This window comes from Podarcis erhardii, assembly GCF_964252035.2.
Source record: "Podarcis erhardii genome assembly, chromosome: 7".
In the NCBI taxonomy this organism is placed as follows: Eukaryota; Metazoa; Chordata; class Lepidosauria; order Squamata; family Lacertidae; genus Podarcis; species Podarcis erhardii.
Genome location: NC_138511.1, coordinates 82,142,654 through 82,266,168, shown reverse-complemented (window position 1 = coordinate 82,266,168; position 123,515 = coordinate 82,142,654). Strand labels below are relative to the sequence as shown.

The following is a 123,515-nucleotide window of genomic DNA, read 5'->3' as shown; positions in this document are numbered from 1 at the left end:
AATAAAATGAAGATCCATAGCTAAACATATGCCAGGCTGGCCACCCACCCTGCAACTCTAATATGTTTTCAAAAATAAGAAGAAAGGATGTCTGCAGGAACCAACATCACCCTCCATGGGTCCTGGCATGCTAATCACTAGCCCAGCTTCTGTTGCTGGGCCTGTCTGCTCCTACCCCATACGCTGCTGCTCTCTGGGTTGTCAGTTGGGGGCCCCTGGACTTTGGCTCGCAAAATCCACTCTGAGTTTTACCACTGGCTGTGGACATTATCTAGCCAAAGTTAAGCTCCTTGGAATCCCATGAGTTTCAATGGGAGAAATGTAAGCATGTCAGTAAAATCCTCAGGGTTTAAAATATTATTATTATTATTATTATTATTATTAATTGTTGACAGGATCTTTTGGGTGCAGTGACCTCTGTTTCCATTTGCTCACTTGCAGATTCCAGAAGAAATCCATCATGTCTGCAGACTCTTGGCAACACTCATATGCCTTTGTCACGCCAACACAATATCTTTCCAGTTCAATTTCATTGACATTTGCCGCTTGCTTTCTCATGCCTTTCCCCTACTCCGGGCTCCTCTGCTCTGACCACACGTCCCAAACCATTTCGCCCTTGCCCATTCTTATTATTTATTATTTATTGTATACATTTCCAAACTGTCCTTCAATAGAAATTTTCTGGGCAGTTTCCCATCGTTCCTTTTCTCCTCCCTCCCTCCCCCCCCCCGCCCGCCCCGCCGCCGCCCCGTTCCCTTTCAATTCTCAAAGGAAAAGTTTGCCAAGAACTCTTCCCATCACAGCCGCCTCTTCTGGAACCTGATTGGCTGTGAGCTGTAAATGGCTGGCATTCCATCTGTGGCCAAGCCCTGCAACGCTGTTGATGGTGCTGAAATGGACAGCTCCATTCCTGCTTGAAGCAAGCAGGCTGTTCCTGCTTTCGCTTCTCTCGGAGCACACGCACGCACACAACAACTTCCCAGAATCCTGGGAACTGTAGTTCCTTAGAGGTGCCGGAAGCTGTTGGGAGACCCTTAACACACACACAGGCAAACCAGAGTTTCTTGGATTTGTGGGGAGGGGAGCCATGTCTGTTTAAAGTGGCACAAGAGCGCTTTAAATGCACGTGTGGATGTGCGGATGTGGCAGGCAAACCCCACATCTTCCACATATTCATGAGCATCGTGAGAACAGGCACCATAGACCAAGCCACGCCCACTTCTTCTGGTGACGTTGGATGCTCAATTCATGTAGGACGAGCTGGCTGGGGGAGCTTTTTCAGTTCAGGGGCCACATTGCCTCTCATGGGCAGTGCCAGATTTATGTATAAGCTAAACAAGCTATAGCTTAGGGCCCCACTCTCTTGGGGGCCCCCCAAAAAATTAAAGGGAAAAAAACTGGATGTACATTTCCAAAATATAAGATAAAAAGCAAATAAAATAAAACCTACATACAGCAACAGTGTTTTGTGTTCCGTAGGCTCCTATGATGTAAGTAATGGGCCCTGCCTGCTAGCCTGCTCCCTAAAATATCGCTGGTTTTCTCATTTCTGTATATATGGTGCCAGTTCTGCATGGACTGGTTGCATGGCAACATGTGCAAATGGCTTTAGATACCTATTAGGTCGATAAATTACCATATAGCATATACAGTGGTACCTCGGGTTACATACACTTCAGGTTACAGACTCCGCTAACCCAGAAATATTACCTCAGGTTAAGAACTTTGATTCAGGATGAGAACAGAAATCGTGCTCCGGTGGCGCGGCAGCAGCAGGAGGCCCCATAAGCTAAAGTGGTGCTTCAATTTAAGAACAGTTTCAGGTTAAGAACGGACCTCTGGAACGAATTAAGTACTTAACCAGAGGTACCACTGTATTCAACACAAAAAACAGGGTAAAATTTGTTGTTGACAAAGGACAGCTGGACATATAAAGGGTCCGATTACCTTCAGTAGCTGAGGGCCTCATCAAATCTGGCCCTGCTCATGGGAAACCTTTCGGTGAGTCACATGCCCATGGTGGGCGGGGCCAGAAGAGAAGGTGGGTGGAGCAAAAGGCATTGCTCTTTCTCTTAAACAGCGGGCTACATTCCAGCCAGGTAAAATGCAGAGGTTACTAGCCTTACACTTAGCTCTCCATCCTCCAAGCCAGAGGATGCACTTGGGAAGGGGCGGGGCTTAGGATGGGGCGGGGCCTGAGGATAATCTTGAAAGCCAGATAAAGGAGCTTGGTGTTGGCTGATCAGACCTGAGATTCCCAACCCTCTGCTGTAGGGAAATTGGAGTCCTTGTAGTACCAGAAATAGTCTTAAGAACGGCTTCACACAAGATGAAATTTCCTGCAAGAAAGATGTGTGAACAGTATGGTGCAGTGGTTAGAGAGATGGATTAAGACTTGGGAAACCAGGGTTCCAAACCTCACTGGGCCATGGAGTTCACTGGGTGAGGGCTGCTGGCACAGCTCTGCTGGTAAGAGACTCTTAATCTCAAGGTTGTGGGTTTGGGCCCCACGTTGCACTGCAGGGGGTTGGACTAGATGACCCTCATGGTCCCTTCCAATTCTATGATCTATGATTCTATGCTCTTGGGTACACCCCCAATTCTCAGCCTAGCCTGCCTCACAGGGTTGTTGCGAAGATAATATGGAGAGGGGAGCCAAGTACATCACCTTGGACTCGTTAGAGCAGCGGTTCTCAACCTGTGGGTCCCCAGATGTTGTTGGACTACAACTCCCATCATTCCCAGCCAGCATGACCAGTGGTGAGGGATGATGGGAGTTGTAGTCCAACAACATCTGGGGACCCACAGGTTGAGAAACACTGCATTAGAGGAAAGGTTATTATTATTGCAGGAATGCAATAATATCTAAACAGTTCACTTTGTGGGAAGAAGGCACCCTTGTCTGTTTTGTTGGGTTGACATGGGCAGGGTGGGCCATAGCTGGTGGCGCCTTTCCACTCCATTTCCCAAACAGGTAAAAACACATAAAAACACATCCAAAAGACATGTTCACCAAGAAGTCAATCTGTATGTGTGGAACAGCTGGTAACACATCAAACCTTTCAAAATCTTTGTTGTTGGTATCTCTCTGTCTTGGGAGACAACGGAGGAGTATGCCCCATAACCTTTACTTCCCGATAAATTGCAATTCAAGTGTTCAAAAATGGACACCTGGGTGATATAAAGCCCTGTGTACTCGTCAGCCCAGGTATGAGGAATTACATGTGCAATTTGCACAACTTCTCCATGGGGGAATGCCTTCTGAGTGGGAAATCTGTCTCCTGTGACTCAGACTCTGAAGGTCAGGAAAAGCAGTTGCTCTCACAACATTTGGAAATGCCTGTGGAAGCGGGGGAAGGGAGAGCTGGTGTCCCATTATAAGAAAGCACGTGTCTCCGATTTCTGGAAGGCAAGAAGGCAAAAGAGGAGCGCTGCTACCTCTGTCCAACTAGCTGAGCACCCTGCCTCCAACAGTGGACAGCACATTCAAGAAGTCTCCCAGCAGGCCATGAAAACCATAGCTCCGTCCCACTATTTCCCCCAGCAAGTGACATTCAGGCTGCCCTTTTGACCTGGGGGTCCTGCTGAGACATTGAGGTGAATGCTGTCAATAGAAGAATGCCCACAGCATCTCTATCTCTTCTCCCTGCTGTAGGACACAGCCCATGATTTGCAAGCCGAAGGTCACAGGTTCGATCCTCATCATCTCCTGGTAAGGCGTGAGAAAAGACCCCGTCTGTGACGCTCTGGAAAGCTGGTATGAGTCAGTGGCAAACACTTTGCAGGTTCTGAGAGCCTTCGGCAGTGCTGCAGGATTTTGCAATTATGAAAGCAGGTTTTTTCAGAGGGCGCAGGGTTGGAGGTGGGCCTTTGCCTATCAATCCCAAGGAGAAGGAAGTGGGGTTTTAATTCCTCATCAAGGGATGGAGAAGGTTCACTGATGATGAAGAGGAATAATAGGGATTTTGAAAGAACAGGCCCAGACAGAAAACCTCTGTGTATGTCCAAAAGTGTGATTACTATCCATGGGGGGTTCTGTGCCTTCCCCACCTCCACCTCCCCCCCCCATCCATGCTGCTCTTGCCATGTGCACCCGGGTCTGTGGGTCTGGCTAGGCATTCTGCATCCTGTCTCTCAGTCTGGGTCTTCCTCTTCCTTCACCTTGATTCGTCCTTCCTCCCTCCCCGCTGCGGTTGCAAAGCAGAAACCAGGTGGCCAGGCGGAATCCCAGCCCCTCCTGCCTGGAGAGAGTCAGAAGGGGAAGGGAAGCCAAAAAAATCTCTCAAAGGCACCGATTCCCTCCCCCTGAACTTCCCCAGCACCAATCCAACAGCCATCCGGAATTGCACATTTGCAAATTGCCAGCCAAACCACATTTCCCCCCCCCCCCCCGGGTTTTGTTTTTCAGCTCTGGAAGCAGAATGGCTGGAGATGCTGGTGGGAGGCAGCGGGGGGGGGGGGGGAATCTTACTGTGCAGAGCCTGTGATCCTGGCTTCTGGCTGCATCTCTGGGAAGGCAGCAAAACTGATGGCAGGCCATGTTCCTCAGCAGCGTTAAACACTGGTAATTGAGCTGGAAATGGGGCAGGGATGGGGGCAGGGCTGAGAGCCTGGACTCCTGGTTTGATCGCCCTTTTCTGCATTGAAATTAGGGGGGTCTGTCAAATTAGAGGAGATGTGGACCAGAACCTCTAGGTTCTAAGCAAATGTAGATCCCCCCTTCTCTCTCTCTCTCTCTCTCTCTCTCTCTCTGTGTGTGTGTGTGTGAAACTACTTTGCAGGGGTGTTGTGAACTGGGCTACCATTGGGGTCCTGGGGCACAGAACTGGGGTCCTGTTCAACAAAACGAGCAGGTGGGCCTGCCAAATGCAGAAGGGGTGGCTTATTACATGCAGGACCATCAAACTGTAGAGCTGGAAGGGACCCTAAGGATCATCTAGTCCAACCCCATGCAGTGCAGCTGTCCCATGTGGGGATTGAACCTGCAACCTTAGCATTATCAGCACCATGCTCTAACCAACTGAGCTATAAATGAAGTACCATAATTGACATTACCATTGGAAGGAGGAGGTCATGAAGCCATTAAGTCCAGCATCTAAAATCAATTGCTTTAAGGGTTGGTTGGTTGGTTGGTTGGTTGGTTGGTTGGTTTTTTCCAATCAAGCTGCATATACGGTAAATTTTACCAAATAAATAATGAATAAAATTACCCAACTCCACCACTGGCTCTGAAGATAACAAGGACGGTGGGGGTGAACCTTGGGTTGTATTCAGCTATGTTCTACTCAGAGTGGGTGCATTACAATTAATAGACCCAATTTAGTCATGCTCATTTGTTTTGATGGGTCTACTCTGAGTACGACTAGCAGCCCTGTGTGCCTTGGAGTATGGACGGTGCTCCATTTTCAAGCCTATATATAAGTCAACCTCCCACCCCAACTTTCTCCAGTTATTCACCTTTCACTACTGTACCCATTATTTTATTTCTCTGTCCTCCAGGAAACTCACAAGGGACACATTTGACTCTTTCCTCCCTACCTATTTTATCCCCTACAAAGGAGGGGCTGAGAGACAGTGGACATTTCAAAGTCACTCAGCTGGCTTCACGGCTGAGAGGGGAATCTGGAACTGACTTTCCTGGGTTCTCATCTGACACCCTAACCCTGGGATGGGGGAACATGTGGCCTGCAGATGTTTGGCCCATCGAGTCCACCATCCTGTTCTCACTGTGGCCTCTGTTGCTGACTCATGACAGTGGAGGCAGAGCCTAGACATTGCAGCTAGAAGTCACTGAGAGCCTTATCCCTCAACAGGTTAACTTCTCTGATGGCCAGCAGTGTCTCTTGGGTCTCCAGCAGAGATCTCTCGCATTCTACCTGCACTGCTTGCTACCTGAGCCTTTAAAAAGCCCAAACCCAATGGAAACAGCAGGGATTGAAACTGGGATCTGCTGGAACCCATGTGCTCTGCCACTGAGCACTGGAGGGGGGGGGGAGAATTTCTATCTGGTGGGGAGAGACTTTCTGCAACAATTTCCCCTTGCCAAGAAGATGACACAGGGCTCAGCCAAGGAAGCCTTCCTTTGTATTTGCTAATACCCCAGGGGAATCAGTGAGGAGCATTATAAATAGGTTCCAGAAACGCAGCCATAATTTTGTCTGTTGCAGCAAAAAACAACAACACAGAGTCTTGGGGCGCCTTAACTGGACTAATGCATTTTATTATGGCACAAACTTGTTTGTGCACCTGATGATGAAGTGGATTCTAGTCCACGGAAGCTTATGCCATAATAAATTTGCTAAGTCTTTAAGGCGCCGCAGAACTCTTTGTTGTTATAAATAGTTTTGTGATCCTATTTCTTAGCAGCTGGGAGAGGTAGCGTGGGACTGGGCTAATGCAGCTGCGTTACGGCAGCAACTCACTCCTGACGTGAGAGGTTTGGAGGCTCGATCCCGGTGGGCCAGGGAGGCCTGCCTGCTACCTTAGATGTATTGGATCTGTTTAGGGTTGCAAGGAAAGCACTTTGCACATGCTCAAAGGCATTGCTATTGCTACTTTCAATTTGAGGTGGTTCTCAGGCTGAGCCCTGGGTGGCTAATGCCTCTGCCTGGGGTTCATTCCTGGCTAGAAGGTTTTGGGGAGAGGAGGGTTGAAACAAGCCCCCTACCCACAGATCAGAAGTGCCTGTAAGGGATTGTTGCAAGTACAAAGAAACTAGAGGCTGAACTCTAAAATCTACAGTGAAGAAATACTTTTATTAGGGGCAACCAAAATGTCACAAAACAGTGAGCCAGTTTTGCATTTTCTAGAACTATTCATCCTAAGAACATAAGACTAGGCTGGTTGGATGAAGCCAATGGCCCAAATAGCCTGGTATCCTATTCTAACCGGGGCCAAACAGATGACTGTGCATAACCCACAGGCAGGACTTGAGTGCTCTTCTCACTTGTGAATGATCCCAGCGACTGGTTTTCAGACGCATGCTGCTTCCCAAGTGGAGGGGAAACGTTCGTCTGCACCTTAAGCAAAGCAAGGAGCAGGGAGGGTGGGGGAATGAAAAATTGGCTTGGTGCTGTGCGGCCAAAAGATATGCATCCAGACTCATGCTCAAGATGGAGACTGCAGACTTGATTGAACGAGTGTCTGCTTAGTGCTGCTGCAGATCTCAGGTTACTCCGAGATCTATTGCATTTTGGGAGAGAGAAAAGAAAAATGCACTGACACGCTCTCATTTTTCAAAATGTATAATCCAGCAGATGCCCACACCTGTCTCTACACAAGGTGTAGATCTGGTCCTTTGACGCTAGGAAGATGCTAGGTGATCCACCTCACAGGCTCTTGTGGCCTCTCAGCCACTCTCCCCGGGGAGCATAGGATTGCTCCCTAAATAAATAGAATAACTATGGTGGCCAACCTTGCAGGCCTGTTGTGTTTGAGAGAAGCATGTGAACGCCTTAAGGGTGTCGCCTGCTCTTTTTAAGACTGGATTTAAGGAGAGAATAAGAGATCGGTCATTTTGTGGAGATGACCAATTTGAAGAGCATGGTAGGCAATTTTGAACCCCCAAATTTGAACCCCCAAAACTTAACAATGTGTCATAATCATCATAATCGTCACCAATATATCTCAAGCATGGTTGAATATATGAAGAGGGTTCTTATGTAGGTTGTGAGTCCTGATTAGGAAGGAAAGAGAAGCAGGGCAGTCTTCATATTAGAAAAAATTGGAGATTAATTTTAGGCAGGGGTGGGGAAGCTGTGGCCCTCCAGATGTGGTGGGTCTCCAAGGGCTCAACCATAATGTCATTTAATGTGGACAGCAAGCTTCCTGGACCTGTATTAATTCTCCACTGCCCCTACGATATTCTCCCCCAAATCACTGCCTTTTCACCTACCTCGATCCAGATTTTCTTATATCACACCTTTAAAGCACATGACTCCCCCAAGAGAATCTTGGGAGCTGTGGTTTGTTAAGGGTGCTGAGAAATGGAGCTCAGTGAGGGAGAAACCACAGCTCCCATGATTCTTTGGGGGAAGTAATGTGCTTTAAATGCATGGGGTGGATCTGAAAAGGAGAGGGTATGAGAAAATCCCGACTGAGGGAGGGGAAAGTGCGGAAAGGCAGTGATTTATAGGGAAATGCCATATGGACCACAGAATGATGCTAAATTCACCTACCATCCACAGCAAAGGACAGAATGGATGAGCTTCAACTCCCAATGCAAGAGCTGATGGGAGATGGAATCAATTAGTATCAGTAATAATAATAATAATAATAATAATAATAATTTATTTGTACCCCACCCATCTGGCTGGGTTTCCCCAGTGACTCTGGGCAGCTTCCAACAAAGATTAAAAATACATTAAAATGTCACACATTAAAAACTTCCCCTTCAGATGTCTTCTAAATGTCAGGTAGTTGTTTATCTCTATGACATCTGATGGGGGGGCGTTCCACAGGGCCACCACTGAGAAGGCGCTCTGCCTGGTTCCCTGTAGCTTTGCTTTTCGCAGTGAGGGAACCGCCAGAAGGCCCTCAGAGCTGGACCTCAGCATCCGGGCAGAACAATGGAGATGGAGACACTCCTCCTTTAAAGGTCAACACCAACACTTTGAATTGTGCTCAGAAACGTCTCAGGAGGGACATATCCTTGATTTTAGGTAATACCCCAGGTAACAACCGACCCAGACTCTTCAATCATCACCTGAGGCCCTTCCTCGTGTATCCCCTCCATGAGAGGTCAGCAGGAGGACAACATGAGAGCGGGCCTTTTCTGCAGTGGCGTAACCCACCCAGGGGGTCCGTGGCACCATTCAGATAAAGAAAACTACCATAGCGATATCAAAATTTTCAAAAGTAGGGGCTTGGCTTTGAAAGACAGGGGGTCCACAGTACTTAGCTAATTGGGAACCACTGATTTGTGGCTGTGTGCGTGCGTGCTAGTGTGTGTTAGTGTGTGTTATTGTTTTTGTTCGTTACTATGTTGTGCATTTTTGTGTTTTTAAATTGTAAAGTGCTGTGTGATCCTCAGATGAAGGGCGCTATAGAAATTTAATGTATGAATGAACAAATGAATGAATGAAGTCAGTATAGACATATTGTGTAGTATTACCAACAGATGCCTGCTGTCTTTGTCCATGGAGTTTTCCTGACAGGGATCCTGGAGTGGCTTGCCAGTTCCTGCTCCAGGTGGATCATGTTTAGTCAGAACTCTCCACTATGAGCTGTCCATCTTGGGTGGCCCTGCACAGCATAGTTCATAACTTCTCTGAGTTATTCAAGCCCCTTGGCCATGACAAGGCAGTGATCCATGAAGGATCCAATACTTTGGCCACCTCATGAGAAGAGAAGACTCCCTGGAAAAGACCCTGATGCTGGGAAAGATTGAGGGCACACGGAGAAGGGGATGACAGAGGACGAGACGGTTGGACAGTGTTCTCGAAGCTAGAAGCATGAGTTTGACTAAACTGTGGGAGGCAGTGGAAGACAGGAGTGCCTGGCTTGCTCTGGTCCATGGGGTCACGATGAGTCGGACACGACTGAATGACTAAACAACAACCAACAGATGGGGAGGTATGTAATCGGCAGAAAGCAAAGTCCCCTTCATTGGAGGTTTTTAAGCAGAGGTTGGGTGGCCATCTACATGGATGCTTTAGTTGAAGTCCCAGCATTGCCTGGGGTTGGATTAAATGACCTTCAGGAGTCCCTTCCAAATCTACAATTCTATTATTCTGCATTTGAGTAGAGTCCAAAGTAATCTTTCTCTTTTCCTCAATGGTGACATGCGGTCTATAAAAAAAAAAAGCTAGTCATGTAGATCAGTAAGAAAAATTCTAAAACCCACAGCTGGGCAATGCCTTCTTATGACAGGGCTGGACAAAGGCCAGCTCCCTTGGCCTATAGAGCGAGATGAGCGTGCAACCCCAGAGTCGTCCACGTCTGGACCTAACGGTCAGGGGTACCTTTACCTTTACCTTTTACCTTTACATCCCTGAACCTTGGCCTTGATAGGCTGGGGCTGATGGGAATTGGAGTTCACAAACATTCTGAAGGTGGCAGCTTCCCCCCTCTGCTTTATCAGGACCATACACGAAAGTGCAGTGGGAACAGCATTCCCCCAAATCTCCACCATCTGGGGGAAATTCACTAGATCCTTGTGCTGATGAGTTAACACACACTTTAATCATCCCTTTGTTTACATCATCAGGAGTAGTTAAGAAGCATAAGGAAGGTGGGCTTTTAAAAAAAGGGGGTGGGGAGAAATTAGAGTCTTTATAAGCAATGTGTTGAAGGTTTTTTTATTTTCAAAACTTGCATTCAGCTGTGACACACACGCTTAGTTATATCTAAGGGGGGGGGGGAACGAAGCAGATTAATGTACAGTTGATAAGGACACAGAGAATTAATTGTGAGGTGGAGAACCTACTGTTTTTGCACCCTCTGTGTACCGTGGTGTGGGTCCCACCCCCCAAATACTAAGGAGCAACCAGTCTGTGCTGGGACAGTGAGAATAAATACTAAAGTCTGGATACGGATGGGAAAATGTAAAGGGGAATTCTAATCTGTATAACGGGTTACAAGGACAAAGGGATACGGGTGTTATTCTAAAGCAGCAATGCTGCAGCAAGCAAAGGCTCTAGCAGCTCAGTCAGCTGCTTGTGGCTGCAAAGCCAAACTGGATGTTTGTGACTGTTGCCATGGAAACAAAGGGGCAGTCCGTTCTCCTTATTGAGCACAGGATGTGAGCTCAGTGTGTGTCATATGACCTGTACAGGATGTACATGGGTGGAGTTTGGAGTTTCTCTCTGTTTGTTGAAGAGAGCAGACATCTTTTACTGTATGACTGCTAAAGACAGGAATAAAGACATGTAGATACATTTCTGTCTGAGTCTGATTCCCCTCCCTGGGGATATGCAGGGAGGAGGAGAAGGAGGAGAAGCAGTTGGTGTGTTTTTCTCACAGCCTGAGGAAAATCGCCGGAACAGACCTCATGTGTTGTTCCTGCCGGGAGTCGCCGGAGGGAGGTCAAAGGAATTCAGCCGGTGCCTTAACAGATAGGCACACACCTCTGACTGAGGCAGAATTCCAACAGTGGTAGCAGAGGATGGTTGCTGGTTTTCTTCGATCCATGGGAGTCTGCATTAAGAAGTGGCAGAGCTACTGTATTCATCGCTCCATGGAAGCCTGAAGTGAGAGGCTAATCCCTCTGCAGCCAGAAGCTGACCAGAAGAAGCTGAAAGCCAAGCTACGGAGCCCAGGTATGAGATTTTCGGGCTTAGAAGTGTGAATGCAGATTGATTCATTCTCTGCTTCAAGGGAGCAACGTTTGGGAAAAACAGCTCCAAGAGAGAAGAGCTCTGCATTCCAGACATTCTTGTGGTTTTTCCTGTCCAAGGAAAGGAATGCTGTTGCTTAGCAACGAAGGCCAGTTTCACGAGAGGGCTGGAAGTCAGGCTGTGCCTCAGAGAGGCAAAAACAGCCTATGTTTTGACTAGGCCCTTATGAACACTTGAAGGGGACTTTCCAAGCAGCCAGTGTTATAGCTGCCAGGTGCACAAGAGTGTAAACAAGCCAGCTATTGGATTTTAGAGGCTTGTGTTTGAGAGTCAATGCAAGGACTCAAAATGGATGCCAAGAAGGGGGGGGCTGTCTTCTCCACCCCTCCTGACCAGTGACAATTATGCATCTTGGTCTATTAAGATGAAGGCCTTGCTGCAGAATCAGAGACTGTTTGGGGTGATTGAGAACCCCATCCCTGCAGCACCAACGCGTGCTTGGGAGTCACAGGATGTGAAGGCCAGAACTGCTATAATTCTGTGCGTGTCAGACTCTCAGCTTATCCATATACAAGATTTACAGCACGCGAAAGATGTTTGGGACACGCTGAGAAGGACACATCAGAGAGATGCAGGTTCTTCAGCGTTGCTGTATTTTGAGAAACTGACCAACCTGAGGCTTGCGCCTGATGGAGATGTTCAAGCGCACCTGACGGAAATGAAATTTCTGCGTCAACAGATGGTGGAACGCAATTTCCGTCTGGATGAGGAAGTGTTTTGCTTCATGGTGATCAACAGTCTGAATCGGACTTACAAAACAGTTGCCAGTCAGCTGGGGTCTCTCCCAGCAAATGATCTAACGACGGACAGGGTCTTTGCCGTGGTTCTGAACGAACAGGACAGACTTGCTGCCCTGGAAGTCAAGGACAGGGGGAGACAAGAACGGAGTTCTGACACCCCCACTGCTGTTGCTACTGGAGGAGACGCCGTAGCTTTGAACGTTGTCCGATGCTACAATTGTGGACAGACTGGGCATCTTCAGCGGTACTGCAAGAAGCCACGTCAGAACAAAGGAGCCAAGGGAAGCTCCACGAAGTCTGAGGCACCAGGCAAAGGTCATGCCAAGTCACAGGTGAAGCCTGCAAAGGCTTTGATGTCGAAAGGAACCAAGCCAGAAGTGGAGAATGCTTTTGTCATAGACACGGGCGCCACATTTCATATGTCCCCGAACAGACAGCTATTTTCGTCGTTTAAGAAGCAAAGCTTCGTTGTACAACAAGCCAATGGTCAAGAGCTAGAAGCCACCGGAATTGGGACTGTGTATCTTAAAAGTCTGAACTTGACTATAAACAATGTTTATTTGGTTCCAGAGTTGAAGTACAATCTGCTCAGCGTTTCGCAGATTGCCAAGAAGGGACTAAAACTGTCCTATGATGATCAGTACTGCGAGATCTACAAAGATGGAGAGCTGTATCTTTCTGCTGAAGAGAAAGATGGACTGTATTTGTTGACTTTTGATCAAAGTGATTACATGAAATGTAATTCTAACATGATCTCTTTTGCAGGTGTAGCCAAGAAGAACGCCAAGCAGGTCACCTCGAGGGTCGACAAGGCATTTCAGCGGGTGTATGCTGATGTGATTGGTCCTCTAGCACCTTCTAGAGGCAATGCAAAGTATTACCTAATATGTGTTGATTCTTTCACAGGTTTTGTCTGGATTTATCTTTTGGAGAGACCAAAAGAAGCCTTAGAAAGGTTTAAAGAGTTTTGTGACAAGGTTAAGAATATGCATGATGCTGACATAGATTGTCTTTGCACAGATGAGAAGCCAATTTTTCTCTTACAGGATTTCCAGAGGTTCCTGAAGAAGAAAGGGATAAGACACAAAATTGCAGCTTCCGAAGAAGCTTGGGACAGATGTGTCTGTGTTAGGGTGAACAAAGAATTGCAAAAGGGAATGGAAGCGCAATTGCTTAGTTCACATCTGCCACATGAGTACTGGGCTGAGTCGCTAACGTCATTTTGTTATACGTGGTTGAGAAAGTTTTCAAAAGAGTTGGGAAGTTCTCCTTTTGAGAAACTGTTCCACAGAAAACCTTCTGTTGCCCATTTCAAGGTTTTTGGGTCTCATGTGAGGACAGAAGCTCCGGGTGGAGTAAAGAATGCCAGAGGCATTTTTGTGGGTTATGAAAAGGGTCTCTACAGAGTAATTTTGTCTGAAAAGGTGATTCTAAGGTGATTCTCACAAAAGTTCTAGAGAATGCTCCTGAACAGGAGAGAGTGATTGTTCAAACATTTCCCACAGGAGATGATGATGATTCTGATGATGATGATGATGTTGATTTTATTGAATTCATTTTATTGAATTCAGTAGTACTGATGATGACAGCGATAGCTCAGACAGCTCAGTTGTCACAGTCATTGAGAGGAAATCTCACATAATGACTAGACCGTCAGAAGAGGAAGACGAACCACTGTTTACAATTGGTACTGGTTCTCCAGAGAGTCCAAAGGCTGAACCAGAAAGCAAGGGAGAGCAGCACCTCTTACGTAGGTCTGAGAGAGCAACGAAGGGTGTACCACCCAAGAGGTATTCAAAAGAGTTTGCCAACCAAGCTATTGCATGTGTTGCTGTTGTAAACGACCAAGGTCAAATTGAAGCTGTGTCTGAGTCAGAGACAAAGGCACAAAAGAGAGTTATTAACCAAGGTAATGCAGATGCACTCATTCCTTGGAAGTCACACAACCAGAGAGGTACATTGGTAAAACCAGTGGCGGGTAGTTCCAAGGGTGGAACTGAAACAACAGGGGAGTGTTATACATATAACAACTGTTTGTTATAGGTCCCAGGCCTCAGAGAGGTTAGGCTGGCCTCAACTAGAGCCAGGGCCTTCTCGGCTGCGGCTCCAATCTGGTGGAACGCTCTGTCACAAGAGACTAGGGCCCTGCGGGACCTGACATCCTTCCGCAGGGCCTGCAAGACAGAGTTGTTCCACCAGGCCTTTGGTCAGGGCGCAGCCTGACTCCCTCCTCTGGCAACCTGCTTAGAATCTTGCTTAATTAGTTGCCATTAATTTGATTTTAATTGATTTTTATAATGTAATATTTTTAGAACGTGTGAATATCTGATGGTTTGATTGTTGATTGTTGTTAGCCGCCCTGAGCCTGGCTTCGGCTGGGGAGGGCGGGATATAAATAAAATTTATTATTATTATTATTATTGTTTTCTTCTCTGGATGACGCTTTGCTCGCAGCACGCATTGATACTTTAGGGGGAGTATGTTATTCTAAAGCAGCAATGCTGCAGCAAGCAAAGGCTCTAGCAGCTCAGTCAGCTGCTTGTGGCTGCAAAGCCAAACTGGATGTTTGTGACTGTTGCCATGGAAACAAAGGGGCAGTCCGTTCTCCTTATTGAGCACAGGATGTGAGCTCAGTGTGTGTCATATGACCTGTACAGGATGTACATGGGTGGAGTTTGGAGTTTCTCTCTGTTTGTTGAAGAGAGCAGACATCTTTTACTGTATGACTGCTAAAGACAGGAATAAAGACATGTAGATACATTTCTGTCTGAGTCTGATTCCCCTCCCTGGGGATATGCAGGGAGGAGGAGAAGGAGGAGAAGCAGTTGGAGTGTTTTTCTCACAGCCTGAGGAAAATCGCCGGAACAGACCTCATGTGTTGTTCCTGCCGGGAGTCGCCGGAGGGAGGTCAAAGGAATTCAGCCGGTGCCTTAACAGATAGGCACACACCTCTGACCGAGGCAGAATTCCAACAACGGGTTGACTTTTGTTTCAAATTACAGAGTGAGATCTCACAAATGCCTCTCTGATCCCCAAATCACAGATGGCAAGCTGTGATCCCACACAGGCTCCCCAGCCCCCAACCCTCCAAATTAATCACCATTCTGGAATAGCCATCATTCCCTAGTTCTGTACTTGCCATTATTTATATGGCTCAGAATTTCTCTTCCAACCATGAACATGGGAGAGAAAGAGACTGATACTTTTTTTCTTTTCTTTTTTTACTACTCTCCGGTCTCTCTGGGGTGGTTAAAGGGATTCCAGCGGTCACCAATCCCATTAAATGGTTATGTGTTTTGCAAGCGTAATTGCATAAGATCAGGCCCAGGGCTCATCTACTCCAGCAATCCTGCTCTCACAGTGGCCAAACCAGCAAACAGGGCCTGAGCAGAGCAGTCCTCTCCCCTCCTGTGAAGGTAAAGGGACCCCTGACCATTAGGTCCAGTCGCGGATGACTCTGGGGTTGCAGTGCTCATCTCGCTTTATTGGCCGAGGGAGCCGGTGCACAAACCAGAGGATCCACTTATCTTTCAGAAAAAACAAAACATGTGTTCAGATGGTATCACTGCACATTAGCAGTGGTTTCATACCAATTCAAATATCATGGTTTATCCCCAAGGAGTCCTGGGAATTGTCGGTTGGTCAAGGTGCCAATCATTCTCCAATGGTTATGTCTGGAAAACTCTCTTTGTTAACAATCTCTATATTACTGTGTATGTTTTTGGAGGTTAGTAAAGGTAAAGGGACCCCTGACCCTTAGGTCCAGTCGTTACCGACTCTAGGGTTGCGGCGCTCATCTGGCTTTATTGGCCGAGGGAGCCGGTGTACAGCTTCCGGGTCATGTGGCCAGCATGACTAAACTGCTTCTGGTGAACCAGAGCAGCGCACAGAATAGCTGTTTACCTTTCCACTGGAGCAGTACCTATTTATCTACTTGGACTTCATGCTTTCGAACTGCTAAGTTGGCAGGAGCAGGGACGGAGCAATGGGAGCTCACCCCGTCGCGGGGATTCGAACTGCTGACCTTCTGATCAGCAAGCCCTAGGCTCTGTGGTTTAACCTACAGCGCCACCTGCGTCCCCTCCTGTAGTTTCTAGCAACTGGCATTCAGAAGCATCACTGTCTATGACTGTGGAGGCAGAGAAGAGCCATCACATCTAGTAGCCACGAACAGGCTTATCCTCGAAGAATTTGTCTAATCCTCTTTTAAAGCCATCCAATCTGGTGGCCGCCTCCTGCAGGAGGGAGTTCCACTGACCAAGTTCCCATGTCCAGTTCCTCCAGCATCTCCAGATAGGGGTGGAAACTATGCCTGTCTGAAGCCCCGGAGAGCCATTCCTGGGTGTAGACCAGCTGTGGTAGATGATGGGCCAATGATTTGATTTGGCACGGCTCCTGGTTCCCAGTCCCTGATCTGAAAGTTCAAAACACAGCTGAATGGCACTGGCAATCAGGGAACAGAAGCTGATATGTGGGCTGCCTAGTGCTGGTGCCAGTCTATTTTGTGTGCCAGGCAAGGCTAACTACTTAGAATCATAGAATCGCAGAGTTCGAAGGGACCCTGAGGGTCATCTGGGCCAACCCCCCTGCCATGCAGGAATATGCACCTGCAACCTCGGCGTTATCAGCACCACGCTCTAACCGACTGAGCTACCCTCCTGACAAAATTTCTAACTTCAGTTTTCTTGTAGGAAAAAAAATGAAAAGCACAGAACTTTGAAACGGCTAGTTGTTTTAAATTGCAAGGATAAGTAATGCAGCCATCTTTGATTATCTTTCTCAAGCGCAAAAGAAAACATTTTAGCACGCAAATCATTTGGAGTAAACTTGTGAATTGTCGTGTTAAAATTTAAGTCTCTTAAATGTTTCAATTTCAGGCACATCAACATATCACTTTGCATGCTTTTTCCTGTGCAAATTTTGTCACCGGTTCTTTTAGTAGCTAATCTGTCAAAACTTGTTGAAAACCCTCATCATACCTGCAGTTGGCTTGTAGCTGAATTTAAATGACTTTCCATATTTTGTAGTAGCTTGCTTGCAAAATGGACTAGCATGTATAAGGGATGCCACAAACTTCAGTTTACAAATTGCATGTGCAAGGGCCTTGGTTTCAGTTTGGGAAGTGTTTCCAGATAAACCTTTTAGGCTTGTGTCATCAAAGACATATATTAAACTATCACATATGCTACCAAGATGATATGCTGTATCTCAGTGGTTTCAAAGCATTGATCGAATTCTCCCATCTTGTTTCACTTCAATGGCTTAACAGTTATGGCTAAGTTTGATAAATGGCTGGTTAGAATTTGCCAATGCTGAGTCAATGCAGATAAATAATTTTAGATACGTTGAACTAAACTGAACAAACTCGTTGCTTCCAGACCTAAACAGACCCATTACGTAACCTCCAACCTACCCTACATGTATGAATTACTTCAAAAACAATGACGTTCTTCAAAGTATAAGATACAAGCAAAATATTATCAGGAATTTATAAGATACAACAAAAACGAATCTGTATAAAACTGTGTCTCTCAAAGGTCAGTGCTGAGCCCCTCTGAGGTGTGGACTCTAAACAGCTGCCCAGTTGGCTTAATGATAGCACTAAACACTCATTTTTTTAGAAAAAAATAATAATATGTATTTATTGATACTTATTCAAAGTTATATGAAAATGCATACCCATTACAAAGTTATTGTTTTATACGGTAATATACTGCTTAGTCTAAAAGAGAACAAAGTCCAGAGGAAGAAAAGACAAGGAAAGGAGAAAGCTAAAGAAAGAGAAAGCGATAGAAAAGGAATAAAACCAAAAACTCCATGATCAAGGGACTGTCCACTTTAAGACTGCCAGTCTCTCTCCAGGCAAAACAGCAGTTTTGAGCAATGCATTTTACAATACATGGTGACCACAGAAGACACTTAGAAATAAGGTGGTGTTGGGCACACCCCAAATGCAGCTTTGGGACACCACAAATCACACACTCACACTTACAGGAGAGTGTCCTCTGTGAGATGCTCTGGCTCAGGGGTAGGCAACCTAAGGCCCATGGGCCGGATGCGGCCCAATCGCCTTCTCAATCTGGCCCGCAGCTGATCTGGGAATCAGCATGTTTTTACATGAGTGGAATGTGTCCTTTTATTTAAAATGCATTGCTGGGTTATTTGTGGGGCATAGGAATTCGTTCATATTTTTTTCCTCCAAAATATAGTCTGGCCCACCAAATGGTCTGAGGGATGGTGGACCGGCCCACGGCTGAAAAAGGTTGCTGACCCCAGCTGTCTGGCTGGTACCACTTCATTCAGGTCCAGGACTGCCAAGCACCCTCGGCCCACACCAATCAAATCCTGGTATATGTAGAGATGAATAGGGAGCTGGGATTGTTCACCCCAAATGATCAAGCCCAAATGACACACTGAAATAACCACGAGATGGCTGCCTTTGAGATCTCCTAAACTGGCACCCTGCCCAATGCTTTGTTTGGGTGTAAGACACTGTCAAGAGTACCGATGCTACTACACCTTTTTTCTGGATTCCTTAATCTGGAATAACTGTGATACCATCATCACAAACAAGAATGCTGCTTTTTAAGGTTAGGGACAATAGGGTTCCCCCCCCCTCCAGAGAGTTCAATAAAGCCCCCTCAACTCAGAGATATGAAAGAGGGGTCATAGGCCACCGTGCCAATATTTATCCCACTGCTGCCTCCAGTTAAACAGGTTGGGCAGGCTCAAGTATTGCCTTGAAACCTGCCAGACCTGTTTCGCCAGAAGAGACAAGGAGACAAAAGATGGACATTTGCACAGCAGGGACAGAGCCATAGGCCAGGTGGCCACAGGTTCAATTTCTGGCACCTCCAGTTAAAAGGGTGGGGGAGCAGGTGATGTGGGAGACCTCTGCTTAGATCAAAGCAGGTGATGCAGAGATAAAGGCAGGGCAATGGTCTGGTGTGGTACCCAGAGACATGGGAAGCTGTGCCTCCCTGCCTCAATGCTCTTAAAAGTGATTATCTGTCTCCGGTCTTTCCAAAGACACAGGTGTCAAAAGGAGGGTCAGAAGACAGACAGAACCCAAGATTTATAATGAATTGAAAAAATGTTAAAATATACATTTATTAAGAAACCAGAAGCCTTTCTACTTGGAATAATAGGTTTGGAATTGCCCAAAGAAGATGTCAGATTGTTTTTGTATGCCACAACTGCAGCTAGAATTTTGTTGGCCAAAAATTGGAAACTACAAGAAGTACCAACAGTGGAGGAATGGCAGATGTAGATGATGGATTTTGGGGAGGTAGCCAACCTGACCAGAAGAGTCTGTGGCTAGAGGAAGGAGGAGGAGCACCAAGAGGATTGGAAGAAATTCAAAGATTATTTAACTAAATAAGTCAAGATAACATAAATAGAATTACTTGTGAGTACTATACCAAATAGGCCTAGGATTTAAAAATGTGATGTTGTATAATACTATGTTGAAATTAAAATGAAAAGAAAGAAAGATGTAATTTGACCAAGTAAATCTTATGTGAAAGTAGTTTTGGAAAACTGCTACAATGGACTATATGGAAACTCAGCTAGGGGGATTTGAGTTATTTAACAATGTTAAAAAAAAAGAAGGAATTATTATAGTTAGAATAAATGTTTGGTTGGTTGGTTGGTTGGTTTTTGATGTTTTTTTGTTTGATATAAAATTGGAAAATCAATTTGAAAATTTGAAAAGAAAGAAAGAAGCAGACAGAACCCACTCTTTAAGTGCTCCAGTCCAGTGAAGCTCGCCTGCATCAAATGGCCCCATACTTTGAGGTTGAAACGATGCCTTCAACTGGGGTTCCCCCAACTAATCCCATCACTGTGTAGCCATCGACAGCTGAAGGTCATTTGCACTATATCTGGTTTCTATAGCGACCATTGATTGGCAGGCAGATTTTCAGGGCATCCAGGGTTATTATATGCAGCAGACTGCGCCGGTGACAGATCAGGCTTTGGGGGAAATTTCGCTCAGTGGGCAGGTCACGGAAAGGGAAATGCCAGAATAGGCTGAGCATCAAGACAGACTCTTAGCTTCATTTTCTTTCTTTTCTTTTTTTGTTTCCCCAGCCTGAGGACGCCTGGGCTTGTCTGTTTTTTGGAGCATGTGATGTGGGACGGAGAGGGGAGTGAATGGGGACATACGCAATTCCACCCGCCACCCCCGCCATCTCCCACCCCATTTTCTTCTGCCCTAGATAGAAGGGAGGCTGACGGAGGAGGGAGGGAGGGGAAGATCCCAGAGACTGGCTGCATCAGTAGCCTGAGGGTGTTAATTCATCTCTCCCTAGCAACGGAGCATGGGGGGGGAGGGGAGGGAAGCCCCTCTTCCGGTAGGAGAGGAGGGGGAGGAGGGGGAGGAGCTGCGTGGGTGGAGAAGGGGACAGGTGGACTGGGCATTTGGCTATTTCTGGAGGGAGAAAGAGGCGCCATAGCAACCACACACACACACACACACACACACACACACACACACACTCAAATTTAATGCACAAAATCCATACATGCAACCTCATATCCATCTTTCTCATAGAACTTGGGTTATCACCCCCACCTCTTAGAATCATAGAGTTGGAAGGGGACCCCCAACGGTCATCTAGTCCAACCCCTTGCAATGTAGAAATCTCAACTAAAGCATCCATGACAGATGGCCATCCCACCTCTGCTGAAAAACCCCCAAGGAAGGAGAACCACACACCTTCCGAGGGAGTCCTTGCCCCTGACAAACAGCTCTGAATTCTTGTACCTTGAAGCCATGGGTTCGGGTCCTACCCTCCAGAACAGGAGAAAGCAAGCTTGCTCCATCCTCTGTGTGGCAGGCCTCGAAACATTTGATGATATCTTTTCTCAGTCTTCTCTTATCCAGGATTGTTGTTGTTGTTGTTGTTGTTGTTGTTGTTGTTGTTGTTGTTGTTGTTATATACCCTGCCCTCCCCAGCCAAGACTGGGCTCAGGGCAGCTAACACCAGGTATAAAAACAATTGATTAAAATACAACAACAACAAAAAGATTAAAATACATTAAAATACAGCCTCATTTCAGCAGAAACTCAAATCAAAAACTTTTTGGGGATGAAAACGTCCAATCTTCACCAAGGCCAACTATCCAGACTGGTCCTACATGGGCCAGAAAAAAGCCAGGTTAGTCCCCAAATAGGAGTTCCATCACAGAAGGAGAAAGGAGAAAGGAAAGAGCCACTTCCCTCAACTATTCCTTCCAAGGCTTTGATCATCTTGGTCTCCCTCCTCTGCACACGTTTCAGCTTGTCAATACACTTCTTAAACTGTGATGCCCAGAAATGGACATGGTATTCCAGGTGTGGTCTGATCAAGGCGGAATAGAGTGGTACTATTACTTCCTTTGAAGTAGACTTCTTTTGATGCGGCCTAGAATAGCATTAGCTCTTTTTGCTGCTGCGTCACACTGTGGACTCATGTCAAGCTTGTGGTCTACTAAGATCCTTCTCACACGTACCTTGGACTCTAAGTACGTTTCTGCCCTTAATCCAAAGAGTTACTGCAAAAACCCCTTTCACCATGACCCCCCCCCCATTGTGCTCACCTTCATTCTACCAACCATTTCTTGCTGTTTGTTTTTTTAAGTAAAAAGTGGATACTGTACTAATACTTCTTGCTCCATAAACAGTTAAGCAAACATATTTGCCATATTGGGCATATCAGGAAGAAAATATTGATCCTGGGGTCTAAGACTGCCAAGTGCTATTAGTTTATTGATATTCTAACATTCTGAAAGTTTTAAATTATTGTTTTAATTTTTCTTATTTATTGCTTTATTGCTTTTTTTCTTTTTTAAATAATCTGCGTTGAGGTGTGTATGTGTGTTTTGGATTTAAAATTCTTATTTTGAGTTAGGGTTCCAGGTGGAGAAATCGAAGTTGGAAACAGAACTGTTAGAACCTAGGACTAAGGTACTTTCAAGAATGTATAACTTGCTGTTAAAATGGAACACACAAGATGAAACGGTCAAATCGGCTATGATAAAATGGGCACAGGATATTGGGCATAATATTATGTTCGAGGACTGGGAAAGGTTGTGGACCACTGGGTTGAATTTCACTGCATGTAATGCTTTGAAAGAAAATGTTATGAAAATGATGTATAGATGGTACATGACCCCAGTCAAACTTGCAAAAATATACCATGTGTCTGATAATAAATGTTGGAAATGCAAAGAGAATGAAGGAACATTCTTTCACCTCTGGTGGACATGCCCTAAGGTGAAGGCCTTTTGGGAAATGATATATAATGAGCTGAAAAAGGTATTTAAGTATACCTTCCTTAAGAAACCAGAGGCCTTCCTTTTGGGCATTGTTGGTCAGAGGGTGACAAAGAAGGACCGAACTTTTTTTCTGTATGCAACAACGGCAGCAAGGATACTCATCGCTAAATATTGGTTGACCCAAAGAGGAAAAACCAGACATGCCCTTGTGTCCTTGATGATATAGAAATCATCTGGGGAAGCCCAATCCCCCCCCCCCAGCACAGCAGAGGTCAAGCATCTCCTGATGATATCAAACATGGGGAGGCAAACTAAGGCCCGCGGGCCGGATCTGGCCCAATCGCCTTCGAAATCCAGCCTGCGGACGGCCCGGGAATCAGCGTGTTTTTACGTGAGTAGAACGTGTGCTTTTATTTAAAATGCATCTCTGGGTTATTTGTGGGGCATAGAAATTCGTTCTCCCCCCCCCCAAAAAAAATATAGTCCGGCCCCCCACAAGGTCTGAGGGACAGTGGACCAGCCCCCTGCTGAAAAAGCTTTCTGAGCCCTGATATAGAATCATAGAGCGGAAAGGGAACTCCCGAGCACAGCTGCCAACTTTTCCCTTTTCTTGCGAGGAATCCTATTCGGAATAAGGGAATTTCCCTTTAAAAAGGGGGAACGCTGACAACTATGCTCCCGAGGGTCATCTAGTCCAACCCCCTGCAATGCAGAAATCTCAACTAAAGCTTTCCTGACAGATGACTGTTGAAGGCACAGCTGCAGAGGCTGCCTGAAGGAGTTGCCAAACCCATCTAAGCGATGGGGAGACGATGCAAATGGAAGTCTAATTCTTAGTGCCGACTCTCCCTCCTCCTGTAAGGACACCATTAGATGGAGATAAACCCCCTTTCCCTTTCCAGTGGGGAAGCTCATAACTCCCAGGGCTCAACGTGCAGAAGGGGAGTGATTCCTAGTGGTTAGAGCACACAGAATTTTTTCTCTCTCTCTCTCGCGAAGGAGCCTGGGCTCTTAGACCGAGACGCCCTTTCACCTTCCTCCCCGCCGTCTTTTCTCTGTCCTTCCCTACGCCTCTCTCTCCCCCCTCCCGGACAGCTGTCTCATCCGTTCCCGCACGTGTCCCGTCTTGTCCAGAGAGGAGGCTCCGGTTACATAAGCCTCATATCGGACGCCTCGCTTTTTCCATCTCATGCCAAGACCTGGGGGGGGGGGGGGCGAGAGGGAGGAAGACGCAGACAGACAGGCAGCTGGTATATGGGGAAGAGGCGTGGGGGGGGGGACACAGCTCCGACCTCCCGCCCGCCCCCACCTCCTGCTGCTGCATTGTAAGATATACCATTACATCCTCTGCAATTTTAAACCATGTATTAATTGGCATGGGGGTGGGGGACGGAGATCACACGCTGGGGTGTGCTTTGCCGGGGAGGGAGGGGAAACGCATTGTCCCCCCCCCACTTCCCAGCATCTCCACCACTTAACCTCTGGGGCTCTTGGGTGGTGTGACTTGTGAATACTGTTAGAGATTTTTTGGGGGGGGAACACCCCCCTAAACCCTAGGTATTAATGAGGAATCCACCTGCAGCCTGGTGCAAAAATATTACATGAGGGGGAGGTTGCGGCTTTCCTTACCCTTCTGGGGACTTTATCCAGGTCTACAGCCCAAGTTTCTAGCCCTCTTTGTCCTTCCCTCTTTCCCCTCCCGAGTCAGGAGCTCTGCATAGGGACGTTCAAATCCTCTGATTCAGCTAAAAGTAGCATAAATGCTGACTCCGACTGATAGTTAAATAGATCTGCCCCCTTCGCAGCAGCTCCCAAGCGATCTCGGCCCTGGACCGCCCCCCCGCCCCCCAGGATCCACCAGTACGTCTGGCGCCCGCACCCATGATCTCCACGTGTCGGGGTGCTCAGCATCGCCCCCAAAACCAGAAGACTCCGAATTAGGACCGTTAGCACTCCCCCTTTCTCTCCCCCGCCCACCCCATCCTTCCGCAACTCCTCCCTTTGTGTGGGGCGAGAGAAGGGGATTCTGCTGCCTCGGTTCCCGCAGCAGAACCACTTTCGTTCTGCCCCGTTTGGTTGCACGAGATGGAAACCCCGCGATGGAAGCGCAGGCAAAAGAGGGCGCGCACTTCGACTCGAGGTTGCCCCCGCGTGTTCGCCGTGAGGATTGCGTCGGCTCCTTCAAAGAGAGTTGCGGTTTCCTTCTGGGGTCGTCTCCCCTCCCACGCCTCTGAGGAATTATTAAATACAATGTCCGGGGAAGCGCGTCTCCTTCTCCGCACTAGTGCCACAGGTGTAGCTAGGCTCCCTTGAACCTTTGGCAAGGAGCTGTATCGGCGCCCTCCCCCGCCCAATCCCTTGCACCCTTGGCAAGCAGTGGCAAGGAGTTCCGTCGGCGCGCCCAGAGGAGCCTGCACGCCTCCGCCCAGCAGAGAAATGGCCCAGGAATGTGTGGAAGGGCAGACTGGGCTCCTAGCCACTCTGAGTCAGGGGTGGAGAGATGTGATTCAGATCAGTTCTGGGAGAAAGGCGGGATATTAATTAGTATTCATAATAATATTTTCTAGAGAGGGGTAGTTGTGTTCCTCTCTTGCAGCAAAACCACCAAAGCACCCGCACACACCCACGTACACACATCACAAGAATGGCATTTAAAAGTGTCTGAACATCTGCAAATATCGAGGATTTGCCCCAAAGTTAACATGACCAACAATTTCTAACCAGAAAGAAAGCGCCACAAGACAAGCCCCGTCATCCATGTCCCCTCAAAAGGCATAATCAGCATCATATCAACATTTTAACATATGCCTTTTATAAGTCTCATTCGGATATCTGTTTGGATCAGGGCCGGCCCAGCTACGAGACAAGGTAAGGTGGTCACCTCAGGCGGCAGGATCCACAGGGGCAGAAGATCCCAACAGTGGCATAGCGTGAGTTGCCAGGGCCCGGGGCAAGACAACTATTGCGCTCCCTAACCTGTGACGGCACCTGCATGGCGACCGCACCCCACCCATCTCCTTGATTGGCCCCTGCCAACCATTTCCCCCTTTCCACCTTCAGTTCAATGCAGATCACAGCCACTGGCGGAATATAAAATAAAAACAAATGATATAAACAGCCCAACAAAATATTTGCCTTTCACCCAATGGAATAAGTGAAGGCTTTGGGAGGGGAATGAGAGCATGGGAGCACAATTGTGGGACCCGAGTGGTTGGGATTTGCCTCTTGAGAGAGGCCCTGACTGAGGAGGAGCAGTGGCGTAGCGTGGGGGGTGCAGGGGGGGCGGGCAGCACCGGGCGCAACATCTGGGGATTAGGGTTAGGGGGCGCAAATCCACGGGTTAGGGGTGCAAATTACTTGCCTTGCCCCGCGTGCTGACAACCCACGCTACGCCACTGAGGAGAGTGTGCTATTTATTTTCTTTGGAAATTTTGTGCCCCTAATAATTTTGTGCTGCTCCTGTGCCCCCACCACGTTGCACCGCTGGATCCCAATGCAAAATTTTATTCCCCATTTCCTCCTGACGAAGATTTCCCCTCACCTCTTCTTCCCTGGTGAGGGGGGGGGGGGGCAGAGATGCCATTTTGTGGTTCACTGCAGGTGCCAAAATGTCTTGGGCTGGCCCTGATTTGGATAAATGAACTGCTTCTATTAATATATATATAAGTCAGGACTGATGGGTTTTTAAAATTGCTAATGTGAGCTGATGCTGCTCCTTTCTTTTGGTTGTATTTGCATTATGAAAATAGCACTGAAAAGAAAGCGGCCTTTTGAGATCGATCCTGAAATTCCTATAGCCATCAGAACATTTGAATGACAAAGTCACAAGAGGGTGAAAAACCCATGGCCAGTGTTTATCAGTAATAACAACAATTAGGGAACCAACCTCAGATTTTTCGTGGGGGATAAAAAAAGTTAATGGGCATTGCCATTCAAATGGTCTGTGTGACCGTGTCATGTGATTGATTATGCTGAACGGGGCTTATCTGCCCCCTTCCCCCGCAATATTTTATTCAAGTTGGCATCCCATGAAATTTCCCTCATTCTCTTAGAATGGCCATTGTGCCCACCTGATGGGTGCCAGAACTGAGTTCTGGGGAGTTCCAGCTGGGGGAAAAAGCCCTGGTTCAGCAGAAAGTGGAGATGATGGATGTCAGCATGTTTTAAATAATCCTCTTTTTTAAATGTAACCGGCAGATGGAAAATTTGGAGTTTTCTTTTTGTATCTTTCTCTAATGTTTATTTTTCTCTTGTCTTTTTTATCTGCCTCTTTTCTCTGTTCTTACTGTCCCTTTCCTTCCACCTTCTTTCTTTGGCATCCTATGTTCAGGGCCTTTCTTAAAGTCCAGAGATTATATACAGTGGTACCTCAGGTTACATACGCTTCAGGTTACAGACTCCGCTAACCCAGAAATAGTACCTCGGGTTAAGAACTTTGCTTCAGGATGAGAACAGAAATCGTGCTCCGGCAGCGCGGCAGCAGCAGGAGGCCTCATTAGCTAAAGTGGTGCTTCAGGTTAAGAACAGTTTCAGGTTAAGTACGGACCTCCGGAATGAATTAAGTACCATACTTAACCTGAGGTACCACTGTACTTTTGAAGGTGGTTGATGGGCGAGAGCCAGAGGAACGTCTGTCTCACAGGGTGAGAGGCTGAGAAATGAATTGAAAGATCTCAGGCAAGAGCTGCTTTCCTCTGTGGATGTGTTTGGTTTTTTTAAATAATATTTATTAACATTTTAAAGACTACAAAAGAAAGAAAAAGAATTAAACAAAACAATACAATACAATACAAAAACACCACACAACACCAACCCCAAAACATTAAATTAACAAAACCAAACAAACACAATTTAAAACACATCTAATAAGTTCAGTATCTTAACTTTCATTTACTTGTTTCACCAACCTCCTCACACATCCCTTTTTGTATTCCACTTTAATTAACTGTTTCAGCAATTCCTTTCCATCTTTTTTTTTAAATAATATTTATTCAACTTTTAAAGATTACAAAGAGAAAAAACAAAAAACAAAAAAAAGAGAAAAATAAAAAAGACAGAAAAAATACAAGCAATTAAAAAAAGAAAAAACACAGATCAAACCTTTACATAACTTTCTTTCCTTTGCTTATTTCCCTGACCTCCTCACACCTCCCTTTTTTGTATTCTAGTTCAATTAGATATTTCAGCAAATCCTTTCCAGCTTTGTTTTTATCCTATTAATTTATCTTAATATACTGTAATTTTACATTCTCGTCTTTCACCAATTAAGAAATCCATTTTTACCTAATCCTTTATATCATTTCTGCTAAAACCACATTACTTCATTCCAACATCCTTCTAACATTCCTTAATTTTGCAATGTTTCTGTAAATAAACTTTAATTTTTTTCCAATCTTCTTCCACCGACTCTTCACCTTGGTCTCAGATTCTGCCAGTCATTTCCACCAGTTCCATATAGTCCATCACTTTCATCTGCCATTCTTCCCGGGTGGGTAAATCTTGTGTCTTCCAATACTTCGCGATGAGTATTCTTGCTGCTGTTGTTGCATACATAAAGAAAGTTCTGTCCTTCTTTGGCACCAATTGGCCGACCCAGCAATTCCTTTCCATCTTCCTCTGTTTTCTGTCCTGTAATTTATCTTAACATATTCTAACCTTATTTTTCCCTTTAATATATAATTGTCTTAACATATTTTAACCTTATTTTCCCTTTAATACTCTAATAATCTATTTGTACTTAATTCCTTATAACATTTCTACTAAAGCCATATAACTCCTTTCCAGCATTTTTCTAACACACATTAATTTTACAATATTTTTATAAATAGTCTTTAAACTTTTTCCAATCTTCTTCCACCGACTCTTCTCCCTGGTCCCGGATTCTGCCATCCACTCTTTGGATGTGTTAAGGCAGAAGTCAGAAAACTTTTTCAGCAGGGGGCCTGTCCACTGTCCCTCAGACCTTGTGGGGGGCCGGACTATATTTTGAAGGAGGAAAACGAACAAATTCACAGAGATGCATTTTAAATAAAAGCACACGTTCTACTCATGTAAAAATACCAGGCAGGCCCCACAAATAACCCAGAGATGCATTTTAAATAAAAGGACACATTCTACTCATGTAAAAACATGCTGATTCCTGGACCGTCTGTGGCCCGGATTTAGAAGGTGATTGGGCCGCATCCGGCCCCCGGGCCTTAGGTTGCCTACCCATGTGCTAAGGGCTAAGAATTACTTTTATGAGATGACTCCATATTCTACTAGTTCGATTTGTATTTTTCTGCAGCCGCTATTTTGCTGTATTATGGGGGAAAACTGATAAAAATCTCATTTTAAAAAGAAGAAGGTTTGAACGATGATGTTTGCATCAGTCTGCACACATATTAACATGATGGAAAATGTATGCCAGGAAAGGCTGGCCATATCATGAGGCAGAATGAGTCAGCACCCGCTGAGTAGGCACAGAGAGGATAAGGCCGTGTTTGCCTCCATGTGGTCTAGCCTACTGGCTCCTGGGTACAATTTTTCGTCAAAATTAAAATTCAATTGACAATCTGGCGCGATTTAGTACACAGACCAGGGTCAGGGAAAGGCAGTACCTATATAAGCACCATACAGTAAAAGTGCATTTAAAAGCAGCACCGGCCCAGTCATTAGGCCGGGTAAGGACGCTGCCTCAGGTGGCAGAAGCTAACCGGTAACACCCTCACTGCCTGCCCCATCACCTCCTCCGCTGGTGGAGAGGCGCCACCATCACCAGCGTCGATTTCAGGCAAAATCGCATGAGATCTCGCCGCGAAATCTCAGCCAAAATTGGTGTGAGCTTGCCTGAAATTGGTGCTGCTTGACACCCAGCGGTGGTAGGAGCAGGAAAGGAAAGTGGCGGCAGGTGTGGTAGCAGCAGCGGTAGTGGCAGGGCCACACACCCCATTTCACCTCAAGCAGCGGAAAAGGACACACCAATAATAATAATAATAATAATAATAATAATATATTTATACCCCGCCAATCTTGCTGAGTTTCCCCAGCCACTCTGGGCGGCTCCCAATCGAGTGTTAAAAACAATACAATATTAAATATTTAAAAACTTCCTTAAACAGGGCTGCCTTCAGATGTCTTTTAAAGATAAGATAGCTGTTTATTTCCTTCACATCTGAAGGGAGGGCGTTTCACAGGGCAGGCGCCACTACCGAGAAGGCGCTCTGCCTGGTTCCCTGTAACCTCACTTCTCGCAATGAGGGAACCGCCAGAAGGCCCTTGGAGCTGGATCTCAGTGTCCAGGCTGAACAATGGGAGTGGAGACGCTCCTTCAGGTATACAGGACTGAGGCCCCATGTTTGAAGCACATTGTCTTTGTCCCCCCCCTGAAACTGGAAACTGTAAATTAGTCTCTCTAACCCTTTCCAGCATGCACAACAGCTTTCGAGATCAAAGTCCTGTGCTTCAAACAGGGGCGTAGAAGGGGGTTGCAGGGGTGCAGTCTGCCCCGGCTGTCATCCTTGAGGGGGGAGACAAAATGGCTGCCCAAAACGGCAGCGTGGGGCTTGCGTCCACCAGGCGGATTCCGTGGGTGGCTCACCCCACCCCAGCCGCTCCGGGTGCCAGAGCAGCTATCTACATCCCTGGCTCCAAATCTGCTTTAAATGCATGGTGTGTGGACACAGCTGCCATCGTGCCCACCTACAGGCAGCAAAGGTTGTGTGCAGAACATACATTTAAAGCCCTCCCCACTCCACAGAATCCTGGGAATTGTAGCTCTGTGAAGAGTGAACTACAATTCCCAGGATTCGCTGCGGGTGGAGATGTGCTTTAAACATGCGATGTGTACGCAGCCAAAATCTCTTGAGCCAGCCCTGATCGCAAATAGCATGGCCATCTGTGAACCTATGAACCAGATCTTCTCTGCAAAAGCAATTTTACCTGAGCTGCAGGCATTCCTGCCAATTATAAACCCACACAGGGCAATAGGTTTGCCCAGAGTTTCTCTCCTAAGGAGGCAAGAAGGATTTTATTTGTTAATGTATTACATACATTGATGTTCCTTCTGTGTTTTCTATTTTGTATGTAATGTGTTGCTGCGCGGAGCCTGCTTCTGGCGCGACACCTGAGCACTTGCTTTTCATATGGTTTACCTGTGAGACCGCATCACCTCATACATATGCCCAAGCAACTGCTCCAGTCTGTGGAATTGGTTACAGGGGCCATAGATTCCTCAAACCGCTTCTGGTGCAAAGGGGCATCATGACAAGTGCCAGAGTGCACCACCCTTCTGAGTAATACCCCTCCCCACCTTCTCACTATATAGAAGGGTCTGGTGACTTCTGTTTCAGTGTATCTGAAGAAGTGTGCATGCACACGAAAGCTCATACCTAGAACTAACTTAGTTGGTCTTTAAGGTGCTACTGGAAGGAATTTTTTTTATTTTGTTTTTACTATGGCAGACCAACACGGCTACCTATCTGTAACTAGATTAAAGAAGAGGATGCCACCTGGTGTTTAAAAGTGGGCACTGCTAGGCATTCATCTAATGAAGGGTAAATACATGTCTGCTTGAGAAATTCCAGTGTGCAAAACATTACAGAAATACAAGCAATGCTTTAACTTTTTTTTAATACAGTTTCCCTTTTTCTCTCCCCCCTTCTGTTTCCTTTTAAGTTAGATTTTTAAAATATTTCTTTTATTCTGGTGTATTAGAAAAAAATACTTTGTATTGGGTATACATGTTTATATAGTTTTTGAGAAGTATTGACAAAAATTCAAAATGTTAAAATAAAAATGCATTTTCCTTAAAAACAAATAAAAGTAAGCTGCTGATACACCACCACACTCAAGCATGCCTGAGAAGACAGAATGGACTATATGCAATTTGGAACAATCTAGATTTTTAAAAGCTGAGGTCAACCATATAGCAGGGATTAGTTTTAGACCCCAGCCCAATTGTTAGGTTCCAAATACCATAAGACCTAGAACATGGGTAGGCAAACTAAGGCCCAACGGCCGGATCCGGCCGAATCGCCTTCTAAATCCAGCCTGCAGATGGTCCGGGAATCAGTGTGTTTTTACATGAGTAGAATGTGTGCTTTTATTTAAAATGCATCTCTGGGTTATTTGTGGGGCATAGGAATTCATTCATTATTTTTTTCCCCAAAATACAGTCCAGCCCCCCTCAAGGTCTGAGGGACAGTGGACCGGCCCCCTGCTGTAAAAGTTTGCTGACCCCTGACCTAGAGCAAGAGAAACCTAGCTTTAAAATTGTTATTAATAATAATTCCCCACCCAACAGCCCCAAAGCCCAGGAAGAGACCTTGGGCCAGCCGTTATTTCTCAGCATAGTCCAACTGATCTCACAGGGTTGTTGTGATGCTAAAAGCTCACAGACCAGATCCAGGTGCTCTTGGAGGAAACAGATTTTCTGGATCCATCTCCACTGGTGTTTCGGTGCGGTTTTGGCGCAGAAACTGCTTTGGTTTCCATGCATGATGACCTCTGTTAGGAGAGAGCTGGGGAAATGTGCCCCTGTTAATTCTCCTCAACCTCTCAACAGCTTTTGATACCGTCAACCATGGTATCCTTCTGGAGCAGCCGCTCCAAGTTAGGGGTGTTTGTGGCACCACTTTGCGGTGGTTCCGGTCCTACCTGGGTGGACATTTCCAGAGGTTAATGCTGGGGGGAGGGGGTTGTTGGCCCTGTGGAGCCTTCAATGTGGGGTTCCTCAAAGTTCAATTTTATCCCCTATGCTGTGTAACATCTGCATGAAGCCACTGAACAGGGTAATTTTGGAGTACGTTGTCAGCAATATGCTGATGACACACATCTCTACTTCTCCTTTACCTCTGCAGGCGAGGCAGCAGATGTGGTGGACCATTGCTTTGCCTCGATAATGGACTGGATTGCAGCCAATAAACTGAAGCTCAATCCAGATAAGACTCAGGCAATGTTAGTGGGTGGTTGCCTAGACCGGATGGCTGGGAGATCACCTGCTCTTGATGGGGTTACACTTCCTCTGAAGGAGCAGGTTCGTAGCTTGGGGTACTCCTGAATCCTTTGCTGTTGCTTGAGGCTCAGGTGGCCTCAGTGGCCCAGAGTGCCTTCCATCAGCTTCAGCTGGTGGCCCAGCCACGCCCCTATCTGGACAGGGACAGCCTAACTACTGTTGTCTATGCTCTGGTAACCTCGAGGTTAGATTACTGCAGTTCGTTATACGTAGGGCTGCCTCTGAAGTTGGTTCGGAAATGCCGACAGGTGCAGAATTCAGCGTCCAGGTTGCTCACTGGGGCAAGATGGTTTGAGCATATGACACTGATCCTGGCTCTGGAAACTAAGCCTCCTGGTGTTGTCTGAGAGCCAGGCTCTGCCAGCTCCACAGCTCAAACCTTTCATACTAGCCTATGTGAATCCACAAGCCACTTCATGTTTACCTTTAAATTGTGAGTTAAACCCTACATTTTGTGTACAAGGGAAGAAAACGAAGACACCACCAAATATTGCATCCTGCATATCATATATTTATTTACGTTCTCTCCAATGTAAGACAGGAGATTGTCTTGTGTAGAAGCCTTTTAAAACTGCAGAACAACATGGTTAATGGCTGTGCCAATCAATAATAAGTGTCAATCCATAAAAATGTCCCTCTCCGTTGTAAAAAGAAGAAAGAAATGGGAGCTGGCATGCTGACTAAAATCGATGGTTTGAAATGGAGGCTTTCGTCTTGTTGATTAAAATTACCTCGGACAGGATGTTTTGTTCGAAAGCCCTCCGAAATGCTGAGGTTTCCCTGTAATCAGATTTTGGACATTCTCCCATGACACAATCCTCAGCCACACAGATCATTTCATGGCAGACTGCGTATGTGTTGCATCGAGCCCTGGCTAGCAACGAGGTTTTAACAGGCCGCTTCTATATCATTCTGGACTTGCAGCAGTGAAGTCTCCAGACACTGACTAACTGAGCCCAAGTGCTGGCACTGAATATCCACAAACACTCCAGCTGCTCAAAGAACAAAGCTCTAGGAGCCCCGTTTCTGTGGGAGAAGGAAAAATATGTTTGGCAAGGTCCCTACTGATAAGACCAACTTCCTGAGGCTAGCCAAAGGCTAAGGAAAGAACCTTGGGAAGAAATATGTGACAGAGTGGCCAGAGAAAAGATGCTGAGTAAGTCTGGAAATTAGGATTTTGAGGGATGGATGCCTGGAGGAGGAAGAAGTGAATTGGAAGGAGGGGCAGGGAGGACAAGGAGCTGAGGCAAAGAGGAAATAACGGGAGGGGAATCTGTAGAAATATTCCTGTGCCAAAGGTCAGAGAGACATATCACAGGGTCAAGGGGAAACAGGAGTGTGAAGGAACTGGGCACATGGGTTCAAGAACAAGGGCTGGTGAACAGAGTGCTGAAGAGAAGACTGTAACTCCCATCAGCACCAGCTGGTTGGGCCTGTGGTCAGGGATGATGGGAGCTAAAGTCCAAAATGTCTGGGAGTCACCATGCAGGGAAATGCTGGTATATTTTATGTTGGGCATACCGTCCGGCCGCCACACACACAACAGAAGTTTTAAAACCATAACTATATTTGATTCTGTTTTGCCTTTATCAGAAAAACCAAAACATCATCAATTTATCTCAATACACTTTGTATGAGAACTTTCATATATATATATGAATTTATAGGTTTCCTGCACAGGGATGTAATTAGTCTCTTTTTGATTAGCATTGCAACCCTGTACATGTCAACTGAAAAGTAATTCTCCACTGAGGATCAATCAGATAATCACCAGAAGTACTACTCAAAGCTGAACCTTCTAATTTCTGGAATCTAATGTATGAATGGGGGTAAAAAAAATACCCAGCAATGCATTACAATTGAACATTTGCTGTCCTTTAGCGGTACCTTGAAATCAGCTGCCCGAGGTGGCATCCTTTCTCCGGCCTGCCTAAGAGCAGGGCTGGCTCCATCTGAAATTCCTGTAATGTGTTCGTACTGATTTCCTCTCCCTTTCTTCTTCTTCTTATTTTTAAACACATTTTGTTACAATTGTTCTATGGATCAGAGAAAAGGGGTATACTCTGCAGTTAATTTCTGTGAGTAGGATGAAACGATTCGGATTTTCAGTGATTGTGCATTATTTAATCTCCCCCTAGGAAGATGTTCGAAACACGTTAAAAAAAATCTGAAAGACCATTTTGTCAATAAAATTTTGTGCATCCTTCACCTTTGCTTTCTTGGCTTCATTTCACTAGCTGCTGTTTCAAGCAAGCAGGGCTTAAAGGTAACAGACCCCTGACAGTTAAGTCCAGTCTCAGATGACTCTGGGTTTGCGGCGCTCATCTCACTTTACAGGCCAAGAGAGCCGGCGTTTGTCCGCAGTTTTTCCGGGTCAGCATGACTAAGCATGTGGTCAGCATGACTAAGCCACTTCTGGAGCAACAAACACCGAAACCAGAGCAGTGCCTGGAAATGCCGTTTACCTTCCCACTGGAGCGGTACCTATTTATCTACTTGCACTTTTGGGCGTGCTTTTGAACTGCTAGGTTGGCAGGAGCTGGGACTGAGCAACGGGAGCTCACTGCATCACAGGGATTCGAACTGCATACCTTCTGATCGGCAAGCCCAAGAGGCTCAGTGGTTTAGACCACAGCGCCACCCGTGTCACAAGCAGAGCTTAGGGAAGGAAAAATGATGGATTATGTGTGCTGATGTTTGCAGGTGTCCACACATGGGGTTCCCCCGCCCCGCCCCGGACGTGTACCAAGCTGCCCCCACAATTAGCACAAAGTAATAATTCTCTCCCATCACTCACATAAAAGAATCAAGTATTTTCACGTTTATTTGTCTTTTGGGGTTGCCACTAAAGTCTCCAGTTTTTGGCTTCTATAGAAATTTCTCCAAAAAGAAAAAGAAAAAATCTTTTTTGAAAGAATGAAACAAAAATTAAAAAAAGACAGACAAGACGTCATGGGGAGGGTCCCCCACAGACCAAATCCTCGCTCCCCACTCTCTTCTGCTTCCAGGGTCCTGTGTGGTTCACTTCCCCCCATCCCAAAAGCTGGGTTGGTTCGTTACCTCTGTCGGGGTCATTATCTTCCCACTTGCCCCCTGTTTTTTGAGTTCTTGGTCCTGTATTACTTCAGGTTGGTTTGTTAAAAGCGTGGAACCCGGTAGGCCCCACGACTCGTCAGAAGGCGGCTTAGTTGACCCTGAGTTCAGTCTCCATCGCCAGTGTACAGTTCGCTTGCACGCAACCCACCTCCTTGCCCACCTTGTGGCAGGTTTAGTTTTCCACGCCGCTAACTGGACCTTCCGGCCAGGGGTCCCGGCCTTCCCCCCACCCCCACCCCGGAAAAAGAAGGCGAACTGTCCCTTTGCCCCGCAAATAGCTGGAGGTATTCATTTCCCAGCAGGCACGTGGCGGGGGCAGTGTGGGATCCCAAACCCCTTTTGGCACCTCTGCTTAAGCAAACTCCCTCCACGGGGCGAAGGCATGGGGGGGACAGCACAAAAAGGGGGGGCTGTGGTTGCAGCTGCACTGTGGAAGGGGTAGGAGGAGCTGGAGGGGGGCAAGGCCGACAGGGGTGGGGTGGGGTCTGTGTCTGCGGATATTGGTTTTCGTATCCCTTTCCCTCATAGTAAGAGGCTCAGGAAACTGTCTTTCTGCAGCGTCAGAAACAAGCTGCCACAGATCTAATCACCACAACGGCGAGGTTAAACTGGGGCGGGGGGGGGGCATGTATGTCTCTTTCCCACGAGAAGTGGGGATTAGAAAAGGACTCTCTCTCCCCCTTGGATTTTGAGAAGAGCTGTGGCCTTCTTTTTTGGCGGGGAGGCAGGAGGGCCGCAAAGATATCCACACACTACCCCTAGGGCAAGGGATTATGCGCCAGGGTGTGCACGGGGAAGTCCCCTCAGGCCTGGGTCCCCCAAATCAGGGCATACGCATAGCGTACATGTCTTAAGAGCAGTCGCCTCCGCACGAGAGCGAAGGCAGGGCCGAGGTGGGGAAGGGGGCCAGTAAGCACGTGGGGCGGGTGTCACTCCTGCCCGCTGAGTTCGCGGGGGGCTCCCCGGCGCGGAGTGCCCTCCTCAGAAGGCGGGGGCCCCCGAGGCGGCGGGGGGGCTCCCCGAAGAGTCTGGATGCGCCGGCACTCGTGGCAGATGCGGACGTGGGTGCAAGGCCGGGGGGTCTCCTCCAGGAGGCGCTGCGGCCCCGGCTCAGATACCAGAGTCCCCGAGTAGAGCTTGCCGTTGCTGAGGCGCATCTCTCGGACGGAGCGCAGCGACAGGGCGCCTCGGGTGGTGTAGTGGCGCCGGCGCCGGCGGGAGCGGGTCGGCTTGCGGCAAGAAACGGCGTGGCGCAGCTCTCGCAGCATCTCCTGGCACACCGAGATCTGTCACGAAGGAAGGAGCAAGCAGTGAGGATGTGGGCGCCACCCTAAGCATACCTCCAACATTCCTCGGGTGAAAATAGGGGGGAAACCCCATTTTTCTGCATGCCCCTGTTTCCCCGGCCATATATACTTGTGTGGTGGCAGTGTCCGAGACTGAGAAGCCAATAGCCATGTTAAACTTTGCACAATACCGCAGAGAGCACCCAGTGTAATGTTGCTACATTAGGCGGCTTGGGGCATTGTGGGTAATTTAACACAGCGGGCAGTATTTCAGGACCAGCCCCTGCCCACTTGTGGGGCACCAATGGAGGAAGGCAATGGCCCTTCTGGCGTCTCATTTCACGGCTACCCTGCCCCTCTACTTGCACCCTGACCAGGGTTTCCAAGTAGCAAGTATTTTATTGATCCAGCCCATCAGTAAATGGGGCCTAAAAAGTTGGTAAACTTTGTATTTTGCCCTATGAGATTCTACCTCAACCCTATTCCTCAGTTTTCAGATGCTTGCAGGTTCCGCTGCGACTTGATCGTGCTACGCTTGCCCAGAAAAAACAGTATTTTTGAAATGAAAGTGTTGCTGGCAAATCCAGCCTCCAAATCATTGAGGTACAATCCTCTTGGATTCTCACGACACAAACAAGAATATGAGCACAGACTACCTTAAAATCACAAGAGGTTTTTTTAATTTAAAAAAGTCAATGCTGAGAGAGAGAACAAAGATCCACCTTTGCACTTAGAATGCACCAGAGAAACTTACAGGGCAAGGTATTGACCTCTGACCCCTGTGGGATTACCCACCATCTAGTAACCATAGATAGGCTGCCTCTGAACAGGGGGGTTTGTCTTTGAACTATGATGAATAGAGATGTGGGGAAATTTCAGCGGGAACAGAAATGGCCACAGTTCATTTATTTGTCTTGTGTTTAGAACGGAACTCAATCCACCAAATAGATCAGTATTCACTTGTTGCTGCTGCTTTCAGTCTCAAAATGATACCTAATTCATTGTCCACCGCAACTTCCTTTGCAGTGACATGAATGGGATGGAAAAATGAAGCGACAACATAATTTACGTAATTAATTACCAAAGTTATGTAATTCCATCACAGCAGACAGAGAGACAAATAACATAGTTTTCAAAGTGAACTGCAGTGGAATGGAAGCAGTGTTTATGCGAGGAACAGAGGGCAATACAAAAAATTATGCCTTCTTATTAATAACATTTGATAGACCTAGTCTGGGTTCATTTAATCCTTTAAAAATATAATTTCTTCAGAAACTGGGTAGTGTTTTCCCTAAGTACTACTGCTTGAATAAATCCAACCTGTCCTGCTGGAATTAAATTCTTCTGAGCCTACTGCCAGTTGGTTTCAATGAAACATAATCACTTGGTGCCATTCCAGACATAGCAGCCATCTTGTGATGTTACAACACGGCAGCCATTTTGCAGATGGTCCTTACTTGGGCAAAATGTGGGGGAAATTCTCAAAAGGTGGAGCAACAGAGGAGTCTTTAAAACAAAACAACATACTAAATACTTCTGAAGGGTCCTCCCCTTCCCCTGTTGCTGACCCAGAGGGAAAAGAGGGATACAGAGGGAAGGAGTTTCTGTAAGAAAAGGCCTTGGTAGCTGAGGTTGGGGGGAGTTGGGTATGTTTAGCCTGGATAAGAGGAGACTGAGAGGAGATATGATAACCATCTTCAAGTATCTGTCACACAGAAGATAGAGTAAGCTTGTTTTCTCCTGCTCTAGAGGGTAGGACTCGAACCAATGGCTTCAAGTTTCAAGAAAGGAGATTCCGACTAAACACCAGGAAGAACTTTCTGACATTCAGAGCTGTTTGATAGTGGAAGAGACACTCCCAGAAGTTGGCAGACTCTCTCCTTCATGGAGAGATTTTAGGTAGAGGTTGGGTGGCCATCTGCCATGGCTGCTTTAGCTAAGATTCCTGCATTACAGGGGGTTGGACTAGATGACCCTTGGGGTCCCTTCCGACTCTACAATTCTAAGAGTCAAGGACACCAGAGGGCCTTGTTCTAGTCAGTCACACACACTCTCTGGGCCAAAACTACCCCACTGCCCTGAGCATCTTAGAGGATGAGATATAAACAGCAATTAATAGAATTGATAATGATAATTGAATGATTATTGGTGTATTTAAAGCAGGGTGGATTTGTGACCTTCCAGAAGTTCCTGGGCTGAAACTCCCATCATTCCTGGTCATTCTGGCTGGAGCTGATGGGAAGTGCACACAGACAATATCAAGAGGGCCACAGGTTTCCCCTCCCTAATTTAAGAAGTATTAATACGGGGGAACAAGAATCAAGGACATGTAAGGTGAGAATAACCCTTCAGCTCTTGTTAGAACCAAGAGGGTTCCCCCCCCCCCCGTGTATGGGGGGGAAAAACACAACTTCCAACAGCTGATGAACAAAATAATAAAACAATTCATTTTGAACAGCAGGGCAGCATCCTCTGTGATCTTCATTGTTTATGTGACTACAAAGCTTCCTGCGGCTGTTAGGGCGGTTGTTTTGTTCTGTTTTACGGCAGAATATATTTAAATTTATGTTCTAAATATGTTGCAAGTTGCTTGGAGACCTTTGGGTAGCAAGCAACAAACAAGTCAAAACAAACAAGCAAGCAAATAAATAATATGTGCTCGCAACCGATAAATTACCGCAAAACGAAGCCAATGTCAGCTCATGAACAATAGGGAAATTATGCTTTTCTGTTACAGGGCAACCTCAAACAGCAAGCCCCCAGAAGAGGATGTAGCTCAGCAGTAAAACACCTGCTTTGCATGCAGAAGCTCCCAGGTTCAATGCCCGGCGTCCTCAGGTAAAGAGAGACCCCCCCCCCTTCCTGAAATCCAGGAGAACTGTTGCCGGTCATTGCAGGTAATACCAAGTTCCAAGGTAGTTTGGTGGCTGGCACACTTGGTAAGCAATGCAGGCAGAGGCTGGGCAGCATTAATACTGAAGAAGGAGTAGGTAAGGCCCAGCCACCAGCCACAGGCAAGCAGGACAAGATCATTGCTCCTGCTCTGAAAACGACGACAGATTTCTGCCCGCTCTCTGCACACACCCTATTGTAAAGCAGTGTCACACCACTTGGAATAGTCGTGGTTTCACCCAAAGCATTCTGGAAGCTGTAGTTCGATACGGATGCTGAGAGATGTCAGGAGACCCCTCACATAGCTACAATTCCCAGAGGTCCCTGTGAAGAGGGATTGGTTGTTAAATCACTCTGAGAATTGCGTCTCTGGGAGGGAAATAGGGGCAATCCTAACACTCTTAACAGACTATAGTTCCCAGAATTCTTTGGGGAAGACTGTCTAAAGTGGCATGTTACTTTAAAATGTATGGTGTGAACGTGAACTTCTCCTCTCCTCGACCCTCCCAGTGTCCCTATTTTCCAGGGACAGTCCTGGATTTACTGAAACCATCCAGGTTTCTGATTTGATCCCAGAATGTCCCGCTTTTTCTTAGGAAGTCCCTATTTTAATCCGAGAGATGTTGAAGTGTATCCGACTCCCCGAGCCATCTGAATGCAGCCCTGTACAGGAAAGGTTTTTTTGCAATGTTTAATGTTTTATTATGCTTTTATATATGTTGTAAGCAGCCCAGAGTGGCTGGGGCAATACATAATAAAATGAGTGGGGCATACAGTGATACCTCGGGTTAAGTACTTAATTCGTTCCGGAGGTGCGTTCTTAACCTAAAACTGTTCTTAACCTGAAGCACCACTTTAGCCGTGCCGCTGGAGCACGATTTCTGTTCTCATCCTGAAGCAAAGTTCTTAACCTGAAGCACTATTTCTGGGTCAGCGGAGTCTGTAACCTGAAGCGTATGTAACCTGAAGCATATGTAACCTGAGGTACCACTGTAACTAATAAAATCAGATGGGAAGGGTATAAAATATAATAATAAATATTAATAATAATAATAATAATAATAATAATAATAATAATAATAATGGAATAGGATGATCCTGTCTTCATTGGAGAAATGTTGGAGGGTCTGCACTGTCTGTCTGTCTCTCTCACAAACACACACACACCTGCAATTCTGCCTCCAGTCTGCACATGAGACCCTCTGATTCACTCCTCCATCTCCTTGTGGCTCCTTGACCAGTTTAATGCCCTTCTTAAAACCACCCACTCATACTTCCTCAATGGCAATAGTCTTCCCTTTAGACCCAGCCACTGTCCTTCGTTCCTTCCTCCATGTAACCAGAGAACCAGCCGCACCCCACCTCACCTCTTCATGTTCAGCCGAGCGACGCGTGGCCCATACAAATTCCATGACAGCGACGAAGACTGCAATGATGAGCCCGCAGATGAGCACCACAAAGATGCCTCCAATGTTCTCCATGCCCAGCCCTGGGAGGGGGCGGGGGAGAGAGAGAGAGGAAAAAATAATAATAATGGGAGCCAGCAAGGACAGGATGGACACAGCTCGAAGCTGCCCCACTTTCAGGAAGTCAGAGAGCATTCCTAACACCTTGGATTTCACATCTCTCTCTCTCACACCTATATTGTTGACTCCTTGCCCAGTGTATCTAGATCATCTCTGAATGTTCATTTCCAAATATTTTCAGTGCAATTTTCAGCACTTTCGAAGATCCCCAAATCCCACCCAAGAAAAACTTAAATGTATGCTTTTGAAAGTTAGGATGTTTGCAGACACCGTGTTTCCCTTTTCCTGCTGTTCCCTGGCTACTATTTTTCAGCTTTTCCTACCCCAGAATCCAGCCAATCCGGAATCCCTTAGTAAATGGGCTGACACATTTCGCTGATTTTTCAGTAAGTGGGATCTTTAAAAATCAATAGGACACAGGCTGAAAATAAACCCTTTGCGTCCAAACCAACAGAAGCTACTGACTTGCTCAACTCTTAGTCGGACACAATATTGGATCTGTTTCTGCTATGGTGAGGCATGTATTACTGCATCTACAGCTGCAGCTCATTGGATTTTCCTCCACCAACCCATCTTTTTCGACTGGCAGTCTTCTCTCTTGCCACCAGAGGTTGCTCTACACAGCCTATTAGCAATCTCTACAAAACTTACATCTGATTTCAGCAGGTGGGAATGCCTGTGAGCCACACATGAAATCTAAGTTCCAAAAACTGAGGCCAAAACAGCCCCAAAGACAGGGCCTCACAACCATATACTGTGGGTCTTCATTTAGGCAGAGAACCATGCTCAATGCCAAGGTTTCACCTGCTGGCTTCTTCCTCCAGGTATTATTCTCTCCCCCCGCCCCCAGCTTGTCATATTTAATTGTTTGTATGGAAGAGAGGTGTGAGGAACATTGTGACATACGTTCAAAGCACATTTCTTTCCGCAGGGCCTGTAAGACAAGAGTTGTTCCGCCTGGCCTTTGGCTTGGAATCAACTTGATCCCCTTCCAATCTATCCTTTTTCTTTCTCCTTCTGTGATGGAACTCCTATTTGGGGGGACTTCCCTGGATTTTTTCTGGCCCACGTAGGACCAGTCTGGATAGTTGGCCTTGCTGAAGATTTGACGTTTTCATCCCCCAATAGTTTTTGATTTGAGTTTCTACTGAAATGAGGCTGCATTTTCATGTTGTATTTTAATCTTGTTTTTAAGTTGTATTTTAATCAATTGTTTTTATACCTGGTGTTAGCCGCCCTGAGCCTGGTCTTGGCTGGGGAGGGCGGGGTATAAATAAAATTTACTATTATGTTTACTATTTAGATCACATGCCTCCGTCCCCAATTAATCCTGAGAACTGCAGTTTGTTGGGAACTGGGAATCTGTGAAGGGTAAATGGCAGTTCCCAGAATCCTTTGGGGGAAGAAGTTATGTACAGTGGTACCTCTGGTTACGTACTTAATTCGTTCCGGAGGTCCGTTCTTAACCTGAAACGGTTCTTAACCTGAAGCACCACTTTAGCTAATGGGGCTTCCTGCTGCCGCTGCGCCACCAGAGCACGATTTCTGTTCTCATCCTGAAGCAAAGTTCTTAACCTGAAGCACTACTTCTGGGTTAGTGGAGTCTTTAACCTGAAGCGTATGTAACCTGAAGCATATGTAACCCGAGGTACCACTGTACTTGAGGTGCCTGGTGTGGGTTTAACCCATATTTATCAAAAACCTTGGGCTGCAATTCCAGTTGGGTTCTACTCAGTGTTAACCCAACCATGGCATCCATTGGCAACCTCAGGTTGGCGGCACCCATCATAGGCGCCCCTCTAACCCTCAGAACCTCACCTTTGGCCCGGTGGTCCTCTTCTTTGGGACACTTGCTTCCCTCCCACCACTTCCGTTTCAAGATCTCCAGGCGGTTGTTCTCCTGAAGCTGCAAGATGGCGAGGGTGATCTCATCCCGGAATGGGGAGCCTGCGGGATTGTCAAGGAGGCAGATATGACACAGGGCTGTCGATGATGATTAATCCACCCCGTCTCAGGCCATCACTCAGTCGAGCTTCAGAGCAGGGGCCGGCATGTCGGCTCCAGCATTATGAAAGTCGTCTAATATAGCTCCCTGCTGACTTTGAATCTCATTTACCAGTTGGCTTATTGGTCACACAAGGCTTGTCAGCGTTTAAGGGAAGGCGAATGGGGCCTCAGCTGCTGCAATCAGCTGCATCTCCTTGCAAGAGCAAGCCTGTATCACTTTTTTAAAAATCTCCCTCAGTATTGATCTCTGGGTGATTGGCTGACCTTACTGCCAAAGTTCATCCAAAGTGAAAGGGGAATCTAAAAGATCCATGTTGATGAAACCACTGTTTTGAACATTCCCAAAGACAGGCTATACCTGCCTATGTAGGGGTGTGTGTGTGTGTGCGCGCACACACACACACACACACACACGAGAGAGAGAGAGAGAGAGAGAGAGAGAGAGAGAGAGAGAGAGAGAGAAGGAGCTGGTATAAGCAAGCACATCCGAATGAGAAATCAATGTGTTTTTTTGAAAGGTTCATGCAAGGTGTTTTGTTATTGTTGTAGCGTTCACCAGTGCTTTTTTTCTTTAAAAAAAATGGTTAGGGGTACTCTCATTTTGACTCAAGAATTCTCACCATTTTATAGTTCAAATCGGGGGAAATAAATACAGTAAATGGACAGAAAGTACAAAGATTCACAAAATGTTTAGGGGTACGCGTCCCCCCAGAAACAAAAGCACTGGCATTAACACAATGTCATTGACAGCAGAGCACTAACCTGTATAACCTCCATCCCACCCAGCTCAGTTTATTCTGGATTTACCCTTTCCAAGGGACATTTTATGTAAAAATAATAATAAATTGTCGACAACCCATTTGCAATATCTCAAATTACGCCCTCTCCACAAAGCACACCTTCTACCTTTCTGGTAGAAAAAAATTTAAACGGTCAATTTTGGCCTTCAAAAAGAATTCCTTCTGATTAGTTCAGAGTGTCCTGAACTGCAAATGCATTTGACAAGCTGCCACCTGGCGGAACCCCCAGTTATTTGCATTTATCTGTTTCCAATACCCATTCCAACCCCAGGCTGAGCCAATTAACAGGGCACCTGGCTCAACCTCACAAAGGTTTTCTGTGGTGGTACTTCTCCAAGAACCCCCATTGCACCCCCATGCTGACTACTTTCAGATTATAAACCTACAAAATAGAGCCTTGTCTTGATATTTTTGGACAATATAGAAGATCAACAATACAGATGTCACACAAACACATACAGAATCCTGAAGGCAGCCCTGTATAGGTGAGTTTTTAACATTCGATGTTTTATAATGTTTTTCTATTTTGCTGGAAGCCGCTCAGAGTGGCTGGGGCAACCCAGATGGGCAGCCTCTAAATAATAAAATCATAATAATAATAATAATAATAATAATAATAATAATAATAATATTAAACAGTGTAGACTATGGACTAACTACGGATTGTTAGTAAAGAGTTGATGATTCATAGCATTCATTGTTATTTGGGATTTTTTTATGTGCTTGTAAAATGTTTGTGCTGTTGATCTTTCATGTTAGCATAATATAGACACAATTCATAACTTCTTTTTTGTTTTTGTGCAACATCTAGCACTAGGAATTCCTAGTGCCAGGTGCAGTACAGAAGAATCAAGGTAGGAGTCGTACAGCAACCTCCACAATAAGTAGAAGTGACTCAGGTATATATAAATAGCATCTATTATCATCAGCATTGTAATTATTATTAGGCCCACGCTTCTGTGTCCCTGTGCCTTTGACATTTTCCATTGTTCTGCTCTTGGCACCAATGCCAGCTGATGATTGGCTCCAGCTACTGCCACTCACCCAGTGGCATGCCGATGCCATAGCCCTTGGTATCCAACAGCCCCCCAATTTGCGTCAGGTTGCAGTTGAGCCTCCGGTGATACTCGTTCATCGTGCTCTCGAGCAGGAAGGCATACTTCGAATTCAGCACCCGGGCGATCCCCTCCTCTGTGCTCTTGACAAAGACACTAGGTTGCTTTGAATGCATGTAATTCCACATCCGCTGGTACGTCTGGTACCGAGAATTCTGGTTGGAGAAAAAAATAGGTAGAGAATGAATGAGGGAGAGGATGCTGAGACTTTGCAAGGCAATCATATATACTCATGGCTTGCTTTGAGAGGTTAGTTTCTTCCACAAATGAAATTTTATCATGATAAGCGTCGTCATAATGCGAAGGAAGGACCTGTACATTGGTTTATTCCATTTTTATCCAAAAGATATCAGGGAAGCGTGCAAGTTTCTCTCACCCTCCCCATTTTATCTTCCCAACAACCCTGTTGGCTAGTGAAATATACTCAGAGTCGAGAGTGGATTTCATGCTCTTTCTTCAGCTCATAGTGGTGAGGAGGGAATGAAAGTCCCCTCAAAGTATCTGCTTTATATACATTATTTACACAATGGGCTGCACGTGATTGGCTAATTCCGGAATTCTCCTGTAGGCCAATCAGGTTGTGGATTCACTTCTATCTGGAGCTGGATTGGGTGACTCCTGGCGACCAATCATACTGCTGCATTGTTCTAGGACCAATCAGACTGCTGCATTTTGGATCCTATTGTTCTAGGACCAATCAGACTGCTGCATTTTGGATCCTATTGTTCTAGGACCAATCAGACTGCTGCAGTTTGGATCCTATTCAACTCAGTACATAACAGGTAGGCTAGGCTGAAAGATAGCAATTGACCCAAGGTTACTCAGAAAGCTTTGTGGCTGAGTGGGAATTTTAAATTTAGGCCTCACTTGTATTAAGTTCAACATTCCAACCACACAGTTCATTGACATGCTGCAGAACTTGTCTGAGGCCCTGGGTGGAAGTCTTGCTAGAATGAAATCATAAACTCAAACAAAAAAGCAGCCAGTCCCTGGTTGGGTCCCCCACCCAGCTTAGTTTTTTATTTATTACTGCTTTCAGCAACAAGTAGTGGAACTGGGCTTGCTCTGTCCTCCCCCTGAGGCTGGTGGAAATAAAAAGACTAGGTTGTTCTCAGGTGACAAGCAGACAGAAGCACGTGGTGTGGCGAGATAGGACGGCGTACATAAAAAAATAAATAAATCAGAAACTGCCCAGGCAATGCACTTGAGGAACTCACAATTATATGTTGAATTTTGGATGTTTTGCTTCCAAACTGATAACGCAGTGGGCTGCCCAAGTTTAACACTAGAGAGGGAATTATCAGGGTAATCTGTCATTTTTGTGTTTTCTGTCTGAGGGGGTTGTTGTTATTATTATTGTTATTAATGATACAGCCCTTGCACACCTAGTAGATTATTGCAGTCAGGTTTCTCCTGCCAGTTGCAAAGATCTCAGAAGCCTCTTCTGCAGTAACTTAGAGAATGGCTGTCCCTGTTCTGCGGAACAGCAGTCCTGCCAAGATGATAGGCGGTCACTTATCTGCTCTTTCCGGAAACAGTCGAAGACATTTTTGTTCTGATAGGCTTTCTTAGATGAATCAATGGGTCTCTGCCATGAGTGTGCACTCGTTAGGGTTTTAGCCTTGCTTTAAATGCGTTATTCTTTGCCATCAACTATCGCCAGTGCAAATCACCACGAGAGACGGTGTTTTTAGAAGGCGATTAACGAATCAACTTCAACTATAAGAAAAACCCGAGGTCTTAGAAACATATGAAGGCGGAACTGGACTCCACAGTAAAAACTATTTTGCGATGTGATTGTGAAGTGGCAGAATGCAGCGAGCTGGTCCTCAAACTTGACAAGGGCAACACATAAGGAGGAGGCAGCTTTGGGACTCAGGAAGGAAAGGAATTTGCAGCAGGGCCCTGGCTGAAAGGCAAAACTGTAGGTTTTCCTTTCCGCCATCCGGCCTGCCACCTTGTTTGTTGATTGATTTCCCTTCATTAATGTCTCCCGGAGCAGAGACTGCTGTTACTGTGGAGACAGGTTGCCAGAGCAACCAAGAGAAGGATAGAATTAGACCCCCCCCCCAAAAAAATGACAATAGACTGGTCACTGCCGCCTTGGCTACTGTTGCCATGGGAACGTCCAGCCTTGACCTTCTCTCTCTCCCCCCTCCAATACCCCAATACTATGATTAGTAGTGAGGGGGGCACTCGGACTGATATGTCAGATCCCGTGCCCCCGCTGGCCCTGAGGGACATCAGCTTTGAATATATTTTCAGAGGGAACAGTTCTTCAGCCCAGCGCAATATCAGAGAAAAAGCTAGCCAGGGCTAGGACACTGCCCAAGTCCCAAGAGACAGAAGTCTGGGCTTGATGTTGGGCGTTTATATGTATGAGAACATTTGGGATAGTTAAAGAGACAGCTGAAGGTCATTTCAGCTATCCACCCAGTAATTAAAGTGGTTTTGTGGAGATCTTTTCCTCCCCACCACTCGGAGAATTTCAAGAAGGTATTTTAAAAGGTACTCAGGAAGTCGGGAGAATGAAAAGAAACGAAGGCCACTCTTCACATAATGTTTTTCAGATGCGAGAGAGAACAGGGCCCTATACTGGTTCAGAAAGGGGTATTTTGAAAGGGAACAGCTTATGTTGTGTGGCAAGGGGAAGCTGCACTAGTAAACAAAACAAACAAAAAAACATTTTACACAAATTTATCATTATTATTACTACTACTATTAATTACCCACCCTTCACCAGAAGGTTTCAGACTTGCAACAATTTGAAATTCAGAATTAAAAAACAGTTTGCAGCCGCAGGAATAGGGGAATCCTGAAAGGACCTGCTCTCCTTTGCCCCTTGTTATATTTGCAAAATATATATATTTTGTGCTGTGAACAAAAGCTTCTGCCCTGGAAGCTCAAACCACAGAGGTTGTGCAGAGGTTGCAGCGGTTTCCAGAACTGCACTCTTTTTGAGTACTGGTTCAGATTTACAGTGCAATCTTAATACATGTCTTTGTTTAACTGCTGAGTGAAATGGGAACTACATGCAAGGAATTGTCCATGGGAATTCTTTTTGGGACTGATTCCTATTAAGCATGGAGAATGTCGTGTTAGGCCTGGATTCCCCCATAAGCCGAAGGGAAGGCCAGCAGGATTCTATTATCCTGCTTCTAAGGATGCACACATTGTCTCTCTGATTCACAGAAAAGGAGCGTGTAATGCAACCAGGGCCAAGCAGGTGATCCCAAAAAGTTCACAGAGAGGTCATAGTGAGGATTGCCACCCCTGGGGCATTTAGGAGTTTTCCCGTCTCTGAATAAAGAGGTTCTGGGCTTTAGCTATCAAGACGAACAAGAGCTAAACTTGGGACAGAGTAGCTAAGCGGACATGATCAAAACACAGCTACGTTATTTCCCCCAATTCAAATCAAAGACCCATATCTGCCAACTTCAGGGCTGGGTGCCAATGCCTTTTGCAGCTAAAACAGCACCACCCACCCGTGAGAGGAAGGCAGCAGCCGGCTCAGGAAAACCCCCGCGGTTTACAGAAGTGCATAAACATTGTTAGAGGGGGGGGGGGGCTTAAAAACAGCCCAATGATGACTGAGCATGCTCGGTGACCGTGGACGGATGAATGACAGTTGCAGGAGGGAACTGGGTGTCAGCCCAGCCATATAGCTGACAAGCGCATCTCTCTCACTTGGAAGAAGGTCATTGTGGAGCCCGCGTGGATGGTGCCATATTCAATGTTGGTCTGGTCAGCCAAGTCATCCGCCGACTCAATGGGCACCTCCATCCTCTGCACGGTGAGGAAGGCAGCAAGGTTGGCCGTGTAAGAGGAGATGATGATCAAGGTGAATGCCCACCTGCAGCAACAAGAACAAAATTCACACACAATTTTCAGTACCCCCCCCCCAAAAAAAAGCCATTTAAGGAGGGCAATGTATGCATTTCTATGCATTTGATTTATAGCTCACCCCCCCCCAAAAAACCAGCTTCTATTTTATCCTCACAACAGCCCTGTGGAGTAGCTTGGGCTAAGAGAAAGCCACTTCCGAGCTGGAGAGGAGGTGGGGTTGCGGGCTTCACGCTCTCCCCACGTGTGCGGGGCCTGGCTCACAGCCCCCGCGAGACTGAGGGAATCCTCGGCCGCGTCATCTCCCTTGCCAGCCAATCGGCTGGCCCGGGAGGTGTGGCCCGCGCTATTTAGGGCCGGCGCGGCGGAGAATTTTCCTCTTTCGTCGCTCCAGCTGCTCCGGTTTCCCAACCCTCCCACCCTTTAGGTTCGGCTCTCTGACCTTGCTATGGACTTTGGTTGGTCGCCGTCAAGGGGCCTGGTAAGATTTTTTCCCACTTCACAAATTGGCTCCAGCCATTTGGTTTTTCACCTTCCTCGTAGCAAATTGTGACAACTTCCTCGGCGTTGGCAGTTAGGCATTGGTAAGGGTATTGTTGTGTAGATGAGGGGGGCGAGGAAGTGCCATCACCTTCCCCCATATTGAAGGGTAGTCCGGTAAAGGATTCCGGGGGGCGTTGCCCTGTCCGAAGCCTATGGAGGTGTGGGCCTAAGGCACGCCCCCGAGCGGTGACCCCGGGGGAGTTCCTAGTTGATGTGCATCAGCAGGACTCCCCCTACTGGCAGCTAACCCTTCCCGGACTTCAAGCAATCAGGCTGAAGCCAGATAGTTGGTAGGACCAATGCCTAAGCCAATACTGCTCAATTCCTATAGCCAATAAAGTTGTGGCCTATTTTCACCCATTAACCTAAAATGCTGGTGTCCTGTGTCTTTATTTCCGATGGGGGAGGCGGGAACTCGCCATGCAAAGTGAGAGGCCCAAGGTCACCCAGTGAGCTTGGTGGCTGAGTGTGGATTTGAACCCTGCTCTCCCAGGTCATAGTGCTGCCATCTAACCACTACGCCACACTGGCTCTCGGGGAAGGGCATTCTGGGCATGCATAAAAGTGCCTCTCCACTTATCCTGCAGAAGCAGAGGAAAACTTCCTAGCTAATGAGATCCCTTCGGGTTTCAAGATCTAATGCAGCGACGCTTCCAGGCTGCAGCTATTTTCGGAAGGCATGTAATCACAGGCAAACTCAGGTTGCATATTTATGCAGCAGATTGGGAGGGCTTCCCCGAAAGATTGGACTTCTTTGCAATAAGGAAAGCGATAGGGTGTTGCTTTGGGGTAACATCGCCTAGCCTCCTTACCAGCAAATCAGAATTCACATTGCCACGATTTCTCAGTCGGAAGCTTACAGGGCCCAAATCCTTCTGAGGAGAGGGTGTTAGTAACCCTTTGCGATAGCAGTTAACTTTACAAATATCCAGGTTGAGAACAAAGGAGCAAGCAAACTCCCAAATGGGTAAAGCTACCTTTTAAAGGAAAAAATGCCACTTGCCTGCCAGACAGTATTTTTTTTAAAAAAACGTGATCGTCTTTCTCCTTCTCTGGCTGCATGCCAACTGCTAAAATGTTTCTCCCCAGCCCTCAGCAAAGCAGATGGGAGCATCTCTAGTAGCTAGCAGATACCAGTCATTAAAATTCATCAACACTCACCTAAGCATTGATGCTTATTTAAGTCCTCAACAATACCCACTGAAGATATGCTGTTAGCTTTTAGCCTAGAGAGAAGGTCGTGTCCTCATTTGACACAAACCAACATTATCCTTGTTAATTTAACATGTCCTAGTCACATACATTTAGGTGAAAACGTCTGTTCCATTACGTTGCTCAGATTAAGATTTTTTAGTAAATTCTATTTTATATCTTTGTAGAATAGGCTAAGCAACATCTGGGTAAGGCGCTGAAAAGGGTTGAGTGGGCCCAAACATTGATTTATATTACAAATCCACGCTGCCAATTGGCTAATGAATTTCTAGAATTCTAGAATCTGCTTTTTAAAGAATTAATCAATGGATCAATTAACATTAGATATCACCCAAACTCTGATGTAAGACACTGAATGAAGTATGACAGCCTACAATTCGGTAAACACAAATGGCAGTTTCCCTTTCAGAAGGAATTGCCTCCTTTATTTTATTTTTTTCATTCTCTGTTGCAGTAACATGCAAAAACCAAATCAGCCTTCACAGATAAACAGATGTGCCCTTCAAATGTTGTCGTCACCAACCCCCCAACCCCGATTAATCAACTAAAACTTTAGTAGATTAATCAAGACTTAACCACTATCCCATTTAAAAAATCCAAATTCCTAGGAGCCACCACCCAATGTTTAAGAGGCACCTGGAAAAAAAAATATTTAATATATTTCAGTTGTTTAAACGGCAGCAGAATGCTATTAGGCAGCTGGGAGATGAGGTGGTGTCTGGAATTTTCCAGATTTGAATATACCCCATAGCTGGTCACCCCTCCTGCTACGGACCCCAACTCCACAGAGGCCCCTTTCTCCAAACCTGTCAGGCACATGCCCCACAGATGCTCACCAGACCCCACTGACACAGCGGGTAGAGAGGGCCCGAGGCATGATCTCTGACCCCTGTTGCATGAAGCCGCCAACTGGGAACCAGAGGCTGTTGCCAAGTGTGTACTGGTTTTCCAATATGTTGTGCCGCTCGCGCAGGCAAGGATGGGGGTTGTACCATTCATAAGGGCTCAGCCTGTGAAAAGAAAAGAAAATAAGAGAGAAAAGAGAAAAGAAAAGAAAAGAAAGAGAGGAGAGGAGCTGGCTTACTTCTATGTAAACATATTTAGGCTCAGGGTCTTAGGAGGTAGTCTCCACACCTTCACTAAACTACCAATTTAATTACAGGAAGGCATGAAAGATGAACCAGTTTCAAAGTGACATTTCGGATTTCGCCCTAAATGGCTGCAGCCACGAACATCCATTACAGGATTTGAGCAGTGACATTTCCCACAATCTGCTGCAGCAAAGAACACAAGAGCTGCCTTAAAGACGGCACACGACTTTTAGTCTGTTTAGCCCAGTGCAACCCGCTCTGGCTTGCAGCAGGCCTCTGTGCTAGAGATCTTTGACATCGTCAGCTACCTGATCCCGTTTTTGACATGAAGATGCTGCCAGGGACTGAACCTGGAGTCTACTGCATGTAGATTAGGCACTCTTCCACTGAACTACGGTCCTTTCCCCAAGCGTAACATGTGGAAGAAACCTAGCCTGTTCCAAAATGGAGGGATGGCAATTTTATCTGGTCCCTGGCAGCCCTCCCCAATTTTATTTGGAATACGATGGAAGGAATGTTGTAAGAAACTGAAATATTACATACTTCAAGGTGACTCCTCTGCCTTGCTCTTTCTGTGCAATGTGTATGTGTGAATGTACATATCTGCACAGACCATTATGTTGGAGTACCTACTTTATGCAGAGCTCAGTTTGTGTGACTAAATCTACCCCCCCCCCTGAGAAAGAATACAGACGCCTGACCACCTCTGCTTCAGGGTGCAACACACAATTCAACAAGGATGTTTGGTTAGGTTCTTAAAAGCCCTTAAGCAAAAATTGGCAGGTGCTAATTTATATGTGTGGATGCATTTTCAGAATTTTAATGCAACAGAATGCAAGCCGACTAATTTCCCAACCAAATCCCCACTTCCAAAAAATACTCAGTTAATTTGTACCACATCCCAGATCACCCCAAACTTCTTCCGCTCAGTTATCCCCCGTTAACCTCCTGCTCCAACCCAATTCACTTTCCCTTCAGTTACACAATTCAACACCCCCAAATAGACTCTTTAGAGAGTAATTTCAAGTTATTCTCTCAAATTAATATCCCAGTAACATGGAGAACACACAGAAGCACAGACTTCTGCTGGATTCATTACCCACCTAGAAACACTAGGGGCACTTAGATTTATTTATTTTTTTTGTGGGGGAGGCCACAGCAGCGGAGCTGGGAGGGGGGGCACACTGGGCGCCACTCACCCAGGGGGTGGCACTTACCACAGGGCCTGCAACGTGCCCCAGCCATACATGTCTCCTTTTCGGGTGACGTGGGGCTCGCGTCTGCCACGCGCCTCCCCCTCAGCCACTCCGCCCAGAGAGACCTGCCCAGCTTGCCCCGCCCCCATGGATGGCTCAGCCCAGGCGCCCAAGCAGCCAGCTACACCGCCGGGAGGCCATGCCCCATAGGTCCATCCCTAGTAGTGCCTCAGTATGGCTCCAGGATAGGGGGCACTAACCTGGCAGCTAGGAAGAGGACGCAGCTGACAGCGAGATAAGCCAGGAGCATGAAAAGCCAAACAGCCGGGGAGAAAGGATCCAAGAAGGAGAAATACCCTGGTTTGCGTCCCTGTAAAAAATAGAAAATAGCACCAGAGTAGCAGGACCACTGAATCACCATTAATATTAATTTATTTTATTTGTACCCCACCCATCTGACTGGATTGCCCTAGCCCATGGGTAGGCAAACTAAGGCCCGGGGGCCGGATCCAGCCCAATCACCTTCTAAATCTGGCCTGCGGACGGTCCAGGAATCAGTGTGTTTTTACATGAGTAGAATGTGCCCTTTTATTTAAAATGCATCTCTGGGTTATTTATGGGGCATAGGAATTCGTTCATTCCTCCCTCACAAAAAAAAATATAGTCCGGCCCCCCACAAGGTCTGAGGGACAGTGGACCGGCCCCCTGCTGAAAAAGTTTGCTTAGCCCTGTGGGCCTAGCCACTCTGGGTGGCTTCCAACAAATATTCCCTATATCCCTATATTCAGCCCAGCCTAAACCTTGCCTATCCCCAGTGGTGGCTGGTGAGCATTGCGACTGGTAGGGCAGAGCACAGGGAGACCAACAGCAGGTGGCGCCAGAGCCAATGACAGAGCCACTTCTAGTTTTGTCCCCATCTTCCTCCCTGCTGCTGCTGCCTTAAGGGGAAGGAAGTTGACAACCAGCACTATCTCTGACTGGTTGCAGGTAGGTCAGGGCTGGCTGGCTGGAGGCAGACAAAGGTTGGTGTGCCAACGTGCCCCAATGGACCAGCCTAAACATTGCCTATCCCTAAGGTAGGAAGACTGGGCTGTTTCATGCGGGCCAGCAAACTGCCGTGGTGCATTCCAGTTAAAAGCTGCCTCCACGGAAGCAGAGCCAGCATTGCTTGCGGTGCTCCTGAAAGCAGACATAAGGGGTCAATTCTGCTAACTGCAGAGATAATGGAGCTACACAATTAGCTTTAATGCCGTTCTCTTTGCTCTAATGCACCTTGAAGGAAACCGGCTTGTTGTTGTCATTATATCGGGGATTCTGGAGGCTGTTTCGGAGGTTGTTGACTAAGGGCTGGTACCTTGGTTTCTGCTGATTCATGACAAACCCGGGGCCATTGCAGCTACGCTCCCTTGCTCCGTTTAAAGGTCTTTCGCAAATAACAGGGTATTTGTTAGGATAATGTTCCTCTAATGAGCTCAAGGCAGAGGATGTGGCTTCGTTCCTCACTCCCCATTTTATTCTCACAACGGCCTTGTGAGGCCGAGAGCTACTGACCAACCTGAAGTCACTCAATGAATTTCGAGGCTGAAACGGAGGATTGGAACAAGGGTATCATTGGTGCAATTCTAGCACTGTTGCTTATATTAGCCCCGCTGCACACTTTGCGATCCATCAAGCTGAATGCAGCCAAGGAGACCTTGTTTTGACAACCTTGCAATGTGATAAAAGTTGCCGTTTTTGCTGCCTTCCCAAACTGAAGACAGGAGAGAAGAGTCGTGGGATGGTGTGAAACCACAGCACAACTTTGCACCGTTATCAGAATGGAGGAGAGGATGAAAGAGCGTTCCTTTAACCAGAGTTTCCCATGTTAAAGAACTGCTTTAAGAAGGCTTCAGCACATCACCCGCAGGGGTCGAAACTCCCACCTATAATTGTGAGGCTGTCTAAAGCCTCAGAATAGGTACAGTGGTACCTTGGTTCTCAAATTTAATCCGTTCTGGAAGTCCGTTCCAAAACCAAGGCGCACTTTCCCATAGAAAGTAATGCAAAACGGATTAATCTGTTCCAGACTTTTAAACACAACCCCTAAAACAGCAATTTAACATGAATTTTACTCTCTAACGAGACCACTGATCCATAAAATGAAAGCAATAAACAATGTACTGCAGTCACACAGTCAATCAATCAGTAGCTGAAGTGGGTTTCCACACAGTCACAAAAACAAAAAAAACAAAGAGCTGCAAAAACAAAACCATAAAGGATAAATGGCAAAAACAGACAGACCTCAGCATAAGACTCTAACGGAGCACATGCGGCTTCCGAAAACACTTCGCAAACCAGAACGCTTACTTCCAGGTTTGCAGTGTTTGGGTTCCAAGTTGTTTGAGTACCAAGGCGTTTGACAACCAAGGTACCACTGTACTGGGTTGTGTGTGAAATGAGACTCAACAGCCACACTGTTCTGCCCTTAGGTTCACCGGCCCATTTGCTCAACTCTCAGCCGTGGCCCCCCCCCCCCAGTCCCACAAGACAAAAGCACACATACCATGTGAACTCGGTACAAGATGCTGATCCCCAGGGTCATAAAAGGCTTGGAGAAGTCGATCACCTTCTCCCGCTCGGCCGTAATGGTGAACGCAGCCACAGCCAGGTCAGCTTTCTGCGGAGCAAAGCACAGTGACCCCTGCCTGTCACTCAGGGAATTGCATGGCCCAACCCACTGCCATGCGCCCTCTTCTGGGTGGGAGCAGGAGTGAAGGAGCGGTGCCTTCTCTTCCTCTTCCTCCTCCACCCGCCAGCCATTCTAACTGCTCAGAGCAGGGGAAAGATCACTTTGGCAACAACACCTTGCAAGCAGAAAAGGAGGTGGCAGGGAACAGCGTGTCAGAGATCCAGAAAGCTGGTGGTCAGGGAGGGTGGGCAGAGAGGGGCACTGAATTTCACAGGCTGGTTTGTGGCAGCAAACTTCCAGCAACTTTATAGAGTTGCTTGCTCATGCAGCAGAAAATCAGGGTGATTTTGCACATTTATTGCATACCGAGGTTTCCAACCACGTGGTTAGAAAAAAAATTCCCACGCTGAATGCACATTTAATGTATAAATATGTCCCCCAGTAATTGGTTTCTCCAACTTAGTGTTTTTGGACTACAGTCCCCATCATCCCTGACCACTGGTCCTGCTAGCTAGGGATGATGGGAGTCGTGGTCCAAAAACAGCTACAGACCCAAGTTTGGAGAAATGCTGCCCTCGTATATGGGGGGCCAATGTGATGCTCTCTAAATGTTGCCAGACTACAACTCCCATCAGCCCTGACCTTCGACCATGCTGGCTGAAGCTGATGGGCCTGGAGTCTAGCAACATCTGGGAGGAACCCTTGTGGGCTGGATGTAGCAAACACTCAACTGGTCTCAGTATCACCCTCTGGTTGGAGACTCCAGAACTACAGCAGATAGCAATTCTTCCCATAATCACACTATCTTTTGTATCCCCGGAAAAAGAATGAAGTACCCACTGCTCATTCATTATCTCCACAAATAAGACCGGGCCTGTCCCTGGGGGTTTGTCCACACTTCTGCTTGTCATGTGCTTTGAAAGCACTGAGAGGTTCCTGCCACCCCCGTCTCACTCCTTTCCCAGGGATAAGCCCGCTCTTTAGCTCTAAATCGGAACAAATGGCAATCCCTAGAAAACCCGACTGCAGTTTGCTCCAACTGAGCGGTGAAGAGTGGTTTTCCCTGGAGGAAAGCTGTGGGAAAGCCCTTGGTCAACCCATGCAGCAAAGTGAAGTGACAGAGTGGTTTTACAACTTCAGACTTCAGTTGCGGGGATGCCATCCCTGAGCACTCTTTCATGCGAACAAACAGAAGAAAGCCCTCCCTGCAAGAAAAAAGCTAGGAAAATATTTTAGTCGAGCCCAGTTCCTGCGATGCTAGCTTTCTACTTGCAGGGAGCAAGTACAGGAATGCAGACGCATTAAAAAATCTGATCCCCTGCCACCTATCATATTTTGCTCTGTGTCTAGACAGGCCGTTCATCTGAGGGCAAAGAACCAAAGAAGCAGTGCTAGGGCCTGAGCTTTTGGAGGAACCGAAAAGACGGTGAAAGAGCAGTCATGGTGCCCTGCAGAAGAAGGGCATGCGCTTGTCCTCTTTCACCACCCCACACTTTTGTGATTTTGGTTCTGACAGAAGATTCCCTGTCAGATTATATACTACCGAGAGATAAGGGGGTTGTGGGTCTTCAGGAAAAGGTCTGGGAGAAGGAGACCCCACTGGGTTCCACCCCAAGGAGTCATACCCTATTAATGAGCTCTCCCACCATGCCAGTCCAAGATCCATTTGGCTCGGGAGCCCCATAGAGCCCGTCGTCCACCAGCTTAATCTGGAAGCGAAATTTAAGGATGTCGGCGAGTTCGTGGAGCATGTCTACGCAGAAGCCCTCGTACTGCTCTGTGCCGGACAGCTCCTGGAAGTTTGCACGGCGCATCACGTAGGGGTTTTCCTGTAAGAGGGGACAGGGAGCCAGTGAGTAAGAGCCCCTTGCGTGAGGGGATAAGTTTTAGCAGAAAGTTTGCAAGGAAGTTTCACCAAGGGCCTCCAACATTCCTCAGATGAAAATAAGGACATTTCTCACTCCTCGCAACTGACTCAACTGATGGTAGGGCTGTGTCACCCAGGAGGGAGGTGGGGGGCTGGCTGAGGGCAGACCGAGGTTGTGGGCAATGCCCCTTTTCGCCCTCCACTGCGGGCCACCGGCACATCTTGTGGCAGTGAATTCCTCAGGTTAATCATGTGCAGAGGCGTATTCCGAAATGCTAACATGCAGAAGCACTTTTGTCAGTCCGCATCTACAGCTAAGTCAGAACAGCCCTCTGCAGAGGAGAGAAATGTTGGCTTATTTCTTTTCAGGAGGAGGAGAGGGGAAACTACCCTGGTTGGTGAAGCAGTCGCCTTTCCCTGCCTTCTTCAAACGAAACAAAACAAAGCCCCACTCTCACATTCTCCACAAAGCACTTTATTCTCCTCCCACAAGGCACTGGGGCTGCGCTACGTGTTGACCGCAGCCATAGCTCTGTCTCAGCGCCTTCTGTGAGGAGGAGAATGGCAGCCAGACACCCTGAGGAGCTCTACACAGCAAGGAAGCGCTTGTTAAAAAATGAAAAGACAGACAGAAAATAATAAAAGAGAGGCTTTCACCTCACCCCCACAAAAAACCTCTACTCAGCGCCAAACTGCACTAGTTCAGATCACACCAATCCTGAATCAATCGGCTTACACTGAATTACTATGAGTTCCAGTGTAATAATGTTTTGATCATGTCTTCTCCTTAGACCAAGGGCAGCCAATGCTGTGGGCTCCATCAGCCCTGACCACAGGCCATGCTGGCTGGGGCTGATGGGAGCTGTAGTCCAATGGCATCTGGAAGGTGCCCCATGGGCTCCTCTTGCCGCAGACCAGGTGTACAGGAGAACAGGTCTCTTAGACCTTTAATCCCAACCCCGCAAGAATTGGGATCCATCAAGCCAAAATGGCGCTCACTGGAGCTGGCCAATGCACAGTGCCTTCCAGGTCTTGTTGGACTACAACTCCCATCAGTTCCTGCTAGCATGCGGAATATTCGTGGATGATGGGAGCTGGAGTCCAGCAGAGGACCACACTGGCAATGCACCATGAGCCGTGTACGGCAGCCCACAAGGAACTCCATACTCCTCCTGTTTTGCTTCCAGCTTCAGACTGCTGCATCGAAGGGGTGTATTATGCGTAAAAGGTAAAGGGACCCCTGACCATTAGGTCCAGTCGTGGCCGACTCTGATACTACACTTGATCTTAGCCAAAAGGCCGAGAAGCGATCAGTCGTGGCCGACTCACAGCTTTATTGGCCGAGGGAGCTGGCGTACAGCATGACTAAGCTGCTTCTGGCGAACCAGAGCAGCGCACAGAAACGCCGTTTACCTTCCCGCCGGAGCGGTACCTATTTATCTACTTGCACTTTGACGTGCTTTTGAACTGCTAGGTTGGCAGGAGCAGGGACCGAGCAACAGGAGCTCACCCCGCCGCGGGGATTCGAACTGCCGACCTTCTGATCGGCAAGTCCTAGGTTCTGTGGTTTAACCCACAGCGCCACCCGTGTCCCCTATTATGTGTGTGACTACAATATATGGCATGCAGGGTTGCCGGGATCAAAGCTGGAGCAGACCGATAGATCATTAGGCTCCCTGTCATCAGGCTGCTCTATGCCTTCTGATCAGTGAGCTGTGCCAGGGCAGCTTTGATAGCCGTGGCAAAGTGGAGGAATCTCAGCAGGGGTTGCACTCCTCCATCTTGCGTGACAAACCGAGTTTGCAAAAATTCACTCCCCAACACAAGTTGAGGAGCTCAGCGCTCTGGATCTGGTTGCCTGCGGCCCACGTGCAAACTCACCATCCGTCAAGCCCAGAAGACTCTCAACCTGAATTTGATATTAAAGGCCAAGGGAACCCACACACCCCTCCCTTAACAATGCCCGGCAAAGGCGGGCAGTGAGCTTACTAAGATGGTGGTGACAGTCAGATTCTTGTTGGCAAGGCTCTCTGAGATGTTGATGTCCAGCGTTGTGGCATTCATGGCAAGAGTCCTGTTGGAGTACCACACCCCGATCTGCAAATAAGAGGAAGTGTGTTAGAGGGTCTCACTAGAAGAGGCAAGGGGAACCTTTTCCAGCTCACGGCTGCATTCCCTTCTGTGCTGGGCCCGGGGGTAAACCCAAGCAACGCGTTCCAGGTCTGGTCCCGAATCCAAGGATTCCGTGAGGAGTCAGTCCAACATGGCCAAGGCAAGTCACAAACCAGGAAACCAGGCTAGGTCAGGCACAGGGTCTCAGGCAGGTTCCCGCAGCAATGTTGCTCCTGCAACCTGTGGCGGGGTCCAATAGCCTTTTATCTCTGTCTGGGTAACAGCCAGTCCTGATCCCCCGGTGACTCACCTCCCTGTCTCGCCCAAAGGCGAGCACTCCTCCTGTGAGTACTCAGGTCTCTCCTTCTCTCAGACCTCAGTCTCTGCAGCTCAGGAGATGTCGGTGGGTTACTAGACCCAGAGGCCGCAGAAGCCTCTCCTGACCGAACTGGTAGTGGAGCAGCTGTACGTGATTGCCCAGCAGAGGGCAACGAGGTAATCCCCGCTTCTGGAGCCAGGGCAGGCTCAGGCCCCTGACTCGGCCCAGCTGGTGCTTGTTGCAGGGGAACCTGTGCAGACTGGGGCTCTTCAGAATCAGGCCCCAGACTCCGTTCAGATGCTGCCTGAGGCAGAGGATCCGGTGCGGACTGAGACTCCTCTGGTTCCGAGTCCAAGTCCAAGTCCCAGGCCATCGCACCTTCTGGGAAACTTCCCAGAGTTGCCAGGCTGGGCGGGACTAGAAGGACAGGTGGGCGGTTCAATGAATGCACAGCCATACTTCCCTTGTCCTCAGTTCAGGCGCATTACCGGGGTTCAAGCACATATTCCAGCCAGGCAAAAAACAACCAAGGAGGCTATGGCCTGAGGAAAGGGGGTGCGACCTGAGGAGATTCCAAAGGGTCAGACCAAGTGACCTGGAAGGCTGCATTTGGCCCCCAGGCCCCCAACCCATCACGAGTTGGACTGTTTTATCAATGGTGTTTGAAATTAGCTAGGTGCCAGGCGCGTTTTGTGACTGGCACAAGTTTGATCGCAACTGCGTGGAGATCTCTGGGTGGCAGGCTGGCAACTGGGAGATGCAAAACGTCACTTTGAGAAGAATCTGAAATACCTCCCTTGAAGCTTGAATTAGTTTTATTCCAGATTGTTCTATTTGATGTTTCCATGTGTTGTGAACCGCTTTGAGGTTTGTTCTTTAAAGTATAGAACAGTATAGAAACGGTGTCAGGGACTGGCTGGACACTGAGGAGTGGATACTGAGGAGTCGTCAGCGGGAGAAGTGTTGGAGACAGACTTGGTAGAAGGGAAGCAGCGATCTGGAGGCATCTGTGATAGCCAGGAGACAGAGTCAGAGGCCTGAGAAGCTGCAGGACTGGAGAGTGAAGAACAGTTGCAGGAGGAGGAAGAGAAGAGGCCTTAGAATTCTGCACATAGAAACTTCAGAAAAAACTGGGCTCCTATCTGGAAACCTGGCCCAATTCATTTCGCTTTCTTGCAAGATGAGCACACAGTGGACTTCAACCTGCAGCCCCTCAAGGCTACGGGAAATGACCCAACAGGAGTAGATGATTTGCAGCTGAGGAACTATAAATGCATATTCTGAACTGCATGATTTGGGTTGCCTTTGCTCAGAACCTGGACTCGGAAGGGAAGGCCAGTTTTAAGGATAACCCCCCACTTACCTCCCGGTGCCCATGGCGGGCTTTTTCCAGGATGCGCAAGGTATAATTGGTTCTCTGGCCCTTGCTGTTGAACTCTACTCGCCCTGTCAGCCCGTCATACTCTACCTGGCCAGGGATGGAGAGACAGAAATGGGGGTTGGGAGGGAGAAAAGACAGAGAGGGAGACAGGAAAAGAAGGGAAGACAGTGAGATATGACCAGCCTGCGGTGAAGGGCACAACCAGCTTGAGTTAGCCAGCACTGGATTTTTACACCCCCCCTAGATTCATCAATATATGTGAACTATGGGTTCCTCTCTGCGCGTCATTTTAAGACAGTGTGTGCACATACGGAGGTTATCAAAGATGCAATGTGCAGATTTACTTTTTGAAATTAAATTACTTCCCCCCACCCCAAGTGTAACTGAGTCTGCTCCAAATTGGCCGAGCAGGTGTGATGTGGGGAAGCCTGGAGAATGAAGTTGCCAGAGCTCTGGCTTTCAATCGACTGAAATGTGCCCTTCCTCCCCATCCATTGGCCGGGGCTGCAGTGACATCATGGAATGTTTGTGAACATTCTGAATTGCTCGGGGGGGGGGGGATTTTGCAAAACAAAGGGCCTACTTACAGTGGAGCTGTTTAATGTTAGCAGGAATAGTTACAGGGAGGCAAGGCCTCGGAGACCTGACTGCTACACACAGGTAGCAGAAAAGGAAGGAGGGCACAGAGTGATGGGAGGAGGAGATAAAAGAGTTTGGTAGGCCATTTTGAGAGACCAGGCTATTAAAACTCGGCTACACACCAAGGAGCAGTTTGGGAAGTTGAGCAGTATGTATCATTAACTCTGCAGCTGCATTATAATACCCAAGCATGCTCATCCAAGAATATTTATAAAAGGATGAATCCGACCCACCCCACTAAAGGGCCAGAAAACTCACTACTCTCCCAATTAACCAACAAACGCCTAGGTACCGTATTTTTTGCTCTATAAGACACACTTTTCCCCTCCTAAAAAGTAAGGGGAAATGTGTGTGCGTCTTATGGAGCGAATGCGGTCTGCACAGCTTTCGCTGAAGCCAGGAGAGTAAGAGGGATCGGTGCGTACCAATCCCTCTTACTCTCCTGGCTTCAGGGATAGCCACACAAAGCCTCCTGAGCACAGCCGGAGCGCTCCTCCCTCTTTGCTCAAGAGGCTTTGCATTGCTTTCTTGTTCCTTGTTTTCCTCCTCTAAAAACTAGGTGCGTCTTATGGTCGGGTGCATCTTATAGAGCGAAAAATACGGTAAATTGAAATGTTTTGCCCAGGCAATTAGAAGTAAACCATGTCGGCAGCAGGTGTGCTTCCCTGGGGAGAACATTTCGCAAACAAGGAGCCACCACCGAGAAGGCCCACTCACACACTGCCCTCTTTTGCACCCCCTCAGAGGAAGCAGACAGAGAAGCATCTCCGACGGCGAGCGCAGTGTCAAAAAGCAAAGAATAAAGACAAGAAAAGAGGAGAAATCCACCACAGGGCCACAATTTCTGTCAGAAAACTTGGACCCCATTCTTATTTTTGGCTCAAACCTAGGCAAACGTTTGTGTCTGGGGCAAATATAATCTGCACAAGGCCTTAATCATAGTTAGGACCCTCTTCATACTGTGTAGGTGCCTCGATATTATAGGAAACACAGCCTGCCCACTGCGAGCACAGCCACATCTCACCATGCGCAGGTAGTTCATGAGGCTGGTCCCATGCTGCCAGATGTTAGACGAGGTGCAGGCCAGGGGTTTGACCCCGATCTCCTGGCTGCGGTTCAGCTCTCGCACAGCACTCACCACCACGTGCACTGCATCAAACATCAGTGCTGCTGACAGCTGAAGGGGAGCAAACAGTTCAGCCAGCGTTTAATTATCAAGCAGCTCGGAAGCTGAGGGCACCTGTTATTATTATTAAAGGTAAAGGTAAAGGGACCCCTGACCATTAGGTCCAGTTGCAGACAACTCTGGGGTTGCGGTGCTCATCTCGCTTTACTGGCCGAGGGAGCCGGCGTACAGCTTCCGGGTCATGTGGCCAGCATGACTAAGCCGCTTCTGGCGAACGAGACTAGCACACGGAAACACCGTTTACCTTCCCACAGGAGCGGTACCTATTTATCTACTTGCACTTTGACGTGCTTTCGAACTGCTAGGTTGGCAGGAGCAGGGACCGAACAACGGGAGCTCACCCCGTTGCGGGGATTCAAATCGCCAACCTTCTGATCAGCAAGCCCTAGGCTCTGTGGTTTAACCCACAGCATCACCCGCATCCCATTATTATTATTAGTTTATTATTTAAAGCATTCCCCCCCACACACTCTTCAGGCGAAAAAACTTAAGTAAGATAATCCACACCCTCTAAAAGACATGGCACAAAAGGAAAAGGGGCTGATGAAGAGGAGGGGGGAAAGCAAACTCAGGCTCCAGTTCTCAGTTATGAAGTTCTTATATGTGTTCTTCCAAGCATGCCAGGGCAATGAAATCTCCTGCAATTGTTTCTTCCCTGGCTGACAGATGGAGCCAGGTTGCACTTCCAGCTGTCAAAGCGTTCTTTCTGGGCCTCTAGCCTATCATCTCCGATCTACTCTTACTTCTGCAACTAGGCTCAAACATCTCTGCCTCTGCAAAGCTGGAGGTGGATGAAATGAGTCATAGTTACTGAGCAAGGCTGGAATTAATGTGTTTCTCAAACGGACAGCCATGTATCTTAACATCAGAATTTAACATTCTGCATTAGGGACAGGCAAAACCCCCACCGAGAAACCTAATTAACCTTAATTGAAATTATTTTCGCTTTCCTAGAAATCACTCAGAAGTTTCGTCAGAGGAGGCACACCCAAACTCTTCTACTTAGTTCACCTTAGGGGGAAAGCCTGTGAAACTGCAAACTAAATCTTTAAATGCAAACTAAAATCTTATTTCATGGGGGAGAAATTCGATTCAGTCCACATTTAAAACTGAATCTATCAAATCTGAAACAACAGGAGAACCAAAACACAGCCATCCTTTGAAATTAGCACTAATTTGAATTTTGTGATCGAGTCCTCCAACAGACAGACAATTATTTTTAAAAATGCATAGGTTAGGTAAAAGTGAGCATTAAAAAAAAAAGATCATATCCATGAAAATAACATACAGAAATGCATTATATCAGGAGAAATTGCTTGCAAAAAAATGTGAATAGGAGTCAAAACAGCATACACAAATGTATATTGCGGTAGGGGAAATTTGCACCAACGTTCTGAAGAATTTTTGTGAGGATCTAAATAAATAAATGTGTCACAAATTAGCTGCAGAAACGTGGAGAACCCAATTTAAGATTGGGAATACGAGAAACCAGAAGGAACGAAATTGACATGTTCTTCCATCCCTAGTGGCCGGTCATTCTACTAGAGTCACTTCACAAAATTTGGTAGGATTTCTCCTAGGCACAACATTACCCTTGTACTCTGAGTTGCCAGACTTACCGCAGGCCCCGGGTAAGGGCTGAGCTCACAGTTCTCCCGCCATGACATGTTGAGGCTGCGGACAAACTCCATGTAGAAAGGATGGCTGGTGTTAAACATGGAGAAGCCCAGGATGTTGGAGTGCTCATCCACAATCTCATCCAAGTGCAAGATTGGGAAATCCTGTAAGGAACAAGTCAGGAGGCAAAGAGAAGCAGAAGGAGGGGAGATGGTGAGCAGCAATTTCACAAATTACCATATTTTTCCATGTATAAGACGCCCCCTATTTTGGGGGACTCCAAATTGGCGCTGTGGGTTAAACCACAGAGCCTAGGACTTGCCGATCAGAAGGTCGGCAGTTCGAATCCCCACGACGGGGTGAGCTCCCGTTGCTTGGTCCCTGCTCCTGCCAACCTAGTGGTTCGAAAGCACGTCAAAGTGCAAGTAGATAAATAGGTACCGCTCCGGTGGGAAGGTAACCGTCGTTTCCGTGCGCTGCTCTGGTTCACCAGAAGCGGCTCAGTCATGCTGGCCACATGACCCAGAAGCTGTACGCCGGCTCCCTCGGCCAGTAAAGCTAGATGAGCGCCGCAACCCCAGAGTCAGCCACGACTGGACCTAATGGTCAGGTTTACCTTTACCTTTACCAAATTAGAAAAGTGGGGGGAGATTGCCCAGAGTTGTTGAGCTTTTTGGGGTGGCCTACACTTGTTCAGCATTTTTTAGGGGGGACTGCTGGAAATCGCTCACCCGCCTGACCTACGCTGCCACTCACATACATCCCAAAGGAAGAAGAGTTTGGATTTGATGTCCCACTTTATAACTACCCGAAGGAGTCTCAAAGTGGCTAACATTCTCCTTTCCCTTCCTCCCCCACAACAAATACTCTGTGAGGTGAGTGGGGCTGAGAGACTTCAGAGAAGTGTGACTAGCCCAAGGTCACCCAGCAGCTGCATGTGGAGGAGCAGGGAATCGAACCTGGTTCACCAGATTACGAGACTACCGCTCTTAACCACTACACCACACTGGCTCTCTCTCATCTGTCCCCTCGCCGGCAGAAGCCACCAATCGCCCACCCAATTGCCACAGTGACAGCAAATCAACACCAGCCATTGCCACAGCCACCAATAACACACCAAATAGCCGCTGACAATCTCCAGGTCATGGCAGCAATCAATCCCACATCTCCCCTATGTAAGATGACCCCCAATTTCTAACGTTTTTTAAAAATAAAAAAACCTGGTCTTATGCACAGGAAAGTACGGCATGCAGTCAAGTGTCCTGTGTTTGGGGAAATTGCAGGGGGCGGGGTTTCAGCACACCTGGAGTGCAATGGACTAACCTCACATTGGAGAAACCTTTTTCCTGACAGGAAAAGCAACAATGGGCTTCCTCACTCCATTTTTATTGGATTTTAAAATTACTTTAATCAGGTTATAATATTCTGAATTACTATATTTGCAGACGATGCTCTTTTGTGATTTGCTCATCTAACCTCTAGTTGATAATCTACTGAGTTACAATTATTATTATTATTATTATTATTATTATTATTATTATTATTATTGCTGCCAAGTAGCTTTAATGAGACCACCGAGGGAAATCAAGAGCTGAAACGCATTTGGGTTTGGTTGCAGCTTGTTATTTTAACGGCTCAGTTTTACTGACTTTTTTGTGTGCTCTGCGATACTTTATGAGCCATATGCATTTGGTTTTTAAACATCAGGTTTATTTATACTATTCCTGTTCGAAAATTATTATTATTATTAATATCATTTTGCTCTGGATACAAAGAGAAATTCATATTGTTCATTTTAATTGGTGCTGTATTTCATGAAAACATTGCTTTGCGGTTTATGCATTACATTAGCTTGCATGGGTGTTCGTGTGTCTCCCAATTTTTTCCATCTCTCCCTCATGCCAGTTCAGCTAGGTCTAATTCTTCAACCTGAGAGTTTATTTCTATATATCCCCATCATACTTCTTTATATTTCCAACCCATTCATATTCCATCCTTAAAGAAGCTCACATAACTATAAATGGGTTTTTGTCATTTTGGCTTCACAACAACCCTGTGAGGTAGGATAAGCTGAGAGAGAGTGGGTTAGCCAAGGCTAATATCCAGTGAGCCCCAAGGCAGAGAAAGGACTGAACCAAGGTCTTACTGGTTCAAATGTACTATCCATTAAGCTCCCTAGATACCCAAGTCTTCTTATGCATACAAAGTGGGCACTCTCTTGCAGCCTCTGACTCCAGAGCCTTGGAGTTAAGACAATGGCTAAAAGAAAACATTCACCTTATCTGAGCTGATTTGGCAATGGAAAGGAGAACCAGAGTATTTGCCCAACACCAAGTCACACTACTTTGGGAGAAAATTATGACAAACCTAGACAGTGTCTTAAAAAGCAGAGACATCACTTTGCCGAAAAAGGTCTGTATAGTTAAAGCTATGGTTTTCCCAGTAGTGATGTATGAAGTGAGAGCTGGACCATAAAGAAGGCTGATCGCCGAAGAATTGATGCTTTTGAATTATGGTGCTGGAGGAGACTCTTGAGAGTCCCGTGGACTGCCAGAAGATCAAACCTATCCATTCTTAAGGAAATCAGCCCTGAGTGCGCACTGGAAGGACAGATCCTGAAGCTGAGGCTCTAATACTTTGGCCACCTCATGAGAAGAGAAGACTCCCTGGAAAAGACCCTGATGTTGGGAAAGATGGAGGGCACAAGGAGAAGGGGACGACAGAGGACGAGATGGTTGGACAGTGTTCTCGAAGCTACCAGCATGAGTTTGACTAAACTGCGGGAGGCAGTGGAAGACAGGAGTGCCTGGCGTGCTCTGGTCCATGGGGTCACGAAGAGTCGGACACGACTAAACGACTAAACAACAACATTATTATTATTACAGTCACTGGCAGTGACTCTTGAATTGCAGGTGGGGGTCTCTCTCCTACCCCCACCCAGTGACACCAGGATTTAACCTGGGACCTTCTGCACAAGAAGCATGTGCTCAGAGCCACTGTCCTTCATCAAGAGTGCTCAGGGATGTGCGGAGTGGAGCTAGCTGCTCTGGCACCCGGAGCGGCGAACATGCTGTGCACCCAGGGGTGGGGCTAGCTGCCCGCGGGGTCGTCGCGAGCATCCCGGGGGCGGGGGGCGCCACCCATGGCAAGCGTCCGGGGGGGTGCAGCACACGGCAGTCACACACCCCCAGGGATGACACCTGGGGCAGACCGCACCCGCCGCACCTCCTTCCTCCATCAGTGGGTTTGTGTGGAACATGGTTGCAATGAAAATATGATCTAGTTGAGATTCTTGCAGTAAAGGGGTTGGGCTAGATGACTCTTGGGGGTCCCTTTGAACTCTATTGTTCTATGACTCAATGAAACACTTTGAAACAAACAAAAATACACCCATGTTACTTCACACACCCACCCAATAAAATTCAATTGTTTTACGGTCGATCACTAATCAAAGTTACCAGTGCAGGCAAAACTGCACGGTGTCTATTTGCATATGTTTGGGGAATGTGTGAGAAAATTAAAATCTATTGATGCTCTCCATGTTATTGTAGTTTGAACAAGCCACGGGGTATGAATTCACAGATGGCGCTTTGAGGATTCCGTTAAAGGATTCGGAATGATCTTGATGTGTAGATAATGAGGTAGAAATGGTCATTAATCTGCTCACAGCTGCTAAAATACATTTATAGGGTGGGGAGAGTCTCTCTCTTTCTCCTTTTCTGGTTTTATTTATTTATTTACTTTTCGAATTTGGGATGCAGCCATAGCAGTGAAACGTGCTTATCACATAGATGTATAACACTAACAACTTTGTAAAGACAATGGATGGTATTCATAATGTTCTGGAACGCTACGCTTCCTGATTTTTGTGCAACCACATTTGTTGTTTGCTTCTTCGAAAGATTAATTTGTGTGGAGGCATTTTTCTCTCTCCTTTTTTCCCTTTGGAATGCTGCTGTTCGTTGAAATAACACTAACTTGATCTTCAATTACAACCTTATATCCACTCTACTGGGAGGAAGCCCCACATAATTCAATGGGACTTACTTCTGAGACAGAGTTATGCTGCTGTATGTTAAAATAATTCTGGTTTTCTTTTTCTTCTGTCACTGTTCTTGTGTTTGTGAGCTGTCGGTGGGCTTGTTACCCGCTAGTGTGTGTCTACGACTATGGATAAATACGCCGGGGATATTTTAATGTTCTGATATAAATATTACTAATGCTACGGATGTTTTTTAATGAATCATTTTAATGACTATTAAGAGGGAAAGAGATTGATAGTTATCCCAGGAGTGTCTGCTCAGCTTAATGCATCATTGCACTTAGTTTAAAATTAACTTTGCAAATTCTTGTTGCCCAGTAATGCTGGATAATGTTGCCTATGATCTCATAAAAATATTGAAAGAAACATGACATATTCACTCTCCCGTTTAGCTAGATATAGCTAACCTCTCAGCTTGCCCTTTTCACCCTGTGTTCTTCACCTAGCTTCACCTCTTAGCTCTGTGTTTTCTAACCAGTTTTTGCCAACAAGATCAGATATTTCATCTGCTTTGTTCCTATTTCCAGAAGTGCAAAGGAAGATTTTTAAGAGGAAGCCATTTGGTTATAAGTACACACTGCTAATATTTCTTGCTAGCATGACAAGACAAACACAGAATGAAAATAGTTTTGGAACTTCAGCACTTAAGGTCATCAGCATGACCTAAAAACATGTCTTGCTGAGAACCTTCGTAGAAATTCATTGTTTAAGAAATTCTGGGATCAGTAGGTGAAACATCTATGTATATTTTTCTCCCATGCCCTGCACTGTTTGCAAATGTGATAATAAGCCTGCAAAAATAAGGTACAGTGGAATTTTGGGGATAGTACATACAGTATCAAGTTCCTCGAAAAAATCCTTTTACACACACACAGACACAAAAAAATATTCAGTGCAGAAGAGGGGAAAGTGTGCAGACTGCCTCTACTGCTTACAATTTCCCCCTTCGCTTCGAGAGAAATTGGAATACACCTTTTTGAATTAAAAAATTGGTGGAGTTACTGTACAGGGAGAGAGGGATCTGACTTTTGGGCCATTAATGCTTGGGAAGAATTGCTCATTTCCTAAAATCTGCTGGCAGATTGCTGTCGATTCAGGGCAAGGGGAGCTGGTGAAGGTCCACCACTCGGTTTCTCAGCAAACGTTCCAGCGATGCTCCTTCAGCAGAGCTCATGACAGCCAAGATCCGTAATGGCAGCGGTGTCTGCAGGGGAGCAGCAGACTCAGCCAGTTGCTCACACCGAGCACGGCTGAGTTACGTTGGGAACATCTGGCGAGCCGTATGCCTCCGGCTGGGATCCCGTCAAGTCTGATACAGCAAAAGCAGGGTCAGCCCCGGTCAGGCCCAGAATGGGTGAACAAGTTAATCAGCATTCTTCCCGGCAGCGGCTCTGAGCCACCACCAGGTGGGGCGATTCCAGCTAAACCACCATCACAAACACCACCACAGCTGGCAAAATGACAGCTGTCCGTCATACTACGGGCAGGTAGGGAGAAGTAGGCACAGCCTAAAATGAGCTGGGTTCAGTTCCCATAAGTTAGGAGAAAGCAATGGGAAAGCAATACGAAGAACGGTATTGCATTTCTATGGTTTGCCCCAAAGTAGGAGAACATCCCAGCTCTTAACTTGCAATTCCATGCATTCCTGCTCTGCAAAGGTAGGTGGTTTATCCAACCCATAGGAGGGCTAGATTTCTGTTCCATATTCCTGATCAGGTCCTATGGGTTGGCCCTACACAAGGCAATTTATTTTATTAAGCTTTTATTTATTTCATAAAATGTAGCCAAGGTTGCATGTAGCCCAAGTCTAGACCTTCCAGGTTCAGGATCAGAATTGTGTGCCCTGAGTAGCTCAGCTTTCATTTTCTGTTTGTTTGTTTAAAAAAAGCAGGTTTCTGGTCCTCAACGCTGTAAAGATAGGTTTCAAAGAATGAGGGCGATCACTACCAAAATCTCAGGAGCTGAGAAGAAGAGAGCCACTGGGCTAGGATTTTAAGCAGTCATGGAGTGAGGGGCTCAGTGCTCTACACACCTGTTTGCATCTCCCCTTTAAGAGCAGAATGATTGGCATCTAAGCAAAGAGGTGCACTTTTGCAGAAGTTGTGCATTTTGCAAAATTCGAGTGGGTTAGGTCGGACGCTACGGCAAAGTACATTATGAAGAGAGACTTTGGCTATGTGGGCAACCCTATGTGGAGGACCTGTGCCGCTATTTATTGCAGTGCCCGTTATATATAGACCCAAGAGACCAATTCATAAAACCCCTGTTTCCGAATGGAATAGTGTGGAAAGGGTGAAATGGCTGCTGAGCGATACCGATGACTTTGTAACTTATAAAGCAGCACTCTATGCGTTGGCAGCTAAGAAGATCAGGAGGAAAGAACTACAGTAGATAAAATAGTGGTCAACTGCAAAGGGAATTTGGATATTTAATTTGTCACCATTTTACTAAAGAATCTTCTGCTATTCTATTTTATGCAACAAACAATCTTAGCAGTTGTGAACGTGGTTCATATTGTATGTGTGGTGCCTGATGATTTTTATGGTTATTGTTGTTTTTCCTTTTGTTATTTTTCTGAACGATGAGATGGCCTACGGCTAGCGCAATAAAAGTCAATGATGATGAAGAAGTGGGTTAGGCAGATAATTGGCATTACCTCAGTGAAAAATCTTGACCTTTCCCTCCTCTTTCTTCTTGCAGTATAAGCAGCCCTAAGCACATCTGTGCCCCCATCTTTGAAGGTCAGGTGGATGGCAGGAGGGGACAAGGCTCCACCCACCTCTCAGAAATGCAGGGGCGACTCCTGCTTTCAAACATGCCATGTGGTTTTGTTTTCAGGTTAATTGGCACTTTATGTTTCGTGCTGATTCTTATTGTCATTGTGCATTTAACGCAGCAGCGTGGCTGGATCTCTACAAAGCACGAAGGGGTAGGTTCTTGCCCTGATGAGCTTGAAGCCTACCATATGTTCCGGCGTACAAGATGACTTTTTATCCCTGGAAAATCAGCCCAAAAGTCGAGGGTTGTCTTATACGCTGGGTATACGCATTGGTAAGGAAGAGGAGGAGATGGTGAGCAGAGGCACCCCTTCTGCCGTCGCTGCTCCTCCCTCCCCACAGAAGGGGACACAGAAAGTCCTTCTGAGCGTGGCGCTAACCTGCCTGTCTGCCAAACACCTCACCTCTGCGACAACAGAGGCAGCGGAGGGGTGCGCGCTCTGCCCCTGGTGGCGCTCAAACTCTATAAATCTAAAACTCTAAAACTGAACAGCAAAAGTTGGGGGTCGTCTGATACGCCCTGTCGCCTAATACGCCAGAATCTACGGTACATTCCAACACAAGAGGGGCAACAGAGCTAGACTCGTTGAGAGCGCAGGACTCCCTGCAAAGAATCTTGGGAACTGCAGTTCCTCCCCCACAGAACTACCACTTCCAGTACCCTTAATAAACAACATTTCCCAAGATTTTTTAGGAGGTGAAGTCCTGTGGTTTAAGTATGTGGTGCATAAAGGTAAAAGTAAAGTGACCCCTGACCATTAGGTCCAGTCGTGGCCGACTCTGGGGTTGCGGTGCTCATCTTGCTTTATTGGCCGAGGGAGCCGGCGTACAGCTTCTGGGTCATATGGCCAGCATGACTAAGCCGCTTCTGGCGAACCAGAGCAGCAGCGCACGGAAACGCCATTTACCTTCCCGCCAGAGCGGTACCTATTTATCTACTTGCACTTCGTCCTTTCGAACTGCTAGGTTGGCAGGAGCAGGGACCGAGCAACGGGAGCTTACCCCGTCGCAGGGATTCGAACCACCGACCTTCTGATCGGCAAGTCCTAGGCTCTGTAGTTTAACCCACAGCGCCACCTGCGTCCCTACGTATGTGGTGCATACCCAGCCCCAAATTTACATTTGGCAAAGGGGTTGACAGAAGCTGGCTTGCAAAATGATTCTGTCTGGATCATTGTACTGCCCTGCTCTAAATCTCCAGTGTCTTCACCTTCCAACGAAACGGGGACAAAAAACCCAAAAAACTGAGACTGAGCATCCCTTCACAGTGAGAAGAAGCATATATAAAAAAAACACCAACATACCCTCCAGCTGAATTTCTGTGGCAGGGTCACCCTTCGTCACTGCTAAAACAATTGCTGAACCAGATCCAATGTTTCGCTACAGAAGGGGACAAGGAATCCCTTTTCTGAAGCAGGGGTCAGTTGAGGGAGGGAGGAGATGCAAGCTGCAGCCCCAATACAGATTTGCAGCTGGAATAAAGCTGCCCTCAGATCCAATGATCCCCTTCTCTTCCCCAAACCCCACAAAAAATGTTCAATTTCTGAAATGAAAAGAGGAAACTGGGCACAGGAAGATGTGCACACTCTAGGTGGGAGATAAAGGTAACTTGATAGATCTCCCCCCCCCCCCGTTTCTAACAGGAGGGTTAATTGGTGCATTCCTAATGCATAGCTAGCGTGATTTATAGGTACGTTGTAATTTCGCTGTTTTATCTTGCTTTGATTGATTCATTGCACTGTGATTGTATATTTACTTTGCATTGTATTTTATAGTTGCTGCTTGGGAAGCCTTTGAGCCAAAAAACGATAATTAAAATAAAACACGACATAACGTTTTTTGGCAGCATCACATCTATAGCTTTGCCCCTGCTCTCCTGTACATTATATCAGACAGGTCTGAGTTTTATGGGGAGGAGAGAGGGGCTCTCTGCAAGTACTGACCGGACAAGAGGGTGCCTGCAAGCATGTGCAGAGGTGAAACAGGAAAGGTGGCCGAGAGGGTTGGGGCACAACGATCGCAAGCACTCTTGGATGAAACAAATGATCTTAACCCATTTCGATCTGGGTTTAGACCTGTTTATAGGAATGAACCAGCTTTGGTCTCCCTGATGGATGACGACTTTTATTGGGAGAAGGACACAGGGAAAAATGTGAACCTATTGTTTTTATTTGATCTCTCAATGGCTTTTGATCCCATTGGCCAGTTAGAAAGCACGGGTCCGAGCGGTTTGCAGTTTGCCCCGGAAAACCTGCTCTCTAGCACTGAACGCGAGCAAATGTCCATCTGCACAAAACCTGATTCACAGTTGCTCCAATTCAGTGGTAAAAAACAGGGGTTGGGGGGAGAGAACAGGCAAGACAAGCAGAGGGCTGAATGAGCTATATGTGGAATGGGTATTGGAAGCACAGTTCTACTATATTCGTTGGACTGATTTCTGTTCCAGACATGGAATAATGGGTGAGAGAATATTGGCAATTTCCACCCCATTGTCGTTTTCAGCAGAACTCTCTGACATCCCTACAAACCCCCCAGGCTGAAAGTATAGAATTGCAGAATTCTAGAGTTGGAAGGGAGACCCCCAAGGTTCATCTAGCCCAACCCCACGCAATGCAGGAATCTCAGCTGATGTGACACTGGTTTATGCTATCATTCCACTGTCCTGTCCAGCTCTGCGTTTTCTAAACTAGCAGCAAGGAGCTCTTCCAGGGTGAGAGATCTGCGTCACAACACATGTTTAACCGCTGTCGAGCTAGGGCTCCTTTCCAGTGCACAAACCAGGGTGGGATTTGAACATGCGCAAACACACGCAGACACACACAAGGGGCTCCTTTGCCTGCATAGCATGGTCTCAGTACTAACCATAGTGGTCAGGATGTACTTGTAGAATGCGGTCGTCATCCCAAGCTCTGAAGCCTAAAAAAGGAGAAGGAGGAGAATCAGTTTCCAGGAAGAACCCTCAAGTCTCTGAGCTCCCCCACCAATGGCGGACCTTCAATATTCACCAGCTCTGGTTTCGCTGCAGCGCTGGATGAGGCCCCTCCTGTTGTTTCCAGCAACTGGTATTCAGAAGCATGGCTGCCTCTGACCGTGGAGGCAGATCTCAGCCATCATGGCTAGTAGCTTCTCAGAGCCTTATCCCCCATGAATTTTTCTAACCCCCCCTTTTTTTTATTAATGCGATTATTAGAAAATGCAAACCAGTTTACACAAACCATAAAACAGACACAGAGATTTTTCAATAGGAGTAAAAAACAAGTTGCCCTAAAAAAACAACAACTCAAGTATACATAAAATCAGTTCAAAATATACATTTGTTTTTAAAGGGGAAATTGCCTCTTAAAATGCATGTGCATCTTATTTTTAAAAATATGTTTGTTTTTTTTAAAAAATGTATATACTGCTGCTTCTTTTTTGGTCAAAACCTCTAAGCAGTTCTTATGGGTCCTAATAAAATCACAAACATTTATCATGCTATGTAAGTGAAATCTCGTTTCGTCATGCTATATAGCGGAATCTCATTTTGTAGCAAAATCTTGTTTATAGCAAAATCTCGTTTCAACCCCCTTTTAAAGACACCCAAGTGCCGTTTTAATTTGGCTGTGGCTGCCTTGCATTCTTATTTCAAAATCTGGTGTTGCTGAAATCCGAACTAAGATGGCTGAACATCCCGCCACCCCACCCCACCCCCGGTTCACCTTACAAACTACAGGCCTTTATTTTATTTTTTGCAAGCATTTTCACAGAACCCCACGGGCTTTTGCAAACCGCTTTAAAGGAATATTTTAAAAACGCGATCGTTTCCACCGTCCACACTTCGAGGCAAAAAGCCACCCTGCTACAGGGGCTTCTCTTTACCTCAGGGGTATCCTGCATGTGGCAGGCTTTTGCCCACAGCAACCGTTTTCCCACGAGCAGCTCTTCAAAGCGGGGCGGGGAAAGGGGGAGTGCTGATTGGGACGGGGGCGTTTCGAGGATTCTTTTCAAGTATCTGCAAAAGCCCTCGAGCTACTCAGAGGCAACGCTTGCAAAAACCCGACAGAAGCCGAGGCGATCCGTGGGATGCTGAGTGGAGGCCTGCTGCTGCCTTCCGGTTTCGTGGCGGCTGCCCGAACCCCACAGCCCACACCGCTAACTGCAATCGGTGTGGCACTTTCTTCCCCAGGACAGAATCAAGTTTCTAGGCCTGGAAGATTGGAGGAAATTTAAAGACTATTTACAGAAACATTGTAAAATTAATAACTGTTAGAAGGATGTTGGAATAATATTATATGATTTTAGCAGGAATGATATAAAGGATTTGGGAATAACTGACTGTTAATTGGTGAAAGGAGGAAAAGTAAAGTTACATTATATTAAGACAATTTACAGGACTAAAATTTTAAAAAGAGGGAAAGGATTTGCTGAAATGGATAATCGACCTAGAATACAAAAAAAAGGGAGGTGTGAGGAGGTCAAGGAAATAAGCTAATGAAAGATTAGTAATGAGGAGATTTGATGTATTTTTCTTTGCGTTTTTGTTTTTGTTTAACGGATTTTATTTCTGTTTTTTTATATTGTGATGTGTTGTTTTGTTTTTGTTTAATGTGGTATTTTTACTTTTTCTTTCTGTAACCTTTAAAATTTTAATAAATATTATTTATATATAAAAAAAAGAAACAAGTTTCTAGGCCTAGCAGCACAAGGACCAAGAGCTCCCCCCCTCCAGCCCCCATGACAGAATTAGGGTTGTCATATTTCAAATAGTAAAAACCAGGACACCCCAAAAGTTTTTGTAGGAAAACCCCAAAGTTGTTGAGTGTTTTTTGTTGTTGTTGTTTTTTACAAAAATGCCAAAACAACACAATTTTCCAATTCACTTCTCTAAGATCCAGGACAAAGCACCGCCCTTCAGAAATTCCCCCCAGACTTCAATTCCACCTTTGAAATCCCAGGGAAATGGCAGCCCTAGACAGAATGGCCAGACACAGTTAAAGGTCTCTCTGTGGCAGGGGACCAAGGCTCTTTGGGCCCCCCTCAATCATTTTTAGGGGGACAGCCCCCCCCCATTGTTGAGATCGAACAGGGGCCGGGCATGGAATAATGTCAGGCCCCCTCAATGCTTTCTGGAACATGGCGCCTCTGCTCTTCACACTGTGACCAAGTTAGGACCGAAAATGGCATGAGCTTCCCCACAGTCGCTGGAGGCTGGGGCCCTGCCCCATGGACCTCAGCCAGCCCCCCACCTGCTTGCCTTCTTGCCAAGGGGTGACACTGGCTGCCATATCCCTCCTCCTTCATCTCGGTTTTGCATCTTGTAGAACTCCAGAGGGAGGAGGCGGAGAGTCAGACAAAACTACTGTCCTTGGCCCCACCTTTTCTTGGCATCTCCTGCTTTCCGCCTAGCCAGTCCTAGGGGGCACCAGCCACCTCTGCCTGCAGCAGAGCCCCACCCATTCCCAAAGGGTGGATTTAGGGCTCTGCAAGCAGGGCGCACACAGTGGGTGATGAGTTGAGGGAGCGCCATCTCAAAGCCCTGTAAAGGCTCATCTCAAAGGCTCTGGGCTTTGGGAAGGAGGCGTGAGGCTCCGGTAGGGTCCTAGAGTCCTCCTTCCTCCTTCCCAAAGCCTAGTTAGCGCTTTCCCAGCTTTGGGAAGGAGGTGGGAGGGCTCTAGGACCCTGCCAGTGCCTCGCACCCTAGGGAAACCCAGCCAAATGGGTGGGGTATAAATAATAAAATTATTTATTCTTATTATTCCAGGTGCCTCCTTACCCACCTCTGGCAAGGCAGCGTGAGGGCTGAGGAGGGTCATCAAATGTTGACCTCTCGCAGGGCACCCTAAAACCCATGCCTGCCACTCCCTCTCCTCACCTTCTTGAGGATGAGATAAGAGATGGAAGCATTGGCGTCAATGATGATGGTGGAGATTTTGTCGTCCCGGATCTCCTTGAGCAGCGGCGTCGGGTCGTTGGTGTCATCGAGCATCCGGATCGACAGCGTCTCCTTGGAGATGAGGAACTGACGCACAAGCTCCTCCAATCGCAGCAGGCCTGGTGGATGTGAAAGGAACAAGGGGTTGCACCAACATTTCGCCCAAGCCAGAACCCAGCCCAACCCGCCTGGCTTCAGAGCTTAGGACTTGGCCCGGGAACCATCCGATCAGGACATAAAAACATTTGAACACCTCTGCTTTTATATATATATTCTTGTGCCCAGAACTGTAGTAGAGGAAGCCCTGCTTTGAATACTAATTTCGAAGGAGGCTAGGGCTTCAGGTAATCCAAGCAGGGTCTTCTCTGTGGTGGTGCCAACACTAGGCAGTGGGATCCCTGACCAAGTCTGCCAGCATTCAGCTTTGAAGGAAGTGAAGGAGCTCCGTTTTCTTCACATCTAGTCACTGGGGCCAAACTAGGCATGGCACTAAACAAGTACAGTGGTACCTTGGGTTACAAATGCTTCAGGTTACAAACGCTTCGGGTTACAAACTCCACTAACCCGGGAGTAGTACCTTGCGTTGAGAACTTTGCCCCAAGATGAGAACGGAAATTGCGCACCGGTGGCGAGGTGGCAGTGGGAGGCCCCATTAGCAAAAGTGTGCCTCAGGTTAAGAATGATTTTGGGTTAAGAACGGACCTCCAGAACGAATTAAGTTTATAACCCGAGGTACCACTGTATTTTAATTTAAAATCACATATTTTTAAAACGATCCCCAATAAAGCCAGAGTTATGACGTTTGAGAACCACTTCCATCCCCATGGCTCACATCTCTGTGAAATCTGATTGGCTACCCGCTGGCCCCACCCCCACGAGCCCCTCCCACTTCGCCTTCTCTGTTCCTCGCCAAAGAGCTCAGCCACATTTTCTCACACTCAGCCTTGGCGCAGATGAGGCTAGCCGAGGGGTAGTTGAAGGACTTGAGAATACGGGATACAGCCAAGCTGACGTCCTCGTTGCTGGGGTAGAGGCTGACGGAGGCGAAGCGCAAGTACTGCAGCTTGGGGGTCTCCTCAGGACCCACCTTCACGTGGGGGATCTGGAGCAGAGAAAGAAGTCATTTGTTTACAGGGCTGACACAAGCCACCCCATGTCCTCCTCTGCAGCCGAGAAGTCAGCACAGAGGCTGTCTTCATTTAGATCAGCTTCTGCAGGACAGAAAACTCTTGTGACAAGTGTTACATGCAGCAAATTAATTACAGTTCCATAGACTGCTTAAAGCAATCAAAGCCTTTGGGGAAGTCTATTATATACTGGGTGGGCTACCGAACCAGATTTCCTCCTCTTTCTGTCACTGACTGCAGAAAGAGGTTGAGAAAAATTTAAAATGCAGCCGGAGCTTCAAGTAGGAGTTAGGACAGAGATGAAGAGAAGGATGGGGTCTGTAATAAGAACCCCCAGCAGCTCCGAAAATTTTAAACAGGCTTTCCTAGGCAACCATTAATTCAGAACGGTTGAATTAATTTGAATTAATTCATTTGCTGTAATCTGCCTTGGGATCCGTTGGTGAAGGGCAGGTAATGATTTTAACAGTAATAATAATGTCATTACAGTATATGTGATTGGTAGCTGAACTGTGGACCAGGAAAATTTCTTGGGCATAAGTTTACTAGGCGGCTGTAGATAAGCCACTGCCTTTCAACCTCCGAAGCTGCAATATAGTAGTGACCAACCTTACAGGGTTGTTTTATGGCTCATGAAGGTGATGAAGATGATGGAGTTGCCATTACCTCTTTCTCCCCGCAGATGTGGCTAACAATGGAAGCAGAGGCTGGACTGGAGGCTGGGCCCAGGACAGAAACTACGCCTTTGGGCAGGATCTGACACACTGCAGTGCAGCAGCAAAGAGAACAGGAGAAAGAGGTTATACAGATTTATTATTATTGTACTCTTCAGCTTGTTCTCACACCTGTGCCCAGACCACCTGAGCAAACCCACGTGGCCTTGCACACTTAACCTCATGGAAATTGCCTTTTCACTTCCTCCTGGTCGCCCTACGACATGCGCACAAACATCTCCATCCGCTGGCTCTCACAGCTGGCCATGAGGGTGATTAAGTTGCCTTGGCTATAATTCTGTCCACCTACCCTGCTGCCCCAGACCTCTGACTAAACCGTCTGCATCACCTTTCAAAGTCTGCAGCTCTTCCCACCTGGTCACAGAATGGAAGAACGTCCTGTCCCATTCCGTCCCCCACTCTGCTCTGTATTCACAACCTACATACAGCGCTGTTTCTGTTGGGCTGCAGTTCATCTTCTACCAAAAGCTATCCTCCCCTATGGTGAAATGTGGCAGCATCTGGGATTTTCTAGTTTGGAGGGAAAGGTGAAATGGAGCAAGTTTATAAAATGATCCGGGGCGTAGAGGATGGGACTTGGACAAGGCTATTCGCCCTTTCTCCTAATGCCAGAACTCGTGGACCTCCAGTGAAGCTGAATGGGCCAGGCTGAAGAGAGTATTTCTTCACACAGAGCATAGTTAAACTATAGAACTTTCTCCCAGAGGAGGAAGTGGTGGCCACTAACGTAGACAGCTTTAAAAGACAAGTTCATGGAGCAGAAAGCTATTGTAGGCTACTAAACACGGTGGCTATGATCTTCCAGGCAGAGGGCCTTCTCGGTAGTGGCACCCTCCCTGTGGAACGCCCTCCCATCAGATGTCAAGGAAATAAACAAATACCTGACTTTTAAAAGACATCTGAAGGCAGCCTTGTTTAGGGAAGTTTTTAATGTTTGATGTTTTATTGGGTTTTTAATATTCTGTTGGGAGCCACCCAGAGTGGCTGGGGAAACCCAGCCAGATGGGCAGGGTATAAATAATAAATCATTATATTATTATCATTCCTCCACAATTGGAGGCAGTAATGCTTCCGAATACTGGAAACCACAGAAGGGGAGAGTTATGAAGGAGGGAGAAACACTTTTCTCTATCCACTTACCCCATGCCATACATAACTGGACAAACTTCTATCATGGCCCCTCTTACTTGCCTTTTCTCTAAACTAAAAAGTCCCAAACGCTGCAAACTTTCCTCATGGGAGAGTCTCTCCATCCTGTTGATCATCTCGGTTGCCATTTTTGGAACCCTCTCCCAACTCTACAATATTCTTTGTGAGGTAAGCCCCTCCCTGCCCCCCCCATGAGCTTCGTAGATCTTTTCACACTCCAGTGTCGCACACGGACACACACACACACACACACACAACCTACTGGTGTCGGTGGTCTCGTACTGGCTGTCCCGCTGCAGTTCAAAGATCTCCACCTCGACTCGGGCTTTGGCAGGCACCTCGATGATGCTGTTGATGTGCTCGCGTGCTAAGGCTAAGGCCAGTCGCTCCCCCCGGCCACACACTGTCTGGTCGTCCAAAATGGCGGCTGGTCATGGGGAACAGCAAGGCAGGGGAGAAGAAAAGCAAGAAGTCAGTCACTGAGGCCCGGCCTGCTCATGGCGGAAATTCTTTCCTCTGCAAACATCACTCATGAGCACCCAAGGGGTCCCTAAACAGGGATGGCTTCTGCCCATTGGGACACGTATGGCACACTTTCACACCCATCAGGCCTGATGGGATTGGAGGATCTTAGGGTGTCAGTTTCTCATCTCCAAGAAGACGCTATCGACCTGGGTGCCGGATGGCACCAAGGATTCAATACCACTGCTCAGGGAGATTCAAGGGATGGTAAGATTTCAGCCACCATCCTTGCTGCCAGTGCTTCCATCTCTCATCTCATCCTCAAGAAAGTGAGGAACAGTGATGGTTGATGCCCATTGGGTCTGGTAGGGTTGAAAACAGGGAGGCCGAGGGGAGGTGGATCCAACAAACCAACCAGTCAATAATTCTATTTGTAGGCCGCCTTTCCAGAGTCAAAGCCATGCTCAAGGCGGCTTGCAACATATAAAAAAATCGCATAATTACAAGCATACCAAAAGTAGTCATAAACAACAAATAAGCAAGTACACAACGAAACTGAACAATTTCCACATAAATCATAAGAAGATATAAAATAAGGATACAAAAAATAATAATAATGTCAATAGCAAAAACAAAAACCCCTAAACAATGTTCCAGTCAGAGCTAATGATAGGCAGAGTCATCTGATTCTGGGTTTGTCCCCATTTTTCCTCCCTGCTCAATTCTACAAGGGCAAATCTGAAACTACAGTGGAAGAACAGGCAACTGGGCATGTTGTGAGTGAGATGGCAGGCAATGGCTTGCTGAGTGCAGAAGGAGATTGGTGGGGCAGTTTTCCAGTAGCCCCAAAGGACCAGCCCCTGCAACGTCAAAGGCATGCCTGGCTCGAACCTGATTTTCAAAGCTGCCCTTCTTTAATGCCCTTGTATTGTCTCTGAATCTTACCATGCAATATTTGGTCCTCCATTTGTATTTATTATCGATAAAAATTTGGTGTGGTGCAGGCGAATTTTTCTTCTGAAAGTGTGACACAGAGGAAAAAGTTTGAGAACCATTGGGCTAGAGTGATGGGCTTTGACCAGGAATGGAACTCTTGTGGACTTCCAGATGTTGCTGAACCCCAACTCCCATCAACCCTAGTCATGGGCCATACCGGCAGGGGCTGATGGGCCTTGGAGTCCAACAATATCTCTGGCGTAATCGTTGCCTTAAGCCCGCCAACTAAAACCGCAAAGTCTTTTTAAACTGCATCAGCCTTCCTAAGGAGCACAGAGTGTCAGGAAACTACTCCTTATCTCAAAACATTCCTTTCCCCCAGAATCAACATCACTAGCTCCACAGAGAGCAATGACAGCAGATGACACGTTTTGCCAGGACTCCTGTAATGAAGGGGGAGAGCTCTGTCAATGACCATTAACCGTGACAGCCAAGTGGAAGCTCTGGGAGTGCAGGCAGTGTACTTACAACTACAAAGGAAGAAGGAAGGGCAAGAAGAAGAGTTTGGATTTGGATTTGATATCCCGCTTTATCACTACCCTAAGGAGACTCAAAGCGGCTAACATTCTCCTTTCCCTTCCTCCCCCACAACAAACACTCTGTGAGGTGAGTGGGGCTGAGAGACTTCAGAGAAGTGTGACTGGCCCAAGGTCACCCAGCAGCTGCATGTGGAGGAGCGGAGATGCGAACCCGGTTCCCCAGATTACGAGACTACCGTTCTTAACCACTACACCACACTGGCAAGCACCTTCACACCTTCCTTGAGAGCATCCTCATGCACCTGTAGCTACTACGGTGCCTCCATTATGGCATTTAGGGTAGCCAGATGCAAAAGGGCACAGGGCTCCTGTACCTTTAGTTGTGTCTGTTACGATATAGAAGCAATGCAGCTGCAAACTGCTAGCTTGAAAGCAAAACATAATGGGAATGTTGGGACTGCCCGTGGGAAACAGAGGGACAGTCAATTCACAGTGCGAAGCACCGGAATTAGCTCAGAGTGTAATATGAGCTGTACAGGAAGTGCAGGAAGTGTTTGCCTCTAGACTGCTGGAGTTTGAAGAGAGCAGTCATGTTTTTTGTAATGTTGCAAAGACAGCAATAAAGGCATGTAAATACGTTTCTGTCTATCTCTTTCCCCTGCCAGGGGGGGGCAGGAAAGAGGGGGGGGTGTTCTTCTCACGCTGAGAAGGATCGCCTATTGCGACCTAGCCTGGATCTTGCTGGGAAATGCAGCCAGGGAGGTCAACAGGAGATCAAGCCGGGTGCCTGGGAGAGTTGCCAGTTTCTCCTCATATGGGCTTGATTTCCAACAGTGTCATGCCTGCTGCCCCTGCTGAAATTCCCCGTTTGCACCACTATTGAAGGTGCAGAAGCCCTGCCCTATTTTTGCATCTAGCCACTATACAGTACTGCATGGACATGATATGTGTTTCTTGCAACACAGGGGTAGGGGGATCTCAGGGGCCAAATGGGACTCTCTATCCAGCCCTCGAAAATAGGTTCAGGCCACACACTGGCCCTATTTCACACCCTGAATTTTTATTTTTGCCTGGCTGGAATGTGTCGTTAAATTCTAATAATGTCTCTCGCATCTCTGGGTGGACAGAAAGACGCATGCCGGCGTGTGTAGAAGCTCACTTACTGTGCGGTTACAATTTAATGCCTTGCTCTGCCTATTTTAATCCTTGGCCCCACCTGACACTGACATAGAATCATATCATAGAATTTTAAAAGTTGGAAGGGACCACAAGGGTCATCTAGTCCAACCCCCCCTGCAATGCAGGAATCTTTTGTCCGATGTGAGGTTCAAACCTACAGCCCTGAGACTAAGAGTATCACACTCTACCCACTGAGCATGTGGTCCTCTGAGGGTTTGCCAGAATGCACACTGCCAGTGATACCTTTTCAGTAGCAGATTTGGAGGCGCCATTAAATTGGTTTGGTGGGAAGCTGCCATGGGGGCCTTGCGTGTCCTGCCCATTCTTCATTTGTTCATTTGTTTCACTTGTCATGGATGCTTTCAGCTGAGATTCCTTGAATTGCAGGGGGTTGAGCTAGATGACCCCCAAGGTCCCTTCTGGCTCTGCAAACCTGCGATTCTATTCCCTCTGTGGAGCTCAAGGCAGCGTGCATAAGGTTCTCAGATCTCCCACTGACGCGCTGACCAGACCCAGACCAGCTTAGCTTTCAGAGCATGCCACCTGACCCTGTGCCAACCTTCCCATGGCATCTCAGCCCTGCCTCCACCATAGTAGAGTTGCCAGCTGACCAGAAAATAACAGCTATCAAGCAGCAGCAGCAGCAGCAGCAACAACAAAAAGCAAGAAGCGTGTGGCTTTTTGATGGTGCAGACTTAAGCACTGTCGCCTCCTAACATCTGCACATGATGCGCTTCAGGAGTGCCTGAAGCCAGTAGAAATGGCTGCTGCTACACAGAAACCAGCCCCACCAGATGTGCTCATGCTGAAGAAGGCAGCTGATGCCAGGGAACCAGGGGCTGTGACTGACAAGCAGCGGGAAAGCGGAGGGTCATGGGCTGCTACTCAGAGGAACATCAGAAGCTGCCCGGTGCCAATCCAGACCATTCAATCCATCTAGCTCAGGACTGTCTACACTGGGCCGGCAGTGGCTTGGCATCGTTTCAGGCAGGAATCTCTTCCAGCCATACCAGGAGATGTCCGGGATTGAACTCAGGGCCTTCTGCTTGAAAGACGGGACTAAGCCATGGTCCTTCACCTCCCTTCAGGCAGCGGCAGCTGGTGCCTGCTGGAATTGGCAGGGCGGAAGGCAGAGAGGACCACAGCCGCCAGAGCCACAGCCAACATCTGGCACAGCCAACAGATTTTGGGTTTGTCCCCCACCTTCCTCCCTGCACGGGCAACACAGAGTGAGGAGGAGGAAGATGGCAGGTAGGACAGCCCCCATTCCCAGAGCCCACTGCTCCTTTCTCAAATCACAGAGGCAGCCCCCTCCCCACTTTTCTGGCTGAGGATGAAAAACGCAACCATTTCCTCCAGCTTCGGAAGACTTGAACGTACAACATGCAGCAGCCACACAGTCAGCAATCCCTAGCTGAGGTTTGTCTGTTATGGATGGATCCTGCCCTCTCTAATCCTGCCCTAAGGGGCCTTTACCCTTTCAGCTCTCACCGGAACAGAACTGCTGGGGAACAGAGATAGGATGGGCCTTGCTGCCAATTTGTTGGGCAAAGATATATCACTGCCTCTGTTGTTTTATGTTTGGGGGGTGTTGAATGGTGGTGCAGTGTGGGGTCTCAATGGAGAGGGTCTGGAGTTTATCTCAATCCCTCAGTGAGAGCTAGAGTTGGGGGTGCAGCAGCCTGTGCGAGTGTAGGGCTTTTGCCCATGGGACACACATTTATATGTTGGTCATGGGTTGTATCCCGCAGAATGCTAGGTACGTAAGCATCTGACCGGCACAAGGATTTCTGCTTCTGCAATAGGCTCCCCCTCTGCATACACTGCCTTCCCTCACATCCTTCCCCAATTCTGCTCCATGGGGTTGATGAATCGCTTCCCTTTAAAGATCTCGAAGCAATTTTGCAGCAGAATCATCAGCAACTGGGGGAAAAGAACTTCACACAACTCCATACGCAAAAACTATTGTGATGAAGAATCAAACAATGCTTTCGTATGTAAAAACCATTTCAAATCCAATACATGAGCAAATCAGGTGATCCCTACTGAAAAGGATTGCTGAAAAGGGAAGAACTTCAATAAATGCCCCAAAGAAAATAGAGGTGACACCTGTCTGACGTGTAGTGGGAGGGAGTTCCAAAGGGTAGGAGCCACCACACTAAAGGCCCTCTTCCTGCATCGTATGGAAGGGACCTCCTGATGAGGAGGTGCTCACCTGCAGAGCACATTGATCAATCCTATTGCATGGTCTGCTTGGGATTCCTGCATTGCAAGGGGTTGGACTGGATGATCCTTGAGGTCCCTTCCACCTCTACAATTCTATGATTCTGTGATTTAATGGATTGTGTAGAGCGAAAGGCGATTGAGCTGGGGGTGTTAGCAGTGGCAGCGGTTCTGAATGTAATGGTCTTTAGCGTACTTGTTACAGTTTTGTTGTGTAATTGTTTTTATTGATTATCTGCTAATTATATTTTCTGAGTTGTGCTGTAACTATATAATGTTCTGTCGGTGCTGCTTCTGTTTATTGCTTGTAAGCCACTTTGGGGTTCATTTGAATGGAAAGCGGAGCAGAAAGGCAATCGAATGGGATCAATAGCGACTTTCGCGCGACCCCACGAAATGTCTTTCCATTCCCCACATTTTCCCTGTTCTGATTTATTCCCCCTGCGGCCACCTGGACGCAAGGATGGAGAATGGAGCCGTCAAACGGCTGCCAGATATTTAAAGTGCATTCAAACCAACAAGTGATGTTTTGCTAGAAAGGCACAAGATAGGAGCTGGAGCTCACAGAGTTTTCCTGTAAGTTTGCTAGAGAGACCTCTGTGAGAAACATTCCCAATGTGCCCTGAAAGGGGGTCTGAGTTGCCATATAACTTCTCCTACCTGCCTGGGCTCATCCTCTTTTCTCTGATCTTACTCTTCCACCTTCATCACCAAGCAGAAATGTGAGAACATTGGCTGAGTCTGACTCCTATGCTCAGACTCCATCTTAAGCTAGACTAAAGTTACCGTATTTTTCCGTGTATGAAAAATAAAAAATATATGCAAAAAATTGCGGGTCGTCTTATACACAGATAGTGGAAAGGTAGGACGGGCAATTGGTGGTTGTCGTGAGCAGGAGATTGTCAGTGGTGTTTTTGTTGGAGATTGGTGGGTGCTGCAAGGTCCGCTGGCTATTGGCTGCTGTGGCAGTTGGGTGGGCAATTGACTGTGTTGGTCCTGTGATTTTTGGCAATCCCCCCCCCCCCCAATGCTCAACAACTCTGGGCAATCTCCCTCCATTTTCTCAATTTGGAGTCCCAAAAAAGACCCTGTCTTATACACAGGGGCGTGTTATACACAGAAAAATATGGTATGTCTTTGTAGCTGGATTACCATTTTAAGCCTGCCTGAACAAAGCTACTGTATCTGTTACTCTTCAAAAAAGAATTAAGAGCGAGTAAATATTATTTTTACCTTTTACAAGACTGATTATTGTTTTAAGGGGGAAAGACCAGGAAAACCCAGTCTTCCGTAAAGCATCCCGAGTTACTTAAACCCAAAGGCTAAAACTGGTTTATCTAAGCCAGTGTTTCCCAACCGGTGTTCCGCGGCACACTAGTGTGCCGCAAGACGTTGCCTGGTGTGCCGTGGGAGGGAGGCGGGCGAGTCCGGCGGCGAGAGGCGGGGCGGCGGCGGCGGCGAGCACACGCGGGGCGGCGAGCGAGCTCCCTCCCAAATCCCATCGCCGCTCGCCTCGGCCGGCCGCCCCGTGCCGCCGCCCCAAGCCTCGCGCGCCCAGCGGGAGCTCCTGCCGGGTGCACAAGGCTTGCAGACACTCGCCCGAAGCACGGGGAGCCCTCCGGAGGGCTCCCTGTGCTTCGGGCAACAGGCTGCCGCCCCAAGCCTTGCGCGCCCGGCAGGAGCTCCTGCCGGGCGCGCAAGGCTTGCAGACACTCGCCCGAAGCACGGGGAGCCCTCCGGAGGGCTCCCTGTGCTTCGGGCAACAGGCTGCCGCCCCAAGCCTTGCGCGCCTGGCGGGAGCTCCCGCCGGGCGCGCAAGCCTTGCAGACACTCGCCCGAAGCACGGGGAGCCCTCCGGAGGGCTCCCTGTGCTTCGGGCAACAGGCTGCCACCCCAAGCCTTGCGCGCTGGGCGGGAGCTCCTGCCGGGCGCGCAAGGCTTGCGGACAGCTTCCTGAAGCCTGGAGAGCAAGAGGGGTCAGTGCGCACCGATGCCTCTTGCTCTCCAGGCTTCCGCGAAAGCCTGCATTCGCCCCATAGGACGCACACACATTTCCCCTTTATTTTTGGAGGGGAAAAAGTGCGTCCTATGGGGCGAAAAATACGGTACTTTCTTTGTGTTTATTTGATGCCTATTAAAGAGAGTTACTTTATATATAGTCAATATAGGCACAGAGTTAATTTTTTAAACATTTTCTAATGGTGGTGTCCCTCGAGATTTTTTTCATGAAACAAGTGTGCCTTTGCCCAAAAAAGGTTGGGAAACACTGATCTAAGCGTCCCCTTTAAACTGCAAAAGGATGGCACTCACAAATATATACCTAACAAATATATCCTTTCCAAGTGTCTATCCACATCCCAGCACCAACCCAACCCAGTCAGGCTGCCCTCTAGCAGTGTTGCCTCACCCCTAGAATCCAGCCACCCACAGCATCAGCCTGGTAGATCAGCCCCCCACCCCACCCCGTGGATGTCCCCCACTTACCCATGCGCAGAGACGACAGCACCTCTAGGCTCTTGTGGGCGAAGCCGAGAATCAGCAGCAGCAGCAGCACGGGCAAAGCCGGCATCTTCTACCCCTCCTCATGGAGAAAGTTCGGCCGTGGCCTCCGCGCTGCCACCTGCAGGAGGGGCAGGAGAAACACACCCGGTGAGGCACATGGAGCGGGCACACAGAGTTTGGCACAGCGTTCCCTTCTGGGCACAGCCATAATGATCCCTTGCAGTATAGCTTGGGCAGAGGGGGCTCGCCAACCTGGGAAGGTAGCCCATCTGGGAGAAAGAAAACTCTGGTCCTTGCGAAATATCGTCAGGAGAAGAAAAGTCTAAGTAAACCCTGCACAGATCTGGAATGGAGTCCCTAAGGCGGTTGGATGGCTCTTTGTACGCTTCCCTCCAGAAACTCCTGCAACCAAGCTGGTACCAAACGCCTTGCTCTGCTTTCCTCTGGACCATACCAGCAAGGCCAAAAGGGGGTCTTTTTGTCTGGGCAGCCCCGGAACTCCATACACACTGCCCAGGCTTGCACCCCGGGGTGGTGACTTCGGTGCTGCTAATATAGCAGCCTGACTTCACCCCCAGAGGTGGACTCTACTGTCTCCCGAGACACACGGATGCCAAAAACAGCAGCATAACACCTGCTGTTGAAGAGGCTTTTGAAGGTCCAAACAGAGGCACCACATCCTCCCAGTTGAAAGCACATCCTCCCAGTTAAAAGGAGGTGCTGATCCTGGTGCTGAGCCTCTTGCCCTGTTCCTCCACTGACCCCCTGTCCTCTTGCGCCCACTGCCTGCTGGATCCAGCAAAACTCCTTTTGCTCCAGAACAGGGAAGGAGAAGGGTGGACCAAAGGTACAGCGGCGGATCGGGGCAGCTGCACGTCTGTGCCTTGGTGCGTTTAAAAAAGGTGAAGGCAGAAGACCAGCAGACGGTGCCAGCATGCAGCAAACTCCACCAGCTACCAGGAAGTTGGCATATACCACGTCAGTCCATTGGTCTATCCAGCTTGGAACTGCCTACACCAGCCTTCTCCAACTTGGTGCCCTCTGGAAGTTTCAGACTTCACCTCCATAGGATACCAGACTGGAGAAGGCTGGTCTACAACCACTGGTAGAAGTTCTCACCGTTTCCATTGGGAGATTCCCAAACCTACTTGGAGATGAAAATAAATTTGTCCCCTCCAACATCTCTCCAATGAAGATAGGGACGTCCTATTCCATAGTCTCCAACATTTCTCAGATGAAAATAAGGACGTCCTATTCCATACCCTCCAACATTTCTCCAATGAAAATAGAGACATCTTAAGGAAAAGCCAACAAAGGTCCGTATAGTTAAAGCTATGGTTTTCCCAGTAGTGATGTATGGAAGTGGGAGCTGGACCATAAAGAAGGCTGATCGCCGAAGAATTGATGCTTTTGAATTATGGTGCTGAAGGAGACTCTTGAGAGTCCCATGGACTGCAAGAAGGTCAAACCTCTCCATTCTTAAGAAATCAGCCCTGAGTGCTCACTGGAATGACAGATCGTGAAGCTGAGGCTCCAATATTTCAGCCACCTCATGAGAAGAGAAGACTCCCTGGAAAAGACCCAGATGCTGGGAAAGATGGAGGGCACAAGGAGAAGGGGACGGCAGAGGATGAGATGGTTGGACAGTGTTCTTGAAGCTACCAGCATGAGTTTGACCAAACTGCGGGAGGCAGTGGAAGACAGGAGTGCCTGGCGTGCTCTGGTCCATGGGGTCAAGAAGAGTCAGACACAACTAAAAGACTAAACAACAAAGGAAAAGCGGGACATTCCGGGATCAAATCAAAAACTGGGACGGCTTCTGTAAACTCAGGACTGTTCTTGGAAAAGAGGGAGACTTGGAGAGTATTTTGGCCCCTCCGGGACCCCGCCGACTGCCAAACCTCCTCTCTGCAGCCCATCACCCCCTTGTGGCCACCAAGTCCAGCACTCCCCAAGCTCTGGGCATCCATCCAAGGCCTGGTGCTGCAGAGGGACCAGCACATCCTCCGCCCCCTTTGCACTTGACGCTGGTCCTGCTATGAGCTGAGTCAGCAACACTCCCCACCCGACGTCCTCGCACTGCGTTCACCTTGAGCATTAATATTTATTTTCGCTCAGCCTCGGCCGGGCAAACGGCACAGCCGAGGTTCGCCGAAGGGGAGACGCGTCAGACTCCGCTGCCCCTCCCCTTTCCCCCAGGGTGGGGCACGGAGAGTGCTGTAAGTGGGGGGCTGGGGCGAGGAGGGCGGGGAGAAGGGTCAGTAGCTGGCAAAGGGGTGCTGCACTTCGCAAGCTCATTTTGACGGTGGGGAGGAAGATTCCTGAAGATAAGAGCCAGGAGGAGAGGGAAAAATACACCTCCAGCTGAAACAGCAGATTATTTCTAAAACGAGAGGCATGCATGATCAGTGCTCAGAGGCACTGTTTCTCTCAGTACCAGTTGCTGGAGGGCAAACAACAGAAATGAGGGCTCTGGCCTTCAGGCCTCCTTCTGGGCTTCCCAGAGGCAACTGGCCAATTGCTGCTGGAAGCAAAGCTCTCGTTGCATTCACATGGAAACGCCCAAGCCCGTGTTGCTGGTTAGCAGAAGAGGGAACACCCCTCACCGCAACAGGACCCAACATTTCTCCGATGAAAATAGGGACATCCTATACCATCTTAATTTTTATTAAGTTGCCCCAGCCACTCTGGGCGGCTTCCAACATGTATTAATACATATAATCAAGCATTAAACATTAAAAAAAACCACTTCCCTATATAGAGCTGCCTTCAGATGTCTTCTTCTAAAGGTTGTATACAGTGGTACCTCTGGTTGCGCACGGGATCCGTTCCAGAGGCCTGTTTGCAACATGAAAAGAGTGCAACCCGCAGCAGCGCATCTGCGCACGCGCAGGTTGTGATTCGCCGCTTCTGCGCATGCACGTAATGTCATTTTGCACTTCTGTGCATGTGTGAGCGGTGAAACCCAGAAGTAACCCTTTCCGGTACTCCCGGGTTGCCGCGGGATGTAACCTGAAAGAACGTAACATGAAGTGGATATAACATGAGGTATGACTGTAGTTACTTATCTCCTTGGCTCGGGGGGCAGGGGCGTATAACACCATACCCTCCAACATTTCTCTGATGAAAATAGAAACGTCCTAAGGGAAAACAGGTCAAATCAGAAGCCAGGATGGCTTCAGTAAATCCGGGGCTGTCCCTGGAAAAGAGGGACATTTGGAGGGTCTGCCACAGTGGTGCCAGGGCAGAAAAATCAGGGACCAATGGAATTCTCCCTTCTCTGCTCCCCCTCCAAGCTGCAGCAGCCTCCGCAGCAAAACTGGCCAGTAGCAAAGGTGGATTTGGGTGTCTCTGCATCATATCCTAAGGTTAAACTTTGTAAAGATGCCATTCAGGGGCAGGGAACCTCCAACACACAGGTCACTCTCAGTGTGCCAGGGTGTCCGATTTGGCCCACAATGCCACTTGCCCCAAAGTACAGCCACCTGTCAATCAGCTGGCATTACTGGGTTTAGTCCAGCTGGGTGCTGCTGCTTTGCCAGCACGTTCCTTGAAGCAAAAGGACAAGACGGTTTGCATGTTTCCTTATCCCTTAACACAGGGCTGGAATTTGAGCTTTGTTTTGGTTTTTGGTTTTTTGTTTAACGGCAAACAGAAATGGAAGAGGGAAGCAAGGAAATGGCAGCCCTTCCGGGAACCTGTTGCTCAAAGCTAGAGTGTCATCTTGCCCCTGGCAAACTCCAACTCAAATGAAGGCCTGAGCATTACGCTAGGCCTTTTACACTGCAAGGGAAGATGCTATCTTTTCCTTACTCCAAATTAATTAGGGATTAATTTTAGCAAAGGGCTCTGAGCTGAGCCCCAGGACCAACTTTCAGCTGCAGGGTCTTTCTGAATTCAATTTTGTTTTGGTTTTTTTAATGCCCAACATACTTATTGGTATTCCAGAGCTGACTGGAGAAAAGAGTGCCTGCTTCTAAGGCAAACCCACATAGCCAGAGGGGTGAGGAGGCTTCGCAGGGATGAGGGAAGCTGGAAGGGTGCCTTAGAGATCATCCAGTTCAGCCCACTGCTGATGCAGGAAATTAACAATTACAGCACCCTAAAGAGGTGCCCTCTCCAGCGTCCATTTCGGAACCTTCAATGATGGATAGTCTGCTACCTTCTGAGGCAGACTTTTTCACTGCTGAACTTTCTCAGGAAGTTCTTCCTCATTTTTAGTTTTAAAAATCTACATTCTTATCATCTGAACACACTGGTTTCAGGTTGTACCCGCCGAAACAACAGAAAACAAAATTGCTCCATTATCTCTGTGACAGCCCTTCAAATAGTTGAAGATGTGGATCATCTCAGAAGAGCCGGAGTGTAAATTTATGTAAGGGATGCAGGTGGCGCTGTGGGTTAAACCACAGAGCCTAGGGCTTGCCGATCAGGAGGTTGGCAGTTCGAATCCCCGCGATGGAGTGAGCTCCCGTTGCTTGGTCCCAGCTCCTGCCAACCTAGCAGTTCAAAAGCACGTCAAAGTGCAAGTAGATAAATAGGTACTGCTCCGGCGGGAACGTAAACGACATTTCCATGCGCTGCTCTGGTTTGGCAGAAGCGGCTTAGTTATGCTGGCCACATGACCCGGAAGCTGTACACCGGCTCCCTCGGCCAATAATGCAAGATGAGCGCTGCAACCCCAGAGTCGTCCGCGACAGGACCTAATGGTCAGGGGTCCCTTTACCTTTAATATGTTAAAAGTTGTTTAATTTTATTATTTCTCCGTGAGCTATTGGGTGGTTTGGTTTTTTAAAAAAGGCTGCATATACACTTTCTACTCCCTCTTAAAAACCGAAAGGTCTAGGTTAGAGCAAAGGGGAAGTAAACATGGGTGTTTTCCCGGTGCTGCTGCACTACAACTCCCATCACCCTTGACTAGGGCAATTCTGGCTGAGGCTGATGGGAGTTGTAGTCCAACAACATCTTGGCTTTTTTTTTTTATGAGATTGATTTATTCTTCTTTTTAAAATGACAGACAGGCATTCAGGGGAGACCCGTGGAGGAAGCGGAACCCCAGCAGCCAAGGGTGCAAAGGCGCAAGAAGGGTACAGCAGCAAGCAGGCAGATAGGTTGCCTTAACACGATCAGGAACTGCTAGCAGGGACACCCCTAGACAGCACAGCACCCTGCTAGGAAGCGTTGTGGGGGTACTCGCAGCCACCGCCGAGTTTGGCTAAGAGGGCTCTCTCGTGCACCACGTGGCAACCGTTGCCAGGAAACAGGAAGCTGCTAAAAGGATGTTGCGGTTGCTAGGCAGAGCCACCTGCAGCTTGGCTCCCCTCTCTCACCTCCTTGCCCCTCCAAGCAAAGGAGGGAAGTCCGTACCCATCCAAATGTGGCTTGGAGGCATGGCAGCGCTTCTCCTGCAAGGCATGCCCTGTGCTTTCTTCCGAATCTGGTGCATCACATATTGACACTTTCTAAGGAATGAAAGTCAGCGACGGGCCGGGAGGTGGAGAAAGGGGCAATTTGTTGTGCAATAAATTCTCCTCGTTTGTCACGCACGGTCCTTACATTGGTGCAGCTAGGGAGGAGGGGTAATTTTGCTAATGCAGGGGGGGGGGGACTCTGTGGTCCTGAGAGGGTTGGACGAATTCAGGGAGCTATTGATGGCTACAAGCCATGATGGCTGTGCTCTGGTGCCAGTTGCTGGAAACCACAGAGTGCTCTTGAACCCGGGTCCTGCTTGAGGTTTCCCACAAGCATCCACTGTAAGAATAGGAAGCCGGACTAAGATCAGCCGTTGGCCTGATCCTTCTGCCCTAAACATGCCCATTTTCCATCACCAGGCCCTCTTCTGTGGACAATGCAAAGGGACTTCCTTCAAATTAAGAAAGAAAACAGGCAGAGATCCGTAAAACACTAACAGATTTGCTACAGAAAACGTCTTTTACATTGGATGTAACAGACTGATGTGGCTACGCAGCCCTCCCTCTGGAATAATAAACAGACGTCTCCCTCCCTGAGTAGCAACAGCCAGCCATTTCCCACACACTAAGAATTAAGGGCCAACAGCAGATGCGGGGGACCTTTGACCTGCCAGAGGCTGCTGAACTACAACTCCCATCAGCCCCAGCAAGTACACCCAATGGTCAGGAATGATGGGAGTTATGGCTCACCAATCTCTAGAGATAGCTTTTCTCAACCTGGGGTCCCCAGATGTTGTTGGACTACAACTCCCATCATCCCTAGCTAGCAGGATGAGTGGTCAGGCAACCCAAGGTGTGTATAAACCAGCCCATTATTATTATTATTATTATTATTATTATTATTATTATTAACATTTGTATACCAACCTATACCTGTAAGTCTCTGGGTGCTTCACAACACAAAGTTACAGTATACAAAGCACAAACTGTTAAGTTGTGGGTGAACATATCAGATGACACAGCGATTCTTCAAACAGCTCTTGTTTATTCAGAGGCCAGAACAGAACTGAACTGAAGGGTTCAGTCAGTCTGCTTATATAGAGCTCCAGTACAACGTAACTGTAACAATTTTCTAAAACTATCCAATCACTGAACGTCACTTTCGATCCCTTATCTGCATAACTATCTACAGTATCCCCCTGCTGGCCCAGGGTGAGAACTTCAGTACATAACACAAACTACATAATAAAAATAAACAAAGCACAAAATACTTAATAAAAAAGATCAAAACATAAAGGCAGCAAAATGTGGCGTTTCACTCAGTGAGCTAACTCCTTCTCCCAAGCCCATTGCAAGTCATTCCCCAGAGAACTCCATATGTCTTTTCGCTGCTGATTCTTGCACTGCTGACATCAATTGTCCGTTCTGTGAAAGGATCTCGTCTTGCGAGCGAACCTTCCCACATTTCCCTACTGGGCTGTTTTTCTCTAAGTCAGTGACCCAGATGCTTCCAACATCCAGCACAGGACCTTTATGCCCCTTCCTCTTATTCTTCACTTTCCTCTTTTCAACATAGTCTTCCAGAGCAGGGAGGTTCCCAAAACTTAGGCCGAGCGCCTCTGTCTTTCCTGGATCTTTGCAGATCAGCCTAGTGTACAGAGGTAACATCCGTATTCATTGCCCTGCCTGCCACTGGCATGTGGCCCCTGATAGGCTGGCCAGAAGGGAATATGGCCCTCTAGCTGTAAAAGGTTCCATATAGTAGTTATGGAAAGGGGACTTTCCAACAGGTATAGTTTGTCATGCAAGCTACACCTGCTGAATTAAGTCTTCTACACATTATAGGTGCTGTCTGTTTTGCATCAGGATTACCTTTGGGCTCTGTTTTTTATAATAATAATAATTATTATTATTTATCATTTATACCCTGCCCATCTGGCTCGGTTTCCCCAGCCACGCTGGGCGGCTCCCAACACAATATTAAAAACACGATAAAACATCAAACATTAAAAACTTCCCCATACAGGGCTGCCTTCAGATGTCTTCTAAAATTCAGATAGTTGTTTATTTCCTTGACATCTGATGGGAGGGCGTTCCACAGGGTGGGCGCCACCACCAAGAAGGCCCTCTGCCTGGTTCCCTGTAACCTCACTTCTTGCAGGGAGGGAACCGCCAGAAGGCCCTCGGCGCTGGATCTCAGTGTCCAGGCTGAACAGTGGGAGTGGAGACGCTCCTTCAGGTAGACTGGGCCAAGGACGTTTAGGGCTTTGAAGGTCAGCACCAACACTTTGAATTGCGATGGGGAAAGTACTGGGAGCCAATGTAGGTCCTTCAGGACTGGTGTTATATGGTCTCGGCGGCCACTTCCAGTCACTCCCAGTTAGGGCCAAGGTATTTCCCTGCCCTGCTTAATCCACATTTCATGAACACCATCCCCATTTTTTTTTTTTTTTAATTTAAACTTTTAAAGCTTATTGCTTCCAGTAGTATTCCTGCACCACAGCTAAACCTCCGCCCCAGACGGGAGTCACTTACTCCCAACTCAACTTATAAAAGGGACAGGATTGCCAGCCTGTCCTCTATATATTGCCTCTGGCCAACCCTTCTTTGCAGACCCGAATTCTTGGATTCTGCACTCAGGTGCTGCTTAAGAGAATATTTAATGCCAAGTTCCTCCTCATTGACTTGCATGAGTGTCGTTCATATTCACAGCACATTTGGAAAAGCAATATTTGCATCAAAGTTCAAACAGTAACAGACACACTCTTTTCTCCACCCCATGATACACACAGGCGCTCGGCAGTCGGGAAAATGGAGAGTCTTCACTCAGTGTGTAAAAGCGGGGGCTCCCAATAAGATTTATTATGGGGCAAATAGGAAACGCCCTGTTTCTGAATTCTGACACCCGTGGACCTTCCTCGGCCAGCCAGATCATAAAGACGGAACCTGCGCTTGTCTCCCAGGTCAGAATATCAGGTCCAATCCCTACTCGAAAAACCTAAACATGACCCATACCCCCAATAGCTTTCACAATGTGGTGAAGGAACTCTGGGGTTCCTCAATAAGAAATTCAGTAACAGCAGGATAAATTCCCCGGAAGTCAGTTTGCCGACCATGGTGCAAAACTGCAGACACAGGGGAGTGTTGCCCTTACATTAGAGGACACTTTCAGTGCCTGTGGGGCAACCCAAGAGAGGCACCCATTGCCTCATGGGAACTGAGAACGCTCCCAGAATTCTCTGCAACATCGAACATCAAATTCTCTGCAACATCAACCATGACACACAGGGGCTCCTGGAAGCCACCCAGAGTGGCTGGGACTACCCAGTCAGATGGGCGGGGTACAAATAAATTATGATTATGATTATGATTATGATTATGATTTTATTAGGTAGGTAGGTAAAACTTGTGGGACGCGGGTGGCGCTGTGGGTTAAACCACAGAGCCTAGGACTTGCCGATCAGAAGGTCGGCGGTTCAAATCCCCGCAACAGGGTGAGCTCCCGTTGCTCGGTCCCTGCTCCTGCCAACCTAGCAGTTTGGAAGCACGTCAAGTGCAAGTAGATAAATAGGTACCGCTCCGGCGGGAAGGTAAACGCCGTTTCCGTGCACTGCTCTGGTTCGCCAGAAGCGGCTTAGTCATGCTGGCCACATGACCCGGAAGCTGTACGCCGGCTCCCTCGGCCAATAAAGCGAGATGAGCGCCGCAACCCCAGAGTTGGCCATGACTGAACCTAATGGTCAGGGGTCCCTTTACCTTTACCTAGGTAAAACTTATCTAGGAAGAGTTTCTTGAGGGTAAGAGTTTTGACAATGAATGATGCCACCCAGTGGCATGCAGTGAAATTTTTCATTGGCGAACAGTTAGGGCCAGATGGTGGGGGACCGCCATCATGAGCATGGCTTTGTGACGTCCCAATGTTACATGCGTGAGCATCACACCTCCCTCTCTAAGCTAGACAGAAGCTTCCTGGGCTTTAGGAAGGAGGTGCCAGGGCTCTGACAGGATGCTGGAGCCCTCTTGCCTCCTTCCCAAAGCTGGACGGACTTTGGGAAGGTGGTGGGAGGGTTCATGGACCCATCAGAGCATCGCGCTTCCCTCCCTAAGCCAGGCAGAAGTTTCCAAGGCTTTGAGAAGGAGGCACAAGGGGAACATTTAGGGGACTAGCCTAGTCTCCCTAGTCCATTGTCCGCGCACCGCTGATGCCAACACTACGAGTTGTCTCCAACTAAGTCCTACTCAGAGAAAGCCCATTGAAACGAATGTTTCCAAGTGACATCCTGCCAGCCAGGTCTGATATTCCCACATAAATTCAGTGGGCAACGCTTTCTTCATGCAGGGGAAGCATACTAACGCCACTGAAAGAAAGTGGAGGAGCAATCCACCAGCTCCTCTCCCCAGCACTTAATCTTTAGCTAATCAAACGCTAAATGAGGACTTCTCTGAAATCAGGACAAATATTTACACCGCGTATACGCAACAAGAAACAAGTAGTCGGAGCGAAACCTGAGAGAGTGTTTTGAGCCCAAAGTCCTGTCAGACAGCAAAGAAGAAGGCCTGCTATGGCGGCCAAGGAGCTGAAACTGACAAAGAAGGACAAAGTGGTCACAGACTTCTTCCTGTCAGAAATGTCAGCTCAGCCTGACAGACTCTGAACTAATCTAACCACTGGTTGGAAAGATGTTTTAAAGCCTCTGAAAGATGGAGTTACTATAGTCAAAGGCAGCCTTAGCAAGGTGGTTCAGACAGCCATTGAAGCTGTGAATCTAGCTGTCAAACAGGTGGGAAAACTGAAATTGCTAGCGCATAATACTCTCAGCCCGTAATTACACTTAGAGGAGGTGGGAAATGACCACTACCGCTTGAACCTAAAAGTGAGCAGATTAGCCAAGGGTTCTGGGCGTGAAGCTGTAATACCCTTCATGGCAAAATGGCTGACTAAAGTGCCATGTTCAGAGGGAATCACAGAATTCAACACTGATGCGTTGTATAGAATTGGTCCAAAAGGATCGTTGGCCTAGAGACCTAGTGATCCGCTTCAGGAGTCTTGCAACTACAAGATATCTCCATTTGCAAGCGAGTATACAACCTGGAAAAAGTTATACGGCAAGACAAACCACTGTTATTTCTTTACAACTGGTCCCGATACGTTAAGGCACATTGGTGAATTTCACCCCTACACAGAAAAAATGCAAAAGGCAGGCATGAGATATTGGTGGGGTGATCACCACTACAGGTAGTGTCATGCACTGGGCAATCCACTCATAAGGAGATGAGGAACTTATTCTGTTTACCGTATTTTTCGCTCTATAAGACGCACCAGACCACAAGACGCACCCAGTTTTTGGAGGAGGAAAACAAGAAAAAAAATATTCTGAATCTCAGAAGCCAGAACAGCAAGAGGGATAGCTGCGCAGTGAAAGCAGCAATCCCTCTTGCTGTTCTGGCTTCTGGGATAGCTGCGCAGCCTGCATTCACTCCATAAGACGCACACACATTTCCCCTTACTTTTTAGGAGGGAAAAAGTGAGTCTTATAGAGCAAAAAATACGGTACTTAACTCGGACTCCTCATCCCCTCTCCTTCAACAATGCAGATCCCATGATGAAGAATCAGACACGGAAGAAGTCTTCGGGAGCAGGGGGGGAAATTAGGCATCAGAAGGCACATGTTAAGGTTAAACTATAGAGCCTAGGACTTGCTGATCAGAAGGTCGGCGGTTTGAATCCCCGCGACGGGGTGAGCTCCCGTTGCTCAGTCCCTGCTCCTGCCAACCTAGCAGTTCGAAAGCACGTCAAAGTGCAAGTAGATGAATAGGTACTACTCCGGTGGGAAGGTAAACAGCATTTCTGTGTGCTGCTCTAGTTCGCCAGAAGCGGCTTAGTCATGCTGGCCACATGACCCGGAAGCTGTACGCCGGCTCCCTCGGCCAATAACGCGAGATGAGCTCCGCAACCCCAGAGTCGGACACGACTGGACCTAATGGTCAGGGGTCCCTTTACCTTTACCTTTAAGAGATTTCCCCTCCAATATATTTCACCAGGTACATTCAAAGCATAAGAGGTAGCAATACTATTTGCTAATTTAACTTTTCTCCTTTAGCATAGCTCAAAGATACGGAGGAATGTTATATTTTTGTCGCGGGCTATCAAGGCAGTAAAAACATAGCATTGTCCCAGCTCCCCTTCTTGGATAAAACTTTTAAAGTGTTGAAAACATTCCAGGGGAGGTGGTTTGAATCCAGCGAGGCATTTACAGCACAATAAAAAGGGAAGGCTGCTCCAAACAAATGGGAATGCTCAGGAAACCCTAGAAGGAACTTTGAAAGACTTCATCCTAATGTGTGAAATTGCACCTGTTTTTTTGTTTTGTTTTTTTTTACCCCTAAAGCTAAAATGTATACACATGAACAGCTTACATCCTACCATCCCCTGGATGAGTTGAAAAATTAGGCAAAAACTGTCTGCCTGGAAGTGTCAGATTGCGTCCCTGTATGGGTTACTGTCAAACGCCAATCCTGCTCTGCTTGCCTGCTGGTCTGGAGCTGCCTGTCACTACTCCTGCAAAATCAGGTGGAGGTGGGAAGACTGGGTTCATCAATCACAGGGTATTTTGTAGTGAACTCCTGCTGCAACCTTTCATCGTCGACCACTTGGGATGCCATGAAATTGGCCATCAGAGGAGTCTGTATCAGTGGAACGTCAGCCATCAAAATAATCCACAGGAGCAGAACAAGAATGTCTGGTGAAGGAAACTGGAGAACTGGAACTTAAACATGAAAAAGAACACTTCTTTAAGAACAGGCAGAATTAAGGCTGCAAAAAACTCCCACACAACTAATGTATGTTAATCAGAAATACGAATTTGGTAGAGTATCTGCAGCTAGCAAAGACGACAGGAAGGATAAGAGGCCAAACGAAACAAAAAGTCTATAAGGATTGGAATTTTTTAAAAGAATACTTAAAAAACTATGGTATAAAATGAAACCTCTTGGCCGAATTAGACTGAACCTTGCACGGTATAAATATAGTTTGTAGGGAAGTTAACAGAAACTAGATATGAAATACGTAACTGTGCGGTACAAGATAATCAACAGATAAAGTACAGTGAGACTAATTGGAAGTCATTTTTAATTTCTTGTTTTATAAGTTCTATAACTGTTCACATCATTGGAAGTATAAATGATGTCAGTTATAATAATTGTGATGTTTCATATATTGTTATTGTTTGTTAATTTATTGTTTGTCTATTTGACTGTATGTTGTTGGTTGGTGGGTTTCTTTGATTTCCTCGCATAAATGTATCTATTTTAAAACAATAAAGATATACAATTGAAAAAAGAGGGGGGAAAGAAATACAAATTTGGCAGAAAATTTCTCAATTACTTGCAAACCAAATTGAAAAGAAACCAAGATCTTCTCATACCAACCACTCAATATTCTCAGTAGAGAGGTTACATTAAGTAATATGTCTGAATGTTGAATGTTTATGTCTAGAGACAAGGGATAAAACAAACACAATTAGCTGTACTGCTGGATAGTTATTGTATATTAGTATTTGTTTAAAAACCAATAAAAATTGTGTGTTTTTTAAATAAAAACAAACAAAATAGTAGAAAAATTGGTTCTGTACAGAACCAGAAGAGGAAGCTTTGCTTTGCCCATAGTGAAATGAGCAACATTTTTGCAGACTTCTATACAACTCTATGTTCACCCAAATAAAAACAAACAAAATAGTAGAAAAATTGGTTCTGTACAGAACCAGAAGAGGAAGCTTTGCTTTGCTCATAGTGAAATGAGCAACATTTTTGCAGACTTCTATACAACTCTATGTTCACCCAAAGAACAAATGGTGGTGCTATAAAGATATTTTACTACAAACAACTGGTATTCCACCATTGGCTGAAAAGCATAAAGTATATCTAAACCAAAATATCTCAAGCAAAGAAGTGATTGAAGCCAACAAGAAATTAAAGAGTCATAAATCCCCAGGCACTGATGGCTTTAGAGCAAACTTTTATAAAAGAAATTGGGGGAGGGGGACCAGCCCCTCCTCATCTGCTAACTTATTTACTGACCTCATGTAACAAGGTTCTATAACTCCTTCATGGTTCTGTTCTAAGACTGTGTTACTCCCCAAACCAAGGAAGAATGCCAAATTGCAGAATCATATCAGTCCATCCAGTAGCAGCCAATGAGGCGGCCAATTCAACACTCCCACCTTCACACCCTCACCGGGACAATCTCCTTGAGCCTCGCTCCCTGTCCTCTTTGTAAGCTCCAGCTGTCTACACTAGAATCAGTTGATTCAATTACAAAACATATTCTACCAGACCAAGCAGACTTTATGCGAGGGTGGCAAATACCTCACAGTATTCGCAGGCTCCTTAAATGCACTTTAGCAAGAATCACAAAACCCCCGGCTATTCTTTCTTAGGCTTTGACAAGACCAGCTGCGATTTCCTGAAGACACTAAAGACCAAAATAAACATGGGTGATTCCTTCATAAGGGCTGCAATGCTCATTCTGTGGCTAGGATCAGAGTAAATTCTTTTGTTCTTAATCAAGTTTCATCATTGGACCACTGAAGTGTGGGTGCTTGCTGACCTCAGCATCTTAGCATTCGCCGTGGAATCCCAAGAGCACTTGGGATCCACACCACTGTGAATTTAGGACTATTTGGGAATCAGCATGTTACTCTATCATGTCTCAGAGAGACCGGGAGCGTAGGCTGCCTTTGCATTCTGGGTAAATTGCAAGGGATTGGCCGGTGGTGCATCCTTCTGGGACCCCAGGATCTACTTGATAATTGGACAGCACCAAAACCTTCCTTCCTTGTCTGGGGGAAATAGGCCAGAGTCTCCCAAGGGGGTGGCAGCAGTAGCTGGCTCCCTACAGTGGTGTTGGACAGCTGGACACAAGGAAGAGGTGAAAGAGGTTTTCCTGAGTCCCCCTTCTCTACGAAAACGTTTTAATATTTGGCAAAACATGCTTCTTCCCTTTATACATGGGAAGTGTGGAAATTAGGATTGGAAACAAGATCCAGTGTGTGGAGGTCTGGAAATCCCTCATCTACAATTTATTTTGAAGCATTTCAACTTAAGCACCTTATAATCCACAACCGAAAGGATAAGCTAGGATGGTGCTCCTACTTCCCTCCCATTCCCCCTGAAAAACACACGTCTCTAACCCTTGACTCAAGATCGGGGAGGTCCTGGTTTAAGAAACCATCACCACCTCCATCTCCACTGCTACTGCTTGCTAATAAAAAAAAAAGGTAAAGGACCCCTGGATGGTTTAAGTCCAGTCAAAAGTGACTATGGGGTGTGGCAGTCATCTCGCTTCAGGCCGAGGGGGCCGGCGTTTGTCCACAGACAGTTTTCTGGTTCATGTGGTCAGCATGACTAAGCCACTTCTGGTGCAAAGAGAAACCATGACGAGTGCCAGAGCACATGGAAACGCCGTTTACCTTCCCACAGGAGCGGTACCTATTTATCTACTTGCACTGGTGTGCTTTCGAACTGCTAGGTTGGCAGAAGCTGGAACAGAGCAATGGAAGCTCAGCCCATCACGCAGATTTGAACTGCCGACCTTCTGATCAGCAAGCCCAAGAGGCTCAGTGGTTATCATCCCCATTTAAAATATAAGGATTAGGAAGCAAGCTCCCACTTTGGGGCAATTAAATAAATGAACAGGCACCAAGTGTGACTTTAGATTACTTGCACTGTGCTGCACGAGTGACCCAAAATTTTACTGCTTTTGAGACACACGCTAAATGCTTTCAATGATACTCTCCGCAAAAAAAATGGTTTCTAAAACATGCAAGTTTGCACTTGTATAACGTTTGGGTTTGTTAACAAGGCACCAAAATAATGTGGAACCGTGAATTAATTTTTGTCACCACTGGTGAGAAATGGGCTACCACGGGAATGAAAAGGCCACAATGCTAGAATCACAAATAGCACAAAATCTGAATGTTGGGGACTAGGTAGAGAAATTGGCACCTACCTTCACATGAGGTAGCACTGCCCAATAGTACAGGTATCCTAGATATATGTATTTGATGAAATAATGTGGTAATTGGCCAGTCCTTCACTATGCCACCAGCACTGGAATTATTAAATTTATTGGAGAACATAAGCCATAATATTTTGTTTAAAGACCTAATATTACTTCTCTTAGCAGCTTGTTGATTGCAAATAGCACATAAGTGGCAGGTCCTAGGAAAGACTTTCAATGAATTATTGGTACAGCAGGGTTAGGGCTCACCAAACAATTTACTGTTTGTACAGTGAGTTATACCTGTGCTGGAGCCATACCATCCGCATTACCCGAAAACTGTAGGGAGCCAAATGCACCTCTGAGATCTACAACTTAGGAGCTGCCACAAAGAATGCCTTTTCATCCACCGCCTACAAACTTCTGAGGAAGGTAGAACAACCAAGAGGATGCCCTCTGCTGATTTTGGCACTGGGCACGGTCTGGAGAAAAGGAAGCAGTCCTTTTCAGGCTCCTTTTCAGAGCCTGGTACAAACGATGGCGTCCCAACGAATCTGGAGCACAGGCATCCAAATTTGCAATCTGGGGACTGCTTCTCTCTTTAGAGCTGCCAACACAAATGGTGAGGCTTGGGCCCGAGGCGTCCTCAGCCACCGCCGCCGCCACTGAGCAGCAACAAGGGGGAGAGTTGGAGAAGCAAGTCCTTGCCTGAGGGAGATGTGAAGCAGCCGCCAAGGACGGAGGCAGTGCTGTCAGTGCTGTCGTATGGACGCATAGCTGCCCACTGCTCAGCTTTGCCCTATGCTGCCCGGTGGTATCCGTGACCCCTGCGTTTGTCAGTGAAGGGCACAGCTCACCAACCAAATCAGCAGCTACCCATCTCCACGGCGCAGACAGAGCCTGGCCTGTTTGTGTCCACCTTGTGCCTAGGAGAAATTAAGTTCAGTTCTGTTATGTACTGAGTTGAATAGGATCCAAAATGCAGCAGTCTGATTGATCCTAGAACAATAGGATCCAAAATGCAGCAGTCTGATTGGTTCTAGAACAATAGGATTCAGAATGCAGCAGCCTGATTGGTCCTAGAACAATAGGATTCAGAATGCAGCAGCCTGATTGGTCCTAGAACAATGCAGCAGTCTGATTGGTCCGCAGGAGCCACCCAATCCAGCTCCAGGTGGAAGTGAATCCACAACCTGATTGGCCTACAGGAGAATCCCGGAATTAGCCAATCACGTGCAGCCCATTGTGTAAATAATGTATATAAAGCAGATATTGTGGGGGAACTTCCATTCCTCCTCACCACTATGAGCTGAATAAAGAGCATGAGATCCACTCTCGACTCAAGTTCACATTGAAAAGGCGAGGCTTCCTCGTTCACCCTTTCCAAAATGGCTTCTCCCCAAAGAATTCTGGGATCTGTGGTTTGCCGAGAGCTGCTCGGAGATCCCGGTTCTGCTCCTAGAGTCACAATTCCCAGAGTTCCCTGTGAAGAGCGATTGACTGCTAAGCCATTCCGGGAACTGTAGCTCTCCGAGGTCTCCTAACAACGCTCAGCACCCTTAACAAACTACAGCTCCCAGAATTCTTTGGGGGAAGCCATGCCTGTTTAAAATGCTCTAATGTATGATGTGAATGTAGCCTTAGTTAGACGGTACCACTACAGGCGGGTTGGTTGGCTGATAAATGGATAACCCCAGCGGAGCCAGTAAAAAGATTAATATGGGATGGCGGTGGAGGCAGAATCAGGTCTGCTGTTGTTGTATTAATCATATCACTGCCTTTGTGTTCCTTCACAGCAGGGTTGGCCTAGTGGGAAAGGCTGAATTGTTTGTTTTCTTGACCTAGGCAGCTTTCATTGTGATGTAAATTGATACACCAGCCTTAAAGGGCTTTAAATTACCACATTTCATCCCTTTTTATTAAAAAAACAAAACAAACAAGCTACAGTTTAAAGTGCTGTTAGAAAATCTAGCAAGAAGGCTCCCCGGGAGACATCCAAGCCGAGGCTGTGAAGACGGACGAGGAGTATAGGTTTGCTGGGTTCATTGCAGGACACCAGGACAGCACTGAAGGAATAGCAGGTGGGCATGCAAGGTTGCCAACTTTACTTCTGGCAGGGCTCCTGCGACTTTGGCAGCTGTGGGACGAACAAAACATTCAAGAAGCAAAGCTTCAACTGGCAGGGAAAGGCCGTGGCGAGAAAAGCCTTCACGCTTAACTCTTTGCTGGTTATACAGGTGTTGAAATGCACATGAGCTCTGCCAGAATGTCGCCCACAGGAAGAAAATAGTCCAGACTCAGGGCCAGACCCAGGACATTTTGTCACCTGACGCAAAGAGCAAGATGACTTCCTTCTCCATTCTACGTACAGAAGTCAAATCTTATTCAGGACTGGTGATGGGATAGCATCCTTTGCCACACCTGAGGCGGCCGGCTAGTTTCGTGCCTCAGGGCATAGGCAAACTCGGCCCTCCATATGTTTTAGGACTACAGCTCCCATCATCCCTGACCACTGGTCCTGTTAGCTAGGGATGATGGGAGTTGTAGTCCCAAAACATCTGGAGGGCCGAGTTTGCCTATGCCCGCTGTAAGATATACCTTTATTACTGTTTATTTACTCAATTTATATTCCCATTCTATGAATGGGGAAGTGCCATTGAAAAAGCCCTATCACATATCCTCCAACTGTTCTCTGATGAAAATACGACTGCCTGTTGTCTCCTGGAAAAGGTGGGAGACAAAGGGGGATGAGCTGGGTTTATGCCCCCTGAGCATCCATCCCCCCCCCAAAAAAAACACCTCAAAAAATATTACTCTGTTCCTCCCACTGGCTCTCCCCCGAGGCAACCAGCACAACTTTCGGCATCTCGTTGATTAAAGTTTTACACAGCACTTTTAACGCGCAAATCGCTTTCCGCAATATTTAATTTGTCCTCCCACAACCCCGTGAATTTTCTATATTTGTTCCCACTTAAGCAGGTAACTGAGGTTGAAGAACTCCATGCCTAAATATAGGGATTTAGTCATGTAGGGACTGAGCGTTCGATTGCTCAGGTTCAGGGTGTAAATTCAGAAAGCCCCAAGTGGTCCAATTTATCCCAGGACAAGCGGCAGGTAAGGGAAATTGCAATACTCCATTCTCCCCCTTTAAAAAATAAAAACAAAAGTCTCTACATATATGCAAAACGAGCATGTTAGGCAGAAAGGTTAGATTTAGCTTCTCTGTGACCTGCTAGGGAGGATTCTTCCTGCCCATGAGGGATTTTTTAAAAATGGACCCCCACCTCAAACATAACAGCACACTTGCAGCCCAAAATAGTACAGTCCAAAGGAAGCTTTACCTCTTGATTATATTAAATGGCCCTCAGGAGGGCAGAGCAGATATACACACACATACACAGAGAGATAAATATGTGGTACATAAAGATTTTGTTACCCACAAGGAGGTTTTTGCAGGAGACAAGACAACAGACCTTCAGCTTATGAACAAGATAAAGGAGGGGAGATAGAGCAATAAATAAAGCGAGGAGCTGCTGTTTAATGTGAGTAGGTGGGAATGAATTAGGGTTCTCTGACATTTTTTTCTATTTATAATACACGGCTTAAATTCTCCTTCTATTGTTCACCCACATTCCTCTCTGCCCCCACCCATCAACTCTTTCTCTTTCTATCTATTTCTGCCTTGGATGTCCAGGTCTTCCCAAGGCAGGTCACAAAAAAAGGGGAAAACCATACAAGACGTCCCTGCATAATTAACAAACAGGAAAATAAAGCAACAACAAAGAGATGACAAAAAAACCAAAACCAAACCCACAGCTGACAGAGAACTTCTAAAGCTGCTTAAAAAGGTTAACAAACAAACAAACCAAAACCCTGGAAAAATTAGAAAGCTCTCTGCCTGGCAACAAAATAATTTCAGCATAAACAACAGGCTAGCAAAACTCCAGGAGCATAGTGTTCCAAAGAAGGTGTAAAAATAGGATTTTACTCCACAGATTCTTTGGATAAAGGCCGTATATCAACAATTTATAATATTTTGGTCCAGAACCTTTCTACATTCAGCTTTCCCTGGATGTTCATGAGTTCTAGAGATATAAGAGAAGAAGAATTCCCTCCCTCTATTTTTCGACTTCCTCTATTTCACAAATAATTTTTATAAACTTTCTGTCATGTGTCTATTATTGCACCCAGGTCGTAAAAAACCAAACTTAATGGAAACTTGGTTTTTTCTGCAATTATTGGACAGGGTGCTCGTGGAAAAATTAACCCACAAACCACAAGAACAAAGAAATACTGTAATTCCAACAAGTTTTATGCTGTTTGGCTCAGTTTTATTAGATATGCCTTGACAAAACATGCCAGCATCTCACAGCTATCTATGGAAAGTCACTTAAGTGTGATGGACATTTTGATTGGAGTTGCTTTCAATACAGACATGATATATTGCACTCATCTGTGGGGGTTGGAGTTGTTTATGTTGCTTATACTTGAAATTTAATAATAAAAAAGCTCTCTTTTTTAAAAACCATTCTGAAGAGGCACCCCAACCAAAAAGACATTATCCACAATTTGAGAGAGCCTTCGGAGACTTAGGATGCACACACGATACCTTTAAAGTACATTCAAAGCACATTATTTCCCTCACAAAGTTCTGAACATTATGGTTTGCTAAGGGTTGCTGGGAATTCTAACTCTGTGAGGGGGGAAACTACATTGCCCAGAATTCTTTGAGGGAATGAATGTCATTTGAATGTTCTTTAAATGAATAGTGCGTACACAGCCTGGAATATGCCTCTCTCCTTTGGTAGAATATTGGTTTTTCAGAATATCCACTTTCATGGAAGTTTTTCCACACTGATCTGTCTGCTGAAGAAACTTTGCACTATTGAGGATTCTGCTGCCTGAGACAAAATATAAAATATAAAATGGTGCACCCCCCTGTTCCCCCATACAACTCTTAAAAGTGCAGGAACCCCATCCTTTTCTTTTCTTTTTTTACATCTGATTACTCTAACAACCACCCAGCGAAGTAGGTCAGACTTCACTGTGGCTCTGCACAGTTGCCCAAGGAGCTTCATGGCAAAGATTTGAACTCAGGTCCCAATCTGACAGAAATCAACTGCATGTGGAAGGTGACCCTATGAGAAAGGGAAATGGTGCTGAGGAAACCGGGGAAGAGGGGAGACAAACCTGTAGGGAACAAAACAAAACAAAAAAAAAGGTTTTCTGGGATCTGTTTGTTTTTTTTTTAAAAAAAAGAATAATTGCTTTAAAAATAATTTTAAGTCATTCTAAGTGTATCCACACCCACACCCACACAAACACACATTTATATCCCACCTTTTCTCCAGAGACATCACAGTGGCTTACACACTTCTCCCCCAGTCCATTTTTGTGCTCACAACAACCCTGTGAGGTAGGTCAGGCTGGGAGACGGTGACTGGCCCAAAGTCACTCAGTGGGATTCTGGGCTGGGTGGGGATTTGAACCCTGGTCTCCCAGGTCCTAGTTCAGTAGTCCTGCACTTGAACCTCTACTCCACACTGATATACATATATTTCATACTCACACATACATATACACACACGCGCACACACATATTTAAATGGTTAATCTAACCAATTAATCATTCTGCTTCCCCAGGTTGAACTGGCTTCACACAGAGCTTGCATGCAGGTAGGGCTGCCAAAAGTCCAGGTTTTCCCGGACACATCCAGGAATCGGGTTGCAAAATGGCACCCGGGAGGATTTCTGCTGAATTGGCAAAAATGTCCAGGAAAACCCAGACGTATGGCAAGTAGGGTGATTTTTCTTTATGGCAACCCTTAATGCAGAGGGAGATTAGTTAATGGGGGACAGTAAAACTTGTCTGCCATTACTGATCTTGTCCCTGAGGAACCCCCAGTATGAACCCATGGATTTCCCCGAACGCCATTTGAGAAAACCACTGGGGTGGATCGTCTTATTACCTCAGCTGTGCCCACGAAACAAGACAAGGCATAAATCTGGGAGTCTGCTCTTTATGGGTGCCCACAGAGCACATAATTCAGACACAAGCTAGAGGGCATCTTATTTGTGGCTATAGCTGTGCTGTTGTGACCAGCTTGGGGCTTCAGCACTCGGTCATCGTGTTTGTGAGATAATCCTCATGTGTGCCCAGAACCGTTTTTCAGAGACATAGAGGCAGCATGATAGAAGAATTGCTGCCTGCGGATGCACAAATTCATTTTCCTCCCGGTCCCACTGCGATCCCCGGTCAAAGGAGCTTCGAATATCTCTTCCCTTACTTTCTATAATTCATTCTGCTTCTAGACACAGCACAGCAAGAGACGGAAGATCTGCTCAAGTCCTTCTCTGTTGCAAACCCTACCGAATTCCTTTTTGGCTTTACAAATGCCACACAATATATCGCTCACAAGCTTTTGAACCAACTTTCATAACCGTAAGGCAGGTGTGGGGAACCTGTGGGGAACATCCTGAAGTTGCTGGACTACAATTCCCATCAGCTCCAGCAAGCATGGTCAAGGATGATGGGAGTTGTAGTCCAACAGCGTCCAAAGGGCTTAGGTTCTCCATCTGTGAGCTAGAGACTAGCACTGGGCGATATAGTGATATATAATGCAAAACCGGTTTTAAGTCCATATTGTGATATCGGTTTCATAATTTTTGACCTGGCAATATATTGTGAATCATAGTGTGTGTGTTTGTTTGTGTGTGTGTGTGTGTGTGTGTGTGTGTGTGTGTGTGTGCTATGCAAAAATCACAATGCGAGAAAAACCGTGAAGCTTGCCAATGCCTCTATGTAGCTCTATCCTTATTTCAGATATTGTGATATATCGGTACACAATGGAACGCTTCGGAAGTCGAAAGTTTCGGCTTTCGAACACCGATAACCCAGAATTGGATGCTTCTGTTTTCAAATGTGCCTAGGAAGTTGAATGACTTCCAAGGTGCATTTCTCCATTTTCTCAATTGCAATTGGCGACTGTCAATTGAGCCTTGGTTGTCAAACATTTCGGAAGTCAAACGGTCCTCTGGAATGGATTATGTTCGACAACCGAGGTTCCACTGTATCATGATGTTTAGCCGCTGAAATATCACGATGCTGAAAACCACATATTGCTCAGCCCTACTAGAGACCTAATCTTTTTAAAAGAAAAAAAATCCAAAGTAAAAATATCTAAAAACTTATTTATAAAACTACAACTTTTATACAGTCCTAGCCACCCTGACTGGTGTATTTACACTGGAGGAGTAGGCTATGAATACTCCAGTTAATCAATAGGTAAAGGTAAAGGGACCCCTGACCGTTAGGTCCAGTCACGGACAACTCTGGGGTTGCAGCGTTCATCTCGCTTTACTGGCCGAGGGAGCCGGCGCTTGTCCGCAGACAGCTTCTGGGTCATGTGGCCAGCATAACTAAGCCACTTCTGGCGAACCAGAGCAGCGCACGGAAACGCCGTTTACCTTCCCGCTGGAGCGGTACCTATTTATCTACTTGCACTTTGACGTGCTTTCGAACTGCTAGGTGGGCAGGAGCAGGGACCGAGCAACGGGAGCTCACCCCGTCGCGGGGATTTGAACCGCCGACCTTCCGACTGGCAAGCCCTAGGCTCAGTGGTTTAGACCACAGCGCCACCTGCGTCCCAGTTAATCAATACATTACTTAAATAAAAAGAAATGGTTGCTACTTATCACTCCAGGGAAGGGGGCAGCTCAGTGACACAGCATCAGCATGCAGGAGGTCAAGGTTCATTCCAGGTAGGGATGAGAGACCCCCCCCCCAAAAGAAATGGAATCCTAAAGAGCCACAGCCAGCCAAGCGTAGACAATGTCCGTTGTCGGTCCCTATGCTCTCCTGCAATAAGTGAGCTCAGCCTGTTGCTCCTCACACCAAGGCATGGGCATAGCCAAGATCTGAAGGAGCGTCTCCACCCCCATCATTCTGCCCGGACACTGAGGTCCAGCGCCATGGGCCTTCTGGCGGTTCCCTCACTGCGAGAAGTGAGGTTACAGGGAACCGGGCAGAGGGCCTTCTCGGTAGTGGCACCCGCCCTGTGGAACGCCCTCCCACCAGATGTCAAAAAGAACAACCACCACCAGACTTTTAGAAGACATCTGAAGGTAGCCCTGTTTAGGGAAGCTTTCAATGTTTTGTAGTTTAATATTTTGTTGGAAGCCGGCAACAATATATATATATTATTATTATTATTTATGTTGGGGGGGAGGACACCCGCCTGTCATCACCCTCTCTCTGGCTCTGTCTATCGCTCAGTCGGATTGCCAGTTGCATCGCTAGAATGCAGCGCAACACCATCAAGAGACCTCCGCGAGCATTTCAATTTCAAATATTCTGATCATTTCTACTTTTAGTGAAGTATTTCTATTTATTTACTTGGTTTACGGGGGGGGGCTGCTGCCCAACTATGCCCATGCACCAAGGAGAAGGTTCAAGTACCTTTACCTATATCACACTTTGGGGGGGGCAGGAAGTACGTGATGCATAAAAAGCATGGGTGGGGTTATACTGATATGGGGAACTGGACTGAGCCCCTGGAACATTGCCGATTCCTTATGCTACTCAGCCGAGGGACCGTTTCACCCCATGAGCGCATGGCAGCTGCAGAGAGAGAGGGGGTGTGTGCAAAACTTAACCACATCAGTTCAGCCCCTGGCAAGCCACAGCTGCGGGTCGTGTGCTAGATTCCTTTTTTTCAACAATCTAGAAGGCTTTTCTCAAAGCCCTGCCCAGCCCATAATGAGCTGGTGGCAAGAAAAAGAGACCCTAAACATGGCTCGTTTCCTCCGTCAAATGTTCGGAGGTAGGTTGCATTACAGCGGTTCTTAGCAGGAAGTCCCCGATTAGCTGTGGGCAAAGCCCTGGTAAGAGTTTAATGGGATCAAAGGCCTCCTGCGCTCCCAGCTGCAATCCTAGCAAGGAGAAGGCTGCAGAGATAATCAGCTTACAGAGATGCTGGTAGTGGCTCTGTCCCCCTGCGCGGATTCATTCCCTAGACCTGTGGCCTTTACCCTTCCCAGACCCAACAAGCATCTTTAACCTTCACCCTGCAACGTAGGGGCTTTACTTATGTACAGGCTCAACAGACAGATCATCGAACTCAGCGTGTGTGTATCTAACATATAATTGTTTATAAAGATTTCCCAGTCCTAGGAGTTCAGTTATCAAGGGACAGCCGAGACCACTTGGCCCATGCTGCTCTCCTCAGCTCCTGCACTTACAGAAGGGCTGAAGTCTTGCAAATGATCAAAGCAGACTAATATCCCAACTCCTGTAAAACATGCTTTCCTTGAAGTCATCCCCTCACCCTTTAACACTTCAGTTTGGAAGCGGGGGGTTCACAAGCTACAGAAGCTGCCTTATATTAAGTCAGATAAAGTGTTGGCAGCCATCTGTCTTGAGAGACAATGGAGGAGGAGGAGGAGGAGGAGGAGGAGGAGGAGGAGGAGGAGGAGAAGAAGAAGAAGAAGAAGAGGAAGAAGAAGAAGAAGGGGAAGAAGAAGAAGAGGGGGAGGAGTTTGGATTTGATATCCCACTTTATCACTACCCTAAGAAGTCTCAAAGCGACTAACATTCTCCTTTCCCTTCCTCCCCCACAACAAACACTCTGTGAGGTGAGGCTGAGAGACTTCAGATAAGTGTGACTAGCCCAAGGTCACCCAGCAGCTGCATGTGGAGGAGCAGGGAAGCGAACCCGGTTCACCAGATTACGAGTCCACCGTTCTTAACCACTACACCACACTGGCCTCTGGGGGTGAAGCTGAACCTCTGCGTTAGCAATGCCAAAGTGACCTCCTCTGGGTGCAAGCTTGGGCGGTGTGCATGGAGGTCCTGGGTTGCCCAGATGACAAGACCCCCCTCTCAGACTCACTGATGTGGAGCTGCAGAAGGAGGCGTACAAGGTGCCACCCAACCGTCTTAGGGACTAAGGGTTTATTCCTTAGGGATTTATTCTCCTGAAGATATCCTGCAAGGCAGCAGAGGTTTAGGACCAATTTTCCTTCTCCTGGCATGAACCTGGGCCTGGAAGAACAGGGCAAAAGACAAGTGTAAGCCCTTGGTCCTCACTTCCATTCCAGCCGAGACACAGGTGTGCCACCTCAATGGCAATGAAACTCCTGTTGTAAACAACAGCAGTTTCTAGGGAGCCTGAAAGCCAAATCCTTGAGGTCAGCTCTGCATATACGACTTGGGCCCAGGCTACCTGAAAGATCATATCTCCTTATATGAACCTGCCCTGGTGCTAAGATGCCCAGCTGAGCACCTCCTCTCGGTCCCATCAACATCAGAAGCCTGGTTGGTGATGATGTGAGAAGGAGCCTTTTCGGTGGCTGTTCCCATATTGCAGCATTCGCTCCCAAGAGTGGTTAGACTGGCTCCCTCCTTGTTATCCTTCCTGTTCTGACAGACCTTTGGAAACTAAGGATCAGGGCTGCTCTAGAGGCAAACTGGATTTCAATTACTGGTTCTAAATGTGTTCTGATGTGTTTTAAGTTTTGTTTCTAACCAGTTAGCATTTTTATAATTTATATATACATTTTTAAGTGTTGTAAGCCACCTGGAATCCCAGCTCGGAAGAAAGCCCAAGACATAAATATATTACACAAATGAATGAATGAAACACTCTAGCCTAGTAGCCACCTGCATGCAAGCTCACAGAGGAGGGACAGAGCATTCCTGTTGACTGATATGTTGGGCACAGAGGACAAAGTGGCAAAAGCAGGGAAAATTGGAAAGTTCAGATGTGCTTCGACTGTGGCCAGTTTGCAGGGAGAGACCATTCTGCACATGCTCTGAAGCTCTCTCTTTAAACAAATATTCCAGTCCAAGCACAGATGCCTGGTATTAAAAAACTAGCCCTGTTGAAAGTCAGGTTGGCACCCTGAAAATGCCAGTACTGGAGAAATGCAATCTGATTTCCTCTGCCACAGATACAGTATTTGAAAAGGAAACCCAGAGCTCTCTATGACAACTCCCTTCTCCGGGAGCTTCACAGCATCAAGGCGGCAGCACCCATCAATTCCACTACATCCAGCCGCTGCCCCCGAGGGGGAAAAAATGTTAGAAACCAAGAAATCACACGCAAGTCTTCAAGCAAGCATCAACGCATGATCTGCTCCAGTCTGCATGCCCAGCTCAATATGCCATCTGAGCACAATCCTGTTCTACAGTCTGCATCTTGGCAAATCAGGCAGGAGGAACTATCCCAAAATGACCAGCCGGCCCTCTTGTTTTCCATGGTATACCTCAAACAACCACTGCAGGAAGTAAACATGTCCCTTAAACCCTCCACTATTTCCAATCCACAATCTCATAGCTAATGGGGGCACATGAAGTTTGACAGGGATTTCACCTCCCTAGTGATAAAGAACTTTCTTTCTTTCTTTCCCTTCCTTCCTCCCTCCCTTCCTTTATATTTTATTAAGTTTTAATGTTTTTAGCACATACAGCCAAAACACAATTTCATCTTTTCTCTTATTTTTGTCGACTTCCCACCCCTTTTCCCATGGCGTTGTTGTTTCTCCCCTTCTTCTGCACCCCGTCTATCAAATCATAACCACTATATTATAGAAAGAAAATACTTTCTGTGCTCTTCCGTTCTGCATTTTCTGTGCTGGAGTTCAGCAGCATACAGTTCATTATATTACTTGCTTATTTACTTATTGCATTTCTATCTCACCTTTTTCTTCAAGGAAGCTCAAAGTGGCATACATGGTTCTCCCCTTCAGTTAATTAATTAATTAATTAATTAATTAATTAATTGCTTAATCAGTCAATGGATGGATGGATGGATTGGCCTTTTGCTGATCAAACTACCCGGAAGGTCAGTTCAATTGTATGTTAAATATCTAATGGATAAAATCCCAACAGTATCACTGGCAAAGGAGTTGCTTACTATCTGTAGCAGTGAGAAGAAGCAAGCAAATCCATGCCTGAACCTGGAAGAACAATCTTCAGGGCCTGACTCTACATTATCGAAGCTTTATACCAGGCATAGGCAAACTCCGGTCCTCCAGATGTTTGGGACTATAATTCCCATTATCCCTAGCTAACAGGACCAGTGGTCAAGGATGATGGAAATTGTAGTCCCAAACATCTGGAGGGCCAGAGTTTGCCTATGCCTGCTTTATACAGTACAACTGTTCTCAACCTGTGCTGCTGTGATATTTCCCTGCACAGCATGCTTTTTAAAGTGCTTGGTGTACTGCCTGCAATAAATTGATGGGTTGTTCTGTTCAGCATCAGAGGTCTTCCACCAGTGGGTCAGGACCCACAGGGAGGAAGTGAGGCCATACCAGATGGGTCACGACAGTGCTGACGCTGCCATGTTGGACTCCAAGCTAAGGCTGACCAAACCAAAGGAGCATTTTATGCAGTTTCTGGGCTAGAGCATCTTCTTCGGACAAGACACTCATTTTCGTGATGGGTCAAGAGATGGTCAAGAGCCTTTTTTCCCAATAAAAACAGGATTTCTGGCCAACCACGTGTCCCACCTTCCTAGAGCTACATCGTTAGTGAAGGAGCTTTTCAGTGGAACAAGGGACACTCTGTTTGCTTTCCAGTCTGTCTCGATGGCTTTCTAGACTTCTCCCAGAATGGAAGTACTTTGGGGATTGTAATGCCAAAGTGTCTCGTTCTGCAGGTAGCTTGGTTGCCCAGCAGTTTACATCATGGCAGCAACAAGGGGACCCAGGAAGGGACAGCAGAAGTCTGGCTACAGGATATGAGAGTTTACAAACCCTCCAAGTGCTCCTATTTTCCAGGGACAGACCCGGATTTACAGAGGCCATCCAGTTTTCCGATTTGATCCTGGAACATCCCGCTTTTCTTTAGGACATCCCTATTTTCATCGGAGAAATGTTGGAGGGTATGGAGTTATGTAACCTCCGAGCCAAGGAGATACAACCTGTAGAAGACATCTGAAGGCGGCCCAACAACAACAACAACAACAACAACAACAGAATAGGATGCCTCTATTTGCATCGGAGAAATGTTGGAGGGTAGAAAAAGCAGGGATAAAAACATCAGCCTCACTCCACTTCCTGCAGTAGGGCTGGAATCAGGGGGAAGTTAATTTCTTGCTGGTTTTCATTTAGTAGTAATGCTAAGATACCACTGTGTCCATTGCTCTGTGAATTGCCATTTCAAGATTCAATAATATGCCTCATTAGCATATTATAATAAGTATAGATCAAAAGAGAATGTGGGAAAGTGGGTCCCACATTGCAGGTTAGGAATCAGAGGTGGGCTTCGAGTCTGGAGAAGCTGAAGATCACTGCTCTAGATTTTCCACTTGTTAAGTCTGAATTTTTTATCAGTGGATAGAAATGTTACATTTCTGAACTCCTACTCAGCCTTCCCCAGCTTCTGGGAGTTTTCGGCTACAACTCTCAGCTACGCCGGCAGGGAACGATGGGAGTTGTGATCCAAAACCTTTGGAAGACACCAGGTTGGGGAAACTTATCTTACGTCTTTTGAACTGTTAAGGCTCACTATGAACAATCTGATGTTTTGCTTTAGGTGGGGTTTTTTTGGGTGGGGGGTTGATAGGGATTTTTCCACCATTTAGGGAAGCAATTGCTATCTGCAGCCTGTGAAGTGGTACAGTCCTCTCCCATTCAAGGACTCTACCACCTCATTCCCAACACATTTTAATGCATGTGTAGAAGAAAAGGAGTTGGGCTTATTCTCAGTAGGACAAAAGCAGAGTACAAGTGCATGCCTCAAACTCTTTCAAGTTAAGGGGAACAACTGGGGATGTCATGCCCAAAGACCTCCCCCCCGCCCCCGCCAAGCTTACGGTGCCAACACAGGGATAAAGCAATGGCAGAATTAAACAAAAATAAAACAGGCCTGCAACCAATGAATTCATCAAAGGAAGGGAACCAATGTGAAGCAGTCCCCATGCACCCAAATTGTAATGGTATTATTATTATTATTATTATTATTATTATTATTATTATTATTCCTCTTGAGAACCATCAATGTACTTGAGGACAGCAGGCAGATCAGTCTGTGCCCCAAGCAACTTACAGTCTAAACGTTGGCTGTGGGCGACAAAACAAAAGGAGAGGGGCAAGAATAACAAGGGATAAATAGAGCCCCATGCAGATGTCAGTGCTGGGACTTTGGTATTTTTGCAATGGGGGCTGAGGGGTATACTTCTTGGGTAAAAACCTGTGGTCTGGGAATAGGGATTCAGAAGGAGGTGGTCGAGAAAGAAATGGACACCACGTAGCAATCCAGGGAGATGTTCTGGATCGTTTTCACAGCACAGAGCTCATGTTGATCTCCTATTGTGGTGGGCCCTAAAATCGCCACCAGTGTCCAAAGTCACAAGCATCCCTGTGACCACCAGCTGTGCCTGCTGAACACGACCCATCAAGCTGAATTGCAGTCCCCACCCCGATTTATTGCAGCCGCAAAATGCTCAACAACACTGCCCCATCTTTGCCATCTCAGGCAGAAAGCAAAGCAGAGATGTTTCTCCGCTGCTGGTGAACTGTAGAGTCACAAATCCAGCAGGCCAGGCCTAGACCCACAGAGAAGATTGAGGAATGCTGTGGCCTCGCAGATGGCATTGGGCCCCAACGGTGGGGGATGATGGGAGTTGTAGTCCAGCAGCATCTCTGGAGGGCCAGACTCTCCACACTCCAGTCCTACACTGGGGGAAAGACTTATCTCCAATTAAGGATTCCAACTCTTGAACCATGGTCACACCAAACATTTTAACCACAGTGATACCACTTTAAACAGTTGTGGCTCCCCCTCCCAATGAATTTTGGGAGCTGTAGTTTGTTCAGGGTGCTGAGAGTTGTCGGGAGACCACACTACCCAGCTAACAGAGCTACAATTCCCAGAGTTCCCTGGGAAGAGGGAATGATCATTATTCCACTCCGACCTGCAGTTCCCAGAATTCTTTGGGGGAAGCCATGACAGTTTATAGTGCTTCAAACGGAGCATGTGAATGCAGTCATGGAGACACGCCAGACCACGAAACATGCACATTTCCTAAGCAGGTGCCACAACAGACTGCAAACAAGCAGCCAAGTTGTTGCTGAGGATCCAGAGCTCAACGCTGGCACCCTCAGACGCTTGCATTTTCCTTGCTACTTCCCATCCCTTCTTCCCCAGGAAAAACTCCCCCTGAATAAAACAGCTCCTTTTCTTCCCAACAAACAGAGCAAGGAAAGCTTGGATAAGGAAATGAGACCTTTTTGAGCTCCCTGGCACCCAGAAACTCCACTGTCCTTTCCCTTTCGCTTCCTGAGCCACACAGAGAGACGTTAAACACAGAGAGAGACACAAACCTGTGCACCTCCCTGCCCCCCCACCCCATTTCCTCTCCCCACCCCCACCACACTCCACCAAAGCCCCAGGAAGGCTGCGACACCCAGGCCTCGGCAAATCTGCTGTGGCTGTCATAGCAATTGGGTCCCTGTCTTGGATCCGTTTCCGTCTCTTGCCACGGAGCTTGGTGAAGCTGCCAGGGGGATGGGGAGATGCTAACTGGGGCTGGCAGGGGCAGAGCTCTACCCCTCTCCTCACCAACCGCCACCCGCGGCCTCAACAGCTGCTCAGCAAGGCTGCTGTGCACCCAAGACAGAAAGGGGCAGGGAGGAAAGGGGGTGGAAATAGGGCACAGGGGTTCCAAAATTCCCAGCTGGTCGGGAGAGGAGAAGGAGGCGGGCACTGGAGAGAAGGAAAAGAGGGAAGTTAGCGGGCACAGGGCACCGTGTGGAAGCCGGATGAGATCCGAAAAAGAAAGCTTCCTCGGTTGACTTTTAGGGCCCACCATGGTGGGCGCCAACTAAGCCGTTAACAATGTGCTGCTCTTCCCGCCAACCTCCACCAAATAAATTTGCTACCTGAGTTGGGCCACTTCACCCTGCTAAGCAATGGCCGAGCCGGCTCTTAATGGGAAGCAAAGGGTGTTGGGTGTGAGATTCAAAGGAAGGAAGGGAGTCAGGCAAGAGAGAGAGGTCACATCATCACACACAGAGAGGGAGGCAAGGATTACATCCAAGGAGCAAACAAGGAGGATGGAAGTATGATGGGGGAAGAGCAAAGGGCACCACAGAAGGAGGAGATAGTAGCTTGCCTAGGGGCAGATTGGGGATGGGAGAATGGAGGCAGCCTGGGATGACAACAAAGAACCAACCAAGAAGGTTGGGTTAGGACCAAGGAGGTGCATCCTGGTTAAAGGAAACACGGCCAGGGCTGGAGGAGGAATCAGGGAGCTTATGCAGGAGGTTGCAATATTGAGATACAAGGCAGGTGTGCAAGGTAACTGATGGCAGGAGAGAGGTCACTGGGGGTGCTTCCTAATGGTTCGGTTTGGGGAGAGGTGTAGGTGGGAGATTGGGAAGAAAGGGGGCCCCTATTAGGATGGACAGAGGAGGAGAAGGTTCCCAACTGTACCTACAGCAGTTGTGCAAGAGAGATCATTTCAGCAAGCGGGGCAGAAAAGTTGCTGAATTTCCCTCTTCCAAACAGTCGTTAATGATGCCCCATCCTTGGTCATTGCTGCTTTCAGACATGTAGGTGGGTTTGTAAGGAACAATGAAAGAAGATCCCTGCAGGATCCGGCATTCTGTCCTCACAGTGGCCAACTAGGTGTCCCAGTGGGAAGCCTGCATTAAGAGACCCAATGTGGGATCAATGTGGGATGGGAGCTTGAGGGTGGGACCATAACTCAGTGCTCTACAGGAACAAGGTCCAGGGGTTCGATCCCTCGTATCTCCAGTTAGAAAGGGATCAGGAAAGACCTCTGCCTGAGATGCGAGAGTGTGACTGCCAGTCAGAGCAGGCAGCACTGGGTTAGGTGGACAAATAGTTTGCCTGATGGCAGGCCGCTTCCTAAGTCTCAAAAGCCTGCCTCTGTTTTGCATGGGGAGGATTTGGAGTGGAAGGTGGGGTTGTGGGAGGGGGAGCTGGAGATACCAGGGAGAATATCCGGTGTTATGGAACGGGGGGGGGGGGGGGGGTTTGAACCTGAGAGTTGCCCAAGCAGGTGTCCTGGGCAGAAGGATTGGGACTGTGGCGAAGAGGCTTGAGAGGATGCAAAAGAAGACGTCAGAAGATGGAGAGACCTCAGGAGACCTCCTTCAGGAAGGAAGGAAACAAGGAGTGAACTGCATTGTGGGGGTAAAGGAGCTGGAAACAGAGCAGGGAATGTCTGTGGGCCTAAAGTCTAACTTGAGAACAATGGACCGAGAAATTATAGCAACAGAGGCCTACCTTCGAGGGCTGTTGTAAGGATTGCCAGAGCAATGCATGGTGGGCAAAGCTGGGAAGCTTCTGATGGTTCTGTTCTGACACACAGACAGAAATTTGCAGAAGAGCCAGGAAAGGGGACAGAACAAGAGAAGTGTTTCTTAAAAATTACACAGGGAGTGAAGGAGACTTGCGCAGGCAGGCAGACTGTGTAGCCTGTGGCAACTAAGAATGGCCTAGAGGCAACGGGGCCTTTGTATCCTGAAACAGAGTTGGCCCTTTCTCTTTCTTTCTTTCTTTCTTTCTTTCTTTCTTTCCGCCCCTTAGACCACCAATATGCCACAAAAGACTGGTGCAGCAGCCAGTTGTGAGCAAGTGCACTAGTGAACACACACACACACACACAATGTGGGCTAGAAACTTGTGCGGGCTTAAACCCATCTCCGACACATGTATTCCTTAGCTATCCCCAGATCTCTGCTCTCCAACCAAGACTCTGTCGGCCTTGCCTACTGGGCTGGAAAAGCCCCTGGATTTGTCCGATGCCACCCACCTGCACCACCCTCCATTCACAAGGAGAAGGGAGGGCTGTGGCCTCGGCTGATGGGCCTGGCTAACAGAAACAAGCTAGGCCAACTGGGAGACCAAGAGAGCTCTCTGGCCTAGATTGAGGGAGCCAGAAAGCCTAGGAAGGCGAGGGAGAGGCAGTGGGGAGGGGGAAGCCCTGGGGTATTCGGCTGCTGTAAATAAGTCTTTTTCTAAAGCAGCAGTGAGTGTACGGCTCAAATGTAATAATTCATTGGGGGGGTTGGGGGGGAGATGGGATGCGAGGTGAGATTAGGAGGGGAAAGACATGATCTATGGCAAGCGGTGGATGGTGCAGGAGGGTGGGCAGATGGGAAGATAAACTGCATCTTCGTGTGGCATCTCCCCACGACCCCCACCCACTCACCCCAAAAACCCATTTCACCCAGTTCCGCCACCTTCTACGTCGTACGTCTCCGTCGAGCCACCCAACCACTCAGCCCAAACACAGCATCTGAAAGGCAACTCACCCACCCTCCAGCCTCAAATCCAAACACCCCCTTCTGATCCCTGCCCCCCCCCAAGACCCACCAATTCCCCCCCATCACCCTCACATATGCCTGTAGGGCCCTTGGACGGAGGCCACATCCGAGGGAGCGAGGAAAGGGGGACAACAAACACAGAGGCACCCTCTTTCGCCCACCCCACATCCCCCCCCCGAAGAAATGTAAGAACCAAGTGCTCCCCACTTACGGAATCCGTGAACTGCGCCCCCCGGCCTCTGTCTCCTTGCAGCTCCCCCTCTTCGAGAGGGGGGAGGCCCACTTTCCTCTGTGGTCTTCCTTGGGGAGAGGCCGTTCTCCCCCACCCCTTTCTTTAATATATATATATATATTTCTCTGGAAAATAAAAGCGTACACTCTCCAGATCTCGGCTCCCTCAGAATCTCCCTTCCACGGAGTATCCTTGGAGAACTCTCGGATCACCTCTCCATCCAGAAAACAGCCCCAGTACCGCAAGGCTCAAGAGAAGAAAATGGTTGGGGGGGGGGAGAGAGTGAGACAGGGGGCCTGGCCCCCCCAGCCCCTTGCAGCCAAACCGTGGTGCACAGCAAGTTCAGGGTCGTGTGGGGTTGTTGGAGGAAGCGGGGGGGGGGGCTAATCAGATGTCTCAGGAGTCAAAGCCTCGCAGGCCCCCTCCTCTCCAGGGGGGGAGAACTGCCCATAAAATAGGAAACTCCCCATGTCCGTCTCTCCAGGATGCAGCACCCCCCCTTTTCGGGGGGTGGGGGTAGGACCCCCTTCCCGGACCCCCTCCTCTGTAATCGAACGCTGTCTTCTTCTGGCTCACCCCCCCCCCAATTCCGGATTCTGGGAGCAAACGTCGAGCCTCCTTCTGCAAATTGGGTGGGAGAGACGCAGCGCCCCCCCCCCTCTCTCTCTCTTTCTACGATTCTTCAATCATTCGGCGGCGGCGGCGGAGGCAAGCGAAGTGGAGGGGCGAAGATCCGCGGTCCACGTCTGGATGGTCCTCCTGGGGGGTGGTGATGGGGAGGAACGAGATCTCTCCGGTTGGCCCCCTCCTCCTCCTCCTCCTCCTCCCCCCCCCCCCGTTACCACCCACCCCCCAAAGCCAGGCGGGGGAGGCCAGAGGCTGCGATCTGTTGGCTGCCAAAGCCGCAGCAGCCGAAACGCTCCTTCCTTCTCCCTTCTTCTTCCGCCCTCCCGTTATCCAGCTACACCCCCGTGGAGAGAGGGGGTGGGCGCTGCGCGGAAGCGGAGGTGGCTAGGCTGGGGGGGGGTGTCCCTTTGGGGGTGTCGAGGCTGGGAGGGGCGTTGGCCGGCGGCAGCACTGCCTTTTTCTCTCCCTCTCATCAGGCTCCCACTGCTGGGAGGGGGTGGTTGACTTGGGGAGGGGAGCGCGGCGTCGGAGGAGGGAGAGCAGAGAGGCGCATTGGCATGCGCTGCATCGCTTCGCCGGCGCGCACAGAATCTTGATGAGGCTCGCTGCAATCCGGACTCACTCCGGCGGCCCGCGAG

The 123,515-nt window shown here is 47.4% G+C and overlaps 1 protein-coding gene across 1 annotated transcript; it reads right to left on the bottom strand.

The window, feature by feature from the left end:
* Positions 1-35,130: 35,130 nt before the first annotated feature.
* On the bottom strand, positions 35,131-122,541 carry GRIK5 (glutamate ionotropic receptor kainate type subunit 5). The gene is made up of 20 exons (XM_081868772.1): positions 122,230-122,541; positions 88,290-88,425; positions 80,729-80,893; positions 79,250-79,347; positions 78,393-78,558; positions 77,397-77,575; positions 74,408-74,461; positions 64,729-64,890; positions 62,948-63,100; positions 61,267-61,371; positions 59,462-59,569; positions 57,231-57,434; positions 55,480-55,593; positions 53,198-53,307; positions 51,487-51,660; positions 48,740-48,905; positions 44,982-45,207; positions 42,949-43,077; positions 40,972-41,093; positions 35,131-36,712 (listed from the first exon to the last, which is right to left on the bottom strand). Exons 2-20 carry the CDS (start codon positions 88,372-88,374, stop codon positions 36,356-36,358), a joined length of 2,877 nt encoding a protein of 958 aa, XP_081724898.1. The 5' UTR covers positions 88,375-88,425; positions 122,230-122,541; the 3' UTR covers positions 35,131-36,355.
* Positions 122,542-123,515: the final 974 nt, after the last annotated feature.

What these genes read in the sequence shown, in the direction of transcription:
- GRIK5 (XM_081868772.1), bottom strand. Translation starts at nt 88,374, where the DNA reads ATGCCGGCTTTGCCCGTGCTGCTGCTGCTGCTGATTCTCGGCTTCGCC. An exon ending in TCATGAACTACCTGCGCATG is followed by an intron (nt 61,372 to 62,947) that starts GTGAGATGTGGC and finishes ATCCCTGGCCAG; the next exon opens with GTAGAGTATGACGGGCTGAC. An exon ending in GCTCGGCTGAACATGAAGAG is followed by an intron (nt 36,713 to 40,971) that starts GTGAGGTGGGGT and finishes CCTTCGTGACAG; the next exon opens with ATCTCGGTGTGCCAGGAGAT.